This window comes from Megascapheus bottae, chromosome X (assembly GCF_031878675.1).
Source record: "Megascapheus bottae isolate mThoBot1 chromosome X, mThoBot2.hap1, whole genome shotgun sequence".
In the NCBI taxonomy this organism is placed as follows: domain Eukaryota; kingdom Metazoa; phylum Chordata; class Mammalia; order Rodentia; family Geomyidae; genus Megascapheus; species Megascapheus bottae.
Genome location: NC_143547.1, coordinates 51,901,036 through 52,045,214, shown reverse-complemented (window position 1 = coordinate 52,045,214; position 144,179 = coordinate 51,901,036). Strand labels below are relative to the sequence as shown.

At 37.2% G+C, this 144,179-nt stretch overlaps 1 protein-coding gene across 1 annotated transcript; it reads left to right on the top strand.

Annotated features, from left to right (window-relative positions):
- The first annotated feature begins 24,784 nt into the window (after positions 1 to 24,784).
- On the top strand, positions 24,785 to 134,416 carry Brwd3 (bromodomain and WD repeat domain containing 3). Its single transcript, XM_090326591.1, has 41 exons — positions 24,785 to 25,211; positions 25,341 to 25,399; positions 25,605 to 25,634; positions 26,057 to 26,116; positions 41,018 to 41,168; positions 42,845 to 42,943; positions 65,127 to 65,287; positions 67,534 to 67,755; positions 72,359 to 72,459; positions 72,869 to 72,939; positions 75,988 to 76,088; positions 77,620 to 77,660; positions 81,948 to 82,052; positions 83,143 to 83,296; positions 84,961 to 85,095; positions 86,031 to 86,159; positions 87,405 to 87,630; positions 89,079 to 89,246; positions 90,942 to 91,125; positions 93,685 to 93,778; positions 96,642 to 96,791; positions 99,849 to 99,925; positions 101,196 to 101,364; positions 102,155 to 102,268; positions 103,542 to 103,649; positions 105,268 to 105,392; positions 106,184 to 106,266; positions 111,142 to 111,253; positions 112,500 to 112,561; positions 113,338 to 113,493; positions 113,929 to 114,049; positions 115,713 to 115,838; positions 115,925 to 116,003; positions 117,776 to 117,832; positions 118,480 to 118,620; positions 119,967 to 120,035; positions 121,818 to 121,970; positions 123,717 to 123,880; positions 124,233 to 124,330; positions 124,940 to 125,098; positions 127,840 to 134,416. The coding sequence occupies exons 1-41, from the start codon at positions 25,181 to 25,183 to the stop codon at positions 128,586 to 128,588; spliced, it is 5,394 nt and encodes a 1,797-aa protein (XP_090182717.1). The 5' UTR covers positions 24,785 to 25,180; the 3' UTR covers positions 128,589 to 134,416.
- The last annotated feature ends 9,763 nt before the right edge of the window (positions 134,417 to 144,179 follow it).

Below are 144,179 nucleotides of genomic sequence, written 5' to 3'. Positions count from 1 at the left end.
CTTACATTGCAATAACAATCAAGGTACATCACAAAGGAAGTTATGAGACACAGGGAAAACATTCCTAAGGGGCGAATTTATCACACTAGGAGCCCATATTAAAAAGACAGAAGAAACTCATGTAAACAACTTAAAGAAGCAATGAAAGCACCTAGAGGAGCAAGAAAAAGGTTAGAAGGATGGAAATAGCAAAAATAAAATTGTAAATATCTGAGATTGAAATATGCTCTACTATACATAAAATAAATAAATCAATAAGTTGGTTCTTTGAAAGAGTCAACAAAATCGACAGACCCCTGGAAAGATTAATCAAAAAAAAAAAGGAGAGGGGAGACTCAAATAAACAAGATTAGAGATCCCACGGGAACAATCACGACCGAACAATTGACATTCAAGAAATTCAGTCAATTATGAATAAATACTTCTAGGGCCTATAGTCAAAGAAATGTGAAAATTTAGTAGAAATGGATGATTTTTAAAATAAACCTAGGCTTTCCACATTGAACCAAGAAGAAATATATCAACTGAACAAACCGATTTCATACAATGAGATAGTGAAAGCAATCAAACATGCCAACCAGAAAGAGTCCAGGCCGAGACAGTTTCACTGTGGAATTTTGTTTTGCCAGACCTGGGCTTGGGCTTAGGGCCTGAGCACTGTCCTTGGACTTTCTCAAGGCTAGAGCTCTACCATTTGAGCCTCATCACCACTTCTGGCTTTTTTCTATGTATGTGTTACCGAGGATTTGAACCCCGGTCTTCGTGAATGCTAGGCAAGCACTCTACCACTGGGCCAAACTTCTGGCCCTACAAAACTTTTAAAGATTAAATAATACCTATACTCTTGAAAGCCTTCCAAAAACTAGAAGCAGAAGCAGCCATCCTAAACTCATTTGATGAAGCCAATATCACATTTATCCCTAAACCAGGGAAAGACACAACAAAAAAAGAGCACTATAGACTAATCTCTCTGATGAACACAGACTCAAAGCTCCTCAATAAAATACTAGCCAACAGAATCTAGAGACAAATTTAAAACAGAGTCTTTCTATTTCCTGGTATCCCTTTTAATTTCTTTCTTTAGAGTTTTATAGTTTTCATTGAAATATTCCTTTATATCTTTGGTTAGGTTAATTCCTAAATATTTTATTTTGGGGGGGCTCTTGCAAGTGGTAGTATTTTCTTGATTTCGCCTTCTGTTTGTATATTGTTGGTTTACAGGATGGCTACTGACTTTTGAAGGTTGATTTTGTATCCCGCCACTTTGCTAAAGTAGTTTATTAATTCTAGGAGTTTGGGAGTGGAGCTTATTGGGTCACTCACGTAGAGGATCATGTCATCTGCGAATAGGGATAGTTTAATTTCTTCTTTCCCTATTTGGATCCCTTTGATGTCCTTCTCTTGCCTTATTGCTCTGGCTATGGGTGGAGAGAGTGGGCATCCCTGTCTAGTTCTTGATTTTAATGTAAATGTTTCTACTTTTTTCTATTTAATATGATACTGGCTGTAGGTTTGTCATATATGGCTTTAATTATTTTAAAGAATGCACCTCCTATTCCTATTTCTCTAGTGCTTTCATCATGAATGGATGCTGTATTTTGTCAAATGCCTTCTCTGTGTCCAGAGAAATTATCATATGATTCTTAACATTAGCTCTATTGATATGATGTATTACATTAATTGATTTGTGGATATTAAACCAGCCTTGCATCTGTGAGATGAAACCTACTTGATCATAGTGCATGACTTTTTAAACCAATTTTACATTGAAGGTTGCAAAAAGTTACCAATACCCTATCTCAAGAAATGCTGGATGCAGTGGCATATTACTCTAATCCCTACTATTAGGGAGCTGAAGTAGGAATACCATAGCCCAAGACTAGCCTCCAACAAAACCTTGAAACTCTATCAAAAATGATTTATTTTGTCAATCCTGGGGCTTGAACTCAAGGCCTGAGCATTGTCTTGAATTTTCTCAAGCTTAGCACTCTATCACTTGAAGCATGGCACCACTTCCAGATTTTGCTGTGTATGTGGAACCAAGGAATTGAACCCAGGGCTTCAAGCATGCTCGGCAAGCACTCTACCACTAGGCCACACTCCCAACCCCTAAAGATTAATTTAAAAAGCAAAAAATGGCGCAGGGCACTGGTGGCACAAACCTAGAATCCTAGCTACTCAAGAATTTGAGATCTGAGGATCACAATTCAAAGCAAGCCTGGGCAGGAAAGTCCATGAGACTCTTAGGGATCTCCAACAAAGCACTTAGAAAAAGCCAGAAGTGGTATTGTGGCCTAAGTGATAGAGCACTAGCTTTTAGTAAAAGGAGCTCAGGGACAGCGCCATAGTCTTTGAATGTAAACCCTAGGACTGGCAAAAAAAAAGGAAGGAAAGAAAAGCAAAGCAAAGGGAAGGGAAGGAAAGGGAAGAAAGGGGTAGGTAAGGAAAGGAAAACAGAAAAAATATGTACCACCCAACTTGAATATATTTTTTATAGATGAAATCACACTAAACTTTTCCATGGATACTCTTGACCTGTATTATGCTTATCTCTGCCTCCAGCATAGCTGAGATGAGAGACATGTATCATCATACCTGGCCTTCTAATGCTTAAATCAGCATGCACGTATTGATCGCTTTACTCTAAACATTCCTTTGTTGTGAAAACTTCAATTTAGGGACCAGTGGTTTATGCTTATAATTCTTGCTATGCAGGAGATTGAGATCTGAGGATTACAATATGAAGCCAGCCCAGGTGGGAAAGTCTGCGAGACTCTCTAATAAACTACTCAGAAAAATCCAGAAGTGTTACTGTGGATTAAGTGACAGAGCACTAGCTTTGAGAAAAAGAAGATAAGGGACAGTTCCATTGCCCTGAGTTCAAGCCTCAAAACCAGCAAAAAATAAATAAATCGAGGCTGGGAATGTGGCCTAGTGGTAGAGTGATTGCCTAGCATGCACGAAGCCCTGGGCTCAATTCCAAGAAAGAGCCAGAAGGTATGCTATGGCTCAAGTGGTAGAGCACTAGCCTTGAGCAAAAAAGCTCAAGGATAGTGCCCAGGCCCTGAGTTTAAGCCCCAGGACTGGCTAAATCAATCAATCAATCAATCAATCAATCAATCAAAATGTCTATTTTTTCAAACTGATATATTTCAAAGGCTTTTTTTTTGCAGTAAGCATTTTCTCTAGAATGCCTAGAATGCCTTCTCTTATTCCCTTATAAACCTTCTCCCTTTGAACATGGGTTGGCTATATTGCCTTCCTTGTAAGCATGACACAGCAAAACTCACTTGATGTAACTTCCAAAATGAAGTTCCAGAGACACTGTGGCTTCTGTCTTGCGCACCCTCTCTTAAGTTTCCCCAGCTTGCTTTGATGAGAACCAATTAGTATATTGTGAACAGCCCTAAGGAGAATCCTAGGTGGCAATGAACTGATCATCCTCTAGCCAACAGCCAGTGAGAATCTGGAGCTCTCCAAGATCAATGGCAATGGGTGGGGTGTGTGGCTTAGTGGTAAAGTGCTTGCCTAGCATGCATGAAGCCCTGGGTTTGATTCCTTGGTACAACAAACAAAGAAAAAAGCCAGCAATGGTGCTGCGGATCAAGTGGTACAGCACTAGCCTTGAGAAAGCTCAAGAACAGTGCCCAGGTCCTGAGTTCAAGCCCTAGATTGGGATGGGCAGAGAGAGAGAGAGAGAGAGAGAGAGAGAGAGAGAGAGAGAGAGAGAGAGAGAGAGAGAGAGAGAGAGAGAGAGAGAGAGAGAGAGAGAGAGACAGAGAGAGACAGAGAGAGAGAGACAGAGACAGAGACACAGAGAGACAGAGACAGAGAGAGAGAGAGAGGGAGGGGGGAGGGGGAGAGATTCATGAGAATGAGATGGTAGAAGTCACAGGCAACATAAAAATCCATGACCAAGAGCAGCCTAGTTAACAGATTCTCAACGCACACAAAGCAATATACAAATACAAATATACAAATGACTTTAAGTTTCTGAGTTTTAGAATAGTTTGGTACAGTGCAACAGATAACTAATACAGCTAAAATCCACAGTACATTCATTGTAATGACTCCCTGGGGTCCAGATTTTTTTAAGTCATTTCCAGTTTTTTACCAACTTGAGGGTTTTTGGTAATTTTATTGTTTCACCTATAATATAAAAAATAGCCAGACATGGTGACATGTGCATCTAATCCCATCTACTTGTGATCCTGATATAAGAGGATGGTTTAAGCCTCAGAGTTTGAGGCTAGCATCTCATCTTTCAAACAAAAATATTTAATAAGGTTTATATTTCAGGTTTCTAGTGTTGGTGTCTAATATGGATAATACATCTTAGAAAATCCATGATTAGTGCTTCTTCTAATAAATGAGCCATATGGGCTTTTTTTTCTTTTTGGCCTCTATGCAATTCATAAAATATAGGAGAAAATTAGTGTGAGTTTGCAGGATGCTAGAATATAATGAAGAAAAAGAACGATGCTAACTTAAGATGACCTTTAAGGTCCTCTCCATTTTTGAGATTCCGTGAGTCTATAAAAAAGAACATTTGTGTTGTTTCTCCCTTTTCTTCTTCTCCCACTCTCTACTTATGAAGAATCAGATAATATATATGCGCTATATAAATGAAAATCCGAAGTTATACTGCTCCTAATAGGGGATGGAAAGGTAGAAGCATCTGTGCTCAGGTAGTCTCTCAAGTGTACAGCTGTCACCTTTTGGTAGCTAATGTGAAGACTGCCAGAGCATCCTGGACATATGCCAACTGCTGCTGAGAACTTGTCTACTCCAGGTGGGGAAAAGCCTCATTGAAGCAGAGAATCTCATGGAGCATTTTACAGAGAGAAAGATTTTCTCTACTTGTAATTTATAGTAGGTGAATTATTGTAGACTTTCAATTTATGAGAAAATATTTTTCTATAATAGCCATATCTTGCATTTGTTTATGGCTGTATGTATGTTTTGCAGTTGTTTTTACAAGAAATGCAAAACAAAAGAGATTAGACAAATTGCTCATGGATACACAGCTGCGGCATAATTTGTAGACCTGAGCAAAACTCACAACTTCTTTGTAGATTCTCAGATCAGTGACCTTTAATTATTGCGAACCTACTTCCTGTTTTAAAATTATTTTCCAGAAAAGGATATGACTTGTTACAAAAATCACTAATATTAAAGCAATAGTGAACATGTTTTAAACTGCATTTTCTTTACACTATAATCCTTATTTGAAATAAAATTCAATCTGAATAGATTAAAAGGCAATGTACTAAATGGCCAATTCAATAATGAAACATCAATGGTTTAGCCAAGCACAATAAAATTATGTATTAGAATCTGAAAGGAAAAATGTAGGACTGTGTTAAAAAAGCAATTAATACTAAAATTATCTCAAATTTTTTAATATCCTGATAATATAAGAATTCTGGCATTTTAATTAGCCTCCCAAAGTGATATCACTACACTGCAACATTAAATTTGAGTTTTGATTAACTGTATTGTGAAATAATAATTACAGGAAGTCTCCAACCTTTTTGTGTTCCTATAGTGGGGCTTAAACCTAGTAGAGTCTGGAAACTTTCTCTGAGCTTTTTTTGCTCAATGCTAGTGCTCTACTACTTGGGCATAGCTCCACATTTGGCTTTTTGGTATTTTATTAGAGATAATAATATCACAGGACTTTTCTTCCTGGACTGGCTTTAAATGGTGATCCGCAGATTTCAGCCTCCTGAGTAGATAAGATTACAGGCAGGAACCAGCAGCACCTGGCAGATGTTTTTATTTTTTAACTGTAGCAGAATATTAAAGTAATTAAGGGGCCGGGAGTTTGGCCTAGTCGTTAAAGTGCTTGCCTAGCATGCACAAAGACCCGGGTTCGATTCCTCGGTACCACATACATAGAAAAAAGCCGGAAGTGGTGCTGAGGCTCAAGTGGTAGAGTTCTAGCCTTGAGAAAGTCCAAGGACAGTGCTCAGACCCTGAGCTCAAGCACAGGACTGGCAAAAAAAAATAAAATAAAATAAAGTAATTAAGGATATTAAAATAGTAAGACCTTGGCTATTTAAACAGTTAAATACATTGTGTGTGTGTGTGTGTGTGTGTGTGTGTGTGTGTGTGTGTGTGTTTGGTCATGGGGCATGAACTCTGGGCTTGGGCACTATCCCTGAGCTATTCAGCTCAAGGCTAGTGTGCTCTACCACTTGAGCCACAGTGCCACTTCAGGTTTTCTGATTGTTAATTGGAGATAAGAGTCTCACAGACTTTCATGCCAGGGCTGGCTTTGAACCAGGATCCTCAGATCTCTGTGTCCTGAGTAGCTAGGATTACAGGTGTGAGCCATGGTCGCCTGGCTATCATATATATTTTAATTCAAGAAATAAAATATCACAACAAAATATCACAAACATAGCAACATTTCAGGACAAAAACAGACTCCAAGCCAAGCCGAGTTCAAGCCCCATGACCCACCAAAAGAGAGAGAGAGAGAGAAAGAGAGAGAGAGAGAGAGAGAGAGAGAGAGAGAGAGAGAGAGAGAGACAGACAGACAGACTCCGAAATGACAAATGACTGTTTTCACATACTAAATCATACTAAATATATTTATGTACACACACACACAGACACACACACACACACATATATAGTATATACATATATAGTATATACAATGGCTTGACACTTGCTCTGCTTCCTGTCTCATGGCTGCCACTCTGCCACTTGAGTCATATTTCCAAATCTTTTTCTGGTTAATTGGAGACAAATTCAGCAGAGATCTGCAATAGAGCAAAATCTTGATACATAAGGCCATATAATGTGAAGCTAATTGAAAGGACCTCCAGGATAGTGAAACAAAAGCCATATAATGAATGATTGTTGTCCTTAATGTACTATGTTGTCTCTCATCTCCTTTGCTGTCCCTTGGTTATCTCATATTGGTATAGTATCTCACTTTGTTATCTGATATATTGAATTTATTTGTATTTGGATATTTGAAATTGGATAGGGAAGGGGGGAAAACCAAGACGGGTGGGGGGTGTGGGGGGGGGAGGGAAACGGGTACCAAGACATGTGAAAGGGTATCAATGTATGTGAATTAATGCACCTTCTATCTGGCAAATATCATGTAACCCTTTTACTAATTACAATAAAAAAGAAAAAGAAAAAAAATTGGAAACAAATTCTCACAATCTTTTCTGCTCAGGCTGCCTTTGAATCATGATTACCAGATCTCAGCCTACTGAGGAGCAAAAGCCATTGGCATCTGGCTCACAATCAGTTTTAGTTTTATTGATATACATTTAAGAAGGTATTATTTTTGACATGAAGAACTTATTTGCTTTCAAAATTCTCATTACTAACAGTTGATGCAAAGGAAAATAATGTTAGGGACAAGGAGTTTGGCCTACTGGTAGAGTGTCTGCCTAGCATGCATGAAGACCCGGGTTCGATTCCTTGGTACCACCTACATACAAAAAGTCAGAAGTGGTGCTGTGGCTCAAGTGTTAGAACACTAGCCTTGAGCTGAGGAGCTCAAGGACAGTGCTCATGTTCAGAGGTGAAGCCCCAGGATTGGCAAAAACAAAAATGATAACAACAACAACATGCCTGTAATCCTAGATACCCAGGAAGCTGAGATTTGAGGATCATAGTGCAAAGCCAGCTCGGGCACTAAAGACCATAAGATACTCATCCCCAATTTACCACCAGAAAACCAGAACTGGCTCTATGGTTCAAGGGGTAGGGTTGTAGCCTTGAGTTGAAGAGCTTAGGGACAACATTCAGGCCAGAGTTCAAGTCCCACGACCAACAACAAAAAGAAAAATAATGTTATAAATATTTGGTAAATTGAATAATTCTTTAAAGTTGCCAATCAATAAATAGAATATCTGATGGAGAAAACAAACAAAAAACCCTTGAGCTGGGGATATACCAAAGTGGCAAAGCAAATAATTAGCATGTATAAGGTCCTCAATTTTATACCCAGGACCACAATTCCCACCCATAGGCACAAAGACCTCCAGACACTGCTCTTTATCTAATTGTAATTCACTTGAAAATGATAAATGTTGAGACACTAAAGAACTGGCATCAGGGCCAGGAGTTTGGCCTAGTGTTATAGTGCTTGCCTAGAATACATGAAGACCTTGGTTCAATTCCTCGGTACCACATATGTAGAAAAAAGCCAGAAGTGGTGCTGTAGCTCAAGTGGTAGAGCTCTAGCCTTGAGAAAGCCCAAAGACAGTGCACAGATCCTGAGTTCAAGGCCCAGGACTGGCAAAAAATTGGCATCATTGAATTCCAGGGTTAGAGTGGAATGTAGAGCAATGAGAAGATCAGAGAATGAAAGGGCAGAAAGTTATTTAAGACTCAAGATTTCCTTTTAAAAATTTTTATTAGAATTTATTTTTTACATCATATTTCAAATGCCAAGTTTAACAAATAAATATTCAAGAATAGGATCTGTAGATTCAAAATTTCCTTTGATATAACAAAATATCTGAGGAAAAGCTAAGCAATGATGCCTCACACATGCAATCATAACTGAGATCTCCTCAAATTTCATTTTTAAACTTAGCCCAGGCAGGAAAGTCTATGAGACTCATTATCTTCAATTACTCATCAAAATAGACAGCAGTGTGAATGTGGCTTAGTAACAATGTGCTTGCCTAGCATCCATGAATCCCTGGGTTCAATACTTCATTTTCACACAAACAGAAATGGCCAAAGTGGTTCCATTGACTCAAGTGGTAGAGTGCTATCCTTGAGCAAAAGAAACTTGGGACAATTCCCCAGCCCTGAGTTCAAGCCCCAAAAGAAGTGGAGCTGTGGCTCAAGTAATAGGGCACCAGTGTTGTGCAAAAAAGCTACGTGACATTGGCCAGGACCTGAGTTCAAGCCCTGATACACCACACATATACACAAAAATATCTAATAGAAACCAGTTTAATAGTGGAAAAGTCTATTTGGATCCATGCTTTCACAGTCCATGGTTACTTGGCCCCATTACTTTGAGGCTATGGTAAAGCAAAATATAACTGGCAAAGCAGCACATGATAGAGCAAAAATGGTTACCACATGGTGTACTAAAAGGTAGAAAGAGAGGATACGGCAGGGTGGCCTAGAGGTAGAGTGCTTACCTAGCATGCACAAAGACCTGGGTTTGATACCTGGGTACCACGTACATAGAAAAATCCAGAAGTGGTGCCTTGGCTCAAGTGATAGAGTACTAGGCTTGAGAAAGCCCAAGGACAGCGCTCAGGCTATGAGTTTAAGCCCCAGGACTAGCAATCAAACAAGGAAGAAAGGGAATAAGGGAGGGAAGGGAGGAAGGAAGGAAGGAAAGGGGGAAAGGAGGGAAGGAAGGAAGAAAAGATAGAAAGGGCCCAGCATCCTAATAGTCTCTAAAAGGACAAGTTCATTATGATGCAAATTTCTTCAGTAAGCCCCACCTCCACAAAGATTTTCACTTTTCAACATTGCCATCATTTGTGGACCAAGTTTATCAGGGAACATTTGAGGTCTAAAAAGAACAAAAGAGGGCTGGGAATTTGGTCTAGTGGTAGAGTGCCTGCCTAACATGCACAAAGACCCGGGTTCAATTCCACGGTACCATATACATAGAAAAAAGCAGGAAGTGGTGCTGAGGCTCAAGTGGTAGAGTTCTAGCCTTGAGAAAGTCCAAGGACAGTGCTCAGGCCCTGAGCTCAAGCCCAGGACTGGCAAAAAAAAAAAGAACCAAAGATTCAATAAAAGTATTGTTTATTTTAATTACAAATAAAACCAATTCTTTGGGTCTAAGATAACTCCTAATCTTGAATTGAAGTTTTAATACATGTGTGAAATAAAAAAGTATTATAATCATAAAGTTGTAAAGAAATACTGTCTTTAAAATATTCATGATATATCTGTGAAGTGTGTATAAAGAAACTGTAATCCTAGGTGTCCTATTGAAACCTTCACTTTATAAATGACATACATTCTGTCTAGCAGATCAGCATAATACTGGAAATTCATGGCTGGGTGCCATAAGACAGATATAAGAAATGGGGTTGCTACATATGTAGCAGATGGTATAATTCCATACAGATGGTACTTCGTGGTATATTAAGTAAAATTGTAAAACTTAGAACACATATTTATATTTTATAGTGCCAGTATCATAGAAATTGTGATATAGATAAAATATAATACAGAACTTGGAAACCAAAGGGAGTGCCTTCTTCAATGGAGGTATTTTTCCATAGCTGTTAGACTGGAAAAAAAAATCATTTTTTGTTTTGGAGCACCATCTAGAGGAAATGTGTGGAAATAAACCCCAAAGCAAGAGTATAATAAAGGAAACAAATATAATATATATATATATATATATATATATGGTATAAAAATTTTAAACTCTAGGGAATCACACTTTTAGGACTTCATATGGTTTTGATTCCCTATCATCGCTTAAACACCAAGTATTTTTTATTTAAGAAATAAACTCCAAGGGCTGGGAGTTTGACTTAGTGGTAGAGGGCTTGCCTAGCATGCATGAAGGCCCGGGTTCGATTCCTCTGTACCACATACATAGAAAAAAGCCAGAAGTGGTGCTGTAGCTCAAGTAATAGAACTCTAGCCTTGAGAAAGCCCAAGGACAGTGCTCGGGCCCTGAGCTCAAGGCCCAGGACTGGCAAAAATAAAAAATGAAATAGTTACAGCTTATCCATTTGCGACCATAGTAGTTAATAATAAAATACACACGGGCTGGGAGTTTGGCCAAGTGGTAGAGTGCTCGCCTAGCATACACGAAGACCCGGGTTCAATTCCTAAAGTACCACATATATAGAAAAAAGCCAGAAGTGGTGCTGAGACTCAAGTTGTAGAGTGCTAGCCTTGAGAAAGTCCAAGAACAGTGCTCAGGACCTGAGTTCAAGGCCCAGGACTGGCAAAACAAATAAAAAATAATAAAAGGGGCTGGTAGTTTGGCCTAGTGGTAGATTGCTTGCCTAGCATGCACAAAGACCCGGGTTCAATTACTCAGTACCACATACATACAAAAAAAGCCAGAAGTGGTGCTGAGGCTCAAGTGGTAGAGCTCTAGCCTTCAGAAAGTCCAAGGACAGTGCTCAGGCCCTGAGCTCAAGTCCAGGACTGGCAAAGAAAAAAGAAAGAAACTCCATGTGGGCCGGGAGTTTGGCCTAGTGGTAGAGTGCTTGCCTCTACACGAAGACCTGGGTTCCATTCCTTGGTACCATAAACAGAAAAAAGCCAGAAGTGGTGCTGAGGCTCAAGTGGTAGAGCTGTAGCCTTGAGAAAAGTCCAAGGACAGTGCTGCTCAGGCCCTGAGCTCAAGCAGAATAGGACCAAGTGTATGGCCTAGTAGTAGAGTGCTGGTCTAGCATGCACAAAAGCCCGGGTTCAATTCCATGGGACCACATACAAAGAAAAAGGCAGAAGTGGTACTGTGACTCAAATGATATATTGCTAGCCTTGAGAAAGCTCAAGGACAGTACTGAGGCCATGAGTTCAAGCCCCAAAACTGGCAAAAAATAACAATTAGAATAGTACAATCTCTCATGTGAGGTACTAAATGACCATAGCTACTCAGAAGGCAGATACTTGAAGGATCATGGTTTAAAGCCAGCTCAGGCAGAACAGCCTCTGAGACTCTTATCTCTAATAACTAGCATAAATTCTGGATTGGAAATATGACTCAAGAGGTAGAACTCTAAGTGAAAGTTAAATTAGACACCGAGTCTCTGAATTTAAGCCCCAATACTGAAACAGGATAACTTAAGAAAACTGAGGCCTGGTAAAGGCAACTCAGAAATATGGTATTGTTTTATGGCAGGATGTAGTCTTATGTAGAAAGTCAGAGAATAATGCTATGTGTGGTTAAAGCAAAGACAAACATGTCTATGACTTTGAAGGCAAATCCCTTATCTTTACCCTATAAATTCCTCCCAACAGCCCAAGGAACTGTCTGTCTGTCTGGGTATCTCCTTGTGTCTCTTTCGGGGTCTGTTTCTGTGCATGTGTCTCTATTTGTTTCTATCCTCCTATGGGAGAGCCTACACTCTGTTAAGAGTGTATCCTTGACCTTATTTTTTCTCTGTCGGTTTTTTGTCTGTTTGTCTGGTTGCTTGTTTACTTAATAAAACTTTACCAAGTTCTCTTTACCCTTGTGACTTGTCCAGAAATTCTTTTCCGTCTTTCTTTCTTTCTTTCTTTCTTTCTTTCTTTCTTTCTTTCTTTCTTTCTTTCCTTCCTTCCTTCCTTCCTTCCTTCCTTCCTTCTTTCTTTCTTTCTTTCTTTCCTTCCTTCCTTCTTTCTTTCTTTCTTTCTTTCTCTTTCTTTCTTTCTTTCTTTTCTTTCTTTTCTTTCTTCCTTTCTTTCTTTCTTTCTTTCTTTCTTTCTTTCTTTCTTTCTTTCTTATTCTTTTCTTTTCTTTTTGTTGTTCATGGGGCTCTGGACATGGCCTCTGTCCCTGAACTCTTCATCTCAAGGCATGCACTCTACCACTTGAGCCACAACATCACTTCCAGTTTTCTGGTGCTTAATTGGAGAGTCTCCTGACTTTCATGCCATGTCTGGCTTTGAACTATGATCCTCAGATTTCAACCTTCTCAGTAGCTAGGATTACAGAGTGACCGACCAGGGCCTGGCTTTGTCCAGAAATTCTTGTTTGTTTCTTTGTTTTTGCCAGTCCTGGGGCTCAAATTCAGGGCCTGGGCACTGTCCCTGGACACATTTTGCTAAAGGATAGCACTCTGCCACTTGAGTCACAGTGCCACTTCCAGCTTTTTCTGTGTGTATGGTGCCAAGGAATCAAACCCAGGGTTTTGTGCATGCTAGGCGAGCACTCCACCTCTAGGCTATGCTCCCTGCCCCATTTTGTTTTTGTTTTTGTTTAGTTTTGTGGGGTTTTTTTTGCCAAAATTCTTATTATGCAATTAAAGTCAAAGACGCTAAGAGTTCCTGCATTTAAAGGAAAAAATCACTAGACCTCACCTTCATCCAGTGATGTACTAAAGTCAGAATATGAAACATTGAAAGTAGTCACTAAACAAAAAATAAGATTTATAGGCAGAGAGTGTGGCCTAGTGGTATAGTGCTTGCTTAGCATGCACAAAGCTGTGGGTTCTATTCCTTCGTACCACATACACACAAAAAAAAATTTGGCTATGGCTCAAGTTGTAGAGCACCAGCCTTGAGAAAGTTCAAGGACAGTGCCCAGTCTCCAAATTCAACCCCAAGACTGGCAAAAACTGAATTAAGATTTAAAAACTAAACTTATTGAACCATGTACCCTGTGGGCTGGGAGGGGTGGGATAAATGGGTGGAAAGCAAAGGAAGAGGTAGCAATATCTAAAGAAAGAATGGAGCTGGGAGTTTGGTCTAGTAGTACAGTGCTTGCGTAGCATGCAGGAAGATGAGGATTCGATTACTTGGTACCACATACATAGGAAAAGCTGAAAGTGGTGTTGTGGCTCAAATGGTAGAGTTCTAGCCTCGAGAAAGGCCAAGAACAGTGCTCAGGCCCTGAGTTCAAGCCCCAGCCTGGCAAAAAAAGAAAGAAAAGAAAGAAGGAAAGGAAGGAAGGAGAGAAAGGAAGGAGAGGAAGAAAGGAAGGAAGGAAGGAAAGAAGGAAGGAAGGAAGGAAGGAAGGAAGGAATTAAATAAATAAATAAATGCAGCTGCCATGAGCCCTGGCTACTCAGGATGTTGAGATCTTAGGATCCTGGTTCAAAGTCAGTCCAGGCACAGAAGTCCATGAGACTCTTATCTCTAGTTAACCACCAGAAAACCAGAAGTGACCCTGTGGCTCAAGTGGTAGAGTGCTAGCCTTGAGCTGAAGAGCTCAGGGACACAGCCCAAGCCCAGAGTTCAAGGCCTCAACCAATTTAAAAAAATGTACTCATTAGGCTGGCTTATGATAACCCATTTGTATAACAGCATAAAATGACAATAATATAATCTCTCAGTTTTTTCCAGTCCTGGGGCTTGAACTCATGGCCAAAGCACTGTCTTTGGGCTTTTCTCAAGGGTAGTGCTCTACCACTTGAGCAACAGCACCACATCTGGCTTTTTCTGTGTATGTGGTACCAAGGAATTGAACCCAGGGCTTTGAGCATATCAGGTGAGGACTCTATTACTAGGCCACGTTCCTGGCCCAATAATATATCTCTTATTTGCAGTTTATACTTCAATTTACTTGAAAGGATCATATTTCCTACCATGTTAGCATTTTCTTGTATTTGAAATCAATTATATTTAAATTAATAAAAACATTAATAAGCCCTGTGTGCTCTGTGGCTGACATCTGTAATACTAATTATTCAGGAGGCTGAAATCTGAGGATTGCCATTCAAGGCAGCCCAGGCAGGAAAGTCTGTGGGATTCTTTTTTGTTTGTTTGTTTGTATTTTATAGTTGGGGTGATGTATTGATGTGTTACAGTTACATTCATGAGATAGTGAGTACATTGCTTTTCAACATTGATACCCCTTCCCATGTTTTTCTCCCACTTTCCCTCCCTCACTCCTTCCTGATCATCTTGTTTTCCCCCGTCCCTTCCCCATTTCAAATAAACAAATAACGCATATACAATATACCAGCTACAAAAGTCAGATACAGTAACACCATGAGATAAAACATCAGGAGGAAAAAAAGATAAAAGAAATATCTTCACATAGTACATTAAGAACTACAATTTTGCCTGTAATCCTAGCTACTCAGGAGGCTGACAGCCAGCCCCACTACAAAAGACTATGACTCTTATCTCCAATTAACCACCAGAAAATCAGAAGTGGCAAAAGTGGCTCTGTGGTTCAAGGGGTAGGGTGGTGGCTTTGAGCTGAAGAGCTCAGGGACAGCGCCCAAGCTCAGAGCTCTGCTCTCTCCTGTAATCCTAGCTACTCAGGAGGCTGAGATATGAGTACCTCGGTTCAAAGCTGTTCTGGGACTAAAGTCCATGAGACTCTTATCTCCAATTAATCACTAGAAAACTGGAAGTGCTGCTGTGGCTCAAGGGGTAAGGCTGTAGCCTTGAGCTGAAGATCTCAGGGACAGTGTCCAGGCCGAGAGTTCAAGTCCCATGACCAACCCCTGCCCAACCAAAACAATCAGTAATAATGGAAACTGCCTGTAATCCCAACTACAAAGTGGTACAGGTTGGAAAATTACAGGCCAAGGCCATATCTAGAGAATTTTTGATTAAAAAATGAAGAGATAAAGGGCTGGGGGAGGCATGGCTCACATTTTAGAGAGATTTCCTAGCAAGAAGAGTAAGGCTCTGAGTTGAAGCTTCAGTACTATACTTTTTTTTGCCTGTCCTAGGGCTTGAAGTCAGGGCCTGAGTACTGCCCTTGGACTTTCTCAAGACTGGAGCTCTATCACTTGAGCCACAACACCACTTCCGGCTTTTTTCTATGTATGTGGTACCATGGAATCAAACTCTGGTTTTTGTGCATACTAGGCAAGCACTCCACCACTAGGCCAAATTCCCAGCCCCCAGTACCATAAAAAATTTTAAATAGTACCAAGTACTAGTGGCTCACCCCTGTAATCTTAGCTACCCAAGAGTCTGAGATCTGAAAATCGCCGTTAAAAACCAGCTTGGGCAGAAAAATCCATGAGACTCTTATCTCCATTTAATAACCAAAAAAATCCGGAAGTGGAGCTGTGCCTCAAGTGGTAGAGCAATACTGCTCCTGGTAGAACCAAGGTCCCAAGCTTGAAATCAGGGCTGGCACAAAAAAAATTAAAAGCAGAGTTTTAATCTGGGAATTCAGCTCTCTAATCTTGCTTGAGTACATTTTAGTCCCTGGGTTTTATTTTCAGGACACTTAACTCTCCCCAATTTTAAGTGTTAACAGTATCATAATTGATGTTGGTATTCATCATTTATATTTCATTCTAAAGAACTTTTACCTGAAAATATATTGTTAATATAAAGATGAAGTACAGAAGAGTTACAGCTACATAAGTCAGGTAATGAATATACCTGGACAATGACCCCCCCGGGATTTTCTACAACAAATAATTTTACAATGCCAAGGCTGAAAAGCACCTTAAAAATCAAGGGACTAGTGTCTCTGTGGTTCAAGTAGTAGAGCAGTAGCCTTAAGCTGACAAGCTCAGGGATGACACCCAGGCCCCACAATGGATAAAAAAGAAAATCACTGGACAATTTTTTTTTCTGGCTTTGGGGCTTGAAGTCAGGACTTGGGTGCTATCACAGAGTTTGTTGTGCTTAAGGCTAAACTACTACTTGAGATACAGCTATACTTCCAGCTTTTGGTCATTAATTGGAGATCAGAATCTCACAGATTTTTCTGCTCGGACTGGTTATGAACTGCAATCCTCAGATCTGTTTCCCAAGTGGCTAGGATTATAGATGTGAGCTACTGATGTCTGGTCATTCTTTCATTTTAAAGGTAAGGCACATGATGTTCAGAGTAGAAAATATCTTTCTTAGGGCCGTGATTACATTCATGATAGAACTAGGACTTACATTTCTGAATATTTATCTTTTTTTTCCCCTATTCTGGCCCTAGAGCTTGAATTTGGTTCCTGTATTGTGCTCAAGGCTAGTGTGTTCTACCACTTCTGGGTCCCAATTCCATTTCTGGCTTTTTGGTAGCTACTTGGAGCTAAGACTCATGGATTTTGTTGCAGGGGCTGGCTTTGAACTGTGATCCTTCAAATCCTAGCCTCCTGAGTAGCTAGGATTACAGGCGTGAGCCACTGACGCCTGGCTGAACAGTGAATTTTCCTATTCTTTTGTCAGTCCTGGGGCTTAAACTCAGGACCTAGGCTCTGTGCCTGAGATTCTTTTGCACAAGGCTAGCACTTTACACCACTTCTGGCCTTTTCTATGTATGTGGTACTGAGGAATAGAACCCAGGGCTTCATGCATGCTAGGCAAGCACTCTACAACTAAGCCACATTCCCAGTCACAGGAAAAATTTTCATTATGTTAACTCTGCATTTAATAAAATTCATTGTATAATTCAGTCATGGAAGAATTACTGAGGTGAAGGAATGGCCAGCATGATTAATATAAAGTACACTTGTTTTCAGAGATCTGGATCTGAAATATATTGATGTCAAAAAGTACATAAATTTTGTCTGGTGCTGGTGGCTCATGCCTGTAATCCTAGCTACTTAGGAAGCTGAGATCTGAGGATCAATGTTTGAAGCTAGCCGGAACAGACTCTACCACAAGACTATTATCTCAAATTAATCACTAAACTGTGCACAGCTGAAGGAAGGTGGGAGGAGGGCACAGAATCAGTGGAAAGCAGGTGGAAAAGTGTGGCTGTATGGACCATCAGCTGCACTAGACATTGATTAAAGTGAACCAAGCAACTCCAAGGGCAGTGAGAGGAGGGAAGGAATGGGAAAGAAGAAACAGTTGATAGAAAGCAAAAGGAAAGAAATATACATATCACCCGATCAGGAAGAAATAATCTTATCAATGTTCGAAGAGTTAAACAATTTTTTTCTTATGCAAAACTTGAGGTCTTTGTATTTTTCCTTATTCATAAGCTTTGTAGATTAGAATGGTGATCCTTATCAGTATGAGTGTTAAAATGGTATGTGAATACAGGTAAGTCTAAGGATACCACAGTACTGTGAAATATTGAGCTCACTCAATCTCAATAAAGAAATCTTTGGGGAAAAATGTTCTAGTAAAGCTGAAATCAGAATTTCTTAAAAAAAATAGCCATGAAAAATGTTGGAAGTGGTGCTTTGGTTCAAATAGTAGAACACTGGCCTTGAGTAAAAAAAAGCTCAGGAACAGTGCCCATGCCCTGAGTTCAAGCCTCAGCATTTGCAATCTCCCATCCTCCCACTATATTATTTTCTTCTCTGAATACTGGAGAAATTGAAGACCAGAATTTCAATCTCTCAGTTCTACCACTCATCTGAGCCTCGGTACAAACTGCTTGATTCAAGACAGTTTGACTTTTTAGCATCTTAGTTTTTATACTATACAACCTCAGAATTAATAGTTTAAGCATTAAGGAAATATTTAAACAGTACATACAACAAGGTTCAGATTTGTCTCTAGCTTACTCTCTGGAAGAAAGGGATTGGAGGATTCATTCCTTTCAATCTCTGAACCTCACACACATGATAATCTTCTGGATAATCACCAGCTTTTGTTTTGTGGTTATTGCCATGTCACTGGCTAATCCTAGATCTTCTAAAATTATTTTGCAAAGGATAAATCTGCCTCCACCTGTGTGAACAATGCGTGTCTTGCTTTCTTCACCTGAGAACAGGCTAGGCTGTCCTGGGCTGGTCCAGGGTGGGTAGAACAGCTACTTGTGCTTAACACGGAACCCCTCAAGTTGTAAAGCAACAGTTGTAACATAGATCTGGGAATGTGGCAGAGTAGTAGAGTGTTTGCCTGTGAAGCATGAAGCCCTGTGTCTGATTCCTCAGTGCCACATACATAGAAAAAGCCAGAAGTAATGTTGAGGGTCAAGTGGTAGAGCCTTGATCCAAAGCAGCTCAGGGACAGTGCGCAGGCTCTGAGTTCAAGCCTTATAACTGGAAGTAAAAAAAAAAACAACAGTTTTAGCTGAAAGTGTGACTTAGTGGAAAGATTACTTGTCTAGCATGCTCGAAGATCCGGGTTTAGATTCCTTGGTACCACCTACATACAAAAGCTGGAAGTGTTGCTGTGGCTCAAGTGGTAAAACACTAGCCTTGAGGAAAGCCCAAGGGCATTGCTGAGGCCCTGAGTTCAGTCCCCAGGACTGGCAAAAAAAAAGAGTTTTAACCTAATCCATTCAGTCTTATGTATGATTGCCAAAGCAGAATGACTTTACATCTTATTTATGCAAGTCAACAATTGAAACTGGGTTTGTAGACCCCAGCTCTACAGTCCAAAGTCCCAAATTTGAAGAAGCCAGTCTCCCCAACATGACAAATTAAGGGACAAAGTGAAGGTCAGAGAAAAAGATTTATTACCTTGCAGCCACAGGAGGCTGCCTTCATGGATCTTTGGGGTTGTAGGAGCAGGCTTTGGTTTAAATTAAATGGGATATTTGGGATGAAGGAGTGAAAATATGCATAGTCAAACAAGTTTCAAATCACAGGTGTGGCCTGGTTAAACTTTAGCTCAGCCTTTGTTTTTGGAGGAATTTGTAGAATTGTGTTATTATTTTTGCCAGTCCTAGGGCTTGAACTCACAGATTGAACTGATAATTTGTTAAGCTTTAGCTCAGCATTGGTCTTGGAGGAGTTCCAGAGGTGTGTGTGTGTGTGTGTGTGTGTGTGTGTGTGTGTGTGTATTTTGCCAGTCCCTGCTTGAACTTGGTGCTTGAATTGATAAGTTGTTAAGCACTGCACTGTTTTTGGAGGATTTCTGGAGAATTTTCTTCCTTCCTTCCTTCCTTCCTTCCTTCCTTCCTTCCTTCCTTCCTTCCTTCCTTTTTCTTTTTCTTTTTTTTGTCAGTGCTGTGGCTTGAACTCCAGGCCTGGGCACTATCCCTGAACTCCTTTTGCTCAAGGCTAGCACTCTATTTTAACTATAGCACCACTTCGAACCTTTTCTATTTATGTGGTACAGAGCAGTAGAACCCAGAGCTTCCCTAATGCTAGGGAAGCACTCTATCAACTAAGCCACATTCCCAACCCTAGGCGAATGGTAAACTGAGTACTGTTGGTATGGGAAATAGAGCATGTTACTTGGCAGGTGACCTGTGTTTTTGTTAACTTCCTTTAAGATGATGAAGAGTAGGTTTAGCTTGTTTTGAGGGGCTATTTTTCTTGTCCACAATATATGAATATTATTTTTTGGAGCCCAGGGTGATTTTATATTGATTTAGTCAGTCCTGGTGCTTTAACTCAGGGCCTGGGCACTGTCCTTGAGCTTCTTACCATTGAGCCTTGGTACCTCCTATGGCTTTTTCTGTTTATGTGATACTGATAAATGGAAACCAGGGCTTGATGCATTCTAGGCAAGTATTCTACCACTAAGCCATATTCTCAGTCCCCCCAGGGTGGTTTTAAAGTTGACATCTGTAGAAAACAGCTGAAGAGCACAAATACAAAGTTGGAGGCTTCAGTTAATTTACAAGGCCCAGGAAAAGCATATTTTAAGTTGCCTCTTTATAAGAGCTGTCCGCAAACCATGAAGCACACATGGATAATTTGTTTGTGCCAATAAACAATTTCATTGCCAGATATATCAAAGCATATCAGAAACATAGGGTATGAACTTCATGGATACACTAGAACCAACAATTAATTACCTTTTTCATCCAAATCATATAAAAAGACACTGAGCAATGGGACATGGTGGCACATACAGACCCATAATCACCTCATTCTGTGTTTGTGTCAAGAATCTGGAGGTGAAAAATCCCCAACTTCTGACCCTGGGACTACATTTCTTCTTTAGTAATATACTGGATCCCATAAACTCAAGAATCTAAGAACCATCTCTGCAGTTTAACTCAATTCTGATCCTCCTTTCAACCTGCTCCACATCTTCTGCTCCACATCTCCGAGACTCTACTTTCTTTTTTCAATTTCATTTGCAGTTTTTTTTACCCCCCCCCCATTTTTGGCCAGTTCCGATTCTTGAACTCAGGGCCTGGACACTGTAGCTTCTTTTTGCTTAAGGTTAGCATTATACCACTTGAGCCATAATGCCACTTTTGGCCTTTTCTGTTTATGTGTTGCTGAGGAATTGAACCCAGGGTTTCATGCATGCTAGGCAAGCACTGAATCACTAGGCCACACTCCCTGCCCAAGACTTATATCTTTTGCAATGTTTTTTCCTTATCTACAAAATGGAAAGTGCCTAGTATTCAGGGTACTTGTCATCACTACAATGTGTTTAAACGTACAGCCCAATCCACAGCACATGATAGGATATCTACCTAGATTTCAGAAAAAGAAATTATTGTAATGTATAGAGGGATTACAGTTATATTCACCAGATAGTAGGTACATTACTTCTCACACTTTGATACCCCTTCACATGTTTTTGTCCCAATTTCTCTCCCCTACCCCCTCCCTCAGAAAAAATTTGTCCCCCCTACTAAAGAAATTCAGATAAGGAAAGAGAAGACATGTTTATTTAATCCTATTGCCTTTGCTTTTTCCACCTCATAATGTTCTTTTTTTCTATTTGTCCTTTTATAAGGAAATCTGTTGTTTTCGCCATTAATAATGCAATGAAATATGATTTTCCTTTTTTGAAATGTGTTGTTATTGAACATGGTGAAATAAATGATAATTTAGTGAATTAAAATGTGTCTCTTCAAATGACATGTCACTGTCCCTGAGCTTCATTTGCTCAAGGCTAGCACTCTTCCATCTTATCCACAGTGCCACTTCGGACTTTTTTTTGTTCATGTGGTACTAGAAATCAAACCCAGGGCTTCATGCATGCTAGGCAAGTACTCTACCACTAAGCCACATTTCCCACCCTAAATCACTTATTATTCTAATCTACTGTTATAATAATTCCTCAAGTTATTAACTTTCTATTAAAATTGGGTTTGCTGAGTGCTGAGGGCTCATGCTTACACTCCAAAGTACTTAGGAGCCTGAGATTTGAGGATCTTGGTTCAAAGCCAGCTCTCTTAGAAAAGTCCATGGCAATCTGATCTCCAAAAAGCTAAGCTAGAAGTAGAGCTCTGACTCAAGTGGTACTGTGCTAGCCCTGAGTTAAAACAAAAACAAAAAAAAGCTAAGGCATATCTCCCAGGCTGAGTTCAAGCCCCAGTATCAGCACACATATACAAAATAAATTTCGTGTCTTCTCCCCCCATCCCACATTAGTTCTGGGGCTTGAACACAGGGCCTGAGCACTTGGGCTTTCACAAGGCTAGAGTTCTACCACTGGAACCACAGCACCACTTTCAGGTTTTTTTTTTCCCTCTGTATGTGGTACCAAGGAATCAAAACAGGGTCTTCGTGTATGCTAGGCAAGCACTCTACCACGAGGCCAAATTCCTGGTCCCTGTGTGTTTTCTCATTTAGCATTTTTTGCCCAGTCCTGGGCTTGGGCTCAGGGCCTAAGCACCGTCCTTGGACTTTCTCAAGGCTAGAGCTCTACCACTTGAGCCTCAGCACCACTTCTTTTTTCTATGTACATGGTACCGAGGAATCGAACCTGGGTCTTCATGCATGCTAGGTAAGCATTCTACCACTAGGCCAAACTACCGGCCCCCTCATTTAGCATTTTTATATTGCACGTTAGTTGGACAGAGAGAATTTCATTGTTATAGTTCCACTGTTTTTGTATTCACTGACCCCAAAATGATATGGAAGTGCTCACTGGAATAACAATGACATAAATTCTGAAATAATAAAGAAATATATTTTAATACTGTTTACAGCATTTTCTGTAAATTTAACATGGAAAATATGATTTATTTTCACACTTATACAGGTGAAAGATAAGGTTCACAGAATGTGAGTATTTCTGTAACACAGTAATCACATTTTTTTTCTGCTATTGGGGTTTGAATTCAAGACCTTGTACTTATTGCTGTTGTGATATACCATTTGACATGTGATTCCAGGCTGGCTTTTTTCTGATTATTTTCATGGACTCTCATGCCTGCCACTCCTTTGAATTGTGATCCTCTGGGGTTCAGGCCTCTAGAGTGGCTCTCTTGTAATCAAGAACCCCATTGTACTTGAACTGAAGTAATTTTTATTGTGTATACAATAAATATAACAATATAATCACCCGTAGGGTCATTTTAAGGAGTAAATGATGTAAATCATGTTAAGTATTTAGTGTGTGATAGTAGCTTAAGAAATATTAATAGTTAATTGTATTTAAGCTTTTCTTCTTTGCCAGTCCTGGGGCTTGAACTCAGGGCCTGGGTAGTATTCCCCAGTCTCTCTGTGCTCAAGGTTAATGATCTACCACTTGAGCCACAGCACCACTTCCAGCTTTTTCTGTTTGTGGTACCAAGGAATTGAACCCAGGGCTTCCTGTATGCTAGACAAGCACTCTACTACTAGGCCACACTCCAAGCACTTCTGGATTATGTTGTTGTTGTTGCTTATGTGGTGCTGAGCAATCGGACCCTGGACTTCAAACATGCTAGGCCAACACTACCACTAAATCACATTCCCAGCCTTGTGCTCTACCATTTGAGCTGCACTCTTGGCTTTTTTTTTGGATGGTTAATTGTAGATAAGAGTCTTCAGGACTTTCCTTCCTGGGCTGGCTTTCCACTGTGATCCTCAGATCTTCTACTATGGAATAGCTAGGAATACAGGCATGAGCCGCAGGTACCTGGTTGCACATCACAGTTTATTTTAGACTATGCAGTACTTTGGTAAATGATGTTTGTTGATTTTTATACGTCTTACACATCTTTTCATTACCAATTTTTTCCAGGTAATGGTATTTTTGTTTTTGTGAAATACCATACTAATAAACTTATCTTTTTGTCTCATATGGTTATTGCTTTCTGAATAAAAAGATAGGTAAATGGAGAGAGTTGGAGCTTGTGTGCTAGTTAAACTAGGCTGTACTCATATCAATCTAGCTGGCTGCCAGTGGAATGCAATGGAGTGTTCTATTGTGGTCTTTGGCTAAAATGTGAATGAGAAAAAGAAAGTCCTAATATGCCCCTAAATGAAAATCACTATTTTGATTAAATCATTTATTCAACTCAAACAGTATTTCTAGTTTCATCTGCTTTGTCTTTTAATAATTCTTTTAGTGAAGGTTTGGGGGTGGAACAGGCTATTAGGGAAATTGAAGAGACATTTTACTGTTGATCAATTGTACTAGTTTTTTGATCATTTGAGGTTTTAGAAATTCAATATTGAAAGCGTTGTAGTGGGAGTTGTGGTTAATCTATAAAAGAAATGTAATCTAGAACTGATAGCTGACTACCTTGAATATTAAAAATACCTGTGCTTATACAATACTATATAAAATTAGTTCCTTAATGTATTTTGTGTTTTAATTTTTATTATCAAGGTACTGTATAGAGGATTTCCAATTACATTCGCCAGATAGTATGTATATTACTTCTCACACATTGATATTCTTTCATATGTTTTTGTTCCCCATTTCCTTTCCCCACCCACCGCCTCAGCATTTTGTATTTACAAATAGAAAACTCTTCTATAGGCAGGGAGCAGAGATGGTCAATGTTAAACTTTGTGTCTTTTGTTGGACAGGCATAGGTGCATGACCCCAGGGCCTTATGTATTGTTTAGGCTTTTTCTGCCTCTGGCTTTTTGGTAGTGAAGTGATAAGGATCTGAAGGAATTTCCTGCCCTGGGCTGGTTTTGAACAGATATCCTGGGTTCTCATCTTCAAAGTAGCTAGGATCAGTGCCTGGCTTGTGTGAAACACTCAAGAAAGGGATTTAAGTCAGAGGTGGCAGCAAACTTCTCATACAATATTTGCCAGAATTAGGGTACAGTTTAAGTAGTGTCCTGTAACAATGTTAGCACAGTATTTTCATTTGGTACAAAGATTTTTTTCCGTTCTCCTCGCCTAATACCCCAAAAGGTGGCGACCACAAGCCTCTTTTTGTGTGGTATGGAAGGGAATAAACAAATCAGATCGTTCGTAGGAGACTAGTAGGTAGGTGAACCCGGTCAGCCAGAGAGAAGTTCCTCAATTCCGCAAAAGGGAAAAGAGTCCTCCGTCGGAAAGGGGCGGGCTGTCTTCACCGGAAGAGCAGACGACAACCGGCTGGTGGAGGCCCAAGCTACCAGTGAGTTCCCGGATGTGGGTAGAGCGTCGACGCGTCCGTAAACATTTCCTCCTCCCTCGCGGAGTGGTAGCTAGGCAACCTTCGCCTCTCCGGGAATCCTAAAGCCAGGTGTTCACTTCAGTGCCCCTGGCGGCGAACCCCGAGAGTTACAGAGTCCTCTCCCCATTTTTTTTTTTACCCTCCCTTGTCTCCACCCCTTTTGCCTCCGCCCACCCCTCCGTGACTTCGGCTCCTCCCTCTTCTTCTCTCTCTTGCTCTCCTTCCTCCTCCGCCTCCTCAGCTCTTGGGCTAGAATATCTATGGGTCGAAACGTGATGCGATGAATCCGAGAGAGACCGAAACTGGGACGTGGAGTGCGGCGGAAGCGGCGGGACTCCCGGGCATGGGGGCTTCACCACAATAGAGGCAGCATCCTTACCCGCCCCCGTCAACCCCTCCGGAGCGAAGCCCCCAAATCCCCTCGGGAAAAGGATGGCGGCGGCACCCACTCAGATCGAAGCCGGTGGGTAGCTGTGTGTCCAGGAGCTCAGTGGATGGGGGCTTATCGAGACGGCTGTCAATTTTGGGGGTGAAAAGCTTCTAATATTCTTCTTTGCTTCTCTCTCCCTTTCCCCCCTCCCTCCCTCCCTAGAACTGTATTACCTGATTGCTAGGTTTTTACAGTCCGGACCCTGCAACAAATCCGCTCAGGTGAGAGGAAGAAGAGTATTTGGGAGTCTTGGGGGAATATTCTCAATGGGGAAATCGAGGCAGCCGGCTGACCAGTTCCTTTCAGAGGGGAGGAAAAGGCCGGCCTTCACTGGTCTTGCCGTCAGCGGCACGGTTCGGCGTGGGGTGGGAGGAATGGGTTGTGGGTCCCAGCTGCTTCTCATATTCGTGTTTGTCTTTTGCTCAGGTGCTAGTGCAGGAGCTGGAGGAGCATCAGGTAAGGAGCCCCCTCGGGAAGGGGTGGGAAGGACTGGAGTGAGAGTGGAGGAAGGGGAAGGCAAGTGTGGGGTTGAGGGTAGGGCCCGGGAAGGACTCTTGGGTCTAGGCACCAGATCTTATCACCAGGCTGAGCTTGTTTCTTTCCCGCAAAGGGGCGGACGACACAGGGGTTCTACTCACCCCTCTTTATGCCTTTGGGAGGAAGGTTTTTTTTTTTCTCTTCTTTTTTTTTTCGGGTTCTCCTCTCCCTAGGCCTCCCAGTCGTGTGGTTCTACTGGAATAGCGTATTGAGATAAGCAAAATAAAAACGCCAAAGGGTGTAGGACCTGGCCACTGGCTAGGTCCTATTAATGAGGTGCGAGCGTGGCGTCGCTTTCATCGTCTGTCCCCCCTCCCCCTTTCTTTTCCCCTGGCCCCCAGCTGATTCCGCGCCGCTTAGACTGGGAAGGAAAAGAGCACCGAAGAAGCTTCGAGGATCTGGTGAGTAAAGTTTTCACTTCAACTTAATCCAACTCTGTCTTCACTCCCCCCTCCCCACCTTGTACCCACCCCCCTGCCCACCTCCGACCCCTCCACCTACGCCGCTCATGAGCTTGGTGCTGAGCCTAAGAACGACTATCCCTTCCCCCTCCCTGCGAGTCAGGAGAAAGGCTACCTTGCCCTCCTTCTCTTAGCCTCCACTGCTTCCACCCGAAAACTTTGAAAAATGTGAGTTGATTATCAGAGGTGCGATATTGCAGATTATGAATATATTACAAACATCGGGGAAGGCCCATTGTAGGGGAAAAGGGAGAGAAATCAGGGGGTTATCTTGGGGCACGTACCAAGGACTGACGCTGGCCAATGACAGCGTTGGTAACAGCCCGGAGTTCCGGATTAGTGGAAGAAAACTGGCTTCTGGTTGGCCCTGGCTTGAAATACGGGAACTGAGGCCAGGCTTGGTTTTTTTTTTCCTTTCTTTTTTTTTAAGAGGGGAGGGGAGAAGGGGCTCAAAAGGAGAGCTGACGGACCCAGGACGGGGATGGGGGGTGGGAAGACACAATTAAAAAGAATAAGGACCAATGAGCGAATTCCAAAATTTGCCGGTTTTAAATAATGGGCTATGGGATAAAATCATCCTGGTATAGTTCTGATCTAAGAAAATACCTCATTAACTCATCTCTAAATCGCAATTATACTCATGCATTTTCAGTAAATAAAAACTGGATTATGACCTTTTTAAGAATTGGGGAATCAGGATTATGGGATTACAAGAAGACAACAACAGGCATATTTAAAAATACAATACATTTTAGTAAAGCACTGAAGTCATTGCCTTGACTGTTTCTCTTACAAATATAATTTCATAGTATAAATAAATCTATTCTATATTGACACAAAAAAGGTGGTACTTTTTACTTTGGGGAGGAGATTTTAATGTTAGCTATAGATGTAGAATTACACGTAAAGGAAAAAGACGTGATGTTACTAAAATTTAGATTTAGCTGTATTGCCTTCAAATAATATCCACAAGATGAAAAGAGGACAAAGTTAAAGTTGGAAGAGAATGATAGTATATACATATAAAGAAAATTATCTAAATTGGCATTCACTAAGAAAATATCTAAATTTCTTTGGTATTTATTTTGATACTTCTTTTTCTATTATATTACAACAGTGAAGCTATATTTGTCATTACATCTACTAAATTTTTTCTTATAATTTTCAATGCATAAAATGATGTAATTGTAAACAATATATGGATTATCTGCATTATTACTGGGAATAATTTCTCAAATGATAAAAATTAGTTGTAAAAACTAGTTATTAGTGGTATCAGCAAGTTATTTAACTTACAGACAGGAGTTTTTGCTGAACTTAATTCATGCATGTCCCTCAAAAGTAAAAAAACCCAGAAGTACCTACTAATACATGTTTTAATAGGTTATTTACTCATGTTTTTCAAGATAATTTTAACACAGGTGTATTTACAATGCTTTTTCTTATACTTGTTTCATACCTAAATGTGTAGGCAGGTAGATCATTTTTAACTAAGTAGTACAATATTTAAAAAAATGTTTGGGACCAGGCGGTAGCCTAGTGGTAGAGTGCTTGCCTAACATGCATAAAGACCAGGGTTCGATTCCTCGTTACCACATATACAGAAAAAGCTGGAAGTGGCACTGTAGTTCAAGTGGCAGAGCACTAGCCTTGAGCAAAATGTATCCAAGGACAGTGCCCAGGCCTTGAGTCAAGCCCAGGTCTGGAAAAATAAATAATTAAATAAAAATTAAAAAATGTTTAATACTAACTTAATGGAACACTGAATCATTAAAATGTCTGTGCTGTATTTAAGGTACATAGGAATTAAATTATTTTGTCCTTTAAACATTACTGTGTATTTTCTAAATGGGCATACTAAATTTTTTAGTAAACTTGATCCAATTTGAAACATCGATACTAGACTTCTTGTATGAATAAATTTTTATATAATTATAATGCATATTTTATGCTTTTTAGATTTTTTATCTTAACACTTTTAATAGTCATTATTTTAATAGTAAAGCAACAACATATTTAGGATGCTGTGATTTCATCCTAACTTCCAATTGAGCATTTCAATTGCTTTCTGATTTTCAGTGCCTTTGCATAGTTAGGTGCTAATTTCCTGCTTTCTGGTCTCAACATTATTTTCCTGGACTTTATTTCCTCAAAGTGGATTTATCAGGTCACAGGATCTCATCAGTTTAATAGCTTTTGTCATACACCAAAGACTGCTCACCAAAAGCATTAATTTATAATGTCAACATTTAGCAACTTAGTATTAAGGGATTTTTTTGAACTTTTAAGATCTTTGGGTGGCTTTAGTAGATGAGACTACTCCTTAGTTGATGTAAATAGCATTCCTGAGGATCAAGGTTCAAAGCCAGCTGGGCTGGAAATGTCCTTGAGAATTATCTCAGGTTAACTATCAAAAAGCCAAAAGTGGCCCTATGGTTCAAGTGGCAGAGACTGGCCTTGAGTAGAGAAAGCCAAGTGAGAGCTTGAGACCCTATATTTGATCCCCAGTATGGGCACAAAACAAATATATATATATATATATTTTTTACAAGTTAAGCTTACTTAACCTTTAATCAGATATTTTTGGGGGGGTGTTGTTGGAGATGGAGACTCAAACTCAGTGATTGGCTGTCCCTCTACCACCTGAGCCAGGGCTGAACATGTTATTGTAACTGATGTTTATCCATTTGTTGCATTTTAGTTACATTTGGTTGCATTTAGTTATATTTTAGATGCTTTGAGATACAAAGTTTCATCAGTTAGCTGTGGGTGGCCCAACTGCTTGTCTCCCTAGTACTAGAATACTAGGATGCCCTCCCACACCTATCTACATTTTGTCCTTTTTTTAAAAAAAGTTATTGTCAGGGAGCTTGGCCTAGTGGTAGAGTACCTAGCATGCACAAAGCCCTGGGTATGATTCCTTGGTACCACATACAAAGAAAAAGCCAGAAGTGGTGCTGTGGCTCAAATGGTAGAGTGCAAGCCCTGAGCAGAAGTGATCAAGGACAGTGCCTAACTCCTGAGTTCAAGCCTAGGACTGGCAAAAAAAATTAAAAATCTTATTATGAAAGTGGTTTACAGAAGGATTACAGTTGCATAAATCAGGTAAAAAGTACATTTCTATATTGTGGCTTTTTGTATTCACTTGAGAGTTAAAAAATGAACATTTTTACCTTTTGTCTTTTTTTTTGGCAATCCTGGTACTTGAACTCAGTGCCTGGGCACTGTCCTCTACCATGTGACCCACAGCACCACTTCTGGCTTTTCCTGTGTATTTGCTACCACGGAATCAAAACCAGGGCTAAATGTCAGGTCACACTCCCAAGACCTTGTCTTTTTTTTGTATTTTATACTTATTTTTTTATGCTGTCCACCTGTAATTTTGGAGCACTAGGAATAGAACCCAGGCCTGTGGCAAGGGTGCTCTACAATTAGATTATTTCTTCATACATTTAACGTTTTTCTTTTTTATCCATCATGAGTCTTGAACTTTGGGCTTGGCTGCTGTCCCTAAGCTCTTAGGCTCAAGGCTAGTGATCTACCACTTAAGCCACAGTGCCACTTACACATTTAACATTCTTTATGCATAGAGAATCTTTCCTGGTGGCCAAACCTTATATTTTACATAAAGGTATACTCTTTAATTTTCCACTGAACTTTTTTTTTGGAGGGGGGTTATGAGGGGTTGAACCTTGGGCCTGGGCGCTGTCCCTAAGTTCTTCACTCTGGGCTATCACCCTACTGCTGGGCCTGGGCATTGTCCCTGAGCTCTTCAGCTCAAGACTATCTCCCTACCCCTGGAGCAACAGCCCCACTTCCTGTTTTCTAGTGATTAATTGGAGATAGAAGAGTTACAAAGTCTTTAGTGCCTGGGCTGGCTTTGAACTACTAGATCTCAGCCTCCTGAGTAGTATTACAGGCATGAGCCACTGCGGCCGGCTCTACTGAACTTTTTGTGAGCTTAGATTTTAATTTTTTTCATACCAAGATCTAGGATTTAGGGAAGTATTACTGACCTGTGTGTATATGCATGCAAGTGTGTGTGTGCCTGTCTGTCTGTGTCTTGGTCCTGGGGTTTGAACTCAATGCCTGGGTGCTGTCCCTGTGCTTTTGTACTTAAGGATAATAATCTACCACTTGACCCATGGCTTCATTTCCAGTTTTTTGGTGGGTAATTGGAGGTAAAAGCCTCCTGGGCTGCCTTCAAACTGAGATCCTCGGATCCAAGCCTTGTGAGTAGCTAGGTTTATAGGGGTGAGCCACTAGCACTTGACTTATTATTTACTTTTTAAAGACAAATATCTGTCTACCTATGTATTTCTTTTTAAGAGAAAATGGGACAGGGTTGAACATTTGAAGAAAAACAAGTATACTAGTTACTGAGTATTAAAATTAATCGCTACATTAATCAATGGTATTGTTGATTAAAATTATTTCATCTGGCATCTAAATTTGAGTAGTTTGATCATAAGTAGAATGGAGTGTTTCTTGAGGAATATAACTAGATTGATAGGCTTATGCGGTGTGTTCTTTTGATTTAGTTACGTATCTGAATTGAAATTTGGGGAATGTATTAATGAATAGTATAGACATGTCAGATATATTAACATTACAAAACAATATCTGAAACTTAAAATTTCTTTGATATGAGAAAGGAAACCTAAAAAAATCTGTAATTTAGAGCTGAAGGATTGTAAATAGCAATGTCAATATACTAAATCAGGGCTGCCTAGCCATGTATACTACACACTTGAAAAAAAATCCTGTTTTGGTCTGTGTATATTTAATATATGCATAACATGTGTGTATACTTGTTAATTAGAATTGACTTGTTAATAGAATTGACTTCTTTATCCTGAAAAACCTTTAACAGTTCAATAAATTTACTGTTTTTTACTATTACCTATATTAGAGTTCCTCCTTGCTTTTTCTAAACGATCATCTCTTTTAGAGTTTTACTTACAATTCACAACACAAAGTAAGGTTTTTGTGTTGTTGTTGGTCGTGGGGACTTAAACACTGAGTCTGGGGTCTGTCCCTGAGCTCTTCAGCTCAAGGCCATCATCTTACACCATCAGCCACATCTCCACATCCATTTTTTTTTGTGGCTAATTGTAGATGAATCTCATGGACTGTGCCTGGGCTGCCTTTGAAGCATGATGCACAGATTTCAGCCTCCTGAGTAGCTAGGATTACAGGAGTGAGGTATGGTGCCTGGCTAGTAAGGTTGTTTTAAGTTGAAACAATGATTAGAAAACATATCTAGATTTTAAGTGCCAAAAAGTTGTCTGTACATAATTGTTTAGCAGTTTATGTTGAAAATGCTAGTCCTGAAGCTTGTACTCAGAGCCTGAGCATTGTCCCTGAGGTTTTTTTTTCCTCAAGGGTAGATATCTACCTCTTGAGCCACAGCCCCACTTCTAGCTTTTTCTGTACGTGTGGTACCAAGGAACCCAGGGCTTCGTGCATACGAGGTAAGCACTCTACTACTAGGCTGCATTGCTCACCCTGAAATTTAATACTGTTTTTAAGTATGGCATTCAGGATTAAAGATCCTAAATTAATTTTATTAAATTTTAAATTAATGATGAAAGGTTTTGTTTCTGATGTTTGACTCTGATACACTGACAGTATTAGATTTGCTTCTTACAGTTTATCTTCAGGTAGACAACTGAAATAAATACACATGTTCTTACATTTGTGGTGACCCTTCTGCATTGTGGGCTATTTTATTGCTTCCTCCTAGGAGCTTTAAAGAGACCACAGAGAGTAATCAGGTTGTGTGTGTGTGGGGGGGGTAAAATTGTTTCTGTTACAATTTAAATTTTATACATTGAAATAGTGATTTATCAGCTTTTTAAAAATATGGCTAAGATTTTAAAACCATTTAAGAGAACTGGACCAACGATGTAATTATTTTTAGGTGTGGTAATGTATTTTTTGCATTTGTTAGGCATATTTAACCATAGAATTGGAAGCTTTCATGTGCAGAAATGTACACTGCATTTTTCTCATTTTATATATGAAAGATTTGAAGTAACTTAATGATATTAAAAACAACTTTTTATTCACATAGTAGGTTTCTTACTATCAAGAGGAATGTGTACAACTGTAATGATAAATGTACTGTCAGCATGTAAAACATTCAGATTTTAAAGCTGCTTTTACATTGTTTCATTTGATCCTCAGTAACTACTTTGAAACAATGTGTTTTCATTCCATACATACCTGTGTTCTTTTTCTTACTTTGCCCACCTATTGTTGTCTGACTACTACTAGCTTAAATTGTCTATTAGAATAACAAACTGATCTTTGAGTGCTGGTAACATAGTTATTGACTCTAAGTGTGGAAACAGTTTAAGCACGTGTGGTTTATTAACTGCCATGTGGTCATGCAGTCATAGTTAGGAAGAATGGAATGCATCATGGGAAACCCAAAAGTATGTGCTGCTTAACCCTGGTGCAGTGTAGCGTACACATATAATGCTAACTGATAGGTATTACGGCAGAAGCACTCAATCTGGAAATTCCTATTTCTAACTACTGCCTTGGTGCAGCCACCCATTAAAGCATCTTGGCTTCAGATGTTTGGATTTGATTCTTGGCAAGTTTTCTTTTTTTCACACTTGAGCTGTAGGAAGCACACTTGTGTGTGTGCTAGTCCTAGAATTGAATTCAGGGTTTGGGTGCTATTCCTTAGCTTTTGAATTCCAGGCTTGTGTGCTATTACCACTTGAGCCACAGTTCTAATTCTGGCTTTTTGGTGGTTAACTGGAAATAAGAGAGTCTCCTGGACATCCCTGCCTGGACTGGCTTTGGATCAAAACCCTCAGATCTGGTGTCCTGAGTAGCTAGGATTATATGCACAAGCTACCAGTACCTCACTGGAATCAGTTTTAATCATTAAAATCTTTTTTGAGATTCATTGCTAATATGATAAACTGGTATCTCAGTACAAATGTGATAGTATCAAAATTGAGGTACAGTTAGGTAAGAATTTATATTCTGGAACTTGCCTTATAAATTTTTTTACTACAATTATCTATTTTACATTTGATTATTAGTATAATTTGAATTTTGGTTTTTCATTGATACTGACTATGGATTAATAAGCAGTGCTTTGAATAGGGACAAAACATAGAATAAAAGCAATTTGCTGTTTGTTTGACATTTCTTACATGGGATTAGTAGGTAGTAGGAAAGACCTGAAAATTTAGTGTGGAAGATAGCCTTTGATTAGTGACCCTTGGGCAAGCTAATTAACCTCTCAGATTCAGTTTCAATTGGAAAATGAAAATTCCTACCCTTTTTACAAGGTTCCCTTGTAGAACGATTAAATGTAAAATCATACATTTTCTTAATTACAAAAATACTGCACAAATGAATTGAATGCTACTTTTAAAAATAGCTGAGTGTGCACAGCATGGATATCTGGAAAGCACTGACTCTAGAGTTTGTATTTTTCTTTTTGAAAAAATATGTTAGCTAGGTACTGGTGGCTCATGCCTGTAATCCTAGCTACTGAGGAGGCTGAGATCTGAGGATCGTGGTTCAAAACAAGCATGGGCAGGAAACTACATGAGAAGTGATGCTGTGGCTCAAGTGGTAGAGCACTGGCTTTGAGCACAGAGGCTCAGGGACAGTGCCCAGACCCTGAGTTCAAGCCCCAGGACTGGCCAATATATATGTGTGTATATATATAGTTTTCTTGTAAAGATGGTGTACAAAGGGGTTACAGTAATGTGAGTCAGAGTGCATTTTTTTGAACACTGCCACCTATTCCCTCACTCTCTCCCAGTTTTTTCCCTCCCAACCCACCCACAAGTTGTATACTTCATTTTCAACATAGTGTAAGTACCACTGCTGCATTTGTTCACCCTTTGTCCCTCTATTTCTGTGCCTCCTTACTCTCCCAAAGACAGATGAAGAAGACAAAAGCAAATGGGGGGGGGGAACACCCAGCAACCAAATCTGGGCACCAGTGGCTTATTCCTGTAATCCTAGCTGCTCAGGAGGCACAGGTCTAAGGATCAGGATTTGAAGCTAGCCCAGGAAGAAAGTCTGTGAAACTCTTTGCAAATGGTACTGTCCCCCATGTGATTAGAGTACTATCCTTGAGCAAAAGGATCCCAGACTTGGGGGAAGAAAAAAACAAACAAACGTGTCTCTGTTACCTGGAGTTCATTTCAGTAAATATTATTTTATATGATCAGATGCTTACAGCTGTTGCACCTATGTGATCCTCTAAGAATATCCTCTTTTGTTCTCTGCGTGAATGTCTGTAGATCTGTATAATTTATTATGTCCTAGTTGATTTTTTTCTTTTACCATCCAGTGTGTTTACCTGTAGATTCCTGGACACTGGGATTTGTATTTTTTTAATTATTCTAATTTTATCCAGTAAAGGGTAGATAACAGTGCTATTAAAAAGTATTTAAGGGGCTAGGAGTGTGGCCTTAGTGATAGAGTGCTAGCCTTGAGGAAGCCCAAGAACTTTTTTTTTATTGCCAGTCATGGGGCTTGAACTCAGGGCCTGAGCACTGTCCTTGGACTTTTTCTCGAGGCTATAGCTCTACCACTTGAGCCACAACACCATTTCCAGCTTTTTGCTATGTATGTGGTACCAAGAAATCAAACCCAGGACTTTGTGCATGCTAGCCAGGATTTTGGCCTAGTGGTAGAGTGCTTGCCTAGCATGCAGAAAGCCCTGGATTCGATTCCTCGGTACTACATTATACAGAAAAGCCAGAAGTGGTGCTGTGGTTCAAGTGGTAGAATGCTAACCTTGAGCTGTAGAGCTCAGGGACAGTGCCTGGCTCAGAGTTCAAGCCTGACTACCAGAAAAAAAAATGAAAAAACAAAACAAGTGAGATATGAGTCAGCTTTTATCGCAGATTCTCAAGCATCCTTATTTATTGATCCTTTCCTGAACTTATTTTCTGTATTTTATTAAGTTACCTCCTTGTATTTATGGTATCTTGTTCAAGATGTCTTCTCATACCTAAGCTTGTTGGGCTGTGTAATAGTTGCCCTATTATTTAAATTTCTGAAGTTTTGCTACACACATATCACAATGAATGCTAGTCTTAGTATAGCCTACTAGCTGGTGTTGAGTTCTTTCTTTGGACCTTTTCTCTACTGAGCAGCTTCCAGAATGTGGATGTGTCCTCTGTCCTCCTTTTGATTTCATCTGCCCCTTGGGTTATAGCACTTTTCAACATTTTCTGGAGATCAACTAATTTAGAGAATACTTGTCCGAGGACCATTGTTCTGCCTGTCTCCTTCCTCAGGAAATCTTAAAACTAACAAAAAGAAATGAAATGACTAAAGATTTTACATATATTACACATATATATATATATATATATACAGTAGGAAGTCTTAACACTTTTTGGTCTACCCTGCTAATCAGTCGTCCTGCTAGAAAGACTTGCCTGCCCCCTTTTCTATTTCTGCCCGGTTTTAACCTTCACATTCTTCAGACATTAAAACCCACTGCTTAAATTATGAAGATATATCACTTTACTGTAGTTACTATAGGCATTTTTCGGGGGGGGGCAGTTCTTAGAACTGAATAAGGCATAGTTTGTACCAGGCAAATACTTAACAACAGTTATATACACAGTTACATACACAGTTGTATATTATCTGCTACTGTAGGTACACACATAGTTTGCATACATACACATACGTTTGTGTATTTGACATGGATTCTAAAGCTCATGCTGGTCCCAAATTTCTGGGCACAGCATAGAGGGTAAATAATTTTGTCTTAGGTTACATATATAGAATCAGTGGATTCTAGAATGATTAATAACTCTTTGTATTGTACCACATTGGTAAAAAATGGTGCTAGTAAATTTTAGAGTCTGAGTAATCCAGATTCTCAGACCTTACATCTATATTTTACTTTCATTGACATAATTTAAACATTAATATATTTTTAAACCCTATTTTTTCCAACCTTAAACATTTTTAGATTATGTGACTAACCCTTTATGTATTCTTTGACCTTTCCTTCCGCAAAAATTAAGACTATCAGAGAGTAATGTTTCATTTTTCTTTAGCATATGACCCCAGTTTTGAGTCTTCATTTTACCTGTGTAGTCATCGTCTTTGAAAACAAATACACAATTCTATCCTATATTTAGTCATTATTTTTCTGATCCTATTACTTCTAAAGTCCCATGTTAAAACAGAATGAATGATATCATTGCCACCTGAAATTGGTATTGCAAATGTAGCTCTTGACATAGGCCTAGCCTCTTGAGATTAGCTACCTGTTGCTTTTTATTCAGTGCCCAGCTGGATTCCTTCTATCTAATTATGATGAGTAAGATCATCGGTGAGGTCTCTAGTCTACTCTTACCATAATGACTCTGAAGTATATTTCAGTTGTTAGATTTACTTTTTAGGTCAGCCAACCTTCCTGTATCAAGCTTTATAACTTGGATTCTTTAAATTACTTTTAGATTTATGATGTTTATCTCTTTGCACCCTTTGTGTTATTGCTAACTTTATAAATTTTCAACTTGTTTTATAGTAGTTGAAAGAGAAGTGAGCACTAGGCAGAGACAGATGCTGTCCATTCTTTTGGGAAATTAGGGCTCAGCATATTTTTCTGTCAGATGGGTAGCTAAACTGATAATACAAAAAGATTTTTCCAATTAGATTCTATAATTTATTACCTTAGACATTTTTAGTGTGGGATCTTTGGCTTGAACTTAGGGTCTGGGTGCTATTCCTGAGCCTTTTTTTGCAAAAGGCTAATGCTTTACCACTTGAGCCACAGCTCTACTTCTGGCTTTTTTTTGGTGGTTAATTGGAGTTGAGTCTTATGGATTTTCCTTTCTGGGCTGTTTTTGAACTGTAATCCTTAGATCTTAGATAGGATTACAAACATGAGATTCCACTGTCTGATTAGGACCTCATATCTAAGCTTCCTGATTGGCACCCATAACACCTGGCTTGTGTAACGCTTTTAAACTTTAATTTTAGAGAACAGTCTTTTTGTGTTTTGGCCCTTACTGGGGTTTGAACTCAAAGCCTGGGTGCTGCCCTGGAGCTTTTGGGCTCAAGGCTAGTGCACTACCAGTTGAGGTACTATACCTACTTCCAGCTTTTTCTGAGTAATTTATTGGAGATAAGAGTCTCACAGACTTTCTGCCTGCACTGGCTTTGAACAGCAATGCAGCCTCCTGAGTAGCCATGAGCCTTGGGCTCCCAGCTAGTGAACAGTTTTTTTTTCTTCTAATTTTAAACATTTGTTAAGTGTTACTAGTTGGTCATTGTATTCCAGAGACAGATGTAGTTAATGATTGAAATTAGCATGAGCTTTCATTGAGTGCCTTATAGTATTAAGGTAGGATTTTTGTAGGCGCATGCCTTTAAATTGTATTTTATTATATTAGATTTCCGTTTAAATATAGAATCAGAAAAAAAACTTTAGAAAATAACGGGTAAAAAATGTTTTTTTTTTTTTTTTTACCAAATAATAACTATAAGACTGGGCCTGGTAGCTCATACTTGGTAGCAACTGTATAGGCGAAGATCGGGAGGATTGAGGTTTCAGGCCAGTGCTGGCAAAAATTTGAGACTCCATTTCAATCAGGAAGATGGGCGTGGTGGTACAGTGGTACAGTGCTTGCCTAGTATGCATGAAGACCAGAATTTGATTCCTCAGTACCACATACATAGAAAAAAAGCCAAGTGGCTCACGTGGTAGAACTCTACCTTTGAGAAATCCCTTGGACAGTGCCCAGGTTCTGAGTTCAAGGGCTAGGACTGGCAAAAAAAAAGGATGGGCGTGATGGCATGAGTCTATGCCCCCAGTTTGTTTGAGCTCTATGAGGATTGAGGTATAAGGATGGCCAATTCCAAAAACAGAGACCCTACTTGAAAAATAACTAAATAAAATAAATAATCATATAAACTGCATAATTGAAATCACCCCTAACAAATGTGAGGCTTTCAGTTCAAACCCCACTAATACCAAATAACAAAAATCTCCAGCTTTAAGCCAAGTATGCTGCAACAAATCTGTAATTCTATCACTTGAAGGGGACAGAGGCAGGATTTTTTATGAGATGGAGGCCAGCTTGGGGTGTATAGTGAAACTCAGCCTCCCACCGAATGAGAAAAACACAGCAATCCAGCCTTAGTCAAAAAAGAAGGGATTGAAGTAAACTTAACTATCACAAGACCTGAAAGTTGGTGTAAGAGGAATTGTTTTTTTTTGTAGGCACTATACTGATAATGGTCAATAAGTTTGTTGGTGTCATTTAAAGGGGAAGCTAGCTTGTTTAAATTCAAAAGATTATTTTTGCCATTATTTGCTAGTCTCTTGTTTCTCTATGCCTAAAGCATAGTTGAATTTTTATTTTATAGGACAGTGTTTTTAGAATTAGACTGCTTAGAAATTTTGCAAGTTTCTATTGTATATAGAGAAAAATCAAACTTCTGCAATTTACTATTTTACCATATAAATCTTAAAGGACTAAATTTGGGAATAAGGTTTGTTTTAGTTGCTGAATATACAGGGCAATTTACCAGTAATTTGTGATTCTTATGTTTCTCGTAAATTCATAAAAATAATACATATTTAGCTGAGAATAAGACCTTGTATTGATAGAAAATGAAGTAGTGGCCTGAAGATATCAAGTTATGATGCAATTGTGAAAAGTTTTCTAATTAATAAAGATCTGTTTTCTGGATTATATAGTGCTAGATATATGGTGTTTCTAGGGAGCTATTGTTGCTCATATGATAAAGAAAATTGCCAGTAAGGGCATCAATTACTAGATAGAATATTAAGCTATACAGCTATTTACTTACCTATCTGTGTTTGCCTATATAGCTGTTTAAATGTGTATATGTCTGTATACAGAAAATATTCTACCACCCTATGAGAAGTCATTTCACTGTTCACTTGATGAAAAAGTAATCGTTAATGTAAGAAATCCAGTTTGAGAAAACATGGGGGAAAAATTCATGAATTGTTATCAGTGTTAACATAAGTAGCTAAAGACTGTTTTTCATTTGGTAGTTTTATCTTTTCCTAAGGGTACTGTTTACATGGAGGCATACTTAGGAAATACCCTAATAAGGAGGTTAAAAACTAGGATTTTAGAGAATTTCTGTAGTTAACAGATATTTTGAGACTGAATCATCATTACTTTCATTTTTATATTACTGTATATTTTACTGAAATAGGTTTCTATATGGTTATTTGCTTGGGAAGCAAAAGTAAAGATGTGAGTAATAATAGAAAGTATTTGCTTGATAATTTCCCTCAATCCATAAACTAAAGCTTTCAGCTACAGATCTGAATTAATCTGCTTGCTGTTCTTCCAGTGTATCATGACATTTCCTTGAGCATTAACTATCTCATTATATTACAATTGCCTTTTTTGCAGCAGGTTTCAAAAGATGATTGGCAGTAAATATTTAAAAATTAATAGATTTGTTTATTTTCTCAGTATTCTTAATATATACAGTATAGTTCTTTGACCTGGGGTTCTGGGTTTCCCCAGAGCCTCACACCTATAATCCTAGATACTCAGGAGGATGATACCTGTGGATCCTGGTTCGGAGGTAGCTTGGATAGGAAAGTCTGTGGTGTGTTTTTATCTTGAACTAACAAACAAAAAGCTGGAGAAGGGAGCTATGGCTCAAGTGGTAGAATGCTAGCCTTGAGCAAAATAAGCTCAGAAACAGACCCAAGGCCTGAGTTCAAACTCCAGAACTGGTTTGTGTGTATTTGCGTGTGCATGTACACACACACACACACACACACACACACACACACACAGGCACGCATGCATGCACACTTGAAGATTTTTTTCTGTATGATTTCCTAGAATAATGTTGATTACAGTTAGAATTTACTTCAGTATCTGTTCATTCAGTTACTGGTCATGATTTATTTAGCTAATATTTATCCAGATATGCTTTCTGCTGCATACTTGTTGGGATGCTAAGAATATGAACAAAATGGACAATGCCATTCCTGTCAGTGATCACCAGGGATAAATGGGAATTATTTGCTCTGTAGAATTTTGTTTTTAATTTAATTATATACTTTATGATGATAGATTCATATGTATATAAAAATTGATATTCCAGCCAGAAGTGCATATTAGGACCAGAATAAGAGAATATAAATCACTATTTTAGCTAAAGATTTTGAGTACAATAAGTTTCTCTATTATTTTAGTAATTAGATATTTGTGAGAGACAGCAAGGGTTTGAACATCAAGGATTTAAAAAAAAACTTTAAAAGGATACAAAGTTTATATTGAATGCTTAATACCTGTCTATGTTGCATGTTTCCTTGTGTCTAAAAAGTTACCTTGTATTTTTAAGTTATAAGGAATTTGGCTGCATATGTGCCTTTTAAAGACATCAGTAGGATATCCTTTGGAAACAAATGAACATGTATATGAAAAACCATGTTATAACTAAGGTGGCTTGTTTGAGAAGTTATTGTAACTCTTTGTATTGAAACAAGATCTGATTCTTATCAGTTCCTCACTGGTAGTGAGTAACTGAAATCATAGATTACATTTATCATCTTTGAGATTTTTAAAAAGATGAGTATTTTTTCTGCTTATTACATAATAGCCTAAGCACTTGATTTAATCTAGATCTAGATAAAAGTTGAGTACTGTGCTATCTAGAAGCTTCTTTTGTGACCTCGTTTAATTTGATTAAAATATGAAGTGTTTATATTTTTTTATATTCCTGAGTTCATATTAAACTGAACTCTCCTCTAAGATGAAACACCTTGGAAAAGGATTTTAAACCAAATGTTCCCTCTCCCATTTTATTTCTGCATTTTAGGTGGCAGCCAATGCACACATTCCTCCAGACTACCTCCTCAAAATCTGTGAGCGAATTGGTCCCTTGCTAGACAAGGAGATCCCTCAGAGTGTTCCTGGGGTACAGACATTGCTAGGTGTTGGTCGGCAGTCTCTGTTACGGGATGCCAAAGGTAAGATGTTCGGATGGGTGAACTGTTGTCAGGGGAAAGAATGAAGAATGGCAACTTTTAAAATGGAGTACATGTTTTCCTGTATTAAAAAAATTGGTGTTGATCCTGGGGCTTGAATTCAGGGCTTGAGAGCTGTGTTTGAGGTTTTCATCAAGGCTAACACTGTGCCACTTGAGCCACAGTGCCACTTCCAGCCTTTTAGTTAATGTGATACTGAGGAATTGAACCCAGGGCTCCATGCGTGCTAGGCAAGTATTCTACTACTAAGCCACATTACTAGCCTGTAGTTATTTTTAGTAAAAATGAAAATTTTTAGTTACCTGAAAACAAGTCTTTTTGTCAAAACAGTGAATATCGTAAAAAAAAAAATAAAAACTCTTGTAATGATTAACGATGGGATTACTGTTGTGATTACTTTGGTGTATAAATGCCTTAAAATTCTTTCCTTATATTCTTACTCAATTAGCCTTTATAGTATCTAATCATAATGTACATTTCATAAATGGATAAATGAAAATTCAATCCAAGTTTTACAATACAAATATTTAATAAAAATATTGACCTATCGATGGCTATGTAATAATGGTTTCTGAACTTTGCTGCTGTTTTTGATTCCTTCATAGATTTTTTCCCAAAGTTTCACATGGAATCCCAGTGTGTAAAATCTGTTATTTATGAATAAAAATGTGAAATTAGGAGTTAAATAGGCCGTTTCACGTAATACCAAAATTCTGGCACCCAGATGTATTTCTGTTTATTTTGGTTTGTTTCCATACTTTTTGTAAAAATCCCAATTCAACTGGATGAAGCAATTAACAATGCCAAGTTTTTAACTTTTCATTTTATAAATTTGAACCCCAATAGAAGCCTACACATGTAGACACATGCAAATATCCAACAAACACAATTTCTTTAGTAGAGTTATTTTAGAAGACATTAAGAGACGAGTTATTCTTATTTGAAAGCTTGATGATTAAAACTATATTTGAAATTTTTTTTTGCCAGTCCTGAGGCTTGAACTCAGGGCCTGGGCACTGTCCTTGGACACTTTCTGCTCAAGGCTAGTGCTCTACCACCTGAGCCACAGTACCACTTCCAGTTTTTTTTTAATGTATGTGGTACCGAGGAATGGAACCCAGGGCTTTGTGCATGGTAGGTGAGCAGTCTACAACTAGGCCAAGCTCCTGGCTCTATATTTGAGATTTTTGACATTGAAAAATGAAAATAGTCACATAGTGAGCACAATTCTTAGAATCAGTTGTCATAGGATGTGTAATGTTACCTGTTACGGCAAAACCAGCATCTACAATGTATAATATTCGGAAATTTTCTCTGACATCTTTAGGCTAGAGTAATATCCTTTCTTCTGTAGTTTTACGAGTAGATGTTTATAGGCCTGAAGATCAAGAAGGACCAATGAAAACTTGAAAGTTTACTCACCTGTGCATATTTATGTGACTCAGCCACACGCATAATAAAAGGTTATTTTGAGACCCAAACAAATATGTTGAAGATACATTAAGGTGTTAATGTTTCTTAGTCATCATTTATCTTACATTGTATGTCTATATTGATGGGCAAAATATGTAAAAATTAGATTGTGCGCACAAGACACCACTGGAACAAAAAACACTTGTGTATTCATTTCTTGGTTAACTTTTTGTCCTTTTATTTAGACTGTAAGAGTACACTATGGAAAGGGTCTGCTTTTGCAGCACTACATAGAGGCAGACCTCCAGAACTACCTGTGAATTATGTGAAACCTCCAAATGTGGGTGAGTAATACCTATGAGTTATAATCATATTCTTGATTCATTCTTTCTAGAACTCATTAAGAAAGACAAAAATAGGTACCAAGCAGTATTAACTATAAAATATAAACTATGCTTACATTCTAGGGCAGATTCTTTCTTTTTTGCCAGTCCTGGGGCTTAAACCCAGGGCCTGAGCACTGTCCTTGGGCTTTCTCAAGACTAGTGCTCTACCCCTTCACATGGAACACCACTCCAGCTTTTTCTATGTATGTGATACCAGGGAATCGAACCTAGGGCTTCCTGCAAACTAGGCAAGCACTCTAACACTAGGCCACGCTTCTGGCCCTAGGGAAAATTATTAATTGGTTCAGAATTTTAAGGCATTTTTTACCCAAAACAACTATAATCTGAGTTTTGTAAAACATGATCTGTTTCATTCCATTTCTTTCTTAGCATTTGTTTTTTCTGAATGTAGCACATGTGTTTTTAACCATACAATTGCCCATTTACATGTCTATGTGTTACGTTTAAAACTAAGTAAAGATGGCTTTCAAAAAGAAACAAAAATATATTTTGCTTATATCTGCTTGCCAAACTTAACAGTGATGTGTTATACATTTTATATAAAGGCAAAAAGTCAACATTCTCAGTTTTAGTTTACTAAAATTTCCATATCTCCAGTTCTTTGTGGACATTTCTGGCTAGATCATTTTGAAGAAATTATGCTATTAAATTTCTTTTCCTTGTTGTTGGTTGTGGGGCTTCAACTCAGGGTCTGGGTGCTGTCCCTGAGTCTATTTGTACTCAAGGCTAGAGATTTACCACTTGAGCCACAGCCCAACTTGCAGTTTTTCAGTAGTTAATTGGAGATAAGAGTCACATGGGGACTTTTCTGATTGGGCTGGCTTTGAACCTCAATCTCAAATTCTTGGTCTCCTGAGTAGCGAGGATTACAGATGTGAGGCACAGGTATCTGGCACTACTATATTTCTTCAAGAAGATTATTTTATTTCAAAGTTAATTTGCACAAAGAATTTTATAAATCAAGCTATTTGGAGAGTAGCTGCCACTTTGATTCCCTATTTTTGTCAAAAAATTATGTAATTTTGTGTAGGGCCTAGACACTACAGTGTATGCCTTGAAATTAGAAGAAATGACCTTAAAATTGAGACACAAGCTGGCATGGTTGCTTACGCCTGTAATCCTAGCTACTCAGGAGGCCACAAAAAGAACCTGAGACTCTTATCTCCAGTCAACCTCTAGAAGGGAAGTGAGGCTTGGCTGGAGGGTAGGACCATAGCCTTGAGCTAAAGAGCTCTGGGATAACACCCAGGCCCAGGGGTAGGGTGGTAACCTTGAGTTGAAGAGCTCAGGGACAGCGCCCAGGCCAAATTCAAGCCCCATGACCCACAAAAAAATTGAAACACAAGAACACTGTGTGAAAGGAATATTGTTACCTATGATAAGCCTATAAAATATCTTTACCCCAGAAGTTAAATAAATTCAGGAAAGAAATAATTTTAAGATGGGTACCTGTGGTTCATGCCTGTAATCCTAGAGACTCAGGAAGCTGAGATCTGGGGATTATGGGTGCATACCAGCCTCAGCTGCAAAGTCATTGAGTCTTATCTCCAATTAACCCACAAAAAGCTGTAAGTGAGCTGTGGTTCAAATGGTAAATCACTAGCTTTCACCAAAAAAAGCTAAGGGATAGTGCTCAGGCCTTGTGTTCAAACTCCAGAATTAAATAGTCTTTTCAATTCATTCTTCAGTTGAGGAACATTCAGGTTATATCCGGAGTTTGGCTTTTGTGAATATACCTACTTTATAAACTTATTTTCTTGAATTTTGGGAAATATTTAAGTATTGAAATTATTGGATCATATAGTAAATACACATTTAACTTTATAAGAAGCTGACAAACTATTTTAAAAGTGGTGGTTTCAGGCTGGGAATGTGGCATAGTGTAGGGTGCTTGGCTAGCATGCATGAATCCCTAGGTTTCCTTCCTCAGTATCACATAAACGGAAAAAAGCCAGAGCGTGGCTCAAGTGGTAAAGTGTTAGTCGAGCAAAAGAAGCTCAGGGATAGTGCCCAGACCCTGAGTTCAAGCCCCAAGGCAAAAAAAAGTGGTGGTGTTCTTATTTTGTTTCTGCTAGCAATATGAGATTTCCAGTTGTTTTATACTCCAGTTGTTCTTACTGTGAAGAAATCTCTCTTCACATGCCTATTTGCTTATCTATGTATTTTCTGTAGTGAAATGTCTATGTATCTTTTACTCAGTATGAAGGTGAGTTATTTTTATTTTTTAATTTTTTACCTTTTTATACCATTATAATATATTCAAACTTCCTCCATTTTTTGTATTTAAGTACCTTTTAAAGCACAGAATTTTTGTACTGAGTTTTGTTTTACATTCTCTAAAACGTAATTAACCTGAAATAAGATCACTGATTTTTCTCTTGAAGATGTATATGTGGATGGATGTTCAAATGTATTTGAATTTATTCATTCTCGTGCTTGATTTCAGGGCCTGGGTGCTGTCCCAGAGCTCTTGTGCTTAAGGTTAGCAATCTACCACCTGAACCACAGCTCCACTTCAAGTTTTGTAGTGATTATTTGGAGATAAGAATATCACGGACATGGCCAGGAGTTTGGCCTAATGGTAGAGTGCTTGCCTCGCATTCATGAAGACTGGGGTTCGATTCCTCGGTACCACATACATAGAAAAGCCTGAAGTGGTGCTGTGGCTCAAGTGGTAGAGCACTAGCCTTGAAGAAAGCCAAGGACAATGTTCAGGCTCTTAGTTCAGTCAGCAGGACTGCCAAAAAAAAAAGGGTATCATGGACTTTTAGAATTGGTTTTGAACCATAGCCTCAATATCCTCATAACTTAGCTTCCTGAGTGGCTAGAATTACTGGTGTTAGCCACCAGTGCTTGGCTAGTTTTATTTATATCTTTGATCCATCCTGATTAATTCTTGTAACAGATATGAAGATTAGGTTGAGTGCATGGTTTTTGAATGTGTGATTCCAAATATTTTCGCTACCATTTGTTGAAAAGTCCATCTTCCCCCCCCCATGGGGTTATGTTGCTACCCAGTTGAATATACATGTATGGATTTGATTGCAGTCTAAGCTTGTAAGTCCTCCATTGTCACTCAGCTTTTTGAAATTGTTTTTAAATTCTCTAGTCAGCCTTTGTATGTAACTTTTCAAATAGGCTTTTAAATTACTACAAGGAGTATTATTGAGGTTAAATTAAATCTCTGAGTTTTGTGATAACTAGTATCTTAACAACTTTGATCTTTTTAATCTAGGAACATACTTCTGTACAAATATTTAGGTCTGGAATTTCTCAGAAAAACTCGTATGTTTTGCACAATTACTAGAAACTTTTCCAAAAGAATTTTATGGTTCTTCATACTATTTAAAATACATTGTCAGTTGCTTATTACTAGTAAATAAATACAATGAATTTGGTTTTTTTTACACTGACCTTTTTAAATTCATCTTTACTGATTTTAGTGGCTTCTTTTATATTCTTGGGATTATCTATATAGATTATAATATCTGGCAATAATATAGGTTTTTCCTTTTTAAACTTATGTCCCTTTTATTTTCCCTGCATTATTTCACTACTAATAAATTTAGTACAAAGGTTAATCAGAATGGTGAATGTGGTTGCCTTTTCTTTTTCATTTTTACGGTAAAGAGTTTAAAAAAATTAGTATGATCATAGATGCATTTATCAATTTGAGGATTTTTTTGTCAGTCATAACGCATGAACTCTGGGCCTGAGCTCTTCAGCACAAGCCTACTGCCCTATCCCTTGAGCCATAGCCCCACTTCCCATTTTACAGTGGTTAATTGGAGATGAGAGCTTCACACTCTTTGAACCATGATCCTCAGATATTTCAGCCTCCCAAATAGCTAGGATTACAGGCGTGAGCCACTGCACCCTGCTCATGAGGATGTGTTCTTGTAGTCAGACTACATATATGCTTTATAAAATTATAAGCAAGCTTGCCCATCCTGGAGCTTGAACTCAGAGCCTGGGCATTGTTCTTGCTCAAGGGTAGCACTCTGCCATTTGAGCTACTGCTCCACCTCTGGCTTGTTCTGTGTATGTGGTACTGAGGAATTAAACACAGGGCTTTATGAATGCTAGGCGAGTATACTACCACTAGGCCACACTCTGGGCCCATGCCTTCTTTTTTGTTTTGTGCAGGTACTTGACCTGTGAAATACATATATATTTAATCTTATTGTTCTTATCAAGGTGATATACAGAGGGGTTAAATTACATAATTAGGTAAATAGTACATTCCTTTGTGCACAATGTCACCCCTTCCCTCCAACTCTGAAATACATAGGTACAATTTTGTTATTATTAACATTATACAGAGGGGCTTGGCATTTCCTAAGTCAGGTACTGAGCACATTTCTTTCTTTGGACAATGTCACCTCTTCTTTTGCTTTCCCCTAGTTTCTCCATCCTATTCCTGCCCACAAGTTGCGTAGTTGAATACATTTATTTTTTAAATCTTACTTTTCTATTCTGAGACTATTTTCACTTTTTTATAAGAGGACTTTTAATACCTCACTTTCAGTGGTCATAATGAGATTTGAATTTAGAAACTGATCTCTAATTTGCCTTTCAATTACAGCTAGATTTCTTTCTACCTCTTGAGTCGTATTTCCAATCCAGAATTTATCCTAGTTAATTAGAGATAAGAGTCTCAGGGACTTTTTTGCCTTAGCTGGCTTTGAACCATGATCCTTCTTGTGTAGCTATACTTATAGATGATATGAGCCAATGGTCATTTAGTACCTCACTTTAGAGATTGTATCCAAATTATTTTTATTGAATGCTATAGCATTCACTGGGGAAAAAATATATAATAGTGACCTTTCCTGTACACTATATCATGTTGAACCATTTACCAAAATGTTCATTTCATTTGTGTAGTTAATCAGTGTTATTTAGTAATTTAATGAATTGGAGGTGAAGGAGCATGAGGAAAGAATTTGGGAGATAACTTTGAGATTCCTTTCTCCACAGTAAGAGCTGTCACTTTGTGTGTACTTAATTTTATCAAGGATCAATTTATATCACTTTATTCTAATAGCAAAGTGCCTATAATGCTTACATTATTACAAGTGTAAACAGTAATCATGCTATTTCATTAGTTGTAGGCTTGATTAACCAAATTATTTTTGCATTGTGACAAAATCAGAGGGAAAAAAACTGAACTACATTGAAAGCAGAATACTAGCCAGGAACCTGTGGCTCATGCCTGTAATGTTAGCTACTTAGGAGGCTGAGATCTGAGTAGGGAGGTTAAAAACCAGCATGAGTAGGAAAGTCTTAGACTGTTATTTCCAGATAATCACCAAAAAGTCTGAAATGGAGCTTTGGCTTAAGTGGTAGAGTGCTAATTTTGAGCTAAAAAAATCCCAGGGATAGCACCCAGGTTCCGAGTTTGAGCCCTACAAACAATACTAAATAAATAAATAGACAAGCAGAATACCTGGTATCACTCCAAGAAATTCTTGGCTTTGCATGTTACATGTTATTTCTTGGTGGTTTTAAGGACTAATACATGTTTTCTAGAAACTTGTAGTAGGTCCTCTATACAAACCCTTACACATGTATGCATACATATATGCTTAAACTTGTGTGTGTACATGTGCATGATACTTTGGAGCTTAAACTCAGGCCCGGAGCCTTGTTCCTGTGCTTATTCTGTTAAAGGATGTACCCTACTCCTTGAGCTACACATCCCCATTTCTAGCTTTTTTTCATATACTTGTATTGTAATTAATAGAAGGGTTTCATTATATTCACCAGATAGAAGGTGCATTACTTCACGAACATTGATACCCTTTCTCATGTCTTAGTCCCTACTTCCCTCCCCTCACCCCCGCCCCTCATCTTGTTTTCCTCCCTTCCCTATCCGACTTCAAATACATGTCTGGCTTCTTTTGGTAGTTTTACTAGAGATAGTAGTGTCACAGCCTTTCCTGCTGCAACAGACTTCAACCAGTGATCCTCAGATCTCAGGCTTCTGAGTAGCTAGGGTTACATGGGTTAGCCAAGCAGCACCCTCTGATCCCCTACATATTGAAAGTCAAATTTTATGCAAACTCAACTGCTACTAAGCTAGCTTGTCACTATAGAAGCAATTTTAGGAATGTGTTTATTTGAAGAACTAGTATTGTTTAATATCTATCTGGATAAAGGTTTTAGGAATTTTCCTGTTATCATATCTAAACATTTTTTATGGTCCTGGGCCTTGAACTCTGTACCTGAGTGTTGTGCCTAAACTCTTCAGTTCTAGGCTAGTGCTCTACCACTTTGAGCCATAGCACCACTTTTGATTTTCTTGTGGTTAATTGGAGCTATGAGTCCCATGGACTTTTGTGCCCAGCAGGCTTTGAACTGTGATCCTCAAATTTCAGCCTCCTGAGTAGCTAGGATTACAGGTGTAAGCCACTGGTACCCAGCAAAACTCTACAGATAATCATAAATGTGGTTTATTCATTTAATCCCAGGCTATTATTGTACAGAAACAAATGTACATGTTTATATTTCTAGACTGAGTCAAAGGCATTATGGAATAAAGGTCTTTTTAAACTTTTTTCTTTTATCTTTACAATTAACTTATAGCAAAGTCCTGTAATTTACATAGTAGACCTCTAATTTACATGTGCACACCTCAATAAGCCTGTGCTAATTCTAAAGCCAAATTAGTATTTACATGTTGCCATAAGCTTCCATTTAGCATTGATTGACTGCACTAACTGTACATTATATGATTATGTGTCACACTTAATACCAGAATTCACTTGGAAGTTATATACATGTGATAGTCTCATTTAAAACATTTTTTTCTTGTTGGGGTTTCTCTCAGGAATGTTCGTAATTGTCTCTTTCTGATTTTATGTAATTCCTCTCTTCCTCATTGATTACATTTGTGCCCAACCTTTCTTTTTGTTGATATCCTTCCTATATTTCTTATCTTCCTCCTTTTTAGACACACGTAATTGCCCATGAAGCAAGTTTCTCCTAAAGTCATTGCTTTTATATACTTGGAGAGGAGTGAAGATGGGTGTTACACCTGCAAGCAATTACAACTAGAATATAAACTGAGTCTCCTCTGCATGTGCTACATTTTAGCTGCTTACTAAATATTAAATGGATAGAAGTGTGCTATAAGTACTGCCACATGGAAACAGAAGCATCCCTGTTAAATGCATTAGTTTAATTTTATGCAGTTGAGTTTCTATAACACTATTTACATGGAGTCTATATTATAATACTACTAGAATAAATAATTTCAGTATTTTTAAAAAGTAAACAAAATTTTATTTGGGGGACCATTTTCATTATAAAATATAATGGAAATAATTTCTCTGTAATCCTATTATGAGCGTGTTTCCTTTTTTTTCTTTGTTTTTGTGCTGGTACTGTAGGTGAAATCAGGACTTAGGCATTGTCCTGAGCTTTCTTTGCTTAAGTCAGTACTGTACACCTAGAGCCACACTTGCACTTTCAGTATTTTTGTTGAATAAGAGATAAGGAATTAATTATCTGACATTCCTGCAGTGGTTGGTTTCGATCTTCAGAGTAGCTAGCATTGTAAGTATGATACACTGGTGTCCAATTATGAACATGTTTTCTTTATTATTTCTTCTCTCCTTAAGCTTCTTTTGGTGCCAGTCCTGGGGCTTTTGAACTCAGGACCTGGGCTGTATCTGTGAGCATTTTTCCCTCAAGGCTAGCTAGTGCTCTACCACTTGAGCCACAGCTCTAGTTTTAACTATTTGGTGGTTAATTGTATGTAAGATTCAGGGTCTCCTCTCCTGGGTTGACTTTGGACCCCAGTCCTTAAATCTCTCCTTTCTGAATAGTTAGGGTTACAGTTACTCACCATCACTCAGCTTCTGTAGCTTTCTGATATATACACACACACACACACATATATATATATGTGTGTGTGTGTGTGTGTGTGTGTGTGTGTGTGTGCGTGGGCATGGGCCAAACCATTCTGTTTTGCTAAAACATTGTCTTGCTTTATATTCCAGCCTGGCCTCTAACTTGTGATTCTCCTTCCTCTGCATCTAGAGTATTGGAATAACAAGTACATGCCATCACGAGGGCCTTAAAGGGAATCATTCCTATTTAGTTCAGTATCTTATGGAAAAAGATTCTTACAGCACATAAAAGGAAAAAGTGCCAGCTTTATTTATCTGGAAGAAAAAAATTCTAAAACTTCTGGATACAATATCCAAATCAAGTTAAAATGTTTAGAAAAGGATAAATTTTAAAATGTGCTTCGTATAAGCGGTTTATGCCTGTAATCTTAGGGATCATAATGCTGGGTCCCTGAGGATTGCAATTTGAGGTCAGCCAGGGAAATTCTGCCAGACCTCATCTCCAAAATAGCCAATAAAAAGTCAGATTGGAGAAATGGCTCAAGTGATAGAGCACCAGCCATGCAAGCCAGCTCAGAGAGTGTTGAGGCAAAATAAAGAACTAAAGAAAAATTAAAACTTTAAAATGTGGGATAAATGTCATCTCCAGTTTTATGGTATTAAGGGCACTTTGTGGAAAGTCTGAAAGGGGTTGGTAATAATATTTCTTAGCCATCTCTCAAGATAATTACAGCAGTAACAGTGACTGGGTTAATAGCTTTTACAGACTTACTAGTATTATCAAAGCTTTACTGTGGATGTGTATTATGAAGATTGGCATGTTCCTTAAACTATAAATCTTTTACTATGAATGGTTAATGATTTAGAGATTATAATTTAAATTTATGAAAGAATTCTGCCATTTGTACTTTTCAGGGGAATTTTCAGGTTTGACTCAAATTCACTTTCATTGTTTGTGCCTTTCAAGTTTAATTTGTTAACTGTTGTATAGGTAGATCTTTTTTGTGTGAACTCCTTTCTTCTTAGTCATGCTTTACAATAGACTTTGCCTCTCTTGAATGAACAACTCAATTTCATGGATTACTTTATACACACACACACACACACACACACACACATACACACATACACACATTCTCTTTTTTACTTGTTTCGGGGATTAAATCCAGGGCCTCACACTTCTAGGCAATTGCTCTACTACTGAGTTACATGTCCCATCCTGCTGTTCCCAGAGTTTTTTGAACAGTATTTTCTATTATTTATTGTCCTTTGTATTTACAGGGCTACATCTTAACTAATCAGTTTGTTGCAGATATGTATTTAGTTTCTGATTAAAAGCAGCAAAATAAAAGTACTCATTGTCAAAGCTTTTTTGTAAAAGATGAAAGCATTTTGTTTTACAATATTTTTTATTGTAAGGGGTTACAGTTGCATCAGTCAGGTAATGACATTTTGTTCTTGAATAGTATCACCCCTTTCCTCATTTTCTCCAGTAAGAATTTTTTTGTTTTCTGAAATATTTTCATGCTTGCAAGTGAGAATATTGTCCTTAGTATATAATAAATTTTTAAGACTGGTACTGTTTTTCATTTACATTCACTTTTTAAAAAATTATTCGCAAAGAGATTTATTTATTTTTTTCCGGTCCTGGGGCTTGAACTCAGGGCCTGAACACTGTCTTTGGGTTTTCTCAAGGCCAATGCTCTATCACTAGAGCCATAGCACCACTTCCAGCTTTTCTTTCTTTGTATGTGGTACCGAGGAATCGAACTCGGATCTTCGTGTATGCTAGGCAAGCACTTTACCACTAGGCCAAACTCCTAGCCCCTACATTCACTTTTTTAATTGAAAGCAAACCTCATTGTCGTTATTCCTTATTGCCCTCCTATCCATATTCTTAACTTATTTGATATAGGTGTATTTTTAATATTTCTTACAAGTTGGAAACTTTATTGTTTTGAAGTAGATTGAGAAGCCTGAAAAAATGAACATTTCCTAAACATAGCGCCACACATTAGAACATTATTTTGGTAATAAATTCTTTGGCATTTATCTCTTCCTAAGGCTAGCTTTAGTAAAATTAGATTAAAATTATTTAAAATAGCTATACTTTCTAAAAGCTTGTCATTATGTAGTGTCTTTTTAAAGCCATTAAAACAAATGAAATGTGGCCATTCTGTATATGAGATTAGCTTGACCTTTGGGTAAAGAATGGATTCAATTTGTCTTTTAAACTACCATTTAAGAAAGTTGGAAGCATTCAGTTTTTATATAATTTGTGATAAAGCTTAAGAATTGAACTATACAGAGATTTCATGAAAACGCTGTTTACAACCTACTTCAAATGACAGATAAAATTCCCCGGGGTGATGTTACTCATTCATACTAAACAGATAGCATCACTAATTTGTACACTTCTAGGTTTATGTGGGGCTTGGTGCCAAGTTGATAATAAACTGGTTCTTCGAACGGATAGAGATGTTACCTTGCTTTGATTAAGTCACATCTCTTAGTACTATTGACCAACATATTTTCCTGTGGTAAGAGCATTTGAATTCAGTGAATTTCTCTCCTTTTCTTTTTTTAACAGTGATGGGTAGTGATTCCCACCTCCTGCTGGTTTATGTCCAGAAGTTTTTTGGGGGGATTGAGATGTCCTGGAACTTTTGTCAATAGGGAATGTTAGAATGCATAATAAGATCAGTCAATATGAATTTTCTTGTTTAAGTGTAATCAACAAAAGGCCATCAAAATTAGCTTCTATTCTGACAAAAATCAAATTTATTGACTCACAAAATGAGACATATTGAGGGAGTAAACTCTAGAGACCAGGAAAGTCCTCTGAAAGATGAAGGAAGTGTGTTTTATAAGGATTGGCTTAAGCTAAGGAATACTGAAGAGGGTGACAAGGAAGCTAGGAGCAATTTTGGACTGGTGGCTAATTGGGAAAAGAGTGAACATTACCTAACGATCTGATGATGTTGTGAAACTAGGACAGTTCAGGAATTAGGTATTTCTTCCAGGCCATAAATGCAAATAGCAAAGAGGTTCTTGAGCTGTCATTGGTAAGAAAAGAGTGCTAGCTCAAAAGGGGATCGTTAATGATATTTTACAACTCTTGCATGACCTTGGGAAAAAGTGTTTCCTGTTAACATTGCAGCTGGCTTTATCTGTGTCTGTCCTCCCCAGCCTGATTAATTGCAGAGATGTTTTTATTTTTGTTTTTTTTTTCATTTTTTTTTAATTCAGTCATAGTTGATGCTTACTCTTTCATTCCTGGAAAGGTTTTAACTGTTTAAAAACATGAGGCAGCATGTAACAATTTGTCATTAATTTTATTTAAAAATTCTTCTTGCTATTCTTATGTTATAGAGCTGAAAAATCTCTTCTGGCCTAGAATCATTTTCCAATGCCAGTTCTAAGTATATCCATATTTGAAACTGTTCTCATAGAAAGAGATTTTTTTTCCTACTTAGAGAATGAATGAATTAGTGCCTTAACAATTTTGATGTTGCCATTTTGGTATTTTATCTTTGATTATTGATGGGCTTTCTAGTAAAAGTATACCTTATTCAAAATACTTAGGATCAGAAATACTGCATACATTCAGAGCATTTTAGATTTTGGAAAATTCTCTGAGGCTGACTCATTAAATTCAAAATTTAAAATCTGAATTTTCAATTGTATTTTGAATAAAATGGTGTTTTTATCTACTCACCATATGGGAATTACTAAAATGATGTGTTTTTTTTTCTTGCCAATCCTGGGGCTTGACCTCAGGGCCTGGGCACTGTCCTTGGGCTTTTTCAAGCCCAAATGCTCTACCACTTGAGCCACAAAACCACTTCTGACTTTTATGTGTATGTGGTACCAAGGAATCAAACTCAGGGCTTCATGCATTCTAGGCAAGCACTCTTACCACTAGGCCACACTCCTTGCCTCTAAAATGATGTTTTTAAATGTATGTTTGGCTTAAACTGTACCAGACTACCCCTTGAAAAATGAGTAGTGGTTTAACTAAGAGAATGGCCTATTAGAACCTGGAGTTTGTGCATACAATCTAGAAAGGAAGGCTGTGGCTAAATTATTTTGCACCCTCCATGCTAGTAGTGGCCTTTATTTCTTTTTGATTGATTGCTTTTGCTACATCTTTGAGCACTATTTTGAATTAAGCATTGTAAAAATGACTGGTTCAGAGTGAAAACTTTGTTTTGCTATGTTATATTACCACTGATGGTTTATTATAAATAACCTTTATGAACATGAAAGTTTTCCTTGTATATCTACTTTTTATCATTGTTATCATGAAAGAATATTAAAATTCTAAATCATTTTCTGTATCTAATAAAATAATAATTTTGGGCTATATTCTTTTGATATATGAATTGACTTTTGTATGTTAAACCATCATTACCTTGCTGGGTTAAATCTCATTTGAGCATAATGAGTGGTCTTGTATTGTTAAGTTTGGATTGCTATAATTTTATTGGGGATATTTGCATTTCTTCCCATAAAAGAAATTGGCTGTATAATTTTCGGTATTGTGTTCTTAATTTTTTTTCCCTGAAGCAGTGTTTCACAATATAGCCCTGGCTGGTCTGGAGCGCATGATCCTCTTGCCTAAGGCTCCTGAGTATCTTAACCTAGTTTTCATGTCAGTGTGATTTTTGGCTTGTAGCTTATATTTGAAAAAAATTCTTTCCTGTTTTGAAATTGCTTAAGGGCAAGTGATATTCTTTAAGTGTTAGGTAGAACTTCCAATGAACTGGAATGTTGATGGGATTTTCTGTAGTGTTACAATGTCTTTTTCATGTGTGATTTACAGTTTTCCTCTCATTAAGGGATTGTGTATTTTTTAATCTTTTTGAAAAAAAAAGGTCTTTAATTGTTCTTTTGTATTTTTCCAGAATGCATTTTATTTAATTTTGATCTGAAGACATGACTCCTTTGAACAAATCTGAAAATAAATCATTTTGACACTTAAACACATTACATGCCCTCTTTGGCTTTGGGGATTACAATAATTTCTGCCTTGCTTTTGGGGCAACTTTTACTTTTGTTCATCTGTGTGCTGGTATTAGTGCTTGAAATCAGGGCCTGGGTACTCTTTCTTAGCTTTTGTTACTCAAGGCTGCCATTCTACCACTTGAGCCACAGCTCCACTTAAGGCTTTTTTTTTCTGGTCAATTGGACAAAAATGCAGGTCTCTGTGCCTGAACTGGATTTGAATTGAGTAGTAAGTGTTGCAGATTTGAGCTAATAGGGTCGCTGTCTTTATTTTTGTTTACTATGCTATTCTTGATAAAACTTGTTTCCCTTCAGTAATATAAAAAAAGATTCTACAGCTGTGCTCTGGTGGCTCATACCTGTAATCTTAGTTACTCTGGAGGCTGAGATCTGAGGATTTGCCAGCCCAGGCACAAAAGTCCATGCGACTCTATCTCTAGTTAACCAAAGGAAAGCCAAAAGCCGCTCTGCAGTAGAGCACTAGTCTTGAGCTGAAGAGCTCAGGGACATTGCCCAAGCCCAGAATTCAAACTCCATGACCAAACCAAACCAAACAAAACAAATATGCTATTGTTTTCAGAGAAGTTTCTGCCGATAAATCAGTTGTTAGGCAAATTTGTACAATATGAAATGTCTCTCTCTCTCCCTCTCCCTCCCTCCCCCCCTCTCTTTTTAAAAAGTATTTAGCATCTCTATCATTTACTTTGAAAGCTTAATTGGGTAAACTTGATCGAGTTCATGGATGACATTTCATCTTCTATACCTGAATACTTTTGTTCTCAAGATTTGGCATGTTCTCTGTTTTTATTTGAATAAGCTTTTTACGCTTTTGGCATTCTGGACTTATTGTTGAACTCCAAATAACCTGAATATCTGATGTTTTATTTTTATCCGTGAGCCATCTTCATCATTCTTTTTTCTTTCCAAATGGCCTGTCTTCACGTTTACTAATTCTTTGTTTGATCTGTCCAGCACTTAATGCCTTCTGTTGTGTTTTTAACTTTGCTGCATATAGTTTTCGGCCTAGTCCATCTGATTTTTTTTTAAGGTGCGTTTGTCTCTCTGTTAAGTTTTTCTATTTATATATTGAATCTTTTTCAAGTCTGAGTATCACAAATTACTGTCCTAAATTCTTTGATGTTTCCCCTACTGATTACAACCTGGTCAGTTTTTGGCATCTTAATAGGAAAGTTTAGATTTCCCTGAAACTTGTAATGCTTATTGACGTGTGACATCACCAGGGTGTTAAAAGCTTAAGTATTTTCACAGTTTTCCTAATCTGACTGTGTTTATGCTATTCTTTATCCTGTGTCTGTAGTGATTTCTTTGGTTTTAGCACTGAGAAAGGTACACAGCCCTGGGTTTACTGGGTGTTAGATATTGATAGTACTGAGGATGAAACTTAGCTCAAGTTAGTCCACAATCTACAGTTGGTATGTTGTTATGAATTACTCGACAAGTACATATAAAGAGCTGTCCCTCCACAGCTTTCCCTGGGATAGGATAGATCTAGACACTTGCAGGTGCTCTGGCATCATGGGATTCTACATGTTTTTGAGTAGATTCTAGGTGGTTATACTAACCCAAGCTTGTCTTTTACACCTCCATTCACCACCACTACCACACTGATTCATACCTTGTGCTCTCTGCTTGGTAAGATCTGAACTGCATATTACCCAGTGAATTGGCTGCCATAAATATAAATGCCAGAAGAGTTCCGAAAACCACTTTTGTATAAAACCATCTTGACAAAAATAAAAAGACATCTTTAATCTTGAGGTGAGGTAGAATGGATTTGAAGCTTCCTCTGTGGCACCCTGAGATTGAGACAAACTAGGGTAACAAAGGACAGACTGTTTTGAAAAACAGAAGGGGGGAAAGGAGAGCTCTGTGTATCACTGAGGAGGTGATAGGACACCTGAAAGGCAGAGAGAAACTGCTCCAAGAAGTAGGAAATATTCCACAACTCCAGCCCTGGGGGGTGTGGGAGGGGAGGGCAAGCTGAAGCCACAACCACAAGATAAGCTGCCCTAGTGACATCAGACTGGCTGTCCTTGCTCCAAGATAAGCTGAAGCCCACAGTTCTCCCAAGCCTAAAAGACCTAAGTGTGGGAGATTTGGTGACATGAGACTCCTACTGTGCCTGCCAGTCAGCTTTCGGGAAGAAATCATTTTATCACTCCTAGTCTTGAAAGGCCTATTGTTGAAACTGAGCTTCTTTGGGGAATTAGAAGCAAGGAACAATGGCAAGTTTGCAAACCTAGAGAGGGCATATTCCCTTCTTGTCTGGATGGAAGATAGCCACCCATAGCTGCTGTGAGGAAGGGGGGATAATTACCTGTTGCGAACGTTAAATAGTAGAAACTTAGCGTGTGGAGGGCTCTGTGGTCTGAGTGCTTGCCCCCTGAGAAGGAAGGAGCCATATTGTGGATTTGTGCAAAAATTTAGAGCTGTGAGGGTAAACCTGATTTGATTCCTTCACCTCTGTAGCTATCCCCCCATGCTGAGTGTTGTTACATGGTGAGACTGAGAGTTCTGAAACTTAAGTCCAGTGAGTCATTTATTTTCTAGCCTTCTCCCTCACCAAGGCTACTTTACTGCTGGACAGAATCTGAAAGCTCTGAAAATAGCAAACCTTGTGACATTTGGTTCCCTCTAGTTTTCTAACTCTAGTGCAAAATCCCAGGGCTCTATTTGCCTCTCCTGGGGGAACAACCTGGAGAGACTCTGGAAGCAAGTAAGAACCTGTCCAGCCCAGAGGCTACAAAGCTCTTTGGGGCCAAAAGCAACATCTGGTATGCAAAGAATGGAAGCTTCTAAAGTTCTAATGCTTCCGGAAACACAATTAACCCAGTATTAGTCTTGTCCTCAGCCCTCATAAAACAGCAACCTGAATAGTATGGTTGCTGCTAGGGAAGTTGGCTTACATTTTTCTCTAAGTACTGGGGAGTGAGTCCTTAAGAGAAGATTGCTTTCTAACAAGACTCCTGACCAAAATCTATGTAGCCTACAGCTACCTGATTCTCAAGAAAGGTGCCAAAAGCACATGCTAAGAAAAGATAGTCTTCAAAACAGTGCTAGGAAACCTGGTTGCCTACATGTAGAAGACTGAATCTAGTTCCCTATCTCACCATGTACAAAAATCAAGTCAAAATAATTTTTAGAACCTTAATATTGGAAGTGGAGCTGTGGCTCAAGGGGTAGGATGAAGAAGGAGCTAAAGAGCTCATGGAAAATACCAGGCCCAGAGTTCCAGCTTGACTGGGAAAAATAAGTTAACATCTGAAACTAGGGGAAAACATAGCAAAAATGTTTTAAAACGCAAAGATAGGAAACGACTTTCTGAATAAGATTCCTATAGTTCAGGAAATAAGAGTAAGAACTGACAAAATAGGATTTCATCAAATCTAAATGCTCCTGAATGTTAAATGAAATTAAGAGCACTAAATAACCTGGCACTGGAGGCTCACACATATACTCCTAGCTCTGTAAGAGGCTGAGATTTGAGAATCATGGCACAAAGCCAGCTTGGACTTAATTTTTTTTTTTTGCCAGTCCCAGGCTTGAGCTCAGGGCCTGAGCACTGTCCTTGGACTTTCTCAAGGCTAGAGTTCTACCACTTGAGCCTCAGTACCTCTTTCGGCTTTTTTCTATGTATGTACGACTGAGGAATCAAACCGGGGTCTTCATGCATACTAGGTAAGCACTCTACCACTAGGCTAAACTCCTGGCCCCTAAAATTTTTATTCACTATTATTTATTATTTTTGTTAGTCCTGGGACTTGAACTGAGGGAGTGAGCACATCCCTGAGCTGCTCTTGCTCAAGGCTTGTATTCCACCATTTGAGCCACAGCTCTATGCCTGGTCTTTTCTATTTATGTGATACTGAGGAAATCGAAACTAGGGCTTCGTGCATGCTAGGCAAGCTCTCTACTAGTGTCCTATTCCTAGCCCCCCTTTTATTTACTTTTAGTTTTTTTTTAACTAATACTTGGGTTTGAACTCCAGACTCTGCACTTAAGCAATATTAATATGCCATGTTGCTTTAGTTATATTTCAGATGATCTGCCTCATGATCCCCCTACTTTAGGCCTCTCAGTATAGATGCACACCATTATGCTCTTGTTTTTTTCCCATGGTGGGATCTACCTAACTTTTGCCCAAGTTGGCCTTAAACTATAGTGCTTTCAATTTCTGCCTTCCCAGTAGCTATAATTATGGTATGTGCCATTAGTCTTAGCAGTCTTGGGATGTATTCATAGTAGTATAGTTTTCAAATGAAAGGAAATAATCCACTATATTCTATTGTAGTTAGGCAATTTGAATAGTTTTCTTGATTCTTTTTTTAGAGGGTTAGACTTTGATAATCTCCTGCCTTTCCAGAAGAAAGTAATCACAAAAACATGTAAAGTTAGGGACTGTTTGTTGAGGGCATGATGGGAAAAGAGATGTCTGTAAATTACAACATTTTATATTGAAAGGACATCTTATGTTATGAAAGACTAAAGGGCTGGGAACCTGTGGTTCATCCCTGTAATCCTAGTTACTATGGAGCCTGAGATCTGAGGGTCACAGTTCAAAACCAGCCTGTGCATGAAAGACCATGACTCTTACCTCCAATTAACTTCCAGAAAACCAGAAGTGGCATGTGGCCCAAAGTGCTAGTCTCAAGCTGAAGAGCTCAGGGACAGCTTCTATGTCCAGATTTCAAGCCACATGACTGACAGGAAAGGAAGGAGGAAGGGAGGGAGAGAGAGATTTAAGAAAAGACTAAAGATTCAAATGATAGTTACCTTGAAATTCTTCTTCAGTTACTGTGTAACAAAGGAAAAGTACAGAGAGATTGAGGATTGGGTTAAATTAAAGGTAGTTTCCTCAGAAATAGATACACTTAACAAATGAATTGGCTAATACTGGGAAACAGTAACTTCCTTTTTTTGTGGCTTTATGTTTCTTTTTTTTTATTGTAATTAGTAAAAGGGTTACATGATATTTGCCAGATAGAAGGTGCATTAATTCACATACATTGATACCCTTTCACATGTCTTGGTACCCGTTTCCCTCCCCCCCACGCCCCCCACCCGTCTTGGTTTTCCCCCCTTCCCTATCAAATTTCAAATATCCAAATACAAATAAATTCAATATATCAGATAACAAAGTGAGATACTATACCAATATGAGATAACCAAGGGACAGCAAAGGAGATGAGAGACAACATAGTACATTAAGGACAACAATCATTCATTATATGGCTTTTGTTTCACTATCCTGGAGGTCCTTTCAATTAGCTTCACATTATATGTCCTTATGTATCAAGATTTTGCTCTATTGCAAATCTCTGCTAGTAGAGCCCAAGGTTTCTACTGATTATGACGAATGAGGGAAACCATTGAGCCTAAGTTCCTTTGAGTCTGGCTTACTTCACTTAATAGGATTTTTTCTAAGTCTTTCCATTTCCTAACAAATGGGGCAATGTCATTCTTTCTGACAGCAGCATAGAATTCCATTGTGTACAAATACCACAACTTGTTGATCCACTCATCAACTGAGGGACATCTAGGTTGGTTCCATATCTTTGCTATGGTGAATAGTGCTGCAATGAACATTGTTGTGCTAGTGGGTTTAGTATGTCCTTTTTTCTGGGTGGTTGGGTAAATGCCAAGTAGTGGAATTGCTGGGTCATAGGGGAGTTCTATGTTTAGCCTTTTGAGGCACTGCCACACTGCTTTCCATAGTGGTTGAATGAGTTTGCACTCCCACCAACAGTGTAGTAGTGATCCCTCCTGGCCACATCCCCTCCAGCATCTGTTATTAGATTTCTTGAAGTATTAGAAGTATTTAGCCAGGGCCTGCTTAGACATCATTTGGATAAATACAGAAAATTTTGAGGAGAGGAGCCTGAACTAAAATTGACTCCCATTTTTGACATAATGTTATTACCGATATAGCTTATTAAAAGAATATTTTCACAGCTGAATACTTTTGTTTGCCAGTCCTAGGTCTTGAACTCAGGGCTTGAGCACTGTCCTTGTGCTTTCTCAAGGCTAGAAGTCTACCACTTGAGCAACAGCTCTATTCCTGGCATTTTTCTATGTATGTGGTACCAAGGAATTAAACCTGGGTCTTTGTGCATGCTAGGCAACCACTCTACCAGCAGGCCAAACTCCGGCCCAAGCTGAATACTTTTATATGTCTCTCCCATTGAAACTGAGTAAGCAATATAAACGTTTTTTTTAATGTACTTTATTGTCAAGTCGTTATATTGAGGGTTGCAGTTATATTCATCAGGCATAAAATTTTTGATAGAATAGACAGTCTGTGACGTTTAGGACCTTTAATTTATGAGCTAATCCCTAGAGTGGATTATAAAGTTTTAGCACATAATAGATGTTTGACTAATGGCCTATCTTAAGGAAAGAAAACAGTTCGCTGATGGTAATATTTATGGTATAAATTTATAGATGGATACAGAGATCTGCAATACTGTCTTTAAATATTTAAGAATTCTGAATTAGGAGCCACTGGCTTTTACCTATAATCATAGCTACTCAAGCTCCTAAAATCTACAAAATCATAGGTCAAGGCCGGTCTGGCGGAAAAGTCGAAGATTCCATCTCCAAAATAAATAGTAAACTCCAAGCTGGAGGTATGGCTCATGTGGCAGAGTGGCATCCTAGCCAAAAAGTAAAAAAGGAAAAGGCACAGGAAAGTTAAGCTAATAGCCAACTTTCAAATAAAATGTTTGAATATAGAAAGAAGAGTATAAGTTAAGTTGGTTGCTTTTCCTGTTCTAGAGTTGTGGAAATTTTTGTTGCTAGGGTGGACAAAAAGAAATTTAATATAATAGTCATTCTCGTTGTCTACAATATTGCCTATTTACTCAGTATATTAGTGTATTTTCCAAATATCAGATTTCTTTCTTTTTTCTTCTTTCTCTTTCATTCCTTCTCTTTCTTTCTCTTTCTTTCTTTCTCTCTTTTTCTCTCTCTCCCTCCCTTCCTCCCTCCCTCCCCCCTCTTTCTCTTTCTTTCTTTCTTTCTTTCTTTCTTTCTTTCTTTCTTTCTTTCTTTCTTTCTTTCTTTATCTTTCTTTCTCTTCCTATCCTTTCCATTCCGTTCCGTTCCTTTTTTCCTTTCCTTTTTTCCTTTCCTTTTTCCTTTCCTTTTTCCTTTCCTTTTTCCTTTCCTTTCCTTTCCTTTCCTTTCTTTCGCCAGTCCTGAGACTTGAACTTATGCATTGTCCTTGGACACTCTTTGCTCAAGGCTAGCATAGTCACACCACTTCCAACTTTTTTGCATATGTGGTTCCAGTGAATCAGTCCCAGGGCTTCGTGCACGCTTAGTGAGCACTCTACCACTGGGCCACACTGCCGACCCCAAATACTCAGAATTCTGATATTGTCATTATAATTTGCTTCCATAGTTTCACTGATTTTGTTAGTCATCATCTATTTCCTATCATTTTGACAGTTTTAAAATGTCTAATCTACATTTTTCTGAAAGGTAAACATTGGTTGTAAATGTGAGATATAGAAAGGGTATATATATTCTAGAATGGTTCTGATTATACCAATCTAACTAGAACTTTGTTCATTCTTCCCTTAATTTAACCTTGCTGAAATGTAAAGCCATTATCACTTGCATTAATTTTGTGCAGCATTATAAAATATCACTCTGCTTGAGATATTTTTTGTCACTTGTGGGTCTTGAAATCTGGGCCTGGGCACTGTCCATGAGCTCTTTAGCTCAAAGCTACCATCATACCCCTTTGAGCCACAGTGCCACTACTGATTTTCTTGTGGTTAAATTGGAGATCAGAGTCTCACAGTTTTTACTGCTTAGTCTGGCTTTGAATTGTGATCCTCAGATCTCAGCCTCCTGAGTAGGTAGGATTATAGGCGTGAGCCACTGCTCCCAGCTTGCCTTGAGATGATTTTGAAACTACAGGGATCTTACATATTGGTCAATATAAGCCATGTGAAGTACAAAGTATTTTGAATTAATACAGAGTATTAGAATAATTTAAGAAGGAAAATGGGTAGTTGTAAATACATTTAGAATCCAGGTCTTTATTTTGGTAGTGTGTAGAATCCAGGATGGGCATGGTGGTTCACAACTATAATCCCAGCTGCTCAGTAGGGTGGTTACAGTTTACCTTCACCAGGCTATGTATGAGATTTTATTTGAACCAAAAGTTACGGTACTGTGTAACAGATGGGGTATGCCTATGTGCCAGAGGTGCTGAGGCCTGCTGTCTGAGGCCAGCTCCAGGCAAAAAGAAAAAAAACAAAACCACCCACACTGGCAAGATACCGCTGCCAAAGAAAAATAAAGCCTAAAAGACTTGGAGTGTGACTCAACTGATATGATAAGAGTGCTTGCCTAGCAATTGTCAAGCCTTGATTTCAAGTTCTTGTATTGTTCTCCTCTCCAAAGAAAAATGAGATAAAAGACTGAAAGGAACTGAATGTGTGTGGTATTTGGATCAAAATTCTTTGGATTTATTATTCATTTTTGGCATTCTTTTTAAGGAAAGACAATGAGCTATCCAAGATGATCTGATAGGAAATAAAGACTTAAAAGTTCTCTGTTGACTAGAGGAAAAACTTCCATATTCAAAAAACAAAAGAGAACCCAAAGCAAGGGTTATTTCCTGCTATAAACCAGGAGTTCTTTGTAGCTTCCCTTTTCTTTTCACTATATAGATCTGTTTATGTTATTTTCCCTTATCCTTCATACATGAATGTGAAGTGCTTTGACTAAGTTTATTCCCCCAACCCAACCTTTTTTGTCTTCTTCCATCCTGAAAGTACATGCCTTTTCTCTGACTTTTTAGTTGGAGTTGTATAGTGAAGCGACAAAGAGTTCATAAAATTGCCTGTATATGTTTCAAAGATGTATGTAATTAACCAAATATAGTTGGTTTTCCAATATTCTTCCATGCTATTAAATAATTTACATATATATTTAAAATCGCTGTATCTCTGGGTGTTGCGTACCATGAGATTGTACTACAGATTCCACAGTCAGCTTTGCAGAATATTAGACCACTGAGATGTAACAGAAGTAGTTTTGGATTTTGTCTATTTCAGCAGTTAATAAAATTATAGTGTTTAAAGGGATTTAAGACTTTTTCACTGGGTAAAAGTGCTACAGTGCATATATCCTATTTTGTCTTAAAAATTTGAATTTAATTTCTTTAAGGTAGGTTTTTCTTTTAGATTTTATGAATTCAATGAACTATTTTATTTCTCCAGTGAATATCACCTCTGCCAGGCAGTTAACCGGATGTAGTCGCTTCAGCCATATTTTTCCTTCATCTGCCTACCAGCATATTAAGATGCACAAGAGAATTCTGGGGCACTTATCTTCTGTCTACTGTGTAGCATTTGACCGAAGTGGGAGAAGAATTTTTACAGTGAGTTTGAAGTTTATTATATGGTAACATTACAAACTTAAACCAAGTGAAGTTTGATATTATGGCATTGAATTATAGTTTGTAAACCATCCCATTTGGACATATTAATGCAAGAACACACGGGTGGAAATTGAAGACCTTTTCTCATTTTATATAAAGGGTAAATTATAATGTCTACTATTTTTTTTAGAAATTTAACTATACTTGTAAGGATAGTTTATGTGAAACATGTATATTTGAGTATATTTCATTCTATTTTAGTAATATCAAAATGAGAATTTTTACACATCATTTAGTGAAATTGATGACTGTTTTGCATTACTTTATGGTTGAATTGTTGAGTTACATGGTACTAAAGAGTCTAGCTATTTTATGTTTTTAAAAATTAGTACTGGTGGGGCCGGGAGTTTGGCCTAGTGGTAGAGTGCTTGCCTAGCATGCATGAAGACCCGGGTTCGATTCCTCAGTACCACAAAAGTAGAAAAAAGCCGGAATGGTGCTAAGGCTCAAGTTGTAGAGCGCTAGCCTTGAGAAAATCCAGGGACAGTGCTCAGGCCCTGAGCCCAAGCCTAGGACTGGCAAAAAAAATTACTACTGGTTACTATTTAAATTGAGTTTTATTAACCAGATCATGCTATTTGCTTTTGAGTAAAACAGTTGGGGCACACTAGGATTTTTTTTTTTTGCCTGTCCTGGGCTTGAGCTCAGGGCCTGAGCACTGTCCTTGGACTTTATCAAGGCTAGAGCTCTACCACTTGAGCCTCAGCACCACTTCCAGCTTTTTTGTGTATATGTGGTACCAAGGAATCGAACCCGGGTCTTTGTGCATGCTAAGCAAGCACTTTAACCACTAGGCCAAACTCCCGGCCCCACACTAGGATTTTTAAGAAATTCTAATCTCATTGCTTTATGGTTAAGTTAACAGAAGAATGGATAATAAATAGCACAGTTTCATTTTCTCTACATGTATTCTACAACAATGGCAAGGCTTTGCCATTTTGAGACATTATGACTCCTTAGGCTTCATTACAATGTCTTCCATTGATGACTTCATGTCTCCTACATGTAATCTGTATATTTGGATTTCAGTGAGTATGATGAGGATGGGAAATTCCATCTTGTAATAAATAACTATTAAATATTTACCACATTCGAATATTTTACTATTTTGAATTCTTTTTTGAAGTTCTTTGTAAGAATTTTAGCTTAATATTTCCCCACCAAATTATTAATGGCCTAAAGTTTCCTAAGGAATTAATATATACTTTAAATAAATCAGAAATTTGGCTAACTTGTAGAAAATATATTTAAAAAATTAATGAAAATAATGCTTCCATGCACATATTAAAAATAGTGGTAGGGGGCTGGGAGTTTGGCCTAGTGATAGAGTGCTTGCCTAGCATGCACGAAGACCCGGGTTCAATTCCTTGGTACCACATACTTAGGAAAAGCCAGAAGTGGTGCTGAGGTTCAAGTGGTAGAGTTCTAGCCTTGAGAAAAATCCAAGGACAGTCCTCAGGCCCTGAGCCAAGACTGGCCAAAAAAAAAAATAGTGGCAGGAATATTTAATGGCAAGTCACTGAACCATAAGGTAGAATATTTTTTGTTTACAGGATTAGCAATAGTTTTGAAGAGATTTTCACAAATAATATTGTCAGATTGGATAAGGCCTGTCTGTCATTTTATATTTTCTATGGATTTATACAGTATACGGAGTGAAGACTAATAGGTAAAGCCTTAGCAGTAACTTAATGAGCCCTCTATCTTATTGCTATTTTCAGTGTATAGGTGGGAATTTCTGCTTCAGTGTAAATTTTGTGTCACAATTTTTTTCATTTTTTATTAAAGAATTTATTAACATTGATTTTTACATCATGTTTCAAATAATGTATTTAACAAACAAGTATTCAAGAAGGGAATCTCTATAATCACTGGCACTTAGATTTTTAGAACATAATTAAAATTAGGGTGAGGGTTTGTATGTCATAGATACATATTAATCTATGTAATAAAACATTATGTCTATAGAGTCATAGATGTTTATGTCTGTGTAGTTATGTTTATATTTCCAATACCATGTTCATGGCATTGGGTACGCAAATATTGAGTCCTTGCTCTTGTACTGTTTGGACCTAATATCCACATATTAAGGATACCATGAGCCTTTTGTTTCTTTGGTCTTGTCTTACTCAACACGATTTGCTTTAGATCATCCACATTTTGTGTCACAATTTTTTGGACTATAGGGTTCAGATGACTGCTTGGTAAAAATTTGGGCTACAGATGATGGGCGCCTCCTCGCTACTCTTCGAGGGCACTCTGCTGAAATCTCTGATATGGCTGTCAACTATGAAAATACTCTCATTGCCGCAGGCAGCTGTGATAAGGTTGTAAGAGTATGGTGTCTTCGAACTTGTGCACCAGTTGCAGTCCTTCAGGGACACTCGGCTTCTATTACTTCCATACAGGTAAGAAAAATAAGGTCTTTCTAACACAAGTAATTAAGCTGAGATCACTCGTTTTTGTAGTATAAAGAATGGCAAACAGGCACTTTTTAGGTTCTTTTTCATATAATAAGTGTATTCCCTTTAGAAATAAGTAAAGACATTTGAAAAGATTCTTCCAATGTAGAGTGAAACATTTATGTTTGTGAAAAAATATAAGCATTTTAAATGCCTTACAAACATGCTTATGCATGACAATCAGGGTATATACAGGTTCTAACTTGTATTGACATACTGTGCATTAATATGTATTTCAAGGCAATTGTCTATGTAATTTAATCTTACAGATTTTTTTTGTTTTAAAAATTTCTTGTTTCAGCATGATTTCACATAAAATACATTATGCATATAATCTTTTATCAGATGTTACTCAAAGTGTTAGATAGTCCAAAAGACCTTTTATTTAACAACACTAAGCAGTGTTTTCTTATTTGTGCTGAAAGCAAAACAGAAATATTCCTAAAACTTGATATGTGGGTCAAGTAGAATACTTTTGGAGGCTATTACTTTTATTTTTATGATATATTTAGTAATACATCACCGGTTTCTGAGGATTATAGCAAGAAATGGGTTCAGAGGATATTTGATATGAAAATGCCATATTTTTTTGTCAGTCTTGGGCTTAAACTCAGGGCATGAACAGTGTCCTTGAATTTTCTCAAGGCCAGTGCTCTACCCATTGAGCTGCAAATACCACTTCTGGCTTGTTCTGTGCATATGGTACCCAGGAATCGAACCCAGGGTTTTATGCATACTAGGTAAGCACTCTACCACTAGGCCAAACTCCCGGCCTTACATTTTTATTTTTTTAATAGCTTGTGTACCCCAGGCTATAAATGCTTTGTAGCCAAGTCCTGTCTTGGACACATTAGTCCTCCTTGCCTCTATATTTTGAGTGGTGGAATCATAGATATTCATCTCCTTACTTGGTGTATTCAGAGATTTCCTCCCCCCACATTGTTCTTGGCATTAAATTTAGGGTCTTAAACATTCTAGCAAGTTTTTACCAGTGAGCTATATTTCCAGCTCTTTATTTCATAGATTTTGAATTAGGAGATTTATTATTTACTTGTGTTTCTGTGGCATGCCCATTTCTGGAATTTGGGGACCTTTCACAGAAGCAAAACCAGTGATGCTGTTAATCTTGCATAATGTTATTTGCTGATTTCATTGCGTTTTGTTAACATACTGGGGTTCATGGGCCATATAATCATACCATTTCCCTTAATGATATGGTTTAGTCTTATATCTCCAACGTACCCCAGTTTAGCCTTCTGTGAGCTATACTTGTTTTTCGTTCCACATACCTGGCATCATCACATGTATATCAGCAAGATATCTTCAATTCTCTATAATTATAATTGAGGTCATTTTTCTTTCTCATACTTATTGCTCCCAAAACAATAATAAAAGACTTTTGGTAATAAAAGGTGCCATATTAGCTCAGATTTGAAGGTAAAATTGAATTAGTATAGTGCTGTCTTGAAAGATTCCCTGTGTCTACAGGGAATCACTTTTTGGTGTAAATAATAAAGACAAGCATATGTTCAAGCATGCACCACTAACATTCATCTCTCTTTTGTATGCTATATGTAATCCCTCAGTCATGTTGGCTCTACCCACAAACTATGACCAGAATCTGAAACAAACTCATGACTTTCATCAGTATCATCCTTTTTCCAGTCACTATCATCTGTGACCTAGATTACTGAAATACACTTTCCTTCTCTTCCTGTGTCTTCCCTTTGCTTAGCCTAGCCCTAGTCTCTGTATAGCAGGCATTTGGTTTTGTAATAGTTACATCATGTCACTGGTACATAGAATCCTCACTCGCTTCCAGTCTCACAGTTAAAAGTTAGCTTTATGATGATTCATAAGTCCTAAACTCTGTCTCCTTGCTTTATTGGACTACTTCTCCTACTACTCATTTCCATCTGTTCCTTAGATGCTGACCTATCTGCTATAGTTCAATGCTAAGTATATTCTTCTCACATGATCTGTTCCTTACCTTTTTTGGGGGGGGGAGGGAGTGCAAGTCCTATGACTTGAACTCTGGGCCTGGGCACTGTCCCTGAGCTCCTCAGCTCAAGGCTACTGGCCTACCCCTTGAGCCACAGCACCACTTCCCGTTATCTACTGGGTAACTGGAGATAAGAGTCTCACTCAAGGTCTGTCTTTAGTGCCCATTCTGGCTTTGAACTGTGATCTCAGCCTCTTGAGTAGCTAGGATTAGAGGAATGAGCCGCCGCGCCTAGCTTTACCCTTGATTTTTTAAAATGTAATTTTATTATTATTATGCTTTTGAAATATATTAGCCAAGTAATGAGTAGTTTTACTCTTTTGGACAGTGTTACCCTTTGCTTTCTCCTAGTGTCCCACTGTTGTCTGCAGTGTTTTCTTTTTTTTAAAAATATTTTATTATAATTAATAAAAGGGTTACATGATATTTGCCAGATAGAAGGTGCATTAATTCACATACATTGATACCCTTTCATATGTATTGATCCTCATTACCCTCCCCCCCCACCCCCCATCTTGGATTTCCCCCTTCCCTATCCAATTTCAAGTAAGCAAATACAAATATATCCGATATATCAGATAACAAAGTGAGATACTGTAATAATATGAGATAACCAAGGGACAGCAAAAGAGATGAGAGATAACATAGTACATCAAGGAACTTAGGCTCAATGGTTTCCCTCATTTATCATAATCAGTAGAAATCTTGGGTTCTACTAGCAGAGATTTGCAATAAAGCAAAACGATACATAAGGCCATATAGTATGAAGCTAATTGAATGGACCTCTAGGATATTGAAACAAAAACCATATAATGAATGATTGTTGTCCTTAATGTACTATGTTATCTCTGCAGTGTTTTCTAAGAAAATCTCTTGACTGACAGTCGGACCATCCCATTTAAAATTGTACTTTCTCTCTCCCTATTGTTAGATAGACTCTTATCTGTAGTAATGATTACCCTTTGGTAGCTTATATACTTTATTGTTAGTTTAATAACTGTTGGTTAATTCATGGTATACTATCCTTCCAGTTTGTATCATTTTATGCTTTTCAAAAAATTAGATAACATGGCATGGTAATTGTAATTAATACTGAATGAAGAAATTTTTATTTGCTTTTGTTCTGTTCTTATTTAATACTTTCTATATATTTTACTGTAAGAATGTTTTCATTAATATGTATGTCAGAAATATGCATCTTCTTTTAACAATGCCTGATATTAATCTAAATTATATTAATTAAAATTATGCTGAGGGTTTGTATGTCATAGATACATATTAATAAACACAATACTTCTTAATCAATCCAATATTCCTTTATGAGCACTAAAGCATTTAAAATATGATGAGTGGGGTGGGAATGTGGCTTTTTGGTAAGAGTGCTTGCCTAACATTCATGAAGCCCTAGATTTGATTCCCCCATACCACATGCACAGAAAAATCCAGAAGTACTGCTGTGCTGAAGTGGTAGAGTGCTAGCCTTGAGCAAAAGAAGCTGAGGGGCCCCAGGACAGGCAACACACACACACACATACAAACACAGACTATAGATTCACTATTTCTTCAAACTCACATGTATAGTACAGATCCTGACATACACATTTAGAGCCTTCTCATATTTTCTTTCCTAATGAATTTCTTTTGAGAACATATAAAACACTGAAAGTCAGACGTTACAACGATTTAAGCTGTGACATGTTATGATATGCTATGATAATTTAAGATATGATAATTAAGCATATTCTTTCTTACTCTTTCTCTACAATTATTTGAACATTTGATATAATTTATTCATGAAAACATAAAAATGGATTAAATTGTAAAAGAAAAAATAATACTTTTGTAAGGTTAGACTTTAAAATATTGAAGACAAAAAATATTTAAACATTTGCCTCCTAATTGTTGCTTTAAGGTTCATATCAGATGTTCTATCTATATTAATTATAAAAATTTCATAATTCTTACAATATGAACACATTGCATATTTGTAATTAAAATAGTAATATTACTTATAGATTATAGTTTTATGCGATGCATTATTTTGGGGGCTGAATGGCTTTATTTTAACTTGAATGACCATTTTTTAATTCAATGTTTTAATAGTTTTTACTATTTGAAATTAATTTTTTCCCATCTTCGGGGCTTAAACTGTGAACGTGGGAGCTGTCTGTGAGCTCCATTTTCTCAGTGTTAGCACTCTACTACTTGAATCACAGCTCTACTTCCAGCTTTTTATGTGATTATTTTGAGATAAGAGTCTCATGCACTGCCCTTCCTACTTGTGTTGAATGTGTTAGCTTCAGTCAAGATCCTTAGATCTCAGCTTCCTGAGTAGCAAAGAGTACAGATATGAGCCACGAGTGCCTAGTAGCATTTTAAAATTTTTGTGACATGTTCACAAAAAACAATCTCTTGGAATCAAAATTCTTGAGTGAATTTCTGTAGTTTATGTTCACACAGTTGACTATAATTTAAATATGTGCTCCTTTTAAAGTTATTTTGAACTTAAAAACCTGTATATTTGAATCTAATTTTTTTTCTTTAAAGTTTTGTCCATCAACTAAAGGCACAACCAGATACCTCACTTCTACTGGTGCTGATGGAACAATCTGTTTCTGGCAGTGGCATGTAAAAACTATGAAGTTTAGGTAAGCTTATTTTTTTTTTGAAAAATTAAGCATTTTTGCTTTTTACTTAATTATTTGAATGCATATCTACTGAGATTTTAAAATAAATTTTTAATGAAATTGGTGTTGAAGATAATATTCTTACAGAAAATGTTGGTAAGAAGTTTAATTTGTCTTATTTTGTTTGATAAGTAGACATTCAACATTGTGTAATTTATTGTAAATAATGATGTAATGTTTGTAAAGCTATTATAATGATACTCAATTCAAGGCTTAATGAATTTTTCCTTGAATTAGCTAAATAGCACTTGCCTATTCTTTATTTTTTTTCTGTAATATTGATGCTAAATAGATCAGTCTCCAGAGTTTTGTTAAAATACATAGATACAAGAAAAAGGAATCTGATAGAAACATTTACTTTTCTCTTTAGAGATCGCCCAGTAAAATTTACTGAGAGATCCAGACCAGGAGTTCAGATATCTTGCTCTTCTTTCAGTTCTGGTATGTATCACTCTTTCTCTCTTTCTTTCCTTCCTTTCTTTCTTTCTTTCTTTCTGTTTTCTTTCTTCGTTGGTCATAGGACTTGAACTCATGGCCTGGATGGTGTACCTGAGCTCCTTTGCACAAGGCTAGTGCTCTACCACTTGAGACACAGCTCTACTTCAGCTTTTTTCGGTGAATAATTAGAGATAAGAATCTCATGGATATTTCTGCCCTGGCTAGCTTCGACCTGTTATCCTCAGATGTCAGCCTCCTCAGTAGCTAGGATTATTGGTGTGAGCCACCAATGCCAGGCTTCCCCCCTCCCCTCCCCTCTCCTCTCCCTCCCTCTCCCTCCCTCTCCCTCCCTTCCTCTTCCCCTCCTCCCTCCCTCTCCCTGTCTCCCTCTCTCCCTCTCCCTGTCTCCCTCTCTCCCTCTCTCTCCCTCCTTCCCTCCCTGTTCCTCCCTCTCCCTCCCTCTCCTTCTCTCCCTCACTCTCCCTCTCTCCCTCTCCCCCTCTCCCCTTCTCCCCCTCTCCGTCTCTCCCTCCCTGTCCCTCAACTTCTCCCTCTCTCTCTCTCCCTCCCTCCATCTCCCTCTCTCTCCTATCTCTCTTTTCTCTCTTCTCTCTCTTGTTGGTATTGGGGCTTGAACTCTGGGCCTGCGTGATGTCCCTGAACTATTAAGCTCAAGGCTAGAACTGTACCACATAAGCCATAGTGCCACTTCTAGTTTTTCCGATGTTTACTTGTCTCAGGGACTTTCATGCCTGGGCTGGTTTTGAACTTTGATCCTCAGATCTCAGCCTCCTAAGTAGTTAGGATTTCAGGTATGAGCCACCAGCACCCGAATTTTCTTAAAGTATCTTTAAAATTTTTCTTTAGGTAGCATACAAAGTAGTTGCAATGTAACAAAGCAGTTTATGAATAAGTGCATCAATGTCACTCCTTTTAACATTCTCACCCACCCCTCCTACCCTACCCCTTCTGTCACTTTTCTTTCTTTTTTATTTACTTTTTTTGTAGATTATGGGGCTTGAACTCGGCCTAGGCACTATTCCTGAGCTCTGCACCTTAAGACTACTGCCCTATCCTTGAGCCAAGCCCCACTTTGCTTTTTCAAGATGTTAAATGGAAATGAGTCTCAGGTCCTTTTGTGCCCAGGCTGGCTTTGAACCTTGATCCTCGGATCTTAGCCTCCTGAGCAGGTAGTAGTACAGGAGTGAGCCACCGGGCCCAGCCACTTTTCTTAATTTTTAGTTGCACACTGAAAATTTGCCATTATCAAAGCAATGAATATATGTATGCAATGTATTTTGATCTGACATCCCCTCAACTCTTCATCTCACTTCTACTCATTCTCAGTTCTTAGCTTTGTGGCATACACAGCTCATTCTTGCTTTCATTCTATTCATTTCTTCTCTTCATTCTTCTCCCCTCTCCTCTTGACCCCTTCGCTTGTAAGTACCCATTCCTAGTATTCATTTTGTTAGGATTTGGCTTAGTGTTTTCAAACACATATTATTTGCATTTTTCCATAGATACAATTATGTTTCAGTTAATTCATTCATAATGGTTTGGGTGTGCCACACACTGTGCTTAATTCTACCTAAAATATTAAATGTTCCACTTAGTTATATTTTCGTGTAAAAAGTAAGTATCCTTGAAGATGAAAGGAAATTTAAAAATGTGCACAATAGGTTGCGATGCACAGAAGTCCTGGTCTTTAGCATGTACTACAGTTTTTCCCTCTCCCCTCCCCCCCCCTCTCTTTTTTGCCAGTCTTGGGGCTTGAACTCAGGATCGGCACTTGAGCTTTCTCAAGGCTTGTACTCTACCACTTGACCCACAGCACCACTTCTGGCTTTTTCTGTGTATCTGTTACCAAGGAATCGAACCCAGAGCTTTGTGCATTCTTGGCAAGCACTGTACCATGTGGTCACATTCCCAGCCTTGTAATATATTTTTCTGTAGTTCAGATTTTATTTGGAATAGAAATGACCATACTATCACCCCCAAATACCCATTATTAAAATATATTGTGCCCACCATCCCCTCATTGTATTTAAAATTCCTATCTTGACTTTATGGAAAACATGAAGTTGTCACATTATGTAGAAGACACTTCCTGAGTGGGCAAAGAGTTCTTTTCATATTATCTGGAATCTTATAAAATCAACAATACTAATTCCCGGAAACTAGTACTTGAATGATATGTCACGCAAGAGTTCAAGAGGAGGCAGAAGACAACTGAGGAGACTGTGTGGGTGGGGGGATGGAGCCATAAAGTTTAGTGCATATCATACAAAATTAAGAAAGTTGAGGAGGACCTTTTGGGTTTGGAGGGATGGGGGAGAATGAAGAAAGGTGACATTGACCAATATGCCATCTAGCTAATCAGGAGCCTGAGATCTGAGGGTCGGAGTTCAAAAACCAGAAAAGTTCAGGAGACTCTTACCTCAAGTTACCCAGTAAAGTGCCAAGAGTAGAGCTATAGCTCAAGTATTAGAGCACCAGCTTTAAATGAAAAAGCCAAGTGAAAGTGTGAGTCTGTTGAGTTCAGGCCCTGCTACTTGCACAAAAAAAGTATGTGTAGATTGTTTAGATTCCATCTCCACTACCATTTATCTCTGGAACTTTTTTGCATCCAAAACACAGCTGAGGATTTATAATCCAACCACTGTAGCTATTCTCAAAATATGTAAAGTATGAAGAATTGTATAAATAACTTTATCTCTGATATGATAGTAAATTCTAATACCTTAGAAGATAATCTAGGGCCAATAAGGTAGCTTACTGGTAGAGTGTTTACCGAGCATGCATAAAGTCCTGTTTTCGCTTTGTCCACATAAACAGAAAAATACAGAAGTAGAGCTGTCCCCAAGTGATAGAATGCTATCCTTGAGCAAAAGCAGCTCAGGAACAGTGTCTAGACCTTGAGTTCAAGCCCTAAGACTGGCAAAAAAAAGATAACGTTTTTTTTTTTTTAAATAATATATGGTAGTAGACAACTAGGAATGTAGCTAAATTTTTTTTAAAGCTCCTGACACTATTTTTTTAATCTTACAGGTGGTATGTTCATTACAACAGGTAGCACTGATCATGTGATTAGAATATATTATTTGGGGTCTGAGATCCCTGAGAAAATTGCTGAATTAGAATCACATACGGTAAGATCAAATGAGAAACGTATGCTTTAGTTTGTAACATCCCTGCAAAACTTATTCTTTATTTTCTGATCTGTATCCTACAGAATAGATTAGCAGTAAAACTTTGTATGACTAGTAATAAAGATGAGTGTAAAAATTTGGATTTTCTGTGGTTATACTGAAGATGAGTTCTGTTTCATTATAAAGAGAAATATACGCGTAAGAAAATAAATACAGCAGTGATTATGAAAATCACAAGTCTGTTCACTATTTAAAATAAATATGCCTTTTATAAATTTGAGGTTTTTTGTGGTTAGACTGTTTTCAAAGTATCATCGAATACTTAGAACAGCCAGGCGTGGTGGCTCACGCCTGCAATCTAGCTACGCAGGAGGCAGAGTTGTGCAGATCATGGTTCAAAGCCAAACTAGGCACTAAAGTCTGTGAGACTCATCTCCAATTAACCACCAGAAAACCAGAAGTGGTGCTGTGGCTCAAGGAGTAGGGTGGTAGCCTTGAGCTGAAGAGCTCAGGAACAGCGCCCAGTCCCAGAGTTCAAGTCCCGCGACTGACCAAAAAAAGGTCTTAGCGGGGCCGGGAATTTGGCCTAGTGGTAAAGTGCTTGCCTAGCATACACGAAGACCCGGGTTCGATTCCTCGGTACCACATACATAGAAAAAAGCTTGAAGTGGTGCTGATGCTCAAGTGGTAGAGTGCTAAGCCTTGAGAAAGTCCCAAGGACAGTGCTCAGGCCCTGAGCCCAAGCCCAGGACTGGCAAAAAAAAAGTCTTAGCAATAACAACAAATTAGGTATATGTTTTGGTTGACAATTGTTGTTTGTGGAATTGTCCTTATTCTGTCCTAAATTGCCTTTGGCTTTTTTAGGAAACGTCACACCATTATTGTTCATGTTAGACCTTTAGGTACCCTTCATGCATCTATTCTTTTTCTTTCTTTATTTCTTCAATTATTTACTGTGGATCTCCCAGCATATTTCATGTACCCTGGTATCCAAGCTGTTTAGTAAGCAATTAAAAACAGTTTTGTAAATCTTAATGTCATTGTTCTTGCAAGTGTTCACACTTCACCGAAAATATTATTAATGTACACTAATAGTCTATATACTTTTTTCTCTGAAGGACACTTAAAATGATTCTTAAAATTGCAGGATTAGTCAAGTACCTGAAATTTGAAATAAAGAATCTTCCTTGGAAGCCTCATGGGAGCTGTTTAGAAAGTGTCATACCATAGAAAAATTAAAGAAACATCATTTGCCTATTACTAAATAATTTTTTTGTGGCTTCTTTGATTACTGTAGAATTTTATTGAGTACATAGTCAACTGATGCTTATTAAGAACTATATGCTTTATAAACACATTTACTTATACATGTTTTATCTCAAAATGATAGATTCTTCATATATTGTTTTAGGCTCTGTTTTCACTTTATATCATAGATAATTAGGTTTATTTAAATAAAATTATAACATTAAAAACCTACTCCTTGGTGCTTTTGCAATTTATTTTAACCAAGTCTATTGTTTTGTCTTAGGACAAAGTTGTTGCTGTTCAATTCTGTAACAATGGAGACAGGTAATTATGTGTTTACATACTTAGGTAAACATGTTTGATGTGTTTTTCTATTTCCTTTGATGCAGCTACTTGTAGATAGCAGTAGCCAAGTATCTTCATAGCCTATCTCAGTATTCAACATCTTTACCATCTTTTCCAAATTCTTTTTCAAACAATAACCTTAGTCTGTCAGTTCTCTTTTTGCTGAGTGCTTCCTTTTTTATTTTGCTATTCCATTTCCCTTATTCATCACCTTAGTTAAGAATTTCATTTGACCAGTCCATCTGTGACAGATAAATGTTTTTCTGTTCAAAACCTTTAATATTTCCTCTTCTCTGTCTATGGAACAAAATCCATATGTCAGTCTTGTTTTCAGAACTCTACAAATTGACTTAGACCTGCATTATTTTCTCATCTACTATTTCTGATAAGTATCCATAGATCAAGTTAGATTTATAAGTTCCTGTCATATCTCATTTATTTTATCTCATTTATTCTTTTACTTATACTTACCATTCCTACCTAGAAATACTGTTTTCCATACCTTCCTCTGCTTTCCCTTCCCTCCTATGCTATGATTTCTCTCTCTTCTTTTTTTTCCTTCTCTTTTTCTGTTTTCCTTAAGTCTTATTGTCCTTTAAAGTTTGTGCCCTACTTGAAGACGTTCCCAAGTACTCAAGATTCTATATTTATCTTGACTTCCTTTGGACATCCATTATCATTTGTGTCTACTAGTTATATGATACACATTCTCTGCATAAACTAAGAAATGATATATAAAACTTTGCAAAATTTTAGATTCCCCAAAGGTAATAATTTGAGCTGTCTAAAATTTGATCTCAACTAAATTAATAAATACTTATCATAAATGTGTGTTTATATGTCTGTAGAACTTAATGTGGTTGACCATATTTTCAATATTCATTTTCAGATACTGAGTAATTACAGTTGATTTGCCTTTGTTAATTATAAAAGTAAATTATAATGATCTACAAAGTGATGTCTATATCAGAAATGGGAAAACTTTCGCATAAATTTTGCCTTTGTTAATTATAAAAGTAAATTATAATGATCTACAAAGTGATGTCTATATCAGAAATGGGAAAACTTTCACATAAATTATTTTTATGCTACTGCTGGGACTTGAACTGAGGGCTTATATGCCATCCCTGAGATTATTTGCCCAATGCTTAATGCACTACTTCTGGAGCCACAGATCGACTTCCATCAATAAACTTTAAAGTTGGTTTCATTGCATTTAAGATTTGTACAGCAACTATGCATTTTTCATGCTAAAATAGTCTGCCATTTAAATTTTTGCCACTTTCCTTTAAAAGCTGTCCAATATAAATTAAATATAAACATACAGTCATGTACATATGTATGTATATATCCATATTCATGGAAGAGTTTTCAAATTTTTTAAGCCAGTAATACTAATACAAAAACATGCCACACATTGTACAAATACAGAAATGAAACTGAACACATATATAACTATGTAGTTGAATAATCTGTAAGCATAAAATTAAATATTTCAAGCCTAGACATAAAATTTACTTACACTAGCATTATTTCCAACTGGCAATATCTATTTGGACATGTTTTTAAAAATCTTTGTCCCGAGTATACAAAATAATATATACAAAATTTAAATGTCACATGAAATATAAAATATTCGTGCATGCATATAAAAGACCAAAATATTTTCATTTCTGTAAGAGATGATTATAGGTCATTCCACTTGTTCTGTGTTTTGGTTATTTTTTTGAGAATCTATACTTTTTTGTTATTTGGCCTCTGAAAAATATCTAATTTACTAGTAATCAAGTATAAATCAAAATAACGGTAATGGTTTTCCCTTTCAAACTAAAAATGTAAAATACATAGTAGTGTCAATGATTTTGAGAAAGTAAAAGCTTGCTAAATTGTTTTAAAAATCTTTAAGGAAACACTTTGTCAGTATATTTCAATAGCTTTAGAAAAATGTGCTTACCCTAACTGCAAACATGTATGAGTTTGTACAAAGATATGTGCAGAGCTATTCATTGAACATTATTTGTGCAGAGCTATTCATTGAACATTATTTGTAATTTGGAAGACTGGAAACTGTATTATTGGCCCATATATATTGTTGGTCTTTAGATTTATTATAAATATATTTTGGCACATCCATATCATTTGAATAGTTAATAAAATGGATGGTAGTTTTGTACTTGTAAATATCAATAGGTCTACAATAAGATAACTAGAGAAAAACATGTTTCCAGTAACGGAAAACATACGTATATACACACATGTTTAATCATGTTTGAGTAAATGCAAACTAAAGTACAACAGTGAAAAAATTATGGATGCCACTTTAGGCATTTTGATGGTTGATTAGTGGTAAGAGTTTTGTGGAAATTTTGCCTAGGCTGGCTTTGAACTGTGATCCTCAGGTCTCAGCCTCCTCAGTAGCTAAGATTCCAAGCAGGAGCAACCAGCACCCAAGTTTTTGATGATGATGTTGGTAATGATAATTATGATAGTCCTGGGGCTTGAACTCAGGGCCTGCATACTGTCCTTGAGCTTTCTCAAGGCTAGCATTCAACCCTGGAGCCACAGCACCACTTCCGGCCTTTTCTGTGTATGTGGTACCAAGGAATGGAACCCATGGCTTTGTTCATGCTAGGCAAGCACTATCACTAGGCCACATTCCTGTCCCTATTACATTTTTTTATGTTAGTCCTGGGGCTTGAACTCAGGCACTTGGAGCTGGATGCTGTCCCTGATCTCTTTTGCTCAAAGTTGGTACTCTTTTGCTTGAAGAACAGTTCTACCTAAGGCTTTGCTGTTGTTGCTGTTGTTGTTTTCTAAGTGGAGATAAGTCTTGTGGACTTTTTCTGTATGGAATAGCTTTGAACTGATCCCCAAGTCTCAGCCTTCTGAATAGTAGGATTACAGATAATTTGTTGTCTATAATAAATGTATTATTGTTCTATTCTTATTGAATAATGATTTCCATAATTTTATTATATTTATAGGACTATATAATTATATACATTTGTTTATTTGAAATAAGGAAGGGAAGAGGGAAAACAAGATGATTGGAAGGGGGTGGGAGGAGGGAAACAGGGACAAAAACCTGTGAGGCATATCAATGTATGAGAAGTAATGCACCTACTACTTGACGATTGTAATGGTAATCCCCTCTATACATTATCCTGACAATGAAATTTAAAAACTGAATGAAAATAGTGAAGAACAGCAGCTCTTTCCCTTCAGTTTTATAGCTTTTTTATTTTCCCCAGTGTTAGGGCTTGAACTCAGGGCCTAGGCCCTGTACCTCAGCTTCTAAAAAGAAGTACAGTAGAAGTACAGCTTCTAAAAACAAAGTAGAGTACAATGCCAGTACTCTAGTATTTGAGCCACAGTGCCACTTCCAGCTTTTTCTGTTTATGTGATTACTGAGGAATCGATCCCAGGGCTTCATGCATGCTAGTCAGTTTACCACTAAGCCACAGTCCCAGAACAGTTTTTATACTTCCTAAAGAAAGCTCATGCTCTGTAACTGTCCGTCTCCAAACTTCCTACCTTCTTCCCAGCTCAGGGCAGCTGTTCATCTGTTTTTAAAATTTATAGATTTATATATGCGATATTCTTCAGGGTCTTTTTTATTACTGAATAATATTCCAATATACAAAAATGCCATATTTTTTATGTTTGTCCATTGTTGGACATTTAATTTTTTTTTACTTTTGGCTTATTATAAATAACATTTCCATGAATATTCATGCACACATGCTTATTTGGAATTATGTTTTCAGTTTAAAAAATTTTTTCTCTGTTATTCCTGGGGCTTGAACTCAGGCCCTGGACACTGTCTCATAGGTTTTTTTGTTTGTTTGTTTGTTTGTTTATTTTGCACGAGGATAGTGTTCTTACACTTGAGCAACAGCTCCATATTTAACTATTTAGTTGTTAATTGGATATGGATCTCGTGAACTTTTCTGTCTCAACTTAGTTTAAACTGTGATCCTCAGATCTCAGACTCCTGAGTAAGTAGGAATACAGATGTGAACCATCAGTGCCCAAATTCTATTTTCATTTTGGGGAGATTATAACTGAAGCATGGTTCCTGGACCATAGGGTAACTATATGTTTAGCATTTTTAAACTATAATGTTTTCCAAAGTGACTCCACCATTTATCATTGCCCACATGATATCTGAGGGTGTTTGTATCATTACCTTTTTATAAACAGAAAATGAGTGATTCTCATTTGGAAAAAAACAATAACAAGGCTACTTTAACTGTGTCTTTCCAGTTTAAGATTTGTTAGTGGAAGCAGAGATGGGACAGCAAGAATATGGCAGTATCAGCAACAAGAATGGAAGAGTATAGTGCTAGATATGGCCACTAAAATGAACGGGTAAGAATAAATGCTAGGTATTTTCATAGCTTCTCATATGGCATGTTGTCTTTCCCATCAAATTATATTTAATAATGAGCATGAAGTATATTTTTGCAGTAGTAAATTGTTGGAACTTAAACAGTACACATAAATTTATACCTTAATTCATCTTGTCAGCAAATTTACTTTTTGCTATTAATTGTTACAATGGAACATTGCAAACATACAAAATCCAAACACCTCTATGCAAATTTAATACTTCCACTTTCATCCTCTGCCTTTGTTTTCTGTAGGTCATCTTTTGCTCCCTATGTGTCCTACTTCCTACATGTCATAGTATGTTTATCCTTTTCCAATCTATTGAGGAATACCTGTAATATTTCATATTTTTAATCATTTATATTCACTATATTTAATAACTATACAATTTTGTCATTGTCAATGTTGGGCGATATGATATCTCTTTGTAGTTGTGTCATTTCATTAGAGTGTGGCCTGGAAATTAATATTAGTACTAACATATAATATTTCAGTCCGTATAACTAGCTACTGTTAATGAATTTTTCATTTGTTGGTCATGAGTCTTGAACTTGACTTTTTCACTCAAGGGTAGGGCCATATCACTTTGAGCCATAGTAGCACTTGTGATTTTCTGGTGGTTGAAATGTGATCCTCAGATCTCAACCTCCTGAGGAGTTAAGATTACAGGTAGGAAGTGCCAGTGCCAAGCTGTTAATGTATTTGAATTAAATTTGAACTACTAGTTTTTTTAATAAGGTCTATAATGTTTTTAAGGTGTTAAAAATGATGCTACTATTGAATACTGCCCAGTAGTCAATATAAACTTTTATTTTTCAAGATATTTTACTTTCTCTTTTGTTTCATTTCTTTGTGATCTACTACATTTGTTTACATTGGACTGCTTTGTATACTCCCAGAAATAATATTTGAAGTATTGTTTTATTCAGATACTTTAAAAATGACAATAGTACTTAAATGTAGTTTTTTAATGTAAATCAACTGCAAATTCCTAGAGAACCTTTGACATAATTTGCTATATTGTACACACCTTTGTTAAGATTTTACAATGAATCAATACTATTTTTAGGAATAATTTACCATCTGTGGAAGACAAAGTCACTAAACTAAAGGTGACTATGGTGGCCTGGGATCGCTATGACACCACAGTTATCACAGCAGTGAACAATTTCCTCTTGAAGGTGTGGAATTCTGTCACAGGACAGCTTCTTCATACTTTATCTGTAAGTATTTTTTTCCAGGTCTGAGGCTTGTGTTCTACCACTTGAGCCTCAGTACCACTTCTAGCTTTTTCTATGTACGTGGTACCAAGGAGTAGAACCCAGAGCTTCATGCATGCTAGGCAGGCACTCTATCACTAGGTCACTCTCCAGGCAGAAAAGAAGTGCAAACTCGTCCAACCACTATGGAAAGCAGTGTGGCAGTGCCTCAAAAGGCTAAACATAGAACTCCCCTATGACCCAGCAATTCCACTACTTGGCATTTACCCAACCATCCAGAAACAAGGACATACTAACCCCACTAGCACAACAATGTTCATTGCAGCACTATTCACCATAGCAAAGATATGGAACCAACCTAGATGTCCCTCAGTTGATGAGTGGATCAACAAGTTGTGGTATTTGTACACAATGGAATTCTATGCTGCTGTCAGAAAGAATGACATCGCCCCATTTGTTAGGAAATGGAAAGACTTAGAAAAAATCCTATTAAGTGAAGTAAGCCAGACTCAAAGGAACTTAGGCTCAATGGCTTCCCTCGTTTGTCATAATCAGTAGAAACCTTGGGCTCTACTAGCAGAGATTTGCAATAGAGCAAAATCTTGATACATAAGGACATATAATGTGAAGCTAATTGAAAGGACCTCCAGGATAGTGAAACAAAAGCCATATAATGAATGATTGTTGTCCTTAATGTACTATGTTGTCTCTCATCTCCTTTGCTGTCCCTTGGTTATCTCATATTGGTATAGTATCTCACTTTGTTATCTGATATATTGAATTTATTTGTATTTGGATATTTGAAATTTGATAGGGAAGGGGGGAAAACCAAGACGGGTGGGGGGTGTGGGGGGGAGGGAAACGGGTACCAAGACATGTGAAAGGGTATCAATGTATGTGAATTAATGCACCTTCTATCTGGCAAATATCATGTAACCCTTTTACTAATTACAAAAAAAAAGACTATATGTCTGTAGTCCTGCACCCAAGTAGCCCATGTGTAGGATCACTTGAGCCCAGGAGTTTGATATTATATTGTGCAACACAATGAAGTCTTGTGTCAAAAAACCACTGGTTAAAATTCGCATTACCCTATAGGATAGGAAAATTGAAGTTCTGGTGTGTATAATACCTTTGGTTTACTGAAAGAGAACCATAAAACATAAAGCATTGACATTTTTAAGAAGCAATGTCTATTCTTTCAGTTAGATAACATCTTGAATGTAACCCTCAAGTAGTTATAGAGGACAAATACTATGCTTTGTCATTTGACTGTATCATAGCCCTCCTAAAAATGTGATTGAATAGCAATGCTATAGAATGTTTGATAAAAAAATAATCAAAATTTTTATCTATTATCACTGGGAAAGTGTGAAAACTGGTCTCATTTTCAGTGGTCTTTGAAAAATAGTAGAGTCTTAGATATTCAAATAATTCAAGAGCCTAGTTAATAATTTTTAAATACTTTCCTATATTTTCTATGGCACAATTTAAAATCAGTTACACATTTTAAAGACTGCTAAGAGAAGTACATTGTTCATATAGTACCTAGTTAGTGAATTTTATTGAACTGGTTTGCATGATTCATCGCAAGTCCAAGGTCTTTTGAACAATCAACCCATATAGTTTTGCTACATTTCCCTTTTAATACTTAATTTGCATTTTAGGGGCATGATGATGAAGTGTTTGTTTTAGAAGCACACCCATTTGATCAAAGGATCATACTCTCAGCGGGTCATGATGGGAACATTTTCATTTGGGATCTGGACCGGGGAACCAAAATTCGGAATTACTTTAATATGGTAAGAGAAACCTGTGTTTCATACATATTAAAAGTGACTTAGTTTTTATGATAATTGTATACTTGATGCTGCCTCTTTAAGTCTATGTTTAAATTGGGGAATTTCAAAATGATTCCATTTATGTATATGGCCATTGTAGAATTTGGCTTTTCAGAGTGAAAGTGTTGTTAGCACTTATAAATTCTGCCTTCCCCTAGCTCTAAACTATTTAAACTCAAAAATATTGACTTTGGATTTAGCTTCTGACCAAAAAAATCACAAAAAGATTAATCCCTATACTCTGTTACTAATTTATGAAGTACTGTATATGCTTATTTGCCTCTGGCAAACCCCATATTGCTTAGTAGTCTGAAAGCCATTTGGAAACTTTGCTTTAAAGATAAGGATGTTTCTAACAGCCTATTTCATAGCAATCATAGGAAACACTGAGCTATCTCCTCTCAGTGAAATACCCTTTTATGGCAAGGAAAATACTTATATTTTCTATATTTAGTACAAAATATTTCTAAATGTTTATTTGGCTTTTAAGCTCAGTTCTGTAGACTTTGTTTGACCCGACGCATCTATAAAACTGACTTTTGTGTTGTAATTTCAGGATTAATATGGAAGACTTAAATGCATTCTAGCTTAAGATACAGAGATAATACCTTGATTTTGCTAAGTAGTACTTTTCTCAGATTGGCTGCATGTACGTCTTTTTAAAATCCAGTCAATAACTTATATCAGAAGACATGACATTTACTGTGATTCATTTCATCCATTGCAATTTGATTCTTCATAATTTGTTTGAGAGCTTGACTATTTACAATTCTGAATACTGAAGTCAGAGAGTGCACTGAACTTGATACCTCACAGAATCCAGGGTATTAGGAAGACCTGCTTATTATTTTGAGAACTACTTTCAAAATAACTGAAAAGACTTCTCTGAATTTCAGATTGAAGGCCAAGGTCATGGTGCTGTGTTTGATTGTAAATTTTCACCGGATGGAAACCATTTTGCCTGCACAGATTCTCATGGGCATTTGCTGCTTTTTGGTTTTGGATGTAGTAAATACTATGAAAAGGTCAGTGTATTTCATTTTTGTTATAGTCAGCAATTTTGGGTTGTTATTTACAAATTTCATTTGAAATTTTCCAGTTAATAAACATTTTGTGTGTCATCAGTAGACATAAAATAGTTATGTCAAAAAAAGTCTTTTATTAGTGACAGAAGGTCAGACATGGCAAGGAGAGTGACTGTTTGATTCATATAAGATTATTAGGAACTTGTTTTGATTAAAAATGCTCTCTAGGGGCTGGGAGTTTGACCTAGTGGTAGAGTGCTTGCCTAGCATGCACGAAGACCGGGGTTCGATTCCTCAGTACCACATACATAGAAAAAAAGCCGGAAGTGGCGCTGAGGCTCAAGTGGTAGAGTGCTAGCCTTGAGCAAAATAAAGTCCAAGAACAATGCTTAGACCCTGAGCTCAAGCCCAGGACTGGCAAAAAAAATGCTCTCTACTACTAAGCTGTATCTTCTACTTATCGTAAATTGAGATAAGCAGCTGGTTCGCTAGTAAATATGAAGGTAGCATAATCAGTCCTATATACTTCATTTGATATAAATTTGGGATGAATGATGGAATCTTAAGAGTGAGAAGAGAAATGAGAAGCATTACTATCAGCTCAATAGTTGGATCAACTTTCAGTGTCATGTTGTGATCGATTCTGACATGTCTCTGTATATTATTTAATTATATTTAATTATCTTTATTTGAATAGAAATAAAAAACTATAGATCTCTATGATTTTTTAAAATAACCTACTTTTAGCCAGGTAATGGTAGCTCATGCCCATAATTCTAGCTACTCAGGAGGCTGATATCTGAGGATTGTGGTTCACAGCCAGCCTGAGCTGGAAAGTCCATGAGTCTCTTATATCCAATAAACTACTCAAAAATGGTGCTATGGCTCAAGTGATAGAGTGCCTGCCTAGAGTAAAAAAAGCTCAGAGACAGTGCCCTGGCCCAGTCCAAGCCCCAGGGGTGCTGGGGGAGGAGTGGTGGTTTGGGAAGTAACAATCTACTTATGCCCACTAGATTGTTGTTTTAATGCTTACTGCTCTAATTACAGAAATATGATGTGGGGCAAAAATGTAATGGAAGTTGTAGGGAAAGGAATTACATGGTAGATAATTTACTTGTACCTGGAGGGAACATCTTGCAACAAAACTATGAGAATGCAAGTTGTCTGATTGACAAATTCTATGTCCAATTGATATTTTGTGTATGTTAAATGCTAAAAATGTAAATACTAAAAATTTAACCATAGATTCCAGATCAGATGTTCTTCCACACGGATTATCGACCTCTTATCCGTGATGCCAATAACTATGTATTAGATGAACAAACCCAACAAGCCCCTCACCTTATGCCTCCTCCTTTCTTGGTGGATGTCGATGGAAATCCTCATCCTACAAAATTTCAACGGCTAGTACCAGGACGGGAAAATTGCAAAGATGAACAACTTATACCACAGCTGGGTTATGTGGCTAATGGTATGTTATTTCAATAATGAGCTTTAAAATATTTTGTAAACTATTAAACATGTTGCTATTCTATGATGTTTTTCTAAACTATGAACTAGTTAGTTTGTAACATGTTTTACCTATGGCTCCTATTAATTTTAGTTTTTAATCTTATCAGAGTAGGTTTTTAGAACAAGCAATTATGTCAATCAGAAAGTATATTGACCTAAGTATTTTCCCTTAGAAAAATTCTGAAAAGAGGGCTGTGAGTTTGGCCTAGTGGTAGAGCGCTTACCTAGCAACCAAAGACCCGGGTTCGATTCCTCAGTACCACATACATAGAAAAAGTCGGAAGTGGTTCAGTGTCTCAAGTTGTAGAGATACAGCTTTGAGAAAGCCTAAAAACAGTGCTCAAGCCCTGAGTTCAAGACCTAGGACTTTGCATAAAAAATATATATAGTGTTTGCTTCTAGTGATTGAATCTGTCCTTTGAATATATCAAACATTTGATTAATATTTGATGCTGTTAGATAGAACTACAGGACAAGAGAAATATGGATTTGATTTACTTAAAAACATTCCACTTGTTTACATTGAATTTTCATGAATCATAAAAGTATTTTTTCAGCTTCACAAACACTGATAGATATGAAAATAAATATTTACTTGAAAGACCATAATGCTATCTTCTTTCAAACTAAATCTTCACTAAGGAAAATACAAAATGGTTACATTTCTGATTGAATATGTTTAGGCATTATTCATATCTTAATTCTTTTATTTTAGAATAAAATATGGAGAAATTTTATTTATATTGCCTTAGGCCTATAGTCATAAATTTGGTACACCAAAATGGGCTAAAAAGTAAGACCCTCTGTCAGAAAATGAAACATGAGCAACAAAAAAGGGTAAAAATTATATTGAAAAATAAAAGTTGGGAATGTAGCATAGTAGTAGAGTGCTTGCCTGGCATGCATGAGTCCCTAAGATGAATCCCTAGGTTTGATTCCTCAGTACTACATGAACAGAAAAAGCTGGATGTGAAACTGTGGGTGTCATACCTATGGATGGTAGAATGCTGGCTTTGAGCAACAAAAGCTCAGTGACTGTGTCCAGGCTTGAGTTCAAGTCCCAGACCTGGCAAATAAAAGTTAATTTTTAATTTAATTTTAGTAGTCTTTAAAATGAAAAAGGTCTTTTTAATAATGATGCAACTAAATTGGATTTGTTAAGTCAGATCATGTAATCTAGCAACTCAAAATTGTAATAGTTCTTCCATATTAAATGTTTTATTTGTATATGAGTATGTATATGTGTACATGTGTGTGTGTGTGTATATATATATATATATATATACTTGGTTTAAAGTAAATTTGAAGTTATTTTTCTAATAGTTAATAGTTAAACTGAAATTTTACCAGTGTTAGGATATACCACGTTGTGATCAAATTTGTGAGTTTGTCTTTGTTTTTATTAAGGTGATGGTGAGGTGGTAGAACAGGTAATTGGGCAGCAAACGAATGACCAAGATGAAAGCATCCTTGATGGGATCATCAGGGAGCTGCAGAGAGAACAAGATCTAAGACTAATTAATGAAGGCGATGTTCCACATTTTCCAACTAATAGATCCTACTCTGTTAATGGTGGTAGGTATTTATATATTTATATGAGAGGTATAATAAATACGCTTTTTAATAGTTTCACTTACAGCAAATAAATGTAAAAACTGCTTCATGATTTTTTAATTTCAAATTAAAATTTGTTTAATGATTATTCAATAGTAATATTTTTATTCATTTAAAAATATCTGGTATGTTATATTAAAATAAGGTACTTTCATCAGTTATGACTGAAAGAACTTAACATCTTTTCAGAATTATAGGTAAATATCACTATTGATGTGGTTATAAAAATATGATGAAAGACAGGTCATCTTAGAGACTACAGACACAACAAATCAAAATTTATAGATTTTGTCTTATTTTTAAGTTAATGAATCTACTGTATCACTTTCTTCATTTTACATTAAATAGGCTTATACATTTGATTGTGTGTGTGTGAGCATGCACACGTGTGCTTGTGTATGCTTTTGTGTTTGTGAATGTGAGTCAGATTGTAATCTGAAATTTTGGCAAACTTGTTCCTTATGTTGAATGTAATTGGAGTGATTCGTGTGGATAGAATGGAATTAGGTGTTGCACAGAATTGAATTTGAGGTATTAAGCAAGATATTTTACTCATTGCTTATTTCTTCAGTCTCCTGTAAAGTTAAATACAAATGCTTCTTTATTTGGGTCATTTGGAGCAAATAAGTTAGATGAGCTTTCCTGAACTTGGAACAAGATGAGAGGTAGATTGATAATCCTGTGTATCTAGGCCTTAAGACATAAACAACTTTCTTAAAGCCCTGATTTAGACATCCATTAGTGAAATCAACATTTACTTCTACCTTCAGTATTAAGTTTCTGTAACTAGATTAGATATGTCATTAGTTGAAAGCACCCTACTGACTTCTCTTTGCACTGTTAATTTGTTTTTTATTTTCCAGTGTTTAATAATTGAATAGGTCAGTTTCTATTTGGTTTACTTGCAACTATGAGATTAGTAAATTTAATTATGCAAAAGGAAACTTTATGAGTAAAAGGGAAAGTAAAAATATGGTTAACTCTTTCCCTCAGTCTTGAAATAAAATTTTGATGGTGTAATTTTGGTATGTATGTTTTCCCAATTGATACCATTTAAGACCAAACTGAAGCCTCTCTAAGAAATTACTGAAGAAATGTTCACAGTAGGAAAAATATCACAATGCTGCTCAGGGGATCGCAAATCCATGACTATGATCATGTAAGCTCTCTGGATTATAGTTTTCATTTTTCAAATTTTATTAAAGCATTACACTGATTTTTTTTAGCTCTGCTCATGCTGTCAGTATTGGGAAACACTGAAAATTGAAAGTATAATTTCTGTTGTTTAAACTGAAAATCATCCTGTTTCTACCTCCTTACTGTAGGGGCTTCAAGGTCTACACAACCACTATAGGTTACTCTGAAATATTAAACAGATTAAGGAAAAATATAGATTAAAAAAGAATTCTCAACTAATACTAATAAGCATTTATTAATATTCCAAATGACATTTGAGTCTTTTGAATTTGTGAGTTCAATAGTGAATCCATTGTAAAGGTGCTTTAAAGAAAATGAAAAGAATTAATATAAACTTCTAGCATTTCTTCAGTTTCAGTTTTATTTGTAACACTGTCTTTAAAAGTTCTATTTGATATAGAATGCTGACCTACAGTTCGTTTGCTCACAAAGTTGAAATTCGTCTTGGTTTTCTTTTAGCTTTGAGAAGTCCAAATATGGATATACCTTCTTCCCCAAATATTGGACTTCGACGTAGTGGTCAAATTGAAGGTGTTCGACAAATGCACAACAATGCTCCTCGGAGCCAGATGGCCACTGAAAGAGATCTGATGGCTTGGAGTAGAAGAGTGGTGGTAAATGAACTGAATAATGGGGTTAGTAGGTAAGTCAATAAAGAAACATTTACAAACAATTTTAAAGGTTTGTTTGTTATTAATAACTTACATTGTTATCCTACTCGCTTAATATTTTTTGCCAGTCGGGGGACTTGAACTCAGGGCCCGATCACTGTCCTTGGACTTTTCTCAAGGCTAGTACCCTACCATTTGAGCCACAGCACTACTTTCAGCTTTTTTCTATGTATGTGTTACTGAGGAATTGAACCCAGGTTTTCGTGCATGCTAGGCAAGCACTCTACCAGTAGGCTAAACTCCTGGCCCTTAATCAAGTATTTTTAATTGAGTCATACAAGTTTTAATATGTTCTTGCAGTTCATTCCTTAACAAATATTAACTTGACTTTTCTCAACTTTGTGTTAAATGCTTTTCGGAGTATTGAAAATTCCAAGTGTAATTTCTATCCTATGAGTTTATAATCTCGGTAAAGATATAAGAATAAAAACTATGAGCTAGGAGTTTGGCCTAGTGCTAGAGTGCTTGCCTTGCATACATGAAGACCCGGGTTTGATTGCTTGGGACCACATACATAGAAAAAGCTGGAAGAGGTGCTGCAGCTCAAGTGGCAGAGCTCTAGTCTTGAGAAATCCCCAGTACAGTACTCAGGCCCTGAGTTCAAGCCCCAGGACTGGCAAAAAATATTATCAAGGGCTGGGAATGTGGCCTAGTGACAAAGTGCTTGCCTAGTATGGGCAAAATCCTGAGTTCAATTGCTCAATACCCCATACATTGAAAAAATGGAAGTGGTGCTTTGGCTAAAGTGGTAGAGTGCTAGCCTTGAGAAAGTCTAAGAACAGTGCTCAGGCCCTGAGCTCAAGATTAGAACTGGCAAAGAATATTATTGTTAAGTAAGAACTTGAACTCATAAGTGATCATTTGTGATTAAGTATGTGAGTGATCTATGGATGTTATACTCAGTGGTTTCATGGAAAAACTATCAGCTATATCCTAGAGAAGTGTTGGAGTTCAGTGTACTATAGTGATTAGGGTATGCTTAGAAATGTCATTTAAATAGAAGTCATTTGGTGAGTATTTCATTAGGATGAGTGTTAATCCTAGACTTCCTATTCTTGTTTGTAAACATTGGCATTTACTATAATATTAATGTAGTATCAAAGATAGCAACTAGAAATTTATTAAAGTTAAGGACCATTATAAGAAAAAGTGTAAAATTCTTTGTAATCATGCCGTTTCCTAAATAATCCTTTTAACACATCAAGCAAATGATCCAGAATGATTCAGTTTCACCCCACTTTTCTGCTTTGTGATACAGTTAGGAAGGAACAATTTAAACAAGGAAACATAAAACCAGGAGCCAGTGGTTCATGCTTAATCCTAGCTACTCAGTTGGCTGAGCTCTGAGGACTGCTGTTGAAATCAGCTGGGGCTGGAAAGCCTGTGAGATGCTTATTTTCAAAAAATTATGCAGAAATAACCAAGTAGCCCTTTGTTTCCAAGTGGTAGAGCACTAGCCTTGAGCACAAGAACACTCATAGATGGCACCCAAGCCCTGAGTTCAAGCCCCAGGTTTGGCAAATTTTTTTTATAAAAGGATACATGGTGCGTTTATTCACACAAAATTTAAAATTACTTTTTACTTAAAGACTAAATCAGAATTGTAAGCAAGCATTAATAATCGTATAACAGTATTTGTTGTAAAGCTATTTATAGCAACAAAATGGTGAGCAGGAATCAAGTATCTACAGTAAAAGGAGTGGACAAACAAATATTATATAGCTATCCATAAAATGGAAGCCATGATGAAGAGTTCTGATATTTTCTATTTTTTTTTTCACCAGTCCTGGGCTTGGGCTCAGGGCCTCAGTACTGCCCTTGGATTTTCTCAAGGCTAATGCTCTACCATTTGAGCCACAGCACTACTACTGGCTTTTTTCTATGTATGTAGTAACTGAAAAATCGAACCCAAGTCTTCGTGCGTGCTAGACAAACACTCTACCACTAGGCCAAAATCCCGGCTCTGAGATTCTGATATTTTCAGTAACATCAATAAGCTTAGAAAACAACATGCTAAGTGACAGAAGCCAGATGAAAAAAGACAAATGTATGAAAATACAAAAATTAACAAGGCCAGGCCCAGTGGCTCACACCTGTAAACTCAGTTACTCAGGAGGCTGAGATCTGAGGATCATGGTTCAAAGCCAGCCCAGGCACTAAAAATTTTCTCAGATTTTTATCTCCAATTAATCACCAGAACACTGGAAGTTGCACTGTAGCTCAAAGGGTGGGTAGGGTAGTAGCCTTGAGCTGAAGAGCTCAGGCATAACAACCAGACCCAGAGTTCAAGTCCCATGATCAACCTAAAAATAGATAAATAATGAAGTGAGGCAAACTCACAGCTATTGTAGATAAAGGAAGGGGAAAGAAAATTTTTTGCCTCTAGTTACATAATTTTTCATTGGCGTAGTAAAAAGTTGTGGCTATAGTAGAAATGGTTACATAACTGAATTTGATTAAGGTCACTGACAGATTTTAATGTATAATTAGCTTTCTTTTTGATAATTTGTTATTTTGGCCTCTGTTACTAGGGTGCAGGAAGAATGTCGAACTGCGAAAGGTGACATAGAAATTGGCCTTTATACAGTAGAAAAGAAGAAAAAGCCATCTTATCCTATCCAAAGAGTAAGTTTGCATTTAAAGTAGTTTATTGTATAGTATCTGCCTATATTTATAGATACCAAGTCTTTGAAAAAGGTGGAAATTGGGAAATAAGGCATTGTTTTACTGTAATCCTAGTACTGACTAGGGAGACAGAGATAAAGAATCTGTTTCAGGCCACTCCCAGGCAGAATGAAGTTTGAGATGTTCCAACAAATGACTGGCCTTTATGGCAAACACGGGTCATCCCCAGTAACACCGAAATCACAAATAGGAAGATTGCAGCCCAGGTTAGACTAGACATAATGCACGTCCCTCTCTTGAAAGCTACGGAAGAGTTCTATTACCAATATTGCCAATAAAAGAGATTACTGTGATAGTTGTCACTTTACAGGAAACCTTATTAACTCAAAATTGATACATGTACATCTCAATACAACTAGTAAAAAATATTATTCTATGAAGTGAAAATTGTACCAAATTATCTGGGACATGTGGATGTTATAAGCACAGGATATTTATGTTAAATCTTACAATGTAACCTTAAAAGATTTGATCACATGATAAAACATACCCTAGGCAAGAGGCTAGCTAACTATAACCATGAACCAATCCTCTCTGCTTCCTATTTCTGTTAAGTGCTATTGTAGCATAGTTGCACTTGCTTATATCTTTGTTTTGGTTGAGACAGAGTTGATAATTTAGAATAGAAATCTTTATGGCCAAAGCCAAAATTACACTTAAACACTTGCTTGTCCTAGACTCATTCCTGATCTATCTAATTATTTACTGGATTTGTTTGTTTGTAATGATAGATAAATAAGCTTTTAAATATCTAATAAGATGGACTTTTTAATTTTTTATTTCCAATTACTGGGGTTTGTGCTCTTTCCAAGCTGGTTGCTGTCCATTACCTTTTTTTCTTTTTTCTTTTTTGGCCTTTTTAACTACTTGAGCTCCAGCTCCAGTTCAAGCTTTTTAAATGTGAGTTAGAAATAACAGTCTCTGCTGTGGGCTGCTGTGAACCTTGATCCTTAGATGTCAGCCTCCTGAGCAGCTAGGTGCCTGAAGAGTACGAGTGCCAAACTAGTACTTGGTTCATTTTTATTTTCTCAACACAAATGGTTAAGCAAGGAGTAGGATGCTTCTATTCCATTAGGTACATGGTATGCTCACGAATAATCTGAGGTCTACCAGATTATAGGCATATGGAATCACAGATTTATATCTCAGTTCTAACCCTTCTATAGAGTGTTGTTGGCTACTTAGACAACTAGGAACTTTGGCTTTAGTTAAATATAAGCAATGAACACTGAATTTCAAGAAAGCAACACTAAATTTTATTATTGATAAATAGAAACTTAGGTAATTATCTTCATGTACTCTTGGATGATTTTGATAACTATTTAAACTTTTCAGTTTGGTTTTATTAGCTCATTTGTTCTTCCTCAATGTGATTTTTTTAGACACTGACTCAAATCTATGGTTTCTCTTTTCATTTTTCCTTTTCAGCTGATTAAAGTTAGGTGCAAATTTGTAAAACATTTACACATGTTTTTTTTTCTTTTTTATTATGAAATATATGGAATATTTCTTTAAAAATATTGTAAAGGTGATGTACAGAAGGGTTACAGTTAAATGAGTCAGTGTACTTGCTTTTCTTAATAAAGTTAGGCTTGCAAATTTGCCATATGGTGTTATCAGTAAAAATGGTCCATACTTATAAATGTTACCATAAAATAATTTTAACTTTAATTTTAATAGTTAAAATGATTATTTCTGTTACTTCTGCCAGTCCTGGGGCTTGAACTCAGGGCTTTAATGCGGATCCTGAGCATCTTTGTGCTCAAGGATAGTTTTCTACCACTTGAACCACAGTGCCCTTAGGGCTTTTTCTGAACAGTTATTGGAAATAAGAGTCTCAGACTTTTCTGCCTGGGCTGACTTCGAACTTCGATCCTTAGACCTCAGACTCCTGAATATCTGGGACTATAGGTATGAGCTACTGGTGCCCAGCAAATTACTCATTATTACTGTTTTATTTTCTGTTATCCACCATTAGTAGGTATAAGCTTCAACACAATGTGAATTTAGCAGGACATGAATTTTTGTATGTATATCAATCTGTTCCTTTCTCTGTTCCAGATGTGAAATTGTATTGTACTTTTGGTATACAAATTTTTGAGTCTTTCTCTCTGTATTAGTATAGTAATGTTAAAGTTTATTTTATTTTTTATTTTCATTTTGTCATGAGACTTGAGCTCAGAGCCCCAGTGTTGTCACTATGCTCTTTTGCTCAAGGCTAGCACTCTACCACTTTGAGCTACAGCTCGACTTCTGGTTTTCTGGTTGTTAAATGGAGATAAGAATCTCACAGCCTTTTCTTGCTCAGGCTAGCTTTGAACCAGGATCCTCAGATCTCAATCTCCTAAATAGCTAGGATTATAAGTAAGAGCCATCTGGCAAATATCATGTAACCCTTTTACTAATTACAATAAAAAAATTTAAAAAAAAGTAAGAGCCACCAGTGCTTGACTTTTATGTTTTTGTTTTTTAAACAATTTTCTTTTGGCATTTTTCTGCATAAGAGATTGTGTTAAAACAGCTAAGACATTTAAAAATGCTAATCTATAGCAAACAAAAGTATAAGTAGTTAGGTGGAATCATATGTATTAACATTATCAAGTTTATTTGGATTTTTCATGGAACTAAACATGTTAGATTGTGAGTTTTACAAATAGTTAACAGATCTGAATTGGTTTATTTCTGACAGTTTATCCTTATCGTCTGCACCTGCCTTCTGTGATTAACTTGTGTGATCTGCATTCTGATTTTGTATGTTCACTAAGGTTTTAATTTGACAAATCAACTTCCTTCTGTTTTACAGAATGATCATCAGCCTAGTTGCGGGCGATCTTTACGAAGGACACAACGCAAGCGTCAGCATACTTATCAAACACGGTCTAACATGGAGCACAATTCACAAGCATCATGCCCAAATTCAGGTGCACAAGAAGTGTCAGACAGCTCCTCAGAGGTTAGAACTGTCTCCTTTTTGTGAATGTAATTTGTCATTTCCTAATTTGTACCACCCAACTTTAATTACTTTAGGGTTTAATTGAAAACTGCTTAATATTTTTATTCATTAGTAAGACAATTATAGATTTCTTTTTTTAGTATATTTTTTATTGTAATAAAAGGGTTACATGATATTTGCCAGATAGAAGGTGCATTAATTCACATACATTGATACCCTTTCACATGTCTTGGTACCCATTACCTTCCCCTCCCCCCCCCGTCTTGGTTTTCCCCCCTTCCCTATCCAATTTCAAATAACCAAATACAAATAAATCCAATATATCAGATAACAAAGTGAGATACTATAACAATATGAGATAACCAAGGGATAGCAGAGGAGATGAGAGACAACATAGTATATTAAGGACAACAATCATTCATTATGTGGCTTTTGTTTCAATATCCTGGAGGTCTTTTCAATTAGCTTGATATTATATGGCCTTATCAAGGTTTTGCTCTATTGCAGATCTCTGCTAGTAGAGCCCAAGGTTTCTACTGATTATGACAAATGAGGGAAACCAATGAGCCTAAGTTCCTTTGAGTCTGGCTTACTTCACTTAATATGATTTTTTTCTAAGACTTTCCATTTCCTAACAAATGGGGCGATGTTGTTTTTTCTGACAGCAGCATAGAATTCCATTGTATATAAATACCACAACTTGTTGATCCACTCATCAACTGAGGGACATCTAGGTTGGTTCCATATCTTTGCTATGGTGAATAATGCTGCAATGAACATTGTTGTGCTAGTGGATTTAGCATGCCCTAGATTTTGGATGATTGGGTAAATGCCAACTAGTGGAATTGCTGGGTCATAGGGGAGCTCTATGTTTAGTCTTTTGAGGCACTGCCATACTGCTTTCCCTAGTGGTTGAACGAGTTTGCACTCCCACCAACAGTGTAGTAGTGATCCCTCCTGGCCACATTTCATATTAAATTCTTTTGGATATCTTCTCTGATTTGGAACCTTGCCAACGAAGTGAGAAAAAATAGCAAGGGAGAATTTTCTCGAAATGAAAGGAAGAGTATAAAAAATGTTAATGAGGGGATTTAGCTGAGTGGAAGAAGGCTTGCCTGGCAAGTGCAAGACCCTGAGTTCAGTCAGTTCTCACATCTAGAAAGAAACACACCTAAAAGTGGTAATAAGCTAAACAATTCCAGACCTGGTTGACTCAACAAAATACATAAAATACACATTTTCTGCTATTGACTTGTCTGATTATGAAAATCATTGAATAATAATTTATTTCAAATATATAATTTTCATGGTCCTGAAGAATATTGCAATTTTTTTCTTCTTCCTTTGTTCTACAGTTAGATGGTTTCTTTAGCAATTTACTTACATAATAATAGTTTAAGCTGGGCGCGGTGGCTCACGCCTGTAATCCTAGCCACTCAGGAGGCTGAGTTCTGAGGATCACATTTTAAAGCCAGGCAAGGCACTAAAGTCTGTGAGACTCTTACCTCCAGTTAACAACCAGAAAGCCAGAAGTGGTGCTGTGGCTCCAGAGATAGGGCCTTGAGCTGAAGAGGTCAGGGACAGTGTACAGACCCAGAGTTCAAGCCCTACACCAACAAAAATAATAATCGTTTAAGTATGATTTGACAATTATATGGTACTGCCATTGTATGATTCACAGTAGTTATTAGTGCCAGATGTTTTTTGTTATTGTGTTTTGTTTTTGTTGCTACGAGTACTGGGGCTTAAACTGAGGGCTTGTGTGCTGCACCTTAGCATTTTCACTCAATTCTAGTCCTCTTCTATTGAGCCACAGCTCTACTTCCACCCTTTTGATGGTTAATTGGAAATAAGAGTCTCACATATTTCCTTGCTCTGACTGGCTTTGAAATTTGGTCTTCAGAACTCAACATCCTTTGTAGCTTGGATTATAGGTGTGAGCTATAGGTCTTTTTAAAGACATCTCTTCTTTTCCACCATAGGATAGCTTTAAAAAATGTTCCCCGACAGTATGTTTTACTTTTGGGTGCCCATCCTGGGACATGAAATGAGACCCTGGGTGTTGTCCCTGAGGTTTTCTAATCAATGCTATTGCTGTACCACTTGAGTCACAGCTGCATCTCCAGTTGGGTTTTCTGTAGTTGCTGCTGCTTCTGCTGTTGCTTTTGCTGCTGCTGGCAGTTAATTTGCAATTATTCTCTCATAGACTTTCCTGTTTGGGCTGGCTTTGAATCATGATTCTCATATCTCAGCATCCTGAGCAGCCAGTATTACAGGAATAAGACACTGGCGTCTAGCTATAGTTCTTAAAACTAGCTTATTTTTTTAAAAAAAGATATCTCCCCTTCCCCTCCAGAGGTAACTTTGAAAACTATTCCCCCATAATATTTTTTTTATTTTTTTTTACTTTTTTTTTTGCCAGTCCTGGGCAATCTCGGGGCCTGAGCACTATCCTTGGACTTTTTCAAGGCTAGAGCTCCACCACTTGAGCCTCAGCACCACTTCCAGCTTTTTTCTATGTATGTAATACTGAAGAATCGAACCCGGGTCTTCATGCTTGCTAGGCAAGCACTCTACCACTAGGCCAAACTCCTGACCCCCCCATAGTATTTTCAAAGTAGAAGAATTTTGCCATTTAAACGAGTACTTGGCCAAGCACAGAGGAGGCTCAGGAAACTGAGATCTGAGGAATGTGGTTTAAAGTTAGCCTGGGCAGGAAATTACCCATAGGACTTTTGTCTCTAATTAACTACTTAAAAATTGGAAGTGGTGCTGAAGCTAAAAGTGGTAGAGCATAGCCTGGAGCAAAAGAGCACAGGGACATTTGCAGCACCTGAGTTTAACTCATGACTGACAAAAAAAAGTACTTGGGCTTACAGATTCTTCCTGTAGTGCTAACTTTATACTAATGACAGTACAATACTGAAAATTTTAAATAAACTTGGAATTTGCAAATACATGCAAGAAAATATATACATTCTTGCATTTTTTGAGGGCTGGAAAATATTACAGTAGCTATTGTAATGGTGTATTTATGTTGCTGTCTCTTTCCTATAGGAAGATGAAACTGTTGGTACTAGTGATGCTTCTATAGAGGATCCTGTTATGGAATGGCAAAGTGAAAGTTCTTCCAGGTAACTTCAATGATTTTATTTTGGTCAAAATTACTGAACAGATGGACACTAGTGGCTTATGCCTGTAATCCTAGCTATTCACAAGGCTGAGATCTCAGTATCATGATTCAAAGCCAGGCTGGGCAGGAAAGTCCATGACTTTTATATCTATTCACCGAAGAGCCAGAAGCAGAGCTGTGGCTCAACTGGCAGCACGCAAGCTTTGATTGAGCAAAAACGTCAGGTGTAACACCCAGATCCTGAGTTCAAGCCAGAGGACTACCACAAAATATTATTCAGCAGCTTAATGGGACATTGGAGGAATTTAGCAAAAGTAGAATTAACATAATATTTTATTGTAAAAAGTGTCTTTAATGCCAAGCACAGTGGCTCATGCCTGTCAATCCTATCTACTCAGGACACTGAGATCTGAGGATCATGGTTCAAAGCCAACACGAGCTCTAAAGACCTTGAGACTCTTTAATTAATCACGAGAAAAATAGGAAGTGGGGCTCAAGGGGTAGGGCAGAAGCCTTGATCTGAAAGGCTCAGGGACAGTGCTCAGGCACAGAGTTCAAGCCCCATAACCTCCAAAAAAGAAAACAAGGAAAAAAAGAAAATGTCTTTATTTAGAAAGCGATTAATGATTTTTTCATGTTACTCGTAATATGTTTTGTGATACTATTATGGTTTGAGATCCATGATCGTAAAATCCTTTTTAAATTTGAGGTTTTGCTTCTTGGCATCTGTATGTAAGGTTCTTTAAAATTGAATTAATTGATTTGATTAATTGAATTGATCCCTGCCTCCAGCCCTTCTTTTATTTTTTTAACCAGTCCTGGGGACTGAACTCAGGGCCTGCACACTCTCATTGGACACTTTTTACTCAAGGCTAGTGTTCTGCCACTTGAGCAGTAGCTCAAGTCACTTCTGGCTTTTTCTGAGTTTGTGGTACCAAGGAATGGAACCCATGCATGCTAGGCAGGCGAGCACTAGGTTACACTCCTGGACACTTCAGCCTTCTATATGTGTCTTAAAGCAACCTATTTACAAGGTTCATATTAATTTTGAAGAGTTTTGTGGCCCACTTGGGGGTTTTAAATCCTATTATAGGATAGTTAATATTATGCTTTATGTAAGAAGCATTTCATTGATGTCACATTATCAAAATTCTATATTGATACTTTAAATTATTCAAATCATATTATTTGAAATTTAAAAACAAAACAAAATGTCTATCCCTTACAAATTTTTTTTCTAAACTTAATTTGGAATTTTCATTTATTTACAGTGATTCATCAAGTGAATATTCTGATTGGACAGCAGATGCTGGAATAAACTTGCAACCACCAAAAAGACAAACCAGACAGGCAACACGGAAAATATGCAGCAGTTCGGAAGAAGATAATGTGAAGTCAATAGATGAAAAGCAAAAGAAACCCAAACAGACAAGAAAGAAGGTATGTAAATAAATGAGTTTTTTAATTTTGCTTTTATGGTTTTTGTGTTTGTTTTACCTTTCATACATGAATATTTAGAGTAATATTTAACTTTCCTTTAAGAATATTTTGGCAGAGCAACAAGGCAAGTGAAATCCTGAGTAGCTAGGATTACAGGCATGAGCTACTAGTACCTGGCACAATGTATATAGGTGCAAAAGTACAGCAATTATGTTTATGGTGGGCGGTGGTGTCTCACACCTGTAATCCTAACTACACAGGAGGCTGAAATCTAAGATGTTATGACTGACCTCTCATTAACTACCAAGACAGCCAGAAGAGGAGTTGTAGTACAAATGCTAGAACTCTAGAGTTAAGGCAAAAAAAAATCTCACAGGCAGTGCACAGGCCCTGAGTTTAAACCCATCTAGTACTCGTACCAATTAAGAAAAGGTTATATACATAGTTCTTAAGATTGCAGGGCCAGGAGTTTGGCCTAGTGGTAGAGTGCTTGCCTAGCTTGCATGAAGACCCAGGTTCGATTCCTCAATACTACATACATAGAAAAAAGCTGGAAGTGTTGCTGTGGCTCAAGTGGTAAACCTCTAATCTTGAGAAAGCCCAAGGACAGTGCTCAGGTCCTGAGCTCAAGCCCCAGGACTGGCAAAAAAAAATTGTTTAAGATTTGTACGCTGTAGGTTTTTAGTAACCTGACATTTTTAATCTGCTATTTTTCATACTGTTCTTGCTTAAGTATTTATGAGCTATGTTTACACAAACACTGTAAATTGTAAATATCTTTATGTTTTAGAAAGGAGGTTTAGTTTCTATGGCAGGTGAGCCCAATGAAGAATGGTTTGCTCCACAGTGGATATTAGATACCATACCACGTCGTTCCCCGTTTGTTCCACAGATGGGAGATGAGGTAATTTGTTACTCTTTAACAAGAACACTTAGATTAATTACTCTTAGGACATTCATACTGTTCTAGTAAAATTACATAACTCCAATCTTTGCTCCTCTGTTCTATTGTATATTTCTTGATGTTGGTGAAATCAGAAGAAAATAAAGTTAATATTGTACCTAAAATTAAAATTAATTTTATAATTGAAATTATAGTAACATTGTATTAATCATTAAATTCTGATTGCTCAAATCTTCACCCATTTTAAGATTAGCAGTGGGTACATCATACTATCATTAGAATAAAAAAGAAGCAAATCATACCTGGTCATGATGCCTCACACTTATAATCCTAGCTACTCAGGAGGCTTAGATCTGAAGATTGAGGTTTTCCCCAGACACTAAAGAATTTAAGACTCTTATCTCCAATAAATCACTAGAAAATGGAAAGTGGGGCTGTGACTCAAAGGGTAGAGCACCAGCCTTGATCTGAAGAGCTCAGGGACAGCACCCAGGCCCAGAGTTCAAGCCCCATGACCCACAAAGATAAATAAAAATACTCTTAAATAAGTTCTAAAACCTTGGGACCAATTAAAGTAATATGAATATTGTTTTGTAATTACCTTAGATATGAAAGGTATCTTGGGTTGGGAGTTTGGCCTAGTGGTAGAGTACTTGCCTAGTATGCACGTAGACCCAGGTTTGAATCTGCAGTACCACATGCATAGGAAAGAAAAAGCTGGACATTGTGCTTTGGCGCAAGTGGTAGAGTTCTAGCCTTGAGAAAGCCCAAGGACAACACTCAGGCCCTGAGTTCAAGCCTCAGAACTGGCAAAAAAAAGGTATCTTGTAATTGTCAGCCTGATGAATAAGATTAGTTGCTGATTTTCTTTAGATCTTATTAAAATATTTCTTTTCATTCAAGGTAAGACTTTAGAACTAAAAATTTTTAATCCTATTAGAAATGTTTTTTTTAGTAATATTATTACCTGTTTTAAGAGATAGAATAGAAGCAAAGTTGAATTTATTTTAAAAGTTACTCAAAACAAGATTCAGTATACTCTCTGATAAGGGACTCTCCGTTTCACTCTTTATAACCATTTTTGAGTTCATACGATGTTGTATTTAGCCCATGATTCCATACAAATGAGTACTGAGTAAAGATAATTTGATGGGTACAGTACCTTTATTGAACAAAGGTTTTTGGAACTAATTGTATTCTGCAAACAGAAGAGGATGTTGAAGAATAGCTAAATAGAATGGTACTGAATAAAGCCTTATGTTTTCTGTTTTAGCTTATTTATTTTAGGCAAGGACATGAAGCTTATGTGAGGGCTGTAAGGAAAGCAAAAATATACAGTGTTAATTTGCAAAAGCAGCCATGGAACAAGATGGATCTTAGGGTAAGTTCGCCATATTCATAAGCCATGAACTATAGAGCTTTAGGTTTGCTACTTTACACTTGAGCCTTTTCTCAGTTTCATGACTAATTCACTGTTCATTGTGTAAGGTAAATTGATATATAAGTAGCCTTGCTTAAATATGATAAAAATTTCAGAAATATATACACTGTCTTACTGCATTGATTATTTGACATTTCTTTGAGATTTAGGTCCTGGAGTCCACACCAAAGCAAGTATATGAATATTATTCTATCAGAAATTCTGTATATAGAGACTCAGTCTCTGCAAACAGTAAACGTTCTCAAGATTCTCCACATTTTAGAATATCTCAAAAGTTACAAGCCATAAGAAGCCTAGAAACAGGCGACCCTTCATTGGATTATCTCTATTAATATAGTACCTATGTAGCTATATAAGGTTTAGCAAAGTAGATATGTCTGTTTTATTTCAAGGTACTGTCTTTCCATAGATAAGTTCATTCATTTATATATAATTGCATAGAGATACACATATTTAAGTTTATGTGTTTCAGTATCACGAGCCATATGGCTGACAACTATTATGAGTCAAGTGAAAATTGAATTTAGTTTTAAGAATCAAGGGAATGTGTAAAACAGAATTTGTTATTTCTAATCCTAACTGTGGCTCTCATAAATTGTAGGATGTTGCATGTGTGTGCTATAAGACTAGGCTTTGGAATAAGACTGAATTTTCAATCCTACCATTGCTTATGCTAATGTGTGACTTTAATCAAGTTCTTATAATCAAGTCCCACGAGAATCAGTAGTCTTAAATGTATTAAATAATGTCCAAGATTGTTGGCACTGTACAGATTCAAAACTCTGTCATCTCAAACCCATACATGCATGCACAGATACAGATATGATCACACACACACACGTGCATGCGCTTATAGGTGCTTATATATTATATTTCTGCTAGTGATGGGAGGTTTTTTTGTTTTTGATGTTGTTGTTTTTAAAACTAGACAGCCTACTGACCTTGGGGAGCTCTTTTTTTTTTAAGATTATATGACTGTACTGTACATGAGACCAATAGAATTTGTTTCTATAAGATGAGGGTTTGAGGGACTGGGAGTGTAGCCTAGTGGTAGAGTGTTTGCCTGGCATGCACAAAGACCCAAGTTCGATTCCTCGGTACCACATACATAGGAAAAAGGTGGAAGTGGTACTGTGGCTCAAGCGGCAGAGTGCTAGCATTGAGCAAGAAGTGTCCAACGGTAATGCCCAGGCCCCGAGTTCAAGCCCCAAGACTTGAAAAAAATAAGAGGGTTTTGGGGCCTAAGAATATGGTCTAGTGGTAGAGTGCTTGCTTAGCATGAGAGAGAGAGAGAGAGAGAGAGAGAGAGAGAGAGAGAGAGAGAGAGAGAGAGAGAGAGAGAGAGAGAGAGAGAGAGAACAGGGACATGAATTTTGGAAATTTTACCTAAAGAATCCTGTTTATATTTGATTTTATTACCTTTGACACTCAATGTAGTCCCTGGCATTTGGTGAGTATTCAGATAATTCTCAAGTTGTTAAAATAATAATGGCATATCATGTAGACGTTAGGTAATTTATTTTTATTGTAAATAAATTGTTGGTATTTTCCTGTACAGGAACAAGAATTTGTTAAGATTGTAGGTATCAAGTATGAGGTGGGACCACCTACACTATGCTGTTTGAAGCTTGCATTTCTGGACCCCATTTCTGGCAAAATGACTGGAGAGTCATTTTCCATTAAGTGAGTACATGTTTGTGGTTCTGTGTGTGGGTATATATATTAATACTCACTTCATTCTGCAGATTACAGTACTGGTGGGAAAAATTCTATAGCATTAGTACAGAGTTAGTGTTTTTTGGGAGAACTGTCATTTGAGGGGCTTGGGCTTGGGCGATGTTCCTGAGCTCCTTTGGTCAAGGTTATCATGCGGTCACTTAAGCCACAGCTCCACTTCCCATTTTCTGATGGTTGATTGAGAGTCTCTTGAACTTTGTTGCCCAAACTGGCAACACACGCGCGCATGTGTGTGTGCATGCTAGTATGCTTATATATATTCCTAAAGATTTAAGAACTAAAAAAAATTTAGAATTAAAAAAACTTCTAAGGGCATGCTAGTATGCTTGAATTATATAGTTGCTGTAATATATCGCTTTATAATAGTAAGAATAATAATGGTTCTTTTCCTAACACTGAATTTAAAATTTAAGGGAATGGAAATATTTGTTTATACTCTTCTTGTAAAAAAAATCTTTAATGTGCCGTAACCTAGTGGCTCACACTGCCTAGCTACTCAAGAGGCTGAGATCTAAGGATTGTGATTTGAAGCCACCCCAGGCTAAAAAGTTTCCATGAGAGTGGAATTTCCAGTTTACCGTGAGAAAACTAGAAGTGAAGATAGGGCTCCAGTGGTAGAGTGCTAGCCTTAAACAAAAACTTTCAATGACAGTGCCTAGGTCATGAGTTCAAACCCAATGGCCAAAAAAAAAGGTATTGTTCTATATTGAGTCTACCATGCTTTATTTTCTGTATAGATATCATGATATGCCAGATGTCATTGATTTCCTTGTGCTACATCAGTTTTATAATGAAGCCAAAGAAAGGAACTGGCAGATTGGTAAGTATGAAATTGCCAATTAATAAGTATTAAATCTAAGATAGAGCAACATTTTTACATATAAATTAAAACTAAAGTAACACTGAACTGGAAAATTTGTCTAATCTCTTAGCCAATATAGGAAAATTAGTGCTTTTTCATTTATATTTAAGTGATAATTGCCAAGAGTGTAATACATGCCATGATTTCCCTTCATTCCTACTCTCACTTTATTATTTTTTTATTGTCAGGGTAATATATAGAGGGGTTACAGTTACATTTGCCAGGTAGTATGTGCATTGCTTCTTACACATTAATACCCCTTCTCATGTTTTTTTCCCCATCTGCCTCCACTTACCCCCTCCCAATAATCTTGTTTTCCCCCCTTCCCTTTCCTATTTCAAATAAACAAATGTATGTACAATATACCAGGTAACAAAGTCAGATACAGTAACAATATGAGATTAACCAAAGGGAAAAAGAAGAGAAGAGAAATAACATAGTACATTAAGAAGAATGATCATACAAGATAAAGCTCTTGTTTCCATATCCTAGAGATCCTTTCATTTAGTCTTATCCTATCTGACCTTATGAACCTAAGGTTTTGAGCTACTGTAAACCTCTGCTTGTAGAGTACTAGATGTGTACTAATTATTAGAAATGAGGGAAACCATGGAGCCTATGTTCCTTTGGGTCTGGCTTACTTAATGCAAAGACTTGGAATAAAAATCATATTTCCTTACAAATGGAGCGATGTCTTTTTTTCTGATGGCAGCACAGAATTCCATTGTGTATAAGTACCACATATTCTTGATCCAATCCCCTACTGAGGGGCATCTAGGTTGATTCCAGGTCTTCTCTATGGTAAATAGTGCTACAATAAGCATCGTGCTCCCCATTCTTACTTTATAGTTTTTAAAATTGCCCTTCATTTTGAATCAGAAATGTTAGACCATCCCACTTCATCTAATGATATGGATGAAGTTTAGCTTATGTGTTGGACCTATTGATCACTTAGCTGTCTTCCTTTTAACCAGCTGACTATTACAGTTAATATGTTCACTTAATTCTCATGTAGTAGCCTTAGGCTACACTGTACAATTTAACATTAGTTATCTCATCATATGAGACAAGAGCTGAAGAGACCACAATCACATAACGTATTTTGGTGCTGGTCCTGGGGCATTCTCCCTGTGATTTTTCATTGAAGGCTTGCTCTCCACCACCTGAGTTATAGTTTATCATCCAGATTTTTTTTGGCCAGTCCTGGGCTTGAGCTCAGGGCCTGAGCAATGTCCTTGGACTTTCTCAAGGCTAGAGCTCTACCACTTGAGCCTCAGCACCACTTCCGGCTTTTTTCTATGTATGTGGTACCAAGGAATCAAACCCGGGTCTTCATGCATGCTAGCCAAGCACTTTAACCACTAGGCCAAACTCCTGGCCCACTCATCCAGATTTTTGATGGTTAACTGGGGATAAGAATCTTGTGAAATTTCCTACCTGGGCTGGCTTCAAACTGTGGTCTTCAGATTTCAGCCTCCCCAGTAGCTAGGATTATGGTTAAGAGCCACCAGGCCTGGCCAGACCATTTATTATCTATAAGTATTTACATTTCTTAAGTATGCACAAGTACAGACTAATGACTATACAGAATTGGATGTTATCTATTGTTCTATATGGAATTATAAATGAAACATTGGAAACATAAGAAAATTGAATTATTTGTATATTTCGACACTTAACTATATTTTGTCGATTCTAGTTTTCTCTTTCACTCTTTTCCTCCTTTTATGTTTACCTCCCTGTTTCTATTCTATCTCATTCTTGTTCCTATACTTTCGTGTGTGTGTGTGTGTGTGTGTGTGTGTGTGTGTGTGTGTGGAGAGAGAGAGAGAGAGAGAGAGAGAGAGAGAGAGAGAGAGAGAGAGAGAGAGAGTGAGAGAGAGAGAGATAGATGGGATTTGGACTCTGGCCTGGGCATTTTCCTTGAGCTCTCCAGCTCAAGGCTACCACCATGTCTCCAGAGCCATAGTACCACTTCCCATCTTATGGTGGTTAATTGTAGATAAGAATCTCAGGACTTTTTGTCCCCGGTCTGGCTGTGAAATGCAATCCTCAGATCTCAGCATCCTGCGTAGCTGGGATTACAGAGGTGAACCGCTGCGCCCAGCCTCTGTTTTCTTACTAGAAAGAGTAGTATGACAAAAATGTAAAGGAAAAATTCAAAAGTGTTTATAGTTTAAATCATTCTCTGAAATATCCAATGTCTTTTACACATTTATATATGTATATATAATTAAAAATGCTTTTGTAGCTGTTTGTTGGGGCCTCATGCCTATAATCCTAACTTCTCAAAGGACTGAGATCTAAGTATCACAATTCAACGCCAGCCTGCCAAAAGTAGAGCTATAGCTCAATTGGTAGTGCTACCCTTGAGCAAAAGAAGCTCAGGGACAGTGTCAATGCCCTGAGTTCAAGTCCCAAGACTGACACAAAAATAATTTTTTGAAGCTGTAGTATATATGTAATTTGGGGTGGATTGCTCCTCAGCCTGACTTAGAATCTTTACTCTGGCTGTTACTGGTTACTTGGTATTGAATATGTTTTTAGTAGAAATGACTTATAGAAAGCACTTATAATGGTACCTAATACATGCTAATACTAATAAGTAAATGTTTATTTAATATTTAGTTTTTTGTGTATGTTTTTTGCCGAGGCTTGAGCTCAGGGCCTGGGTACCTTCCCTTAGTTTTCTCACTCAAGTATAGCATTCTACCACTTTAGCCACAGATCCTTTCTGGCATTTTGATTGTTAACTGGAGATAAGAATCTCATAAACCTTTATGTTTGGGCTGGCTTTGAACAAGAGTCCCCAAATCATAGCATCCTGAGTAGCTAGGGTCATAGGTGTGAGCTACAGTGACTGGCAGTATTTTAGTATTTTTAATTTTTTATTTATTCCAGGTGATGGTGTGAATTACGTTTTTTAAATTTTATTTCTTTATCTTCCAGGAATTTAAAGTTAGTTTTGAAGTAGCACACACTTATAATACAAGGAGATTTCATTGTGATAATTTCATATGTACATTCAGTGCACCCACCTTAAATATTCACTCTAGACCCTTGCCTGTGACTTATAACTATATCCTAGCTACGCAGGAGGCTGAGCTCTGAGGATTGTGGTTCAAAGCCATTGTGGGCAGGAAAGTCCTATGTTAGCCCTAGCTTTGAACAGAAATGATCTCAGGGGGGCTGGGAATTTGCCTAGCGTGCATGAAGACCTGGGTTCACTTCCTTGGTACCACATACATAGAAGAAAACTGGAAGTGCTGCTGTGGCTCAAGAGATAGAGCTCTCACCTTGAGAAAGTCCAAGGACAGTGGTCTGGCCCTGAGTTCCAAGCCAGGATTGGCCAAATAAATAAGTCTCAGGAATAGAACCCAGGCCCAGTATTTAAGCACCAGCACCCAGGCAGGAGGGAAAAATAAAAAGCTTTTACACCAAGTTTCCTTTTTTCCCCCTTCTACCTCTCCCTCTTTTGACTATGGTGGATTTCACTGTGCTATTGTCATATATGCACAATAACCTTTTTCAGTTCCCTTTATCCTTCAGTATCTCTCTTTCCTCTCCTATGCTTTCTTGGAGAATTCTCTTTTATAAAAACATGCACGAAAAGCTTTTTTTTGTTCAGGGTAGTTTGTTTCTGTACTTCTTAAGCTATTTATAGGTAGAAGATTAGTGCGGGTTCATCATTCCTTTTCTAAATACTAATAGTTCTCCAAAATCCAAAACTTTCTGAATAGCGTGTTTAATTTAGCATTTTACATTTTCGGATGAAAGATGTTCTTCTAGTAAAGTCTATGCAAATGGTCCAAATCTGAGAAATTGAAATTCTGAAACATTTCTATTGTCAAATATGTCAGTGAAGTCATACTTATCGTGAATATTTGTTTCAAGTCATGAATATTTGTCTCAGGTCAAAAGGTAAGAAAAGAAACATTAATATGCATATAATATATAATTCAATAAGGACTATATCTAATGCTTACCCACAGTGATTGACAAAAGTTAAAACTACATTTGGTAGCATTGTTTAAGAAGACATGGATGAAGCTATTGAAATATGGTTGTACAAAGGAAAACACAATATATGTATATCTACAACACCATAATAAAAGCATTGTTGCCATCAGTACACTCTAAGTAATGAATTATGGAAGAATAAAATAGGCTGGATACAGGAGCTGGGAGGCCTAATGCAGTGGGAGAATGGGGATGAGTATGCTTAGCTTAGTTTATTTGTATATATGGAATTGAAACAGTGAAACCCATTGCAAACGATTTAAGATGGAATCTGGGTGCACAACAGAGGTGTACAGAGATTAGGATGTGTACAGAGATTAAGATGTGTGATATGTCTAAATACCTCCCCCCCTTCCTGCACAATTAATGCATGCTCATCAAAAGATGAAGATAGTCTAGGAGTTTGACCTAGTGGTAGAGTGCTTGCCTAGCATGCACGAAGACCCGGGTTCACTTCCTCAGTACCACATACATAGAAAAAAAGCCAGAAGTGGTGCTGAGGCTCAAGTGGTAGAGCTCTGGCTGTAAGAAAGTCCAAGGACAGTGCTCACTCTCTGAGCTCTAAGCCCAGGACTGGCAAAAAAAGAGATGAAGACATGGACATACGTGGTGTATTGTAGACTTTTTTCCACCTAAAAATCCAAACCGTTTTTACAGATTTTAGTAAGCTTGACTTACCTGGAAACCTCAGTTTGAAATACCTGATAATGCTAGATTTACTGCTGCTTTGTATTAAAGAAAACTATCAATTAGATGGAAATAATGCTGTTACTTTCAAAAGTACCTTCTTAAGAATTTTTCAAAACATTATAGGTGATAGATTCCGAAGTATAATAGATGATGCCTGGTGGTTTGGAACTGTGGAGAGTCAGCAGCCTTTTCAACCAGAGTATCCTGATAGCTCATTCCAGTGTTACAGTGTTCAGTAAGTATAGTTGTTAAGACTCTTTTTTTCTTAAAATAATAGTAGTTTTGTGTTATGGCCTTACAATAAATCCTATCAGATATAACTTTTTTCTGACTTAGTAGTCTTACAATAACTGTACTTGAAGGAATAAAAGAATACATGTTGAGCAGAATTTGATGACGAAACTGTTGACCTACTGAACTAAAGATACTGCTACATCTCTGCTGTCTGCATTTTCTTTTTCTTTTTTTTCTTTTCTTTGCCAGTCCTGGGGCTTGAACTCAGGGCATGGACAATTTTTTCTCAAGGCTAGCACCTTGCCACGTGAGCCATAGCACCACTTCCAGCATTTTCTGTATATGTGGTTCCAGAGGATTGAACCCAGGGCTTTGTGCATGCTAGACAAGCATGCTCCTGGCCCCCTGTCTGCATTTTCTCTTAAGTAACTACTTTTTTTTGCCAGTCCTGGGCTTGAGCTCAGAGACTGAACTCTGTCCTTGGGATTTCTCAAGGCTAGAGCTCTACCACTTGAGCCTCAGCACCACTTCCGGCCTTTTCCTGTGTATGTGGTACCAAGGAATCAAACCCGGGTCTTCGTGCATGCTAGGCAGGCACTTTACCACTAGGCCAAACTCCTGGCCCCATAACTCTACTTTTAGATATGAATTGAAGCTATCTTTCATGGAGAACACTAAAATCACCTTAATATTTAAAATAAATTTTAGTGCTGGAATACAGCACTGAATATTATTACAATACTCTTTTGTTTAATGTTGTAAATTCTAATGGAGGTGATGTGACTAGATTCTTCTGTGATATTATTTTCTTCGCAATATTTACTTTAATTCTTGAAATCCCAGTGTTATAAGATTCCTACTGAATGGAGTTTTATAAGAATGATAGAAACTTGTTTATGTTGTAAGGAATACCTTATAAACTTTTCATATTGCAGACATAAAAATGAATGATACTCCATTAAATAAACTCTTCACTTGAAAGTAAGGTGAAAAGATATATCTTGTATTCATTCCATCGATTAATACTACATATATGCTTGCTTGGAACATCAACAGAAAATGCCAATTGTAGACTTATTGCTCAGTGAGTTTCATATTGATAGGCTATGTTTTGTTTTACCTAGAGATTCATTACTGCTTAAACATCATTGTACTTTTTAAATGTCATGCCTAAAAACTCATGCAACTTAGCTAGTATATGAAAGTAAATGCTTATGAATTTGATTTGTGTCATCTTTTTTTTATAGCTGGGACAATAATGAGAGAGAAAAGATGAGCCCTTGGGATATGGAACCAATTCCAGAAGGAAGTAATAAACTTTTTAAATTTATTTTAAATTTATTATATTAAGAGTAAAAAGTTTTATGTGGGGGGAGGTGGCTCATGCCCATAATCCTAGCTACTCAGAAGGCTGAGATATCTGAGGATCACAGTTCGAAGCCAACCTGGGCACCAAAACCCGGCAGAGTCTTCAACTAACCGCCAGAAAACCAGAAGTGCATTGTGGCTCTAGGGGTAGGGTGGTAGCCTTGAGCTGAAGTGCTCAGGGACAGCGTTGAGGCCCAGAGTTCAAGCCCCATGACCAAACCATTACCCTCAAAAAAGAGGTTTTAATTCCATAAGTCAAGTTATATGTATATATTAATGAATGGCACTCCTCCCAGCCCTACTGTAAAGCTACATAGTTCATTTTTACCTAATGTACATTGAATATAATAACTGCATTTGTTCACTCTTCTGCCTCTGTTTGTGTGTCTGCAACCCCCCTCCAGTATTATACTTTAAAAATCTATTGTAACCGAGCATCAGTGGCTCATGCCTATAAGCCTGGCTACTCAGGTGATTGAGATCTCAGGATCTCGGTTCAAAGGCAGCCCAGGCATTCTCACTGTGAAACTTATCTCCGATTAACCACTGGAAAACTGTAAGTGGCCCTGTAGCTCAAATGATGGAGCACTAGCCTTGAGCACAGAGAAGCTCGGGGACAGCCTCACAACAGATAAAAATAATTCTAATTCTTGTGAAATTAAAGTAACAGCAGTATCATGATGGGAACTAATTGTTTCTAAATTTTCTTATATCTAGCTGCCTTTCCAGATGAAGTTGGTGCTGGTATTCCTGTGTCCCAGGAAGAACTAACTGCTTTGCTGTACAAACCCCAAGAAGGAGAGTGGGGGGCTCATTCTAGAGATGAGGAGTGTGAACGGGTTATTCAGGGCATCAACCATCTTCTTTCCCTGGGTACGGTGAATTTTAAAAAAATATTAGGGGAATATAAGAGAGCTAAGAAAACCAGCAGAATTCTAAGTTCTACAAAAGGAAATAGAGCTTATACTTCCCTCACTGTATCACTGTATAATTCCCATTTATTTCAAGAGACATAATGATTATAGTTTAATATTAACATTTTATATACCTGGCTAAAGTAGTAACTGATAAACTTTTTCAACACTTTGGGGGTACGGATAATAATGAAGGCCGGGATATAAATGTCTTTTTCTTTCTTGAATTATTTTGGCTCTCTAGCTATTTTCTGATCAGTGGGTGAATAAAAATGATTCATGTTGTTTCAGAAATGTATCTTGCCCCTCCCTTCGTGTTTACATATGAATATTCATTAGCATGAAGTCTTGTGTCTTGTAAAAGATTTTTTTTTTGATTTTGATAATTTTGTAGATTTTGCCAGCCCTTTTGCTGTTCCAGTGGATCTCAGTGCCTACCCCTTGTATTGTACTGTAGTTGCCTATCCAACTGACCTCAATACCATCAGACGGAGACTTGAAAATCGCTTTTACAGGTTTGATTACTTCTGTCATTTAAGTCAGTTTGGGTGCTTGCCCTTTTGAGCTGTGTTGTGCATATGTGCAGCATGCACATGTGTATTTGTTACAGTGCTAAGGCTTGAACTCAGGACCTGTGCACCATCCAGATAATTTTTCTCAAGTCCAGTGCTCTACTGCTTGAGCCACAATGCCACTTTTTCAGTTTATTGATGATGAGTCTCACGGACTTTTCTTGCCTGCGCTGGCTTCATACCATGATCCTCAGATCTCAGTCTCCTGAGATTGTAAGAATGAGCCAGGAGCACCCAGAGAGATCTTTGTTTCCAGAGCACAAAATAATCATCTATAAAATAATCATCTGTACACTCACTTCAAAATTTCTTCTAAGAATTTGAAGCTCTACTTTCCTTTTACTTAGTAGATTATCTCCTTTGCAAGGTTTAATAATTGGGTAATAAAGACAAGGAGATAAAAAAGAAGTAGCACAAATTGTGTATGAAACAAAAACTATAGTTAATTTTATTTTGTTAAAAGTGGATTAAGGGGTTTTGGGGTGGGGAAGGGAAATGGAGACAAAAACATGAGAAAGAGGTATCGATGTGTGAGGAGTAATGCACCCACTACTTTACCAATGTAACTATAACCCCTCTATACATTATCCCAACAATAAAGAAAACTGGATTAAGGGATTTGTAAATTTATGATTAAAATGCTACATTGATATGGAGTATGTTTCAATCCTTTGAATCAACTTAGAATTTATTAACATTGATTTTTACACCATATTTCAAATGACATGTTTAACAAACGAGTATTCAAGAAGGGAATCTCTACAATCACTGGCACTTATTTTTTAGAACATAATCAAAATTAGACTAAGGGTTTGTATATCATAGATACACATTAATTTATGAAATAAAACAATAAACTGAAAATTATATCAACTTTTAATTACATTTTTATTAGATTATTTTAAATAGATTTATTATTTTTATTTTTCCCTTGTTTTTGGTTGGGATGGAATGACTGTGGGGGTGCTTTAGGAGGTAGCAATAAGCTCTGATCTATATCTGCTCCTCTATAACTATATTCCAGTCTCTTCAATTGGGAAACTGGATACATTTTGATCACATTATATATGGCATAAATACAACTAAGTAAAAATCTTATGTTTCTCCTAGTGCTTCTTGTTTTTCTTGATGCTTTATTAACTAAATCTTATTCTGATTTTATCAAAATGTTTTTTGTTACAAAGTCACTCTTTACCCACTATGTGCTGAGTTAGATCTGTTCTGAATTCTATTCTTTCTTTTTTGCCAGTCTTGTGGCTTAAATTCAATGCCTGGGCACTGTCCCTGAGTTTCTTTTGCTCAAGGCCATAGTACTAATTCAGTTTTTCTGTTTTATGTGGTACTGGGCTTTATGCAACCTAGGCAAGCACCCTACCACTAAGCCACATTCCCACCCCTATTCTAAGTTCTAATAGGTCATCTAGTGATTTAAAATTCCTGCCTGTGGGAAACTATCATCCCTCTTGTCAGTGTACATCAGTTATGCATATATATTGTAACATTCATATATTGGAATTTTTCCAACTTAATATGAGTGCCTAAATATATTCTGAGAATGAAATTGAAATGTATTAGCCAAGGTAACAGAATATTTTTTCTTTTATAGGAGAATATCAGCATTAATGTGGGAGGTGCGCTATATTGAGCATAATGCTCGGACTTTCAATGAGCCAGATAGTCCTATAGTTAAAGCAGCCAAAATTGTAACAGATGTCTTGCTTCGATTTATTGGGTAAGAAACAGTTTAATCTGTTAAAGAGACTAGCTTCTGATGTTTCAAACATATTCAAATTATTTTTGAATTATCTTGTTTCTTAGGGATCAGAGCTGCACTGATATATTGGATACTTATAATAAAATTAAAGCAGAAGAATTAAACAGTACTGATGGAGAAGAGGTAAGAATTACTTCAGGATGAGTAAGAATGAATTCTTTTTCTGTTATTTGGAAGCACAGTAAATGTTACATGTTAATGTAATTGACTAGGACTAGTAGAAAGATGTTGGATGCTAGTTGAATATCTGCATCTTAAATTAAATTCTTTAACCTATTCAAGGGGACTACTCAAAAAATTAAGTAGTGCTGCCTGATTTCCTTACAGACAAATGGCCAGTCATTCTGTATGACTCAGTAGCTTTCAGTGATGAGAAATCAACAGTTTTTAATTTGTAGGCCTCAGAACAGTGACTCAGATAGACTTCTACAGATATTTTTATTTTATTTTGAAAGTATACATTTGAAGCACTATTTGTTTTTTATTTAAAGAATTTATTAACATTGATTCACATCATATTTCAAATTAAGTGTTTAACAAGCAAGTATTAGGCTACTTGATTTTTGAAAATTTGTCAATGTGCATCAGTCTCTTGTGAATGAAATGAAATTAGTATTCTCGATTATCACACACCCACTTTTGCCACAGATCCACATACCTAACTTATTTTCAAAAAAATCTTATTTTATTTTATTTTATTTTTGCCAGTCCTGGGCTTGAGCTCAGGGTCTAAGCACTGTCCTTGGACTTTCTCAAGGCTAGAGCTCTACCACTTGAGCCTCAGCACCACTTCCGGCTTTTTTCTATGTATGTGGTACCAAGGAATTGAATCTGGGTCTTTGTGCATGCTAGACAAGCACTTTACCACTAGGCAAACTCCCGGCCCATAAAACCATATTTTAAAACTGATTAGCATTATTTCATAATCTTTACTGGGAAACAATTCACCTGAGGGGTAAATGACCATAATAATTCTAGTTCTGATGTTATTCATATTTGTTATATCTGTTCTAATAATCTCCAGTGCTGATCTTACTTTCTTTTAGTAAGGTAGTTCTAAATACAAAATATTGCAGTATTTGGAACGAAATACTCTATATAGAAAAGAGAAATGGTATTTACATAGCATAATAAACATAACTGCGTATTTTATTCACTATATATAACTGAGCGTAAATGAATTAATGTCATTTACACAACACTTAGCTGTAAGGAAAACATATACCAATTATACAGTTCACCTGTTAAAACTCAAATTTGCCCTTCACTTTCCCCATACTTAAAGCATATTTATTTATTTAGAATATATACATTACACAGGTGTCTCAGTCCTCACAGTAGGTCCTGTATTTAGTGCACATTTGTGTTTTTCCTGGGGAAAAAATGCATTTCTTAAAATAATGATTAATTATGAATATTTTGTAATTACATTATATTACCTGGGAATGACATAGAATACTTTCTTCTTTCTCTACCCTCCCTCCTCTTTCCCTTATTTCTGTATTTTTTTGTTTATCTTGTTGTTGTTGTTTAAATTTTTTAAAAGAATTTATTAACATTGATTTTTTGCATCATATTTCAAATTACATATTTAACAAACAAGTATTCAAGAGGGAATCTCTGTATACGATCACTGGCACTTAGATTTTAGAACATAATTAAAACTAGGCTAAGGGTTTGTATTCTTAATGACACATCTATTTAGTTATTCCCCCATGTCCTTCTTTTCAAACTCAATATGCAAAATTTTGACATGTCTCTTTCCATAAGCCTTTGTTCTGATCCAGTAAAATACAGCAATATATGATTATGTTTGCCATTTATTTGTGAATGTTCATCAAGTTGGTAATCCTTTGAATGTAACTTCATAACTCCTACTATCCCCTTTAATTTAGGATACAGAAATGGTTGATTTAGATTCAGATGGTCCTGGCACTTCATCTGGACGAAGAGTAAGTAGAGAAGTGAATTTTTGAGAATCTTTTTCAGACTTCCTGTGCTGGGGATCCCAGTGACATACTCACATTTGGTTAAGTGCTAGAACTATTAAAAATCACCATTGAGATTTATTATGACAGTGAAGCAAGGATACACATTTGGATGATAGGAAAAAAGGACACAGGAGATGTCTAGAGATATCTGTGTGCAAGTTTTCATATTTCCTCACTCTTATGAGGACAGTGGAGATAATGACATGTGATTAGAGGTCAGTCCCCAAGGTTTTAGATTTGTAAATGAAAAGCAGGTATTCAGTATATATCACATAGTTTATACTAAGTATAATAAATTACCTTTATAATTTTAAAGAACAGCTGAAGTACTGAAAGTATTCCCCAGAATTTATCTTTATTTGATGTCTTGAAGAGAAAGCATTTATTTTTATTTGCAGTTCAGATTTTCTTAAGACTATTTGAATTCCTGCCATTTGAATGAAAGCAATACCTAGTTTTTGTTGGTGTAATATTTACCAGGGAAAATAATGGCTACTTTAAAAACTAAATACCTTAAATAGTTTTCCTCTGATTTACAAAATACATGAACACTTGGGTTATATGAGAATATCAATGAAGAGTTAGATTGTTATTTTTTTAATGTCTAGGTCAAATATCGAGGCAGAAGACAATCTTCAAAGTTAAATCCTGATGCATGGAGAAAACAATGCAAAGAACTGTTGAGCCTCATTTATGAACGTGAAGATTCAGAGCCATTTAGACAGCCAGTCGATCCTCCTTCTTACCCAGTAAGCACACAAGTCGTGTAAATACCAACATGATAATTTCCTATAACTGTAAGCCTTTGTAACAATTTTAAAGCTAACGTGCTAACACGCTAACAATTTTAAAACTGACTTCCCTTCCTCCTTCCCATCTTCCTTTATTTTTTCCCTATATTTTTATTATAATTAGTAGAAGGGTTACATTATATTCACCAGCTAGAAGGTGCAATACTTCACAAACATTGACACCCTTTCTCATGTCTTGGTCCCCATTGCCCTCCCCCTACCCCTCCCATCCTCCTTTTCTCCTTTTCTTTATACTTTATCTCCTTCCTTCATCTTTTGAGTTCTCATGACTTTCTAAAATATTTGTAATATATTTGATATGTAAATTTTACAGGTGTAAGCCAAATTAAAATTGGTTTTTGTATTCCTTCTGCCTTTATTTCAGATTTTTCAAAATGTACTCTTTGTTTTGTTTTTGTTTTTGTTTGTTTTTTGCCAGTAGTGGGATATGAACTCAGGGCCTGGGCACTATTCCAGAGATGCTTTTGCTCACTGTAACACTTGAGACACAGTGCCACTACCAGACTTTTCTGTTTATGTAGTACTGAGGGGTCAAACCCAGGGCTTCATGCATGCCAGTCAGGCACTTTAACATTAAACCACATTTCCAGGCCCAAAATATAGTAACTTCGAATACAGTGCAGATACTTGGTCAGACACATGTATCAGTTCTGGTAAATTTACATCAAGTATGTTCTTCACATGGCCACTTAATATTCCGCTATTTTCAATAAAGATGAAAATATGAGAACTGAGATTTTAGGATATTCTTTTGAGACAGGATCTTAACAATTAGTCCTTTTCTAGGAGTCTTATTTACTTACATATTAATTACCTTTTTGACAATGAATCCATTTAAACTTTTTCCAGAGAAAATGGTTTGTAAAAGAATACATAAAAACAATATTCAAGAAAGCTTGGTTTATTTGTAGGTTGGGTCTAAGAAATGAGTCTTGTGTTTCTCATAGCAGAGAATGGCAAATGAATTCCATAACTTTAAATTACAACCAATAAGATTGTCATCTTTGGCTGGGAGTTTGACCTAGTGGTAGAGTGCTTGCCTAGCATGCATGAAGACCGGGTTCAATTCCTCGGTACCACATACATAGAAAAGAGCCAGAAATGGTGCTGAGGCTCAAGTGGTAGAGCTCTAGCCTTGAGAAAGCCCAAGGACAGTGCTCAGGCCCAAGATTGTCATCTTTATTAATGGATCTTAGAGCCTTAAATTTTAAAAGTCTTGACATTTTGTAGTGGTGTTCTGGAAATATTATTCATTCATTCATTCATTCATTTTACCCTAATAGGGCCATCAAGAACAAGAAGGAGAATCCTCAGACTCTGTTCCAGAAAGACAAGACTCTTCTCCTTCTGAGGTAGGCCTAGGAATCTCTTCTTTAAAATATGCTGGTTGTGGGCCGGGAGTTTGGCCTAGTGGTAGAGTGCTTGCCTAGCATGCACGAAGACCCGGGTTCAATTCCTCGGTACCCCACATACATAGCAAAAAGCTAGAAGTGGTGCTGAGGCTCAAGTGGTAGAGCTCTAGCCTTGAGAAAGTCCAAGGACAGTGTTCAAGCCCTGAGCCCAAGCCCAGGACTGGCAAAAAAAAATATGCTGGTTGTTTTGTATTTTTTACTTTTAAAAATCTCCATACTGTCCAAAAACTGTAGTTTGTTATTACTGCCTTTTAACTCTATTTTTAACTTTTGTTTCATTTTTTATTTTTTTAACCATTCCTGGGGCTTGAACTTGGGGCTTGGGCACTGTCCTGGGATACTTTTTTGCTCAATGCTAGGACTCTGCCATTTGAGCGGCAGTGCCACTTCCGACTTTCTCTGTGTATATGCTCCTGGGGAATCGAACCCTGGGCTTCATGCATGCCAGGTGTGCACGCTACCACTAGGTCACATGCCCAGCCCAGTTTGTTCCTTTTGTTGGCCATGATTTTTTTGTTGTTGTTGTTCTTTAACTGAACATATTTTCAATATTTTTTCAATATACATACAGATGTCTGTTAGGTTATATAGCTCTAAAACTACTGCAACATAGCAAAAAACATTAGTTACACAATACTACGTCTATATTATTGCTTATTCCTACAGATAATTTAGTTAGTAGGCTTTTTGAGTCTTGAATTTTATTTCTTATTACATACATTACAAAATTTTTCTCTATGACAGACATTATTAAGTATTTTAGAAGCCTTATTGTATTAGAGTGCACCTTGACTTTTTGGCTTAACAAAATAGATATATTTACTGTAAATATGGTTTCTATTAATGATTCCAAGTAGGATAAGTACTTACAGTTGTCACTTTAAAACTTATATCGAGAGATAGCATATAAGATTTAAATTTCGGCTTTTATTCCCTGTAATAATCCTACAAAAACATTAAGGAAAACCTGATAGATTTAAGTTAAAATACAACTTTCCCTCTCCTGTAATCACAATTCAACTAAATTCCCAGTCTATGAAATAGAAGATCTTTAGATGAGACATCAGTTAAAGATTACACTTGGACATGATTGTAGCCACCTGAAATACCACCACTTAGAAGGTGAAGCAAGAAGATTGCGAATTTATGGTCAGCCTGGATTACATGAGACCCTGTCAAAACATGGCCAAGTTCACTTTGACCCTCAATTAGTATTTTAAGTAGAATGTCTATATCTGAGCATCTTGCAAATGCATAGTTGACTTGTGGAGTGAAATTATTGAAATGTAACCAAATAATTTCCTGATTTTCTTGTACATTTTATCAAGGACTAATCCTGTATATAACAGGATGAATTTGAAAAGAAGAAAACATTTCTTGTTTCTTGTGTGGGAAATAGGAATGGGAAACTCTCATATTTTGCTGTCATAAAAGTAATTTGCTGAGCTGCTATAAGTTGCACCATCTTTTGGGCCTTAAGTGGACTTCCATTTTAAGGATTTTATAAACATAACACCACTGATTATGGATTTTTCTGTTGTAATGTTCCATCATTCCTGGCCATTGACTGCAATATAAGTTCTCCAACAAAACCTTATTTCAAGAAGCATCAAATGATGTTAGCCAGACCGTTTTAAGGTGAATTGCTTAGTAAGTAATGCAAAGCTCAGCTCTTTTGTTTTGTGGCTTCAGTGTTTCCATATAATGCCTTATTCTTTATAGGATAATCAAGATGTTATAGACATGCCTATGGACTTCAGCACTGTGAAAGAAACTTTGGAAGCAGGAAACTATGGTAGTCCTCTGGAATTTTATGAGGATGTTCACCAAATATTTAGCAACTCCAAAGCTTATACCTCCAATAAAAAGTCACGGGTATGAAAATTAATATTAGATGGATTAATTAAGCATGTAATCATTATATCATGTGTGTGTGTGTGTGTGTATGTGTGTGCGTGTGCATGAGCGTGCACTCGCACAAATACCTGTGTTAGGTAGTTCTCTTTTGAGAGTATTTTTTTGCCACTATTGGGGCAAAACTCAGGGCCTTAGCACTGTCCTTGGGTCATTTCCTCAAGGCTAGAGCTTTGCCACTTGTGCCACATCACCACTTCCAGCTTTTTCTATGTATGTAGCACCGAGGAATTGAAGCTGGGTCTTTGTGCATGCTAGGCAAGCACTACTACTAGGCCACACTCCTGGCCATCAACAGTTTCTTTTTTCTTTTTTTTTTTCGGGGCGGGGCAGTCCTGTAGCTTGAACTCAGGGCCTGGGCATTGTCCCTAAGCTTCTTTGGCTCAAGGCTAGTATTCATATCACTTGAGTCACAGTGCCACCTCCGGCTTTTTCTGTTTATGTGGTACTGAGGAATTGAACTGAAGGCTTCATACATGCTAGGCAAGCACTCTTCCAATAAGCCACATTCCTAGCCGCTTTGAAAAGCTTTAAGACAAGAACTTTTAGAAGTTATTGAGGTGTGATTCAAGGTCTGAATATGGATTGTCCCTTTATTAAAACAAGAAATGCTCACATATATTTTTCTATCTTTTATCACAATTTGAACAACCTTGTAGAAAAAAAAATCATGTTTGTCTTTCAGTAAGTAGTATCTGGTTAACTTGTAAATCAGTTCCATGATAGGTGTATGTTTACTTATTTCTACCTCATATAAAATGAATCATTCCTGATTTCTTGGACATAAATTTTCTCACATTTGCTTTCCCCTGCCTTAATCATAATTAGGGTAATATATATTTTCTATAGAAAGTTCTAAGTTAAAATTTCCTTATACAATGTACAAAGGTCTTTTTTGCTAATTTCACAGCCATAACCATTGTTTTCAAATGTATTAATGAATTCTTTTTAGTGAAAATAATATTCCTCAGAAGAACTTTTCAAATAGTGTGTATTTTGAACTGCAATCCTTGTATCTTAGCCTCCTGAGTAGCTAGGATTACAGGCATGAGCTACTGTGCCTGGCAATAGTATGTATTTTTATCTGGAACAAGTGATGCTGATATTTATCAGCTGTGAGTTTTGTTATTGCTGTTGATTTTGTTGTTGTTGGGGTTTCTTTTGACTGGTCCTGGGGCTTGAACTCTGGGCTTGGGCCCTGTCCATGAACATCATTTACTCAAGACTAGTGCTCTGTTTCTTGAGCCACAAGACCAATTCCAGCTTTTTCTGTGTCACATGGCACTGGGTGCAGTGGCTCACGTCTGTAATCCTAGCTTCTCAGGAGGCTGAGATCTGAGCATCAAGGTTCAAAGCCAGCCCGGGCACTGAAGTAGGGGCACTAAAGGATGTGACACTCTTATCTCCAATAAATCACTAGAAAATGGAAGTGGAGCTGTGACTCAAGGGATAGGATAGTAGCCTTGAGCTGAAGAGCTCAGGGGCAGCGCCCAGGCCCAGAGTTCAAGCCCCATAACCCCCCCCACCCACCCACACACACACAAATAGTCACACGACCTTTCCTGCCCGGGCTTGTTTCAAACTTCGATCATCAGATCTCAGCCTCCTGAGGAGCTAGGGTTACAAGCATAAGCTCCAGGCTTGTATATTTTTTTATATAATTAAATTAGCTGGTAAACCCTGACTATAAGTTCTTACATTTTTCAGATCTATAGCATGACACTGCGATTATCTGCCTTATTTGAAAATCATATTAAAATTATCATCTCTGAATATAAGTCAGCAATGCAGAGCCAGAAGAGGAGAAGGCCTCGATACAGAAAACGTCTGAGAAGCAGCAGTAGTTCATTATCAAGTAGCAGAGCTCCTAGGTATATTACGTTGGTGAAACATTTTATCTTAAAGTGTTTTGAATGCATTCATTGCCCCATTTCTCAAAATTTATTAATAATTAGAGAAAGTCCCAAGAGACCTTTATTTAAAACTCCTTTGCCAATGAAAAGGTGGGTGCAGTAACAGAAAATACTGTATATGTGGATTTTAAATGGCCAAAACTAAAAAAAATTAGTGATTAAAGTTTAACTGACAAATTACCAATTTGGAATGTCTCAGTTGAACGTTAGGCATTTTTTAATTTCTACAGCGTAGTCATATTCCATGCTGTCTATTTTAATGAGTTACTAGCAGCAAAAATACTCATCATTATGCATTTTTTACTTGCAGTCCAAAAGGGAAACAGAAGCAAATAAAGTTACAGCCTAAAAGTGACCAGAATACCTCAGTGTCTTATGCCAGAACTAGCTCTCCTTTCTCATCTCCTGGTAAATATATGTTATTTTTATTTCTAAGTTTAATATCAATATCAACTGTATAGAAGGTAGTATGATTTTTATACTGCCAAAAGGAAGAGATTGGAATTTAGAAAATAGTATTTTGTTCACAATTCCATGTATTAGTTATGGCTCTGGGTAAAATATTAGGAAATAAGACTTATGGAGTTTACTGCTCAGGCTAACTTCAAACGACTGGCTTGCATGGATTTTAATATTTATAACATATCTGAGAATTCATGTATAATATGTTTATTAGTATAACCCATGAGTATTCAATATGTATTGGAGGTATTTACGTGCTCAGGTTTTTCTGGCATTTTGTACTTGCATAGGTATGTTCATAAAGCAATTTAATTACATTTTTTAGACAAGTTCTTGCTATGTATCCCAGGTAGGTTAAAAATACATTTGCCTCCACTTCACAAGTTCTGATATTCCAGACATGAAACACTAAGCCTAGTCCCTTGTTTTCTTTTCAAAAAAAACTTGTGTTTTTAAGTAAAAACATGTTTACTTTCAGTAAAATAACAGAAAAATACTTTTCAAATCAGGGTAGAAATTAATTTCTATTAACATTACAACCTTCTGAAATGCAAGTTTCAGATACTGCTGAAGGACTTTCAGTATATCTTATTGATGATGAACTAGATGGGCCATTTTCTCCATCAAGTGTAAGTGGATATGGCCGAAGTGGAAGTAGCCATGACGCAGGGAAAGCCAAATCCTTTCGGAATAGAATTGCACCAGTTAAACAAGGTAGGAAATAACTATGGGACTCATTATTTGTTTTATTTATTTGATAATTTTTTTATCATTATTATAAGATAATATACAGAGGTCTTAAATCAACTTTAGGGGACATTTCGGACTATCTCCTCCCTTCCCTTGTTCTCTCCAAGTTTTTTCCTTACCATTCCCACTCACAAACTTGTATAGTTCATTTTTTAAAATGGTGTCTTGTGAATACTACTGCTGCATCTTTCTTCACCATTATTACATTTTATGATGAAAGATGAGTCCAAAAACTGATGTAGTAAACATGCTACAAACTTGAGCTGTAGAGCTCAGGAACATCACTGAGGCCCAGAGTTCAAGCCTAATCTTTGACCAAAAAACAAACAAACAAACAAACACTAACCCAGTAGTTTTGCTTAGTGGTAGAGTGCTTGCCTTGCATGCATGAAGTCCCAGGTTCAATTCCTTGGTACAACATACATAGAAATGGTGCTGTGGCTCAAGTGGTAGACCTCTAGTATTGAGAAAAGCCCAAGGACTGCTCAGGCCTTGAGTTCAGGCCCCAGGATTGGCAAAACTAAAATCTTTTTTACTTAATGAAGATTTTTAATGTGACTCAGCTAGGGCTTCGTGTCTACAGCTAGGAGCCACACGTTAGTATATTTCTGGTAACTATTCTGAAACATACTTTAGTATTTCAAAATGTAAAATGAAATGATTAGGGAGAAAAACCAAGCAAGGAAGGCTTTTCCCAATAACATAGGAGCCAGACTATTAAAACTTTTCACATATTAACCATGTTAATAAAGGGGAAAAAATTCTAAAATACTCTTTAAATAAATGCTAAATTTCCTAAGGGTATTCCAGTAAAAAAATGGGCCAAAGACTTAAAGAGAGTCTTGTATGAAGAAGAAACCAAAATGGCCTATAGACACATGAAGAAATGCTCAACATCTCTGGTCATAAAAGAAATGCAAATCAAAGCAACGCTAAGATTCTACCTCACTCCAGTTAGAATGGCCAGGATCAGGAAAACTAATAACAACAGATGCTGGAGGGGATGTGGCCAGGAGGGATCACTACTACACTGTTGGTGGGAGTGCAAACTCGTTCAACCACTATGGAAAGCAGTATGGCAGTGCCTCAAAAGGCTAAACATAGAGCTCCCTTATGACCCAGCAATTCCACTACTTGGCATTTACCCAACCATCCAGAAACTAGGGCATACTAAATCCACTAGCACAACAATGTTCATTGCAGCATTATTCACCATAGCAAAGATATGGAACCAACCTAGATGTCCCTCAGTTGATGAGTGGATCAACAAGATGTGGTATTTGTACACAATGGAATTCTATGCTGCTGTCAGAAAAAATGACATTGCCCCATTTGTTAGGAAATGGAAAGACTTAGAAAAAATCATATTAAGTGAAGTAAGCCAGACTCAAAGGAACTTAGGCTCAATGGTTTCCCTCATTTGTCATAATCAGTAGAAACCTTGGGCTTGACTAGCACAGATTTGCAATAGAGCAAAACCTTGATAAGGCCATATAGTATGAAGCTAATTGAAAGGACCTCCAGGTTACTGAAACAAAAGCCATATAATGAATGATTGTTGTCCTTAATGTACTATGTTATCTCTCATCTCTTTTGCTGTCCCTTGGTTATATCATATTGTCGAAGTATCTTACTTTGTTATCTGATATATTTGATATATTTGTATTTGGTTATTTGAAATTGGATAGGAAGGGTGAAAACCAAGATGGGGGGCTGGGGGGGAGGGTAATGGGTACCAAGACATGTGAAAGGGTATCAATGTATATGAATTAATGCACCTTCTATCTGGCAAATATCATGTAACCCTTTTATTACAATAAAAATATTAAAAAATAAATGAATAAAATATATGAGATGAATTTTTTAAATATATACTATATAAAAAAGAAAAAAATGGCCTATGTTGAAAACTGATACTTTTCTGTCTTCCTATATACTCTAGCTATATAGCTCAGATAGTATCTCTTAAGCCTGTTATGTCAACAAACCAGTGGCTTTCTCAATGTACCCTGCCCATTTCTGTAGAATCTTCATAGGTACTTCAGGAAATTTCAGAAGTGCCTTTTCCATTTAACTAGTACAACTGATTTTTATTTTGTATAATGAGCTATCACCACTAAAAAAATAAATTGTGGCCGGGAATTTGGCCTAGTGGTTAAAGTGCTTACCTAGCATGCACAAAGACCCGGGTTCTATTCCTTGGTACCACATATATAGAAAAAGCCGGAAGTGGTGCTGAGGCTCAAGTGGTAGAGTTCTAGCCTTGAGAAAGTCCAAGGACAGTGCTCAGGCCCTGAGCTCAAGCCCAGGACTGGCAAAAAAAAATAAAAATAAATAAATAAATTGTAAGAGCAAAGATTTTGTTCCCTTCATAGCCATATCCAATCTTCTAGGAGTGCCTGACCTGTAGTAGATAATTGGTAAATATTTTGTGAGTGACTGAGTGGAACCATTGATTCATGTTATTACACAATTCTGGCTAGATAACCTCACCAGCTGACAATCTGTCTCATATTCCCTGCCACCTAATAAAGAGCCAGATCAAAATGTCAGTATCTTCCATTTCACAAGTCCCTTACTTATTCCAACATGTCATCCTATTTATTTTGGGGCACTAGTTTTGTAAATAAACTGTTTTTCTTCTCAACGAAAATGACCATCATATCAGTGCCAAAATTTAACTTGAAAAAATTCTTTTGATTTAGATCACTCCAGTGACGGACCTCTAACAAATGGTGATGGCAGAGAAACCTGGCCAGGAATAAAGAGAAAACTTAGTGCATCTGAAGAAGATGAAAGCGTGGGAGAAGAAAAATCAAAAGAAGCAAAAGAGAAATCCCATCTATCCTCCTCAGAGAGTGGAGAGTTAGGATCCAGTTTAAGTTCAGAAAGTACGTGTGGTTCTGATTCGGACTCTGAATCAACTTCCAGAACAGATCAAGATTATGTAGACGGAGACCATGACTATAGCAAATTCATACAAACTAGACCTAAAAGAAAACTCAGAAAACAGTATGCCAATGGAAAAAGAAACTGGAAGATGAGAGGCACAGGAGGAAGAGGCAGATGGGGCAGATGGGGAAGATGGAGTAGAGGAGGCAGAGGGAGAGGAGGCAGAGGGAGAGGAGGTCGAGGAAGAGGTAGTAGTAGTACAAGGGGCAGAGGGAGAGGGAGAGGTGGAAGGGGTACATCTAGAGGAGCCACCAGAGCAGCCAAACGAGCACGTATCACAGATGACGAATTCGATACCATGTTTTCGGGACGTTTCAGTAGACTGCCTCGAATTAAAACAAGAAACCAAGGCAGGAGGACTGTTTTATACAATGATGATTCTGATAATGATAATTTTGTGTCCACTGAAGATCCTCTGAATCTTGGTACATCCAGGTCAGGAAGAGTACGAAAAATGACAGAAAAAGCCAGGGTTAGCCATCTTATGGGATGGAATTACTAACAATAAATGTAGAATAATTTTAAAAAAATTCAATGGCCTTCTACTGCAGGGAATTACCAGGAAATATTCAAAGCAAGTTGTGTGGGGACTTCTGCTTCCTTTCACATTGGTGCTTTTTCCATTATGCCAGTATATATTTGTTTCAAGACTATTGATCTCCACACTTCATTTGTCCAAACAAGCCTTACTCATTGGGCCTTAAATTTAAAAAAAAATCTGCCCACATACATAAACCCACGTGTGTACACACACACACACACACACACACACACACACACCCCAGACACACTACAGATTTACTACATTAAAGGAGCATTCCGCTTCTTAAGAGTAGCATGACATTTTTATTGCAATGGAATATCCCTCTTTTGCTTTTGTATCACAGACGTATAGCACCTTCTTACAGAGTTTTATATAGTTTGTTTTTTGCCATTTTGATTCCTATACCCAGTAATAATAACTTTTGCACAATACACCAATCCTAAAGGCAGCTATTAAATGTTTACAGTTTCTATATTGTAAGAATGATCTGGATTATTTTACGCTTCCCAGGCCAAACTTTCACGAACTGTACTGAACTGAAGTATATATTTATACTGCAGTTTTTTGGGGGGTTGGGGGAATCTTGATAAGCTTTTCATTGATTTGCTTAATTCACGTTAAAGGTGAGAAAGGGTTGGTGCCTTGTAAATATGTAGCAAATCATTGTGGTGTGTCCTGATGTGTGCATTAACTTTATTAAAAGAGAATACTTGAGGTATCAATCTAGACAAGGTGCCAAATGCAAAAGTTTCTTGCATCCATTTTCTTTTTTTCTGTTATATTTTATTGCATTAGTAGAACTGTGTAGCTTAAAGAATAACTTAAACATTTGAAAAATCCTCATCCACAAAGAATAACTCTGAATAGTAGCTAAGCTACCTCTATTAACTACAACTACTGGAAAATAGATGCTGTTACTCATGACTAAAGAGAAATAGAACAAGCTTGGTGGTAGGAATGAATACACTTTAAGTTATAAGCTGAAAGGTTGTTAATAATCATATTGGCTCTCAAATCAATAGCATTTCCTAAGTATCATATGCTCTACCATAGGCTTTCTTAGAACATATTTGTGTGAGTAGACTTGGGCTACTGCTTGTATTTCTGCTACCACTTACTTTTTTTTCTAACCAGCTGTGAGTTACTACTTTTCTTTTGAATCTTAATATGGAACCAAACACCTAATTTGAGTTGGAATGCTTTGGCTAGCTCATACTTTGAACCACCATTAATAAGTTTCTGCTTTTTACCATTCCAAAGGGTCCTGTTTTAGTCTTCTAGCAAAGGACCTCATTGCACTGCTCACAGATACTTTGAATCATTATTTTATTGAGAAATCTTTAAAACCTTTATGTTCTTGTTTACAGCAGTAGAGTGCACATGATTCCATAACTGAGCTTAAGCTCCAAGTTCATTTTGACCCCTCAAATTTGGGATCTCAGATTTGTTAGTGATGGTGATCTTTCTTTTTGACATCACCTGTGTTGCACTTAGATCATACTTGTGTGATAAAACAGACTTCTTAATGTAAACCTAATTATCCCAGGATATTTATTGAGCTCATGTGTTTGTCTCATGCTTTCAGTCATTTCATGCATCTGAAAATCCTTAAGTACACAGGAAGGAGTACACACATAACTTTGCTTTTGGGGATGGGATGGGGGGTTACTCTTGAGCTAACATCTTTAAGCAATTTTCACTTGCAGTAGAAATGATGTTCAGGCTTTAAGAAAGTATTGTGAATTGTTTATGGCACTAACTGCTGTTAATAGCTTGTAGATCAAGGTGATATTTTTTGTTGTGGTCTTTTTTTTTCCTAAACCAAAATTGTTTCTGGTTATAACTCAGCTGCCATTTCTATCCATAAGTATAGGTTCAAAACATTCTTATTTGAAATTCTACATTTGATTTTTTTTTTGCTAAAGTATACTATTGCATTTATCCATCTAGGACATTTACATTAAATTGTGCCTATATTTTCCTGGAATCAAGAACTCTTTGGCCTACCCTAATCAAAGTGTCATAGTTGCTTAAATTCCTGAATATACCCAAATGTGTATCATATATATCATTGTAGTGTGGAATTATTTTTTTTGTTGCCATTCTTCTATGAAGAGCTGACCTCTTGAAATGTAGAAGAATTGCCATTGTGTGATCTTTAGCTATCTGGAGCTTTATTTATAATTTATTTTGAAAAATAAAAATGCCACATTTATTCCAAAATGTCAAGATTTCCTAGATTTAGGTAATTAGAATATTAAGGCTGGAGACATTTTTAAGCATATTTTATATGTAGTGAAATACTGTGAAAATACTTAGTAAACAGCATTTTGCTGTAATGTTGATTTCAGTTCTTAGGATTTAAAGAGTTAGTCATCAGGGTATGTTAGATGAGCATATAGTGATCATTATTAAAAAATTTCTGTTTGCATGCAAATTATTTTGGCAAGTGTGACAATAAACCTGGGAGATAGTATTTTTTGTTTTTATTTGGATGTCCCGCTCCAATTTATACATTGCTTTTTTTTTAGAAATACCACCTTCTGTGAATGTGTTATGATTTGTATCACATTGAATACTTTATTATTTTACCTTTTTAGAGGCCCCTAAGACCTAAATAAGATCTGGGTTCAGCAATAGCAAAGCAATTAGGAAATAAGCTAAGAATTCTAAGAAAAACCACTGTTACATTAGACTCATGAGAGCATACACATGTATAAGCCTAATCCTATGCTAGATATGAATAGTCAGTAAGCTGTAATATTTATCATGAATGCTAATAATGTTTAAATTCCTAAGACCTTAGCATGTGTATATATTTATAAAAACGGATTCATGTCTTCTATGGCTTTGCTGTATGTATCTCATCCAGCAGTAGGATGCTCTCCCAGTCAGTAACCTACTAGCCTAATGACTAAATTTGTTTTTGTACATGTATGTGTGTAGTTGTATGTATGTAGCTTTTATTTCCAATTTGACATAACGTATCTCAGACATTAAAAAAGAGAATATTTTATATGGAGGACCCTGTCTACCAATTCTTTGCTCTTAGCCTGTGTGTTTTCTAATGCTTGATCATGCATTTCATTATGCCTTCCAGATAACCACCAGGTTTTTATCATGTATCTGTGTTCTTCTGTTTCAATTGCCCTTTTGTTTATTTTTCCCTTTCTTTCTCAAGAAAATCAGGCTTGTTCTAGAATTCTTAGGTACAGCACTTTGACCCAGAGGAAGAGAAGCTGGGTAATATAATTCAGCACAATTTTGTGCCCATATATCTAACTGAAACTTCCAGCATTTTGAAGTACACTTGAATGATTTATCTTCTGTTGTTTTTAGTTGAATCCTGTAGCAATTGTCATCAGAGTGATTGAAAGATGTGAATGGCACTTGTAACTTTTGATACAACTTTTTTGAGCATTTTTCAAAATTTGTATGTGGTTACAGACACCTAATTACTTCTGTATCTCGGGAATCATTAATGCACATTTGCCAACTGGTATTTCAAAGTTGGAATTTTCACATATAAAAAGAAGACAAATTATATGTAATTTTCATTATACCTTGATATCCAGCCTATTAAACAACAGTAATATTTTTAAATCTGAAAGAAGTAGTGTAGTTCTGGGGGAAGGGATGGAATTATAACCATTACAGTCTAGTGTTTTAAGTGGTAACTCCATCCCTAACATTTTTGTGGTACATGAGGCTTTATTATTAATATTTCACTGAAAATAAGAGTATTCTGAGATCACGTTTGAGGTTTGTTTAAAAATCATTGGGACAATGTTTTCATTCTTTGCTTGCTCTTCATCCTTTCTCAAAATTTTCTTATCAAGATTTGGTTACCAATTTACAAAGTTTTGGTTAAAATCCAATATAAAGTTAAATTTTTTCATGGTGCTGTATTTTGTGAAATATTGATAGCACTCAGGTTTCTTGATATTTATTTCTTATATAGCCTTATCCTTAATGATTTCTTTTTCATCTTTCCTCTTCTGCTTCCTTTTATTCTCACTTCTCTTTCTGTGATGAAGACTACACCTAACATAGCACACTTCCAAAAAGACTGGAAATTTCTGATTCATTGATGGGAGAAGTATAGTAGAAAGGCCCTGCAGTTTAGAGTTAAGGTGTGTTTATTTATATGTATTCCCATTTGTTACTCTTATACCTATCTAGAATGAGACTTTGACATCTAAAAGCATGATAAGTATTTTCTAAAAAAAAACTTGATACATATTGATATCGCCATTGGTAATTGACTTTTTTTAAATTGCCTACAGAAATACCTAGAAACCCAGTTGGGAAATGTTTAGGTCACCAAGTACACAGATAGTACTACACATGTTGATTCTTTAAACAATACTGTGGTGATGGCAATCAATAATTTATTTCTTTGTCCTGTAACTTATCATCGTTTTTTGTAATCCTTTACACAGTATTAATGAAACTGTATTTTATGTTTGTTCTTAGTATCCATAAGTTTAAAGATGGAAAAAATTCAGTTAATAGTTGATGTGATGTTGTATATGGGCAAAATGTCCATTGAACTAAAATTCAGTGAAAAAAAAGGTGAACTAAAGTGGCTTGGTTTATAAAAGATGTTTTATTTGGCAGTTGTCAGTTCTTATAAGCAATTACCTTCAAGAAAAAACTGGACTAATTCGTTGCCATTCTTTATGGGATGTTTACAATAAAATTCCAAGTTGTTTGGAATCGATTGCACTCTTGCTTTATGCCTTAACTCATGTATCTGAGATAAATGAAGCAGAAAAAAATGTGGAATTACCTTTCTATTATCCAGCTTCAGTGATTGTAACATGTAATTCTTCAGTCTTTTCATTCTTGTTTCTTTGTCATAGAATCTTTTTGCTACCATTTTTTTAATCTGAAAATAATAGGGTGTTTCATATAAAAGAAAATATTTTCTCTAGTTATTTTCTTTTGGTCACTTAAAAGTAATAAATATGATGTTAATACTTCAAATGTGGGCTGCTTGGTGCCTTCAATAGCAGCCTGCAACTCACTACTACTCAGTTATTTGTTTTGTAGAGCTTTTCAAAGAAGGTAGATTTCTAATATATTTATGGTTTATAAATTTTAGCAGTTGAGCTATGGATCCCTAACATTTTTTTTTATTTGTGGTCAAATTGATTACAAACTTGAAGTATATTGTAAATGGTGCTTTCATTCACTGTAAGTGTAGGACAGAGAGAAATGATAGGTGGATTTTGAACCTGGATATGAATGCCCTAATAGGAACATTCATCCCAGTTCTAAGCCTCTATAGTTACACAGAATTATCCCAATGGCAAGAATTCCTACAGGTTGAACACCAATAAGCTGAATAAAGACTGCATCTTTTATAAATAAATATGCTATTATTTTGTGTCTACAGTTAGGAAATAAAGATACCTAAGAATAGATCACCTTGTCCTTCTAGCATAGTGAGTTTCCATTGGCTATGAAACTAGCCAGTTTTACTCAATACACAGATTGAGGTGGAGATGCGTGTTTAATATTTTTTGTGTAGTTGCTTGGTTTGTTAAAGACAGCCCGTTCTAAAGATGTAAATATGTTACATTAAATTTAACTGTTAGCAGGCTTGTTTATCCTCTAGGTTTTTAAAAAATAGAAATATTAAAGAATTTGTATGATAATATTTACAAGGTCATTTTTCCTAGTTGAGAAAATCAATAAAAACTGCTCTCTGCCCTCTCAGACACCATCAGCGACTTAAAGCTACTTTCCAAAAACTTCGTAAAAATAAATTGAAACCAATATACTGAGCCTGTGAGTTGATTATTTTTAAATGGGACTTTCCGTGGAATAGTTCAGCCCATATACTTACACTTGTGATCTTAAGGCTTTTAAGTACCTAAAGATTTGTTTTTACGCTCTTTAATACTGAGTATCACCAAACACAACATTAAATAAAATGAAATTTTATCTCAAAAAATGGTTTTGGGAGTAACCAGATTTTTTTCTCTATAACTTTTACTAGATTTTCCTTGTCCTCTTTGACAATTTTCTCCATTTAAACACCAAAAATCCAGAAGTGGATCTGTGGCTCAAGTGGCAGAATGCTAGCCTTGAGCAAAAATGATCAGAGTTAAGCCCTAGGGAAGGCACACAAAAAATCCCCAATATTTTAAATTGCTTAGTTTAGGCCAATGGACAAGGCTTATGTGTAGGGATGGATTGTAGCTGTTTTATCGTGTTTTCTAGTTAGAACTGATAATATTTTATATTATTAACCTAAAATAATGAAGTAGTTTCCATTAATATATATTAAAGATAATTTGGCTGGGCTCTGGTGGTTCATGTCTGTCATCCTAACTGCTCAAGAGGCTTAAGATGAGATCTGAGTATCACAGTTCAAAAGCCTATCCAGGCAGGAAACTCCCTGAGACCCTTTATCTCTTATTAACCACCAGAAAATGAGAAGTGAGGCTATGGCTCAAAGTGGTAAAGCCCTAGCCTTTAATAAAACAGCTCAGGGAGAGTGCCCTAGTTCAAGCCCTACAACCGACCAGTGTCCTCCCCCCCACTCCACTTTACTTCTGGAATTACGCTATGGAGCAATTTGCTGATATTCTCAGTCACTACATTAACAAACATGCAGTCTTAGAGATCAGCCATTTTAAGTTTAAATGCGGTTAGTAGTTTTCATTCTAAAGATAACTATTAAAGCCAAATAAGCTGGATTCTTGTGGCTAACTCCTATAATTCCAGTGACTATAGAGGATGGGATCTGACAAATTGTAAGCCAGCCTTGGCAGACAGATCTGGGAGACCAGAAAAAACTAGAAATGGGCGTGTTGCTCAAGTAGTAGAGCACTATAAAAGCCATGAGTACAAAGAACTAGTATCAGCACACACACAAAGGAAAAGCCAAACTTTTGTTGAAGATACATTTCTGCTTTCTGGTTACTTCAAAAGTTTAAGATTCATGTAACTACTGTTCAAATAAGTAATCTTTTTTTTTGTCAGTCATGGAGCTTGAACTCAGGGCCTGGGCACTGTCCTTGAGCTTAAGGCTAATCCTCTATCACGTTGAGCCACAGTGCCACTTCTGGTTTTCTGGTGGTTAAAGAATCACACGAACTTTTGTGCTGGGGCTGGCTTTGAACCATGATCCTCAGATCTCAGCCTCCTGAGTACCTATGATTACAAGCATGAGCCACCAGTGCCTGGCTTCAAATAAGTAATCTTTTATCACTTTGTTTATAATTGCCCAAGCTGAATTGTCACATCTGAGATGCATCATATTAAATTGATTTATTTGGCATTTTCATTCATAGACATTACTGACCAGTAAGAGCTTGTAGCCCACACTCTTTAGTGGTATGAAATGGCTGCAGGAGGGGGTAGGGTGTGGTTCAGGTGATCCGAGCACCTGACTAACAAGCAGGAAGTCCTGCATTCAAACGCCAATGCAACCAAGAAGTGGGAGAATGACTGCAAGAGCTTGGCATTGTATGTGCCAGAATGAGAGGCTGAGGAAGCAAGATTGTGAGTTCGAGACCAGCCTGGGCTATGTGTCAGGATGTTACTTAAGTGAGCCTGGGCAGAAAACTAACAAATTCACATCTTCAATTAACTAGCAAAATATCAAACTGGTGGTAGGGCTCAAGTGAGAGTGCCAGCATGGGCAAAGAAAAGCTGAGTAAAAACAGGAGGCTAGGTGTTCCCAATGGTATAAAAATTTGTGTTGTCATTATTCTTCATCAACTTTAATTTGACTTCTGAGAGAGGAGAGGAATGGATGATAAAGTGTCTGCAGGAAGGCATAACTATCAGTAAATTCTACTTTTTTGTTGAGAAAAATTAGTTTCAGTGAAATCAAGTACTTTCCCTAGGGTCCATGGCTAGTAAATAGAAAAGCACCAAATTACAGAATCAAATTTAATATACTGCATTTCAAACTACAAAAATGAAGTAAAGATCTTTTTTTTGACAGTCCTGAGGCTTGAACTCAGGGCCTGGGCACAGTCCCTGAGCTCTTCAACTCCAGGCTACCATCGTACCTCTTGAGCCACAGCACCACTTCCCATGTTTTAATTGGGAAGTTACTTCTAATATGTTTAGGTCTCAAACTTGAGCACAGCAGTTTGGGCTACCTGAATATATCTATCGTAATATTCCTGCATTGGAGTTTGAACTGAACACCTAGTTGTTCTTGCTCTGCTCATGCTCTGTCAGCCATGTGAGCCACACTTTCTGTCTAGTATTTTTTTCTTTCCTTTTTTTTGATAGTGGTGGGTCTTGAACTCAGGGCCTGGGCACAGTTCCTGAGTCTTTTTGTGTCTAGTGCTCTACCACTTGAGTTACATCACCACTATGGTTTTTGAGTGATTAATTAGAGATGAGTCTCTTGAGGACTTTTCTGCCCAAATTGGCTTGGAACTGTGATCCTCAAATCTCAGATTCCCGAGTAGCTAGGTTTACAGGTGTGAGCCACTGAAAGAAAGATAGCCTAGCTTTCTTTGTTTGTAATTTTGGAGATGAAGTCTAATGGACTTTTCTGCACAGGCTGTCTTTGAACCACAATCCCTCAGATCTCCACATTCTGAGTATTTAGATTTATAGGCATGAGCCACCAGAACTCTGCCTGTTTTATGCTATTTAGACATCATTCTGTTACCTCTTCTGGTAATGCTGCTTCACTATCTCTCTTTAAATGAAAGGAGCCTGACTTGGAGTCAAGTACTGTAATATTTGCAAGAGTTAAGAAGAAAGTAAAGCTTAAAGAAAACCTTTGGATCTTAGTCCATCTTAACTAGAGAAGGAAGGGTTAATAATGGATGAAAGCTAGGCACTCATGGCTCATACCTGTAATCCTAGCTACTCAGAGAAAGCTGAGGCCTATGGATTGTAGTTCAAACCAGCCCTGGCAGGAAAGGCCATTAGACTCTTCAATTAACCAGCAAAGGAAAGAGAAGAGCTGAAATTGGACTATGGCTGAAGTAGTAGTAGAGTGCTGCTATCTTTGAGAGAAAAAGTTTATAAAACTGCTCCCTGGACCTGGGTTTGGTGCCATGACAGGCACCAAAAACAAAAGAGAGAAATGAAAGTGTTCAATGCTTGGCTATAAATTGTATTTTAAGTATAGCAACTAAGGATTTAAAAATCACACTGGTTGGGGCTGGGAGTTTGGCCTAGTGGTAGAGTGCTTGCCTAGCATGCACAAAGGCCAGGGTACGATTCTTCGGTACTACATACACAGAAAAAGCCAGAAGTGGTTCTGTGGCTCAAGTGATAGAGCTCTAGCCTTGAGAAAACCCCCAAAATGGTGCTCAGGCCCTAAGGTCAAGCCCCAGTACTGACAAAAAAAAATCACTGGAGAAAAGTTTGGGGAAGCCCCTGAGTTTCTTGTGTGTTGGAATGGATGGAGGCAGAGAGTTTTCCAAGTGAGAATTAGTAGCCACTAGTAGTCATTTTACTGTAATAATTGTTGTATTAGTAATAACAATTATGTTCCTTGAGTTTGCAAACCTATTACAAAATATTATTAACCCATTTCACGATGAGAAACATGAGGTATAGGAAAACAAAAAGAAGTGTTGATGTTGATGCTGGTAATAAATGAAATGGCAGAATTGACAGATGTGTTTTAACAGTGTATGTGCTTAAATGATACACTTCCCATCGGGCTGACTTTAATCTGAGCTCCTTTGGTCTTGGTTTCAGTCACCTTTAGCTGTGTAAGACTGAAAAGAAGCATTGACTAAGAACCACATGGTTCTGTGTTTTCAAATTCCTTGCTTTCTTTGTTCTGTTTATATCCTCCTAGTCTGTGAACCATACTTCTACCAAAGGTATGATTGTTTTAGACTTGATAGACTCTACAGCATATGGGTTTAGCGTTACTTGAAGGCAAACATTCACATCTGAACTGCTTTAGGAGGCCTGTTTTCATAAGGGATGGTTCACTAAGTGCAGTTTAGGAAATATAAAAAGTAATTTACAATATTCACTAATGGCATGACAATGTGAGTGATTCCAATGACTAAAAGCCAGTGATGGAAAGTATGTGGGAAAAAATTCTTTTTTTTATTTTTTTAAAATATTTTTATTGTAATTAATAAAAGGGTTACATGATATTTGCCAGATTGAAGGTGCATTAATTCACATACATTGATACCCTTTCACATGTCTTGGTCCCCATTACCCTCCCCCCAACCTCCCCATCTTGGTTTCCCCCCCTTTCCTATCCAATTTCAAGTAACCAAATACAAATATAGCCAATATGTCAGATAACAATATGAGGTAACCAAGGGACAGCAAAAGAGATGAGAGATAACATAGTACATTAAGGACAACAATCATTCATTATATAGCTTTAGTTTCAATATCCTAGAGGTCCTTTCAATTAGCTTCATACTATATGGCCTTATGTATCAAGGTTTTGCTCTATTGCAAATCTCTGCTAGTAGAGTCCAAGGTTTCTACTGATTATGATGAATGAGGGAAACCATTGAGCCTAAGTTCCTTTGAGTCTGGCTTACTTCACTTAATATGATTTTTTCTAGGTCTTTCCATTTCCTAACAAATGGAGCGATGTCGTTTTTTCTGACAGCAGCATAGAATTCCATTGTGTACAAATACCACAACTTGTTGATCCACTCATCAACTGAGGGACATCTAGGTTGGTTCCATATCTTTGCTATGGTGAATAATGCTGCAATGAACATTGTTGTGTTCGTGGATTTAGTATGCCCTAGTTTCTGGATGGTTGGGTAAATGCCAAATAGTGGAATTTCTGGGGCATAAGGAAGCTCTATGTTTAGCTTTTTGAGGCACTGCCATACTGCTTTCCATAATGGTTGAATCCCTCTTTGCAGATGACATGATTCTGTATTTAAAGAAACCTATAGACTCTACTCCCAAGCTCCTTGAGCTGATTCAAAACTGTGGAAGAGTAGCAGGCTATAAAATTAACCTTCAAAAATCAACTGCCTTCCTCTACGCCAACAGTGAGAGGAATGAGGCAACAATCAGGAAAGCAACTCCTTTCGCAATAGCCTCAAAAAAATAAAGTACCTAGGAATTCGCTTAACTCAAAATGTAAAGGACCTTTTTGATGAAAACTTTAAAACCCTGAAAAAGGAAATTAAAGCAAAACTAAGGAAATAGAAATACCTCCCATGCTCCTGGATTGGAAAAATCAACATCGTGAAAATGACAATCTTGCCAAGGGCTATCTACAAATTCAACACAATGCCCATCAATATCCCAATGTCATTCTTTAAAGAAATAGAAGAGGCAATCCAAAATTTCATATGGAATAATAAAAGACCCCGCATAGCAAAAACACTTCTTAGCAGAAAGAACAGCGCAGGAGGAATTTCAATACCAAACTTTAGACTCTATTACAGAGCTATAATTATCAAAACATCTTGGTACTGGCACAAGAACAGGCCTGAAGACCAATGGAATAGAACTGAGGACCCAGATATTAAACCACAGACCTATGGCCACCTAATCTTTGACAAGGGAGCCAAAAAAATAGAATGGAAGAAAGACAGCCTCTTCAACAATTGGTGCTGGCAGAACTGGTTAAGCACCTGCAGAAAACTAAAGTTGGATCCTTCTTTGTCACCCTGCACTAGAATTAACTCCAAATGGATCAAAGACCTCGAGGTAAAAGCCGACACACTGAAAACTTGACAAGAAGGAATAGGAGATACACTAGGCCTCCTTGGCACAGGTCGAAGCTTTCTTAATAAGGACCAAGAATCACAACAAATCAAAGAAAGGCTGGATAAGTGGGACTGCATTAAACTGCAGAGCTTTTGTATGGCAAAGGACATAGCTAGTACATTAATTAGGAAGCCTACAGAGTGAGAGAAGATCTTCACCAACCAAAGAACGGACAAAGGCCTCATATCTAAAATATATCAACAGCTCAAAAAATTGAATCACTCCAAAACTAATCTCCAAAGTAACAACCATCCCATTAAAAAATGGGCCAAATACTTAAAGAGAGTCTTCTCTGAAGAAGAAACAAAAATGGCCTATAGACACATGAAGAAATGCTCAACATCTCTGGTCATAAAAGAAATGCAAATCAAAACAACTCTAAGATTCCACCTCACTCCAGTTAGAATGGCCAGGATCAGGAAAACGAATGACAACAGATGCTGGAGGGGATGTGGCCAGGAGGGATCACTACTACACTGTTGGTGGGAGTGCAAACTCGTTCAACCACTATGGAAAGCAGTATGGAAAAAAAATTCTTGAAGCCTGTAGAAATGATCCTGAAGGTACATCAAAACCAGAAATATCTATTCAAGAAGACCTGAAAATTCTTTAAGGGGGGAATCTGGTATTTATTTGTGCCGGTAGTAGGGCTTCAATTCAGGGACTCAAGCACTGGTTTTGCTTTTTTCTGCTCAAAGCTGCCACACTATCATTTGAGACACAGCTCCATTTCTGGCTTTTTGCAAGTTAACTAGAGATAAGGATATCTTGAATTTTTGGATGCCTGAACTCTTCAAGCTCACATCCTCAGATTTCAGCCTCTAGAGTAGCTAGGATTACAAGCGTTGTGTGAGCCATCAGTTGCTGGCAAGAGAATCTGGCATTTCAACCACTTCTTTCCCACCCTACCCTATCTCAGACTACATTAGACAACTACAGCAGCAAACACAGAACTTCCTTTCCTTTCAGATCCCAGGCCAAGTGCTTTCATACTTTTAGGAGGAAGTCAGCAATGCCCTGCCTTGCTGCTGCTAAGGCCCCAATGCGTGAAGTGAACAGATTAGAACTTGTCTACCACTCAGTCCTCATTCCAGGAGTGGAATTTCTGCCTGCAAACTGCAGGCTCAGATGGCAGGTTTTGATCACCTAGGTTCAGGTCATGAAGTATTTTCATACCTTGAGAAGACCTCAGGCTCTTGCCCCGTTCCCAGGAACTGCTCAACTCTTACCTTGTGGGTCATCATCACTCAGAGAAGCTTATCCTTATCTACATCACCAGTCCTGGGAGCTCTGACTCAGAAAGTTTGCCTGGGGGTGGGGCAAAACAGTCTGTGAGCCAGATTCTAATCTCTTCCCAAAGGAAGTAACTTTATTTGCAAAAGGTCTAAGAGCACTTTAAAAAAACATATGGAAGGTGCTATAGGTGCTACCGACTGTGTCATAAACAAAAGAGCCCTTGCTTTGTGTAAGAAATGCCCCAAATCCTCATTACCACATGATGTACATAACAAAGAACAAAGGAGGCCAGAACTGGTGATGAATGCTTATAATTCCAACACTTCAGAGCTCAGGGATTGGTCTACATGACACCCTATGTGGAAACAAAAACATTGGGGCTTAGAGGAAAGGCAAACCATTAATTTGCAGGAGAGAATTTAGGATTAAAATAATTGGGAGGATATCTCCTAAAGTCAAAAGCTCAAAGTTACAAATTGATGAAAAATAAAAGGACAACAAACTATATGTAAAGCAAACAGCAACTGAATGACAAGAGGAGAGGGTGCCACAAAATAAGCAGAATTAGGCCAGGAGCGTGGCCTAGTGGTAGAATACTTGTCTAACATGCACAAAGCCTTGGGTTAGATTCCTCAGTACCACATACACAGCGAAAAGCCAGAAGTCATGCAAAAAGCCTTGGGTTAGATTCCTCAGTACCACATACACAGGGAAAAGCCAGAAGTGGAGCTGTGGCTCAAGTGTTAGAACACTAGTCTTGAGAAAGCCCAAGGACAATGTTCAGATCCTGAGTTCAAGCCCCAGGACTGGCAAAAAAAAGAACTGGGGTTTCATTCAGTGGAGACTGTATTATAGTGGCACATAACTAATAAAGATTTCACAAGAGAACTAACAATATTCTTTGCAAATCAAATTATTCAAAATATTACAAAACAAATTCAGTAGTATAAAAATGGATACATACTATGAACAAGTAAGATCTCTTGATAAATGGATTGGTTTAAATATGAAATTATCTATCACTATGTTAAACCAATAGATCAAAACAAAATTCATATATTCATGCCATAAGATAATGAATAGTAATTTCATCAAAATCAGCACTATTCATATTTTTTTTGCTAGTTCTGAGGCTTAAATTCAGGGCCTGGGCACTGTCCGTGGGTTTTTCTCCAGTCTATATCTCTGCCACTTGAGCCTCAGTACCACTTATGGCTTTTTTCTATGCATGTGGTACCAAGGAATCGAACGTGGGTCTTCATGAATGCTACAAGCACTCTATCACTAGGCCAAACTCCCGGCCGCAACCTATTTGTACTTTTTAAGCAAAATAAGAACAAAAAAATCTTTGCAGAAAACTGGGAATACAAGACAAGGTCCTAACTGGACACCAGTGGCTTAAGCCTGTCATCGTAGATGTTCAGGAGGCTAAGATCTGAGGATTTTTGTTGAAAGCCAGCCCAGGCAATAAGTTCCTGTGATACTCTTATCTCCAGCCAACCACTCAAGAAACAGAAGTGAAGCCATGACTCAAAGTGATAGAATGCTAGAAGTGGTGCTGAGGGTCAAATGGTAGAGCTCAAGCACTGAGCACAAAGAAGCTCAGAGACAGCACGGAGGCCTTGAGTTCAAGCACCACAACAGAAATAAAAACAAAAGAAAAAACAAAAATGTGGCAGAGTGCTAGCCTTGAGCTAAAGGTATCAGAGACAATACCCAAGACACAAGTTCAAGTCCCACAACCGACAAAAGGACAATTTCCTCAAGTTAATAACGGGCATCTATGAAACTCCTATAGCTACCATCACATTTACTTCTCAAGTGCTGAATGCTTTTACATTCAAGCAAGATTTATGCTTTGCTTCTTTCTACTCAACACCTTTCAGAGATTCAACCATTATTTCAAAATATCATCCACAGCAATTAGTTAAAAATGTCAAAATAAAGGTTTGGGAGTTTGGCCTAGTGGTAGAGTGCTTGCCTAGCATGCATGAAGACCCGGGTTCAATTCCTCAGTACCACATACATAGAAAAAAGCCAGAGGTAGTGCTGAGGCTCAAGTGCTGAGGCATGGTTCATACTTGTAATCATAGAGTTTACAAGGGATGCATTGATGGGAGGTATGTATTTTGAGGCCAATGTGAGAAAAAAGTTTGTGAAATCCCTGTCTCAGTGAATGGTCTGGATATGGTGACACCTGAAGCTATGTCAAGGATCAAAGTCTGAGGTTTTCTGGGGGGGGGGGCATACAGTATAAGGTCCCATATGAAAAATGAGCTAAAGCACAAAACAGTGGGATACTTAGGGCATGGCTCAAGTGGTAGTAGCTTGCTCCAAATGTGAAAATCTGAGTTAAAAGTCCAGTACTGACAAAAAGAAGAATGCATGAAAGAAGTATTGTTTCATATGAACAAGACTAGCAAGTATGCTTGATATAGGATCAACAGAAAAATTTATTACATTTCGATAGTGTAGCACTGATAAGTCAAAATGGCATTTAGAGAACAATTTTGATTTACAGTATCATAAAAAGAATAAGAGTATAGATCGATATGTACCTATGATATACAAACTCTTACCTTAATTTTAATGATGTTCTAAAAT

What these genes read in the sequence shown, in the direction of transcription:
- Brwd3 (XM_090326591.1), top strand. Translation starts at nt 25,181, where the DNA reads ATGGCGGCGGCACCCACTCAGATCGAAGCCG. An exon ending in TTGCTCTTCTTTCAGTTCTG is followed by an intron (nt 72,940 to 75,987) that starts GTATGTATCACT and finishes TTAATCTTACAG; the next exon opens with GTGGTATGTTCATTACAACA. An exon ending in CTCTCCTTTCTCATCTCCTG is followed by an intron (nt 124,331 to 124,939) that starts GTAAATATATGT and finishes CTGAAATGCAAG; the next exon opens with TTTCAGATACTGCTGAAGGA.